Below are 122,679 nucleotides of genomic sequence, written 5' to 3'. Positions count from 1 at the left end.
ACCATGGTCACTGTTTTGGCCATAATCTAGATCTCACAGACATTGTTCAGAATATACATCATGTGCTCCTGAACATCGAGATTTAGGATCTGTCGTCCACAGTTTGATACCTGTCTAATTACTTGTCCAAATAACATGTCAAATATTTTAATTACATTTCTAACACTAATTACTCACCACCTATGGCTTTTCCACTTCCTAGATAATAAAAGTAAGAATTGTCAGATTGTATAATGTTGCATGAAGTGCTGCTGTCACTTGTAAAACAGTAGCACCATAACACACACCATGAGAGGACACCACACCATAAGAGGTCACCACACCATTAGAGGACACCACACCATGAGAGAACACCACACCATAACAACACACCATTAGAGGACACCACACCATAACACACCATGAGAGGACACCACACAGTAAGAGGACACCACACCATAACACACACCATGAGAGGACACCACACCATGAGGAGGACACCCACACCATAAGGTCCACACTGATGGGACACCCACCATGGAGACACCACACCATGTACACACCACAAGGAGGACACCCACCATAACACACACACCACAAGGACACACATGCTTACACTGGGAGGTCTGCACACCACTGCTTGCCCACACACACCATAAGGACACCACACCATAGCCACCACACTGCATGGGGACACACACCATAACACACACACCATGGGGACACACACCACACACACACCATGAGAGGACACCACACACACACAGCCAGCATACACACCATGAGAGGTCACACACCATAAGGAGGGACACACCACCAACACACACACACCATGAGAGGTCACCACACCATGAGAGGTCACCACACACCATGAGAGGTCACCACACCATAAGAGGTCACCACACCATGAGAGGTCACCACACCATGAGAGGACACCACACCATGAGAGGTCACCACACCATGAGAGGTCACCACACCATAAGAGGTCACCACACCATAAGAGGTCACCACACCATAAGAGGTCACCACACCATGAGACGTCACCACACCATGAGAGGTCACCACACCAAACTAAGTCGCTCCACATACTTGATCACAGAAGAAGGAAGAGATGAACATGCCGGCAGTAGCTAAGGCTCCCCCGATGAAGGTGGTGAGTCGGATACCCAGGTTGTCTGTTAGAACCCCAGCCACCACGGATAGCAGGAACGTTGACCCAATGGCTAGTGACGTCATCATAGCTGTAAAGATAACATCACCACATCTGTAACGAGACCATATTGACTTTTCGTTCATTTTGTTGACCATATATTAGAGTAAGTCTCTCAGATTTTTTTTTGCTTTTAAAATCTGTGCTTGGGTCTAACACCAAGCCATCTCAATATCTCAGAAAAGATTAATAATAATAATAAAGCAAGTTGAGTATATTACTGTATATAAAGTATATAATGGTTCAGTAGGGATGTGAAGTGAAAAAGGACGCTTATTAAAATACGTATTCATCGGGAAAGGTGTAAAGTGCAGTGTTAGAATGGTACTCGAGTCACACCAAAGTCCTGTCGCCTCTCCCCCTGAACCACGATCCCTGATATTCAGACTCGTGAACCCGAAGCAGTAGACGGTGATGGAATATTCTGTCAATAAATGCTGTACTTCGGATTCCCAAGTCTGTATCTCAGGGATCGTGAGAAGAGGTGACAAAACTTCCGTGGTGTGACTGTACCACACACATTGATGGTGTTCTTGCATGTGTTGTGGAAACTTATTTCTTAATTTATCTTTTCACTTCTTATTAATTGACTCGCCGTTCTGGTGGTTGGTCTGTTATTGTTTTTACTTTCTCTCAGGACCAAAATATAGCACTCTCTCTTATGAACACAATGCAGCACTTTCTCTTATGAACAAAATAAAGTACTTTCTCTTTTGAACAAAAGACACGTGTGGGTGTATCAGATCTGAGGCATGAAGATGGTAGTCACGCTGTCTCATATCAAGACAAAGGGGAGACGTTAAACAAATTCTTTTCTCCAAGTGTTCACAAGAAAGGATGCGAACAACCTCCTTGTGTTTTAGGAAAGAAAGTTTGACCCAACACTGACGCACATTGTGCTCTCAGAAGAGAGTATTAGGAACAATTGTCAGAGCTAAAGGTTGATAAGATCCCTGGCCCCCATACCGTACATCCCAGTTCTAAGAGAGTTGTACAATGATCATGCTGATCCCTTAAAATCCAGTTCTGAAAATATATGGACGAGCAAAAGATCCCCAGCGACTAGAAAATGGCATATTTATTTGAGTTCTATATTCAAACAGGGAGACCGCTATTCCCCAAATAATTATTGGCTGGTGAGCTTGACCGGCATAGTGTGTAAAGAGAGGTAACGAGATGCCATGATCTATAGCACAGGCTACATGGTGTAGGAAAAATGCATCACTCCAGAAATAATAAAATTTTAATGAGTGGAAAACGAGAAATAAAGATATCAGATAATCAAGACAAGTCAAATAAATGATGACATGTCATCATTGTTGCAGTAAAATTGTATGACTGCGCTTCAACAACGAAGGTCTATAAGCGCGTAGCAAGTTCCCCGGTAGTAATATTGTACACTTGCACAACAAAAGTCAAATAATAAGAAAAAAGAGATAGAACTCTGTAACATGTCGAATCAAGACGTTTCTCTTAAGAATAAAACGGCCCCGCATTTTACGTTGCACCTGGAGACGCGATGGAGGAAAGTGGAGCGGTGCACGTAAACAAAACTATAGAGGAAGTGTCTCCCTCTCTCTCACACAACTGCTGTATCAACACCTCAGCCATTAGAGCAATCTTGGCTGATGGGTCTTACTTCACCACTGCATCTGCCAGCCTCACACAACTCCACAAGGTCCTGTCACGTGGAGCACGAGATACCAATGATGTCATGCCATTGTTTATAATACCAAGCTCAGAAAGTGATTCATAAGAAAATAAGGAGTCTGCAATAGGCCGGTTGGCCTGTGCATGGCAGCTCCTGTCGAGAGTTACAACCACTCTCTATCATCCATGAATCTATCTAGCCTCCCTTTAAAACTTTCCAGCGTTCCAGCACTTACTACAAAGTTGCTAAGCTTGTTCCACTCGTCCACCACCCTATTTGTGAACCAGTTCCTTCCTATCTCCCTCCTAAACCTGAACTTATCCACCTTAAATCCATTGCTACGAGTCCTATCCTGCTCGGATATTATAAGAACTTTATCTATATCCCCTTTATTGATTCCTTTCACCCACTTAAATACTTCTATCATATCTCCCCGCACTCTTCGTCTTTCTAGAGAATGCAAGTTTAGTTTCTTTAACCTATCCTGATATGGAAGGTTTCTAAGTCCCGGAATCATTTTCGTCATTCTTCGCTGCACTGACTCCAGTGAATTGATATCCATTCTATAATAAGGGCACCAGAACTGAACCGCATAATCGAGGTGCGGCTTGACTAGTACAAGATATAGTTGCAATAAGACCTATGCACTCTTATTACTTACATTTCTAGATATAAACCTAATACTCTGTTTGTCTTATTTCGAACATTAACGCTCTGTTTTCTAGGCCGTAGGTCCGGGCTTACAAGTACCCCTAAGTCTCTTTCACAAGTCGACTTCTCTGGGTTGATGTTGTTAAGGCTGTTTACATGGAGAGAAGCACGAAATGAAATGTAATATGATCAACAACAGAAAGTGAAAGATTTTTTTTATTTAAGAGAGACGAACAACCCAAGCCTTACATGTAAAAAAAAAAACTGTATAAAAGTCACGATCGTGTTAATGTTTTGTCATGCCTGTTACAAGTGAGCTAGAGTGTTGAAGGTTCTCTCCTCCGGCAACCTACCCGAGGGACGGCAACACTATGGGTGTCTAGACGTCCACCTACTGTACAGTCCAACCTCACCACCCTATATGGGCCTAAATTGCTCTTCCTTTTCTTCCTGTTCAAGACAAATGGCGCAGTACGTTTAAGTTGATGATAAATGAGATCACTTGAAGATTAACCACCCTAACGCTATATGGGTAGGGGGGGGTAATCTTCTGGTGATTCGAATACTATTCATGCATATACTGTACAAAACTGGAGACATAATCACGTAGATCAAGGTACGTCCGAGTACTAAATCCTGAATATATGCAGAGGCTACCCATTTCAGGAACTATTATTGTCACACAAATTAGTGACGAGAACACAGACCAGAAGGCTTGGTTCAGCACACATAACAACATGATGTTATGATGCAACTTTACACATACGCACAGGGGCCGAGTCCTGCCCTTACAAAATTACACGACTATTCAAGATGTGGTTAACACTCATCACTGCTTCTTGTGCACACTACCAGGGTGTGGATGATGGCCACACTACCAGGGTGTGGATGATGGCCACACTACCAGGGTGTGGATGATGGCCACACTACCAGGGTGTGGATGATGGCCACACTACCAGGGTGTGGATGATGGCCACACTACCAGGGTGTGGATGATGGCCACACTACCAGGGTGTGGATGATGGCCACACTACCAGGGTGTGTGATGATGGCCACACTACCAGGGTGGATGATGGGTGTGGATGATGACACACTACCAGGCTGTGGATGATGCCACACTACCAGGGTGTGGATGATGGCCACACTACCAGGGTGGGATGATGGCCACACTACCAGGGTGTGTGGATGATGGCCACACCACCAGGGTGTGGATGATGGCCACTACCAGGGTGTGAATGATGGCCACACTACTAGGGTGTGAATGATGCACACACCAGGGTGTGATGGTGGCCACACTACCAGGGTGTGGATGATGGCCACACTACCAGGGTGTGGATGATGGCCACACTACCAGGGTGTGGATGATGGCCACACTACCAGGGTGTGGATGATGGCCACACTACCAGGGTGTGAATGATGGCCACACTACTAGGGTGTGAATGATGGCCACACTACCAGGGTGTGGATGATGGCCACACTACCAGGGTGTGGATGATGGCCACACTACCAGGGTCTCAATGATGGCCACACTACCAGGGTGTAGATGATGACCAGATCACCAGGGTGTGGATGATGGCCACACTACCAGGGTCTCAATGATGGCCACACTACCAGGGTGTAGATGATGACCAGATCACCAGGGTGTGGATGATGGCCACACTCATCAGGGTGTGTTAGGTGATGGTCACACCCTTTTCCCTATCACCAGTGACTCGAGGGTGTGGCCACACTCAGCAGCGTCTGGGTGGTGGCCATAAAAGGGCGGTGAGGAGACGGCGGCAGGGAGGGATTATGCACACAACACTGGCAATAGAAGCTAGCAGTGTTACGTAACGTTAAGATCAATGTTGCCTAGCTACACCCTGGGGACTACACCCTGGAACACCTTCACCTTACCCCTGACTACACCTAACACTAGTGCTACACCCTGGAACACCTTCACCTTACCCCTGACTACACCTAACACTAGTGCTACACTCTGCAACACCTTCACCTTACCCCTGACTACACCTAACACTAGTGCTACACCCTGGAACACCTTCACCTTACCCCTGACTACACCTAACACTAGTGCTACACCCTGGAACACCTTCACCTTACCCCTGACTACACCTAACACTAGTGCTACACCCTGGAACACCTTCACCTTACCCCTGACTACACCTAACACTAGTGCTACACCTGAACACCTCCACCTACCTCTGATTGCCACCTCCAACACTAGTAAGCACACCCTGAACACCTTCACCTTACCCCTGACTACACCCAACACTAGTGCTAACACCCTGAACACCTCACCTTACCTCGACTACACCTAACACTTAGTGCTACACCTGAACACCTTCACCTTACCCCTGACTACACCTAACACCTTACAGGTGCTACACCCTGGAACACTCACTTACCCTCCTTGACTACACACCTAACACTAGTGCTACACCCTGGAACACCTTCACCTTACCTCTGACTACACCTAACACTAGTGCTACACTCTGCAACACCTTCACCTTACCCCTGACTACACCTAACACTAGTGCTACATCCTGGAACACCTTCACCTTACCCCTGACTACACCTAACACTAGTGCTACACTCTGCAACACCTTCACCTTACCCCCGACTACACCTAACACTAGTGCTACACCCTGGAACACCTTCACCTTACCCCTGACTACACCTTCACCTTACCCCTGACTACACCTAACACTAGTGCTACACCCTGGAACACCTTCACCTTACCCCTGACTACACCTAACACTAGTGCTACACCCTGAAACACCTTCACCTTACCCCTGACTACACCTAACACTAGTGCTACATCCTGGAACACCTTCACCTTACCCCTGACTACACCTAACACTAGTGCTACACCCTGGAACACCTTCACCTTACCCCTGACTACACCTAACACTAGTGCTAACACCCTGGAACACCTTCACCTTACCCCTGACTACACCTAACACATGCCAATACTAGCGCTACAACCTATACCTGTGGATAGGTTAGGTTATGCTACCAAATGTTAGGTAAAGTTAACGTTAAGTTTAGGTAAAATAAGATTAGATTAAGGTTTATTTAGATTTGGTTATGGTTAGATTAAGTTGAGGTAAAATTAGGTTAGGTTAAGTTTTGGTAAGGTTAGGCTAGGTTAAGTTTTGGTAAGGTTAGGCTAGGTTAAGTTTTGGTAAGGTTAGGCTAGGTTAAGTTTTGGTAAGGTTAGGTTAGGTTAGGTTAAGTTTTGGTAAGGTTAGGTTAGGTTAGGTTAAGTTTTGGTAAGGTTAGGTTAAGAAAACGTAATAATGACGTAGAGTATTGCAGTCTCCTCCCCACATTCCCCAAACAGAGGTTGGTTGACGCACTGTACACATCTACTCATGAGGGAAACTTCAGCTCTGCCAGTGGAATCTCAAGTTCTGAACCAGCCAAGAGACACGCTGGTGCTCCTTAAAGTTTGTATCACCAGATGGCTCTCGCGGCTACGTGCACATACATAATATACAGTATAATAAGTACAAGAATTAAGCTGGGTCCATAAAGTTAGGGTAGGGTAGGTTAGGTTAGAGTGGGGCTGGGGTAGAATGGGTTAGGACAAGTTTAGAGAGTGTTTAAGTTAAACTGGATTCGAATGGAGAGAGAGAGAGAGAGAGAGAGAGAGAGAGAGAGCGAGAGCGAGAGCGAGAGCGAGAGCGAGAGAGAGAGAGAGAGAGAGAGAGAGAGAGAGAGAGAGAGAGAGAGAGAGAGAGAGAGAGAGAGAGAGAGAGAGAGAGAGAGAGAGAGAGAGAGAGAGAGAGAGAGAGAGAGAGAGAGAGAGAGAGAGAGAGAGAGAGAGAGAGAGAGAGAGAGAGAGAGAGAGAGAGAGAGAGAGAGAGAGAGAGAGAGAGAGAGAGAGAGAGAGAGAGAGAGAGAGAGAGAGAGAGAGAGAGAGAGAGAGAGAGAGAGAGAGAGAGAGAGAGAGAGAGAGAGAGAGAGAGAGAGAGAGAGAGAGAGAGAGAGAGAGAGAGAGAGAGAGAGAGAGAGAGAGAGAGAGAGAGAGACCCCTTACCCACCATTACACGTAACCATGATAAAACAGTTTTGGGTAATACGGCTCCACACTTTCTGTAATTTACAATGTACAGTACAGTGGTGTGGTTGTTTCGAGTCACTGCCACTACTAACCTGAGTCACACCTAACCAACCTCTAGAAAACACTTGGTTGCATATGTACAAACGACATATGGGTGTATTTGAGCTTCCATGTAAATGAATACTAGAGACATGAGTGTATAGGACTGAGATACACACAACACAAATATACACCTACACAAATACACAACCACATAGAATAAATCTTTGCAGTTTGGGTAACCGCCTGACCCACAGAGTTAAGTGGTTCTTAAGAAACATATTTCACTGTCATCATACCTACTTATCCATTCAAACTAAACAACCCGAGGACTTAACTCTTTCCTCTGCTTTCTTCAGCCTGCAGTGGATCATTTGTATGCACCTCTTGATATCATTACTCCAATTCGTTCGTTCGTTGGGTCCATGATATGACGTTTCTCTTCAATAACGAGATAAAAGTCAACATAACGGTGGAATTACTGTATTATAGTGGCTGCCTACATCCAATACGAATATTAAGGGAACATTATCACTTACCTTTAAAGAATACACTACACTATATACATTGCTTCTTTATGAATCATAGTCATTGACACGATGCAATCCTGCTAAATGATTAATGACTTTCCTTCAATTAACAAAGTAATTACTTCCATTCAAGCTGAGGTACAATTCTTTCTCACTAAAATAACTGAGTTGCCGAATTTTATCATACCGAATTTAACTCGACTCAATCCGACCTAATCTAACCGAATCTAACCATACCTAATTCTAATCTACAGGTGTCCAACCGAGCCCACCCATTCCCAGCCATACCAAAATCCAGTCTAGTGTAGCCTAATCTAACCCAGCCTGGTCAAACCCAATACAGGCTTGAACAATTTTACCCCAACTTCACATCTAATCCAACCATATCCAAGCCAACCTACTCAATTCTAACTTATCCTGGTAGCAAAACAAATCCCAACCTAATGTAATCTTACCCACCACGAGGCCTATAGGCTAGTCTAGAACTGCCCTTATGAACATGACAGACACATCCTCACAATACTACGTAATATATATCTAATGCTACATAATATACACCTTTCACAACATCTACCGCCGTGATCATTTATTCAGGTCACGACTCACACAGGCTGCTAAAATGGTGGAATGTTCGAACATTCGCAGCGTCTGGCGTTAGCTATCTCTTAATCTCTTTCTTCTCGCCTAAGCCTTTCGTGGAAATGAAACTTGGAAGACGTCAAACTCAAGACTAGGAAAATATGGTGTAAGAGTGTGTGTGTGTGATGCAACATGTCATGAAACAGACAGGAAGGGGTGAAACCTTTAGCAGAAATTCCACACACAAACACACATACACAATACACAGAATGTACCACTGACCTTCAAAGTGATATATAACACTTCAAGGTAATTCACTGTGAATGTTGGAGTAGAGTCGTTAGGATATTCAACCTCTCAGCCAGTGATAAAGTAGTGACACCACTACACATTAACTCACTGGGGACAGTTTGCTGCAGTGAGTCATCAGCCTGTTTCACAAATTTAACAAACCAGTGACATTTAATTGCATGAAGTAACCAAATCCTTGTTGTTTCTAAATATGCTTATTCTTGAGGATAATCAAAACACCATCGGCCGTGTTATCATTAAAAAAAATAGCAACGTATACTAATTATATTTTGTCAACGAATAAAACGCAGCCATACTCGATGCTATGAATAAAACCACAGTATATACAGTACAGCAGTACGGCAATTTTACGTCCCTGACAAAACGTATATATTTTGCACAAAGATATTCGGAAACAACTTGGAAAAAAAATCTCCACTGCTTCCTAATAAGACCTTAAAAACACACGTGGTGGCAGACAAAACATTAACAGCGAGTCGTCTGCCACCAGTGCACGCACCTGCCACCAACACACTTGCCTACTTCTCCCCCATCTGCCCAACAATTTGAGGTCCAGCGCGGTACACACAGGGGATTTCTGAACCAACAGGAAATGCAGATAGTACTGCAGTGATCACTCAACATGCTCCAGTTGAAATTTACTACCAGGACAAGTACAGGTGTATCACAACCACAACTGAAAATATCATCGAGTTTTTCTCCCTTTAGAACAATACGAAAAAAGAAAAAGGTCAAACCAAGCATTTACGGCGCTATCATGCGAGCAAAACTACTTACGACTACACTGCCTTTACGGAACACGTGAAGATTAGGCACCCCATCTTAACTCACCTTAAGATTAACTGCCCTAACCAAACCAAATCTAATAAACCTAATTCCCCAGGTAGCCTTAGGGTGTTTAATCAACAGGTGAAATAAGCTGGGGCGTCTAATCATCACGTGATCCGTATTTACTAATCCTATAATACGCGCTGGAAGACATTATTACTCTTTAAAACGCTGTAATACATCACATCATCAAAAACCTTCCTAGTATGATATAAACAATGCCTGAGAACACTGATACAACTGAGAGAATCAAGAGAAATGAATAATTCGCCAAGTAGTAGTCGTAACCAAGCGAGAGGAAGATGCCACAGGAAGACTTGCTCAAAACGCTGGCCCTAACTGGCACACAACCCGGAAGGAGGAAGGCACGATAAAGTAGTCCAAGTTTTATGATATAACAACATATTAAGAATATGCTGGGCAGTAATGCATTATGGCCACGGTACAAGTGTCTGACCGGGATATTAATTGAACCACTTAACATAACTTGCACTACAGCCTAACTTTAACCTTATCTAACTTAGCCTAGCCTACCTACCTGACTTTATAGTAGAATCAAACTTAACTTAACCTACCTAATCTACTAATCTACTTAACCAAACCTAATATAACTAATGTAAACCAAACCTAACCAATCTTGATCGACCTAACCAAACCTATCTTGTTCTACTTAATTTAACTAAAGCTAAATTATCTTATAATAACTGCTAGGCTTGATTAGACATTATGTGAGGTTGGGTTAAGTTAAGCTCAGGTAACTTAGATTATGTTAAGTCAGGGTAGGTTTGGTTAAGTAAAGTTAGATTAAGTTAAGTTTAGGTAAAGTAGATTACGTTAAATTAGGGTACGTTACGTTAAGTTAAATGAGGTAAGATAAGTAGGTTAGATTTAAGTAATTTTTTTTTTTAAGTTGATAGATAAATGTACAGCCCAGGTGTTCGGTTGTGAATGGAATAATACTGACAGACGAGGATATTATAATCTCCCATAAACACGAGAAATAAGAAAATAACAGTGAAGATCTGTAGTTCCGGCAACCTAGCCAGCATGCACGTTACCCCGAGCTACCGACCGCAATCCATACACACAATTACCAAGCTCTATTCCTTGGTGTTTCTTCCACGACAACGAGAGAGAAAGTGAGGAAAAAATGTATCATAATTATAACTTTACGTCATAAGTGAAGTGGTACAGTCAAAATGTTAAGTAGGCGAGAGATATCGTCAAGAGGCTCGCCCCTGCAGTATATCGTGTCGTAGGATGTTTATCAATGTAGTGCCATTGATAAGAATTTGATTGTAAATACTGGCCTTGACTTTGAGGTTAAGGCCAGGAATTCTGCATGTCATATATCCTCAAATATTGCTATAACTGAAGGCCAGGTTTCACCACAATTTATTTTATGGCTGTGTAGTTATAAAAGGAATTCTTGACTGGGACGAGGGTATGATCCAACACACAAACAATGCTTACGAGTCTCTTCCGCAACTACGATACACAGAACTGATAAACACAGAGGATTATAAAAAAAGACTGATAAACGCAACACAGACTGACTGGCCCTCCATGCATCTTGTCTTGAAAATAAACAAAACAATATAATGTGGGGTTTTTTATGTGACCTTAACATAGTGCGCAGTCGGCCACGCTGCCTCCCTGTGCTATGTGCTTGTCGAGTTGTACTGTAGGTTTGTCCTGTACCTACACTGTCAGACCACAACAAGCAGACACGTGTACTGTACCTTCCTTTTCATTTTACTGTCAGTTTCTACACTGTGTACTGCATTGTATGTAAGTTGAGAATAAGAACAAGTGCGTGTGGATATTAATTTCTACTTGATATCTTAGTATACTTTACTGTCACACTACACTTGACATGTTAAAGATTTACTTGCAAACCGTGTATATACTGTAAATATATATTGAGGATATGAAAAAAAAAAGTGCCTGCATATTTCTATTTGTTGTCTGAGCAAATTACAGTTACTTATTACACTGTTTTGCATAACTGTCACTTCCTATTTATTTTGAAGTTTGTGTACACTTTGATTCATCCCACAAAAAATAACAATTGATCACTAAACATCTCCCAAGCAGCATTATTTATTCTCGGCCTTTGGTGGGGAGAGAGAGCAATGAACACAGACAACATCACATGACCGGACTCAATCCATTTCACCTTGTCAACACAGTCTTCACCTTCAATCTGGGAGTCCTAATTCACAAAGATTCTAAGTACACACACACACACACACACACACACACACACACACACACACTTCTCTGACTGGTGCTAGGTAAACGTGTCTAGATGAAGTCAAAACGTAGCATGAGTGTAGTTTTCTCTCCTAACTGGTGCTAAGTGAACGTGATAGTGATCATATGAGGGAGAAAAAGATGGTGATGAAGGGGTGATTGGTGGTGGTAGTGGTGCCGTTGATGGTGAAGGGAGTGATGGTGATAGCGAGGGTGAAGAGGTAGTGGTGGAAATGGTGTTGGTGACAGTGGTGGTGACGGTAAAAGAGTTACTATAATGTATGCAGAGTCATGCCACAAGTTCACTCTCTGATACCATGATGGGCGCCTCCTGCTATTACCTCACTACACTTGTCCAGTACAGTAAACTAGCATAGGAGGGGGGGTGGTGGTGGTGGTGGGGAGGGGGGGGGTCTTAATAAACTAATGTCCGTGTGTGAGTTGAGGCGGTAACCCCTTCACACATTGGAAAATCTCTCTCTCTCTCTCTCTCTCTCTCTCTCTCTCTCTCTCTCTCTCTCTCTCTCTCTGTAAGTTAAGCAGGAACCACCCTATTCCCTCATCATCGCTGTAAATAAACTGGTTCCTCACAATTCAAGGGTCGTTATCACCATCATCATGCTTAAAAGGTCCTGTTATACACACAAGGACGCCGTGAAATGGACGGAGTAGAAGAGGACGATCAAGACTATCCTCTCTCTCTCTCTCTCTCCTACACCACATAATAAGTGGCGCCCAACACACTGGCCCTCTCAACTCACTCTGATCATCACCATGAACTCATCTGTAAGTTTAGGAAGACGTTACTACACCATCCTCATCACTCCGTCTCCTACCACCACCTGAGATCCCTCGTCTGCGAAATACTGATCAACACCATAACCAAATCCAGCACATACATCCATATACTGATCGCTATAAGAACAGCCACACCTCAACCATTGTAAAAATCATCAACAACTCGTAGATAACTTGTGTTCACTCCTTACCAATCTCACTTTTGTACTATAACTGTGCTGAAATTCCTTGTTAAATGACCCTCTCCCTGTCATTATGTAATTACTATATGTAACACTATTTGCATATTTTCAGATTATGGCTGCTGTATTTCTTAATTAAACCATAAACAACAACAACAACAACAACAACAATAATAATAATAATAATAATAATAATAATAATAATAATAATAATAATAATAATAATAAGCATTATTTCACACACGCGCGCGAGAGAGAAACGCACTAAACACGAATTATTAATCAGCCAAAAAATGAGTGGAAATTCTCATTCATTTCCTCTTACCTCTCACCGAACGCCTTTGTACTACACCTCATTCATTCGAAATAATATTAACAAACTATAGTGGAAGTAACATATTATCATCGTTCTTGGGTTAATATCTGGTTGAATCACCTTATTGTTTACCAATGCTTGTATACCTGTATTGTTTCGTACATTATATACCGTAACAGTACTGTCTATGTACACTATATACCGTACCTGAACTGTCTATGTACATTATATACCGTACCTGAACTGTCTATGTACACTATATACCGTACCTGAACTGTTAACGTACACACATCCTTATGCTTTGGTGTGAGACAATATGACAACCCTACCGAGACAACAGGAGTCACAGTGTTTATTCTGACATCCATCGAACCTAAACACACAGTCTAGATACTTTTGGGGGGCTAGATACTTTTGGGGGCTAGATACTTTTTGGGGGGCTAGATACTTTGGGGGCTAGATACTTTTGGGGTTGATACTTTTGGGGGCTAAATACTTTTGGGGGCTAGATACTTTGGGGGCTAGATACTTTTTGGGGGCTGGGATACTTTTGGGGCTAAATACTTTGGGGGCTAGATACTTTTGGGGGGCTAGATACTTTTGGGGCTAGATTTTTGGGGCTAGATACTTTTGGGGCTAGATACTTTGGGGGCTAGATACTTTGGGGGCTAGATACTTTTGTAGTTGGGATACTTTTGGGGGCTAGATACTTTTGGGGGGCTAGATACTTTTGGGGGGCTAGATACTTTTGGGGGGCTAGATACTTTTGGGGGGCTAGATACTTTTGGGGGCTATGATGGTTTTACTAAACATCTGTTGAGTTATATATCTACCTAGCTATCGATCTCACCCGGGCACTGGTCACTTTTTAATGACCCACATCAATGCCTGGTGGTCGAAAATATAATAAAACAATGATAATAATAATGATGATGATGATAATAACAATAATAATAATAATAATAATAATAATAATAATAATAATAATAATAGTAAATATCAATAACAATTATAAAAGAAAATATTAATACTAATAAAAATTATATATAATAATAATAATAATAATAATGAACCATAAAAAAATATCAAGAGTGAGAAATGCTGTATGTATGTTGTGTTGTCAAAGTAAGAGAAACAATTGAGACCCTGCAATTGTGTGTAAATGAGGCAGAAAGTCAGATCATCAACCTGGGACTTGGTCACATATGGCAGCAGAGTCTACCATTACAGTAGACAACACATTATGCTTCCAATATCTTCCCAGGCGGTAGTACCTCCCTGATTGGTAGCTGCCAACTACCTACTTACCTATCTATTTATCTACCTAACTGTATATCTATCTATCTATCTACCACCAGGGCTTCACAACAGAGGGACCTTCCCACGATACACTAGGCGGGGAGGACACAGGTGGTGGCAAGCAACGTATGTGGTTTCTGCAAGTAACGGGAACTACTGAGTGACGCTTGTGTGTGTGTGAGTGTGAGTGTGTGTGTTTTGTTGTAAGTGTGGGGGCTCGTGATTGACTTCACACACACACACACCTTACATGTAAGTCAGGGCTGAACAAAGGTGATATAACAAAGGTACTCAAACTATCCAACCAGGAGCGAACTCGTAGCAATGGTTTTAAATTAGACAAATTTAGATTAAGGCGCGAGATAGGTAAACACTGGTTTGGAAATAGAGTAGTGGATGAGTGGAACAAGTTACCAAACATCATCATTAACTCCAATACGCTGGATAGCTTCAAACATACAGTAGGTTGGATGCTTATATGAGCGATAGGGGTTGGGTGTAAACGGGACTGCCCAGTATGGCCCGCTGCAGTTTCCTCCATTCTTATAACTAACGTTGTTTAACCTAACCTAACAAGTTTAAATTAATGTACCCTAACATATATCTTGAGTAAACTTAACCTAACTTACCCAGTTTAACCTAACCTAATTCAACTTTACCTTTCTAACTTAACCTGAGTTAAAATTGCACTATTTTAACTTAATCTAATATACCAATTTTAACTGAACGTCACTTAACCTAACCTAACCTACAAGAGTTTAAATTGCCCTAACTTAACGTAATCTAACTTATCTATTTTGAGTAAACTTAACCCAATTTAACATAACCCAACTTTACCTGAGCTAACCAAACCTAAGTTACTGATACGGGGAAACGCACAGTACAACGAAGGGTCAGGTTAGTACATTAATTTATTTTTTCTGCGAGTGAGTGAGTGAGTGTCAGTGAGTTTGAGTGAGTGAGTGTCAGTGAGTTTGTGTGAGTGAGTGAGTGGGCGAATGAGTGTGTCAGTGAGTGTCAGTGGGAATTTGTGTGTGTGTGTGTGTGTGTGTGTGTGTGTGAGCGAATGTCTGAGAGAATGTGTGAGTTAAGTCTGTGAGTGAAAGAATGAGTGAGGTTATGTCAGTATGCGTGAGGGAATGTCAGATTAAGTGATTGATAGGGAGAATAGATGTCAGTCTTTATCTGGGTTGTTTGAGTACAACACCAAGAGGAAAGGAAAAAGAAAATACAAAAGAAGACACAATAAAGAATCTAAAAAAAAAAACGAAAGAAGAAAAAAATGGATAACAAAAAACAAAGATCACATAAAAAAATATAACTTTACGATTTGGTGCTGAAACAATATGACACAACGGACGAAGGATTTTGACAACACTACCGAGACAACAGGAGTGACAGTGTTCGTTGTGAAATTCATCGGTCATCTCCGTATAGAAACTTTTTTGACCTGACCACGAAGCACAGGTTAAAATGTGTCTTATTTCTCCTTCTCATAAAGACAATTATTGATATTAAAGAGAAATAAAATTAGCTGATGGGGGTGGTTAAGGTTCGTTTAGGTGAGGTTATGATAATCGTATGTCTATGGGAAAGGGTCGCGGAAAAGGGACGTGATTGTTGCCCGTATCATCATTGGGTATGACTTTGCTTGGGAGATTGGTATCCCCGCATCCCCTGAGCAACGCTCTTGTGCATTATGCAGAAGACCCGACAGCAGCACCCTTATCCACTACCTCCTAAGATGTCCCCACACACAACGCTTCCGTGACGCCTGCTGGACCACCACTCCACGACCCCCTGACGGAGACACGATGATCCTCCCCATACTGGCCAGATATTATGTAAATAACATTGATTATGTGTTAAAGGAATATCCTTCCTTCCTTAGGCTTTAGTAAGCCCCTTTATAATATTTATACTGTATATACTTGTCACACTTGCCAGATGCTTCTGGTGTCATTGTACAGGGGTACCTAGTGACAGCACTAGGATCCCGCTTCCTCGATCAAGGAATAAACAATTGAAATTGAATTGGTTATGATAATCTTACGTCTACACTTCGCATTATTCACAACCCAGAGTATTTGCATTATATGAACTTTATTGAATACACACACAGACATAAACTCCCTACACTGAAACTAATTCCTTGACAGGATGGCGTTCAAATAATACCAGTCAGGTCAGTACAGGTGGGTATTGGATTAAATAAAAAACCCAAATAACAAAAGAGTGATTTTTTAAATCATATTTTTTTAACACACACACACACCATGGATACCACACTCCCACGGATTAGTCAGTGGTGGTCAGCTCTTAGTAACAGCGGCAGGAAGCTAACTATCTGTTGTCGTGGCGTCCCGCTGGGTGATTACAGGCGTCCTTGACTGTTTGTAGTGAAAACTGATAATAATTAACAGTTTCTTAACAAATACAGCAGCGATAAGTGGGTACAGGGGTCATTTAACAAAGAATTTCAGTTGAGTTTACCGTACACAAGTGAAATTGCTAAGTGAACACACAAGTTATCTACGAGTTGTTGATACTTTATACAATGGTTGGAATGGATGTCATAAAGACGATCGGTCTGTAGCGTATAGGAAGGATGCGGTCGTGGTGTTGAACAGTCTCTTGATGTTTGTGTTTACAGAGTCCCTCGATGTTTGTGTTTACAGAGTCCCTCGATGTTTGTGTTTACAGAGTCCCTCGATGTTTGTGTTTACAGAGTCCCTCGATGTTTGTGTTTACAGAGTCCCTTGATGTTTGTGTTTACAGAGTCCCTTGATGTTTATGTTTACAGAGTCCCTTGATGTTTGTGTTTACAGAGTCCCTTGACGTTTGTGTTTACAGAGTCCCTTGATGTTTATGTTTACAGAGTCCCTCGATGTTTGTGTTTACAGAGTCCCTTGATGTTTATGTTTACAGAGTCCCTTGATGTTTGTGTTTACAGAGTCCCTTGATGTTTGTGTTTACAGAGTCCCTCGATGTTTGTGTTTACAGAGTCCCTTGATGTTTGTGTTTACAGAGTCCATTGACGTTTGTGTTTACAGATTTGTGTTTACAGAGTCCCTTGATGTTTGTGTTTACAGAGTCCCTCGATGTTTGTGTTTACAGAGTCCCTTGATGTTTGTGTTTACAGAGTCCCTTGATGTTTGTGTTTACAGAGTCCCTTGATGTTTGTGTTTACAGAGTCCCTTGATGTTTGTGTTTACAGAGTCCCTTGATGTTTGTGTTTACAGAGTCCCTTGATGTTTGTGTTTACAGAGTCCCTTGATGTTTGTGTTTACAGAGTCCCTTGATGTTTGTGTTTACAGAGTCCCTTGATGTTTGTGTTTACAGAGTCCCTTGATGTTTGTATTTACAGAGTCCCTTGATGTTTGTATTTACAGAGTCCCTTGATGTTTGTGTTTACAGAGTCCCTTGATGCTTGTGTTTACAGAGTCCCTTGATGTTTGTATTTACAGAGTCCCTTGATGTTTGTATTTACAGAGTCCCTTGATGTTTGTGTTTACAGAGTCCCTTGATGTTTGTGTTTACAGAGTCCCTTGATGTTTGTGTTTACAGAGTCTCCCTTGATGTTTGTGTTTTAGCAGAGTCCTCGATAAGTCAGCCATGAGTCCCTAGTGTTGTAAGCTTACAGAGCTTCTTGATGTTTGTGCTTACAGAGTCCTTTGATGTTTGTGTTTACAGAGTCTCTTGATGTTTGTGTTACAGAGTCCTTTTCTGATGTTTGTGTTTACAGAGTCCCTTAGTGTTTGTGTTTACAGAGTCCCTCGATGTTTGTGTTTACAGAGTCTCTTGATGTTTGTGTTTACAGAGTCCCTTGATGTTTGTGTTTACAGAGTCCCTTGATGTTTGTGTTTACAGAGTTCCTTGATGTTGATGTTTACAGAGTCCGAAGATGTCTGTGTTTTCATTTTAATGCCTTCCATATACAGTATAACTGATTTCTTCACCACGTCTATCGATTCCTGGTTTTTTTTAAAGATAAATTACACACACACACACACACACACACACACACACACACACACACACACACACATGAACTCAGATCTGCCTTATAAAACATTAAAACAAGGGTGAGAGTCTCTCTCTGTTTTTATCACACAAAATTTTTTTAATGTCAAGTGAAAATAAAACAAATTAAACCTCAAACAAGTGTTAACATTTGACTTACTCACCCTGTAGTGTATAAGTCACACATTACTAGAGGTTCATTCACATAACGATCAGACTTAAAAGTAATAATTAAAAAAGACAAAAGTATTAATAATTCGCCCAAAAGTATTAATTTCTGGTCAAAAGTATTAAACAAAATTTAGAACCCAAAATAACTATTAGAGATGAGTGGAATAATTTAATACATGTTTAAATTGTTAATATTATAAAGCTTCAACAGAGATATTATAAATGGATACCTTACGTGTTTCCGAGGCAGATATACGTAGCTAAGGTTGTTTGCTTTGTGTAATTAAGTCACCGAGGGCTGTTAGGAACGTTCTCTCGTGGTTTGTAGAGAAGAGTGGGGGGTGGTGGTGGTGGTGTCAGACCCTTGCTGCACACAAAGAACAAAGGAGGGGGAGATGTGGGGAGGATTGTGGGTGGGAGGAAGCTGGAGGTGAAGAATAGTGAGTGAGGAGTGGAAGATAGTGGGTGAGGAGGGGGAGAGGTGGTGGAGTTGGGGATGGTGGGGAATTTGGGAAGGTGAGTGGGTGGGAGAGTGAGGGAAGGTAGTGGGTGGGGAAGGAAGATAGTGGGTGAGGGAGAGAGGTGGTGGGTGGGAGGAAGGTAGTAGGTGGGAGTGGTGGGGAAGGTGGTGGGTGAGGAGGGAGGAGAGAGAACGACCTTGTTTTCCTGTGACAAGGGCGTGGGGGCGGGGATGGAGGAGGGGGAGAAGAGTCCGGCTGGGTACACGCGCACTCGGCCAACCACGCCAGTCAGCTGATCGCCGCGTCACCACAACAAAAACTCGCGTACACGACATACGATCCTAAATTAGATTATTAAAATAGATTAGTTCACATTAAGATAATTTAATCAGTTAAGAGGATTTAACAAGGCCCCAGGGACATGTGTCACCAGTGTTGTCAGTCAGCTCTATGAATACATGTCCTGAATGGCTGTCTGTCTATCTGGTCGACTCAATCATTCCCTTAAGACAACTACTGTGTAATAAATGACCGTGTGTTAGGTTAGGTTAGGTTAGGTTAGGTTGTCAACAATTTATGATAATATACGGGGTCCATTAGTTTGTCTTAAGAGTAGTTAATAAAATTTACGCCAACCCACAACATAAAACACACACACACACACACACACACGCGCTCTCTCTCTCACCCTACACCCCCCATACCCCCTCCCCCAACCAGGGTCTCAAGTACACCTACACTCAGTACAACACCCCTCGGCTACGCCCCTTAGTTGTCTGTGTAACTCAACAAAAATAACAATAATAATAATAATACAAATAATAAACAACAACAATAACAAACAACAATAATAATAATACAACAAAAACAATAATAATAATAATAATAATAATAATAATAATAATAATAATAATAATAATAACAATAACAACACAAAACTACTACTACTACTACTAATAATAATAATAATAAAACTAATTGCTTACATTATACAAACCAAGACCATTAAACCGAACAAATAAATCACGTAAAACAGGTAAGTTGTGGTTTAAATTTTTTACTAAAACTAAAACCTGGGCCTTTAACCCCTTGAGTACGATGACTTCACTTTTGATAATGGAGAGTGTGTGTGTGTGTGTGTGTGTGTGTGTGTGTGTGTGTGTGTGTGTGAGTGTGTGTGTGTTTTTATCCCCACGGTTTTAGTAACAAGGAAAGCATGACTTGACACTACTCAGAACTTACCACACACCCACACACACACACACTTCCGCAATGCCTACACAGATAATCACCACCACCACTAATATACAGTTTCTGACATTACCACAACCACCACATCTACCACAATCACAGCCATAACAACCACCACCATGATCACAACATCTACCACAATCACAGCCATAACAACCACCATCATAATCATCACAATTACCACAACTACCACAATTACCACAACTACCACAACTACCACACCTACTACAACTACCACATCTACCACAACTACCACAACTACCACACCTACCACAACTACCACACCTACCACAACTACCACACCTACCACAACTACCACACCTACCACAATTACCACAACTACCACACCTACCACATCTACCACAACATCCTTAGAAACATCGGCAAACGTCAGCATTTCCTGCATCTTTTGTTTCATATCTTGTGGGTACAGCCTGACCATCCTCCGCTTCTTTGACCATTATCCTCCGTTGCCTGACCATTATCCTCCACTTTTATTACATTATCCTCCCGCTGCTGACCATTATCCTCCCGCTGACCATTATCTTTCCGCTACTGACCATTATCCTCCGCTGCTGACCATTATCCTCCCGCCTCCTGACCGTATCCTCCGCGCTGCTGACCATTATCCTCCGCTGCTGGCCATTATCTTCCCGCCTCCTGACCATTATCCTCCGCTGCTGACCATTATCCTCCGTTGCCCTGACCATTATCCCTCCCGCTGCTGACCATTATCCTCCGCCTCTGACCATTATCCTCCGCTGCTGACCATTATCCTCCCGCTGCTGACCATTATCCTCCGCCTCCTGACCATTATCCTCCCGCCTCCTGACCATTGTATCCTCCGCTGCTGACCATTATCCTCCGTTGCCCTGACCGTATTTATCCTCCCGCTTACTGACCATTATCCTCCCGCTGCTGACCATTATCCTCCCGCTGCAGCCATATCCTCCCACTGCTGACCATTATCCTCCCGTTGCTGACCATTATCACTCCGCTACTGGCCATTATCCTCCCGCTGCTGACCATTATCCTCCGCCTCTGACCATTATCCTCCGCTGTAGCCATTACTCCCGCCTTACTCCTGACCATTATCCTCCGCTGCTGACCATTATCCTCCGCTGCTGACCATTATCCTCCCCGTTGCCTGACCATTATCCTCCGCTACTGACCATTATCCTCCGCTACTGACCGGCTATATCCCGCTGCTGACCATTATCCTCCGCTACTGACCATTATCCTCCGCTGCTGACCATTATCCTCCCGTTTGCCCTGACCATTATCCTCCGCTACTGAACATTATCCTCCGCTGCTGATATCCTCCCGCTGCTGACCATTATCCTCCCGCTGCTGACCATTATCCTCCCGCTGCTGACCATTATCCTCCCGCTGCTGACCATTATCCTCCCGCTGCTGACCATTATCCTCCCGCTGCTGACCATTATCCTCCCGCTGCTGACCATACTCCGGCTGACCCCATCCCGCCCCCATACAAGTTGTCGTCTTCACTTCTGAGGGTTGGCGACCACAGTCCTCCCCTAATTTACATATTTTAGATGTTTTTAATTAATCCTCCTTAGCCTAACCTAACCTAACCTTACCTTACCTTACCTAACCTAACCTCTTATTCTCATTCATTTTCCCCTGGCTCTGTCCTCCCCTGTCTCTGTCCTCCCCTGGCTCTGTCCTCCCCTGTCTCTGTCCTCCTGTCTGTCTTCCCCTGGCTCTGTCCTCCTGGCTCTGTCCTTCCTGGCTCTGTCCTCCCCCTGGCTCTGTCCTCCCCCTGGCTCTGTCCTCCTGACAGCTCTGTCACTCCCCTAGCTCTGTCTCCCCTAGCTCTCTCCTTCCCTGCTCTGTCCTCCCCTGGCTCTGTCCTCCCTGGCTCTGTCCTCCCCTGGCTCTGTACCCCCGTCCTCCCCTGGCTCTGTCTCCCTGGCTCTGTCCTCCCCCTGGCTCTGTCCTCCCCTAGCTCTGTCCTCCCCTGTCTCTGTCCTCCCCTGGCTCTGTCCTCCCCTGGCTCTGTCCTCCCCTGGCTCTGTCCTCCCCTGGCTCTGTCCTCCCCTGGCTCTCCCTATTGTACTCATTAATATTTCAATCGTTGTCCCTTCTTCCCTAACTATCACAGGGCCTCATAACCTTCTGAAGGTGTCCACGCTTCTAACCCGTGCAACAGCAGTAGTAGTAGTAGTAGTAGTAGTAGTAGTAGTAGCTGTACCGCAGGGGGTGGGCGCCTCGAACTGGTTAACTACGTTACCGATAAGGGCAAATGGTTTCAGCCTTAACAAACAAGAATTTACAGATGCCATTGCTCTAAGGTACGGTTGGCCAGTAGATGGTTTGCCCTCCCAATGCGTGTGTGGCTATTCCAATGATGGCGATCACGCCATGGTGTGCAAGAAGGGGGGCTTCATATGCATGAGGCATGACGAGGTAAGGGATCTCACAGCAAATATGTTGAAGGAAATCTGCCGGGACGTCATGGTAGAACCGACCCTCCTTCCACTGGATGGCGAGATCCTCCAACACAGGACCTCAAACACATCTAACGAAGCCCGTGTGGACGTCAGTGCTCGAGGATTCTGGACGCAGGGACAGCGAGCTTTCTTCGACATCAGGATTTTTGATCCCATGGCCGTTTGTCACCGTAACCTAGCTCTCGATGCTGCGCATAGGAGGAACGAGAACGACAAGAGAAGGGCATATGGAGAGAATTCAAAATATTGATCAAAGGGCAGCTTCACTCCTCTCTGGTGCAGGATGGGCCCAGAAATTGCCAAGATGTTTCTATGCCAGACTCGCGGAGCTGATCTCCGACAACCCAGAAGTTATGTACAGCCCTGGATGAGATGTCGGCTAATATTTCTCTCTCCTTCGGTCGGCTTTATCACTCAGGGAACAGAGCTTCTGCCCTACTCTCCGACAACTGCAGATATCAATATGAAACTACAGTCACCGATAGCATGGATCTGCGGCTCAACTGAGCCCCAACACAGATAGGATGGTTCTTATGTATTAGAATATTTAATATTAAAGGTAAATAAATGGTGGCTGAAGGTGTGGCTTTAATGAGGCTGAAGCTAAAAAAAAAAAAAAAAAAAAAAAAGTAGTAGTAGTAGTAGTAGTGGTGGTGGCGATAGTAGTGATAGCAGTGATGGTGGTTTTAGTGCTAGTGGTAGTAGTAGTGGTAGTAGTAGGTCTGCTTTGCTCTGCCTCAGGTGAATGAGAGCATCTGCCCCAAAGCCGACAACTGCTGCTGATATTGACTATGAGGCTACAGTCACTGAATGCTGCATAGATCTGAGGCTCAACTAACTCAACACAGATAGGATAGATACTGTTGTATTAGGATATTTAATTTTAAGGTAATAAATGGCGGCGAAGGTGTGGCTATTGGGGGAGGCTGGAGGCGCCACATTCTTTCCAAAAAAGTAGTACTATAGTAGTAGTCTGGGTGGAGCAGGTTTCTGGCGCCAGTATTACCAAACAATCAGGTCCTACACTCCCCTCCATCACTCGAGACAAGAATCTAGCGTTAAGTAAACTGTTCTCTCTCTCTCTCTCTCTCTCTCTCTCAATGAAAAATCATTAACGAGGTCACATCTGGGTCAAAGGTAAAGACCCAACCTTATATGACGACTCAGGACCTCACGAGAACAATAGTCTTCGTAGGAACCTGTGAGGCGTCGGAGAGGAGAGGCCCGAGAGGAGAGGCCCGAGAGGAGAGGAGAAGCCCGAGGGGAGAGGAGAGGCCCGAGAGGAGAGGCCCGAGAGGAGAGACAGGTGAATGTGACCGTTCTTCTGTTGACAACATCGACGCACTACGATCCGGTTTTGCAACATCTACCACCACCCTCCACCCATCCAGCCGCCTCTACCACCATTACTACTTCTCCTACCACTATCACTACCATGTCTACCACTATCACCCCTACCAACATTACTACTTCTCCTACCACTATCACTACCATGTCTACCACTATCACCCCTACCAACATTACTACTTCTCCTACCACTATCACTACCATGTCTACCACTATCACCCCTACCAACATTACTACTTCTCCTACCACTATCACTACCATGTCTACCACTATCACCCCTACCAACATTACTACTTCTCCTACCACTATCACTACCATGTCTACCACTATCACACCTACCACCATCAACCCCACTACCACTATCACCACTAATTGCTGATCACGTGTAGTACCAACCATCTTTCTCTCTCACACACACACACACACACACACACAGTTTAACAAGGTAGTGCTCTCCCCGGTGGTGCATTTCAACAAAGATGGTCAACACCTGTGTGGCTTCAAGTGTGGTCGAGGCGTATAGCGCATAAAAGGTAAATCGTTCTCGGTACTGTAGTGCATAAAACGTAAGTCGTTCTCGGTACTGTAGTGCATAAAAGGTAAGTCGCTCTCGGTACTGTAGTGCATAAAACGTAAGTCGTTCTCGGTACTGTAGTGCATAAAACGTAAGTCGTTCTCGGTACTGTAGTGCATAAAACGTAAGTCGTTCTCGGCCTGTATGATCCTGCCAAAACAATACAATATATGTTCATCTAATCTGTCTGGTATATTCGAGAAGTCAAGCTCAATCCGCCAAATACGTCAAAATATCATTGAAACTATACAAAGCTCGTTGACCAATGGGGATCGAGACGTGGGTGAGTGGCCAATCACCAGTAAGGTAAAGGCTTCGAACACCATCATTCAAGAGCTTTATTATGATGATGATGATGATGATGATGATGATGATAATATGTAACACCATGCCCCCCCACCACTCTTCCACCTACATTATTCCGGCGACAGGAACACCTCGACCTTAGTGACAGATGTGGGTTAACACTGTCCCGAGACAGTGCAGTCCCAAGGGGTGGGGGGGAGGAATTAAAGACGTCTTTTGGTGGTGTTATGACTCAATAAGGCGGATACGGTCACTTGTAGCAGCCGTCTGCACTCACACACACACACACACACACACACACACACATGCAGCAGTATTCTCAGAGATTCTTACGCTAATTGTTATTCCGGTTCACGTGAAGGATTTAAGACACCGTAGTTGACGATAACCTATAACACTGTCTGCCGGCTAAAGATAACAGGACTAGAAAGAAAGAAATGTAATAAAATAATAATAATAATAATAAACGGTTTATTAATAGAGTTGCAGCCGGTGGCTGAAAATATACAGACTTACATTTGATTTAGACATAATGATATAATATCCATTGAATACATTTACAGGGCTGTACAGTACATAAATCAGGAGTTGTTTATTATTTTAACAATAGATGGGATGGTGCTGTTCTTATATCTATCGGTGCGGGCTCTTATGGGCTGAATTTTGTTATAGTGGCGGACTGCGAGGTGGGTGGGGTGGCAGGAGGTGGCGATGACGAGGATGGTGCAATAGTCCACTGCCAAACCTTTCCAGTGCTTGGCGGTGGAGGTCACTGAGGGATGGCATTTCCAGGGTGGAGAGAGCATTGGTGCAGCCGGAGTAGTCACCGCCGAGCATGATTCTGCAGGCCCTTTTCTGTACCTTCTCTAGCTGACGTTGTTGGGTGGAGTTGAGAGAAGACGACCAGGCTGGTGACGCATATGTAAGTTTGGGGAGAATAAAGGCGTTGTAGATGGTCCTCAGCTCTGGCGTGGGTGTCCCAAGTGACCTAAGTCGTCGTAGCATGTAGAGACGGTACGAGGCTGCCTTGACTGTGTTATTTACATGGGCCTTCCAGTCAAGTTTGTTGTCTATAGTTATACCCAGGAGTTTGGCAGACTGCACCAGCTGTGTGTGTGTGTGTGTGTATGTAAAACTCGTACATACCCTACGTGTCTGTGCATGTGTGTCTGTGTAGTTGCATATGTGTAAGCGTAATGGTGTATGTATGAACACAGCTAACGCACACACACACACAAATATTGATTGCTTACTTACTTATGGTTCCGGTTGGAGTAACTTATAAAAGACCCCACACCAATGTAAGGAACTTTCTTGAAAACTTATCGGAGCTTATCTCTACCATAAGTTCAGAGAGGAAACTTTGCTACATTACAGGAGATTTCAACCTTGATCTATTAAAATCGGAAACCGACACCTTAGTATTAGACCTTCTTGCTACCTGTCATTCTAAACTCTTCTTCAACACTATAACCAAACCCACTAGAGTAACTGACACCTCTGCCACTGTGATAGATCATATCTGGACTAACAACACTCCTAACAATCTAGCAAGAGGAATTATTCATAAAAAATATTTCAGATCGCTTCCCAATATAGTCAAGACTAAGTGAAATCAAGACAATGATAAGGGAAAAACACAAACTTGGGAGGCTAGGGTTTTGGAAGAGTCTTACCCTCGACTTTGGACGCCCGCAGGCACTTGTGGCATGGGTCGTGCCGCCCTGGATGTTGTGGTCGATTGTGTAGCTTGAAAATAATATAATACCAAGGTGGAGAGGCAGCATCAAAGAGAAGGAAGGGAGATAGGTATACCGTGGCTAAGACCTTGAGCAATATTTCTACCAGGTATATATACTCATACACCTGTAGACACCTGTTGCTACTTCAAAAACAATTAATTAAGTGTGTACGTATGGCTCTCATGTAGTGCCGCAACTTTATTACTCTGAGGAGGTCGGGTCAGATCAGGTCAACTGGGGTCAACTCGGGTTACTCAGGACAGGTAACTACATCTGACCTGCTATATTTGGTTCTTTCGAGCAAATTGTAACATGAGTGGTAATTAAGGACACAGGAACGGACCTAACGGGTTGACATACGCTAAAAACATTAACACAAACTAAATATCGAAATTACAACGAGAATTTACCTTAACTAGATACATTCACTTAATACCAGTTAGGTGAGGTTAGGTTAGGTTAGGTGACAATATTCATATTACTGTATATAGTTTAAATAGAGGGAGCTTTGTGCTTTATGGTGAGTCAGTCAGGTGTATGGTGAGTCAGTCAGGTGTAATATCAGTCTTCACCTGGCAATATTAAGCATACGATTTTTTTTTATCAACCTGGACCCTGCTTGCTCTGTCTCTCTCTCACTCCCTCTCAATGTCCCCTTCCCCCCTCTCTCTCTTTCTCTCCCTCTACAGTATGTCCTCCCTCCCCCCTCCTCCCCCCCCATCATATCATCCCGACATTATTCCCTACAAAGAGACCCAGAGGTAACATCCGAACCATCTGGGAGGTACACACGAGGGACCCAGCTGGTGGAGGAAGACCAACTATGTTACACCTTTGTATTGAACCTGTGTGAACTTCCTATGTTGGGTTGGGTTGGGAGGTGACGCGCCAGTTAGACGAGGGAGGTGTTTGCCAACTTAGGTCCCATAGTGTGGTGAGTCTCAAGTGTTGCCTCAAGCTGGTTTACCGTACCAACATTACACGTGTGTGTGTGTGTGTGTGCGTGTGTGTGTGTGTGTGTGTGTGAAATATTTATATATGTGTACACAGTCTCAAACATATCTAGGTTAGTCACACACGCGACCTGTACAGTATAATAATCATAGTTATTATTAATATTACAGACCTACAAACACACACATTACATAACGGTATATTATTGTTGTGAGAACCGCATTAATACATCACAAAGACCTAAACAGACGGGGATTGGCCGTGACGTCACAATAAAAGTATGGCGTTTCTTGTTTACATCCGACAGAGCAAGGACGTCATGCGCGCCAATTTCAACCCATTTCTCACAATAACTACCGTCTCTCCTTGTCAATACACCTTTTCACATATCCGTTGAGACATTGTTACATAACTATTTGACAAATTTCATAACATAAGAACATAAGAAAATAAGGAGTCTGCAATAGGCCGGTTGGCCTGTGCATGGCAGCTCCTGTCGAGAGTTACTACCACTCTCTATCATCCATGAATCTATCCAGCCTCCTTTTGAAACTTTCCAGGGTTCCAGCACTTACTACAAAGTTGCTAAGCTTGTTCCACTCGTCCACTACCCTATTTGTGAACCAGTTCCTTCCTATCTCCCTCCTAAACCTAAACTTATCAAACTTAAATCCGTTGCTCCGAGTCCTATCCTGCTCGGATATTATAAGAACTTTATCTATATCCCCTTTATTGATTCCTTTCACCCACTTAAATACTTCTATCATATCTCCCCGCACTCTTCGTCTTTCTAGAGAATGCAAGTTTAGTTTCTTTAACCTATCCTGATATGGAAGGTTTCTAAGTCCCGGAATCATTTTCGTCATTCTTCGCTGCACCGACTCTAGTGAATTTATATCCATTCTATAATAAGGGCACCAGAACTGAACCGCATAATCGAGGCGCGGCCTGACTAGCGCAAGATATAGTTGCAATAAGACCTCTGCACTCTTATTACTTACACTTCTAGATATAACCGAATGACAGAACACATATCGAATGACAATCTAAAATAACTGTTCGTTCATGCTAACGGAAGTGATTGACATAAGTTACGAAGTTAACAGATGTGAACACTAAACCGACAGTCTACATATAGTTTGAGAATGTAACACTTGGAGAATGACATACCACCAACAGTTATTTTAAATTGTCATTCGATATGTGTTCTGGCATTCGGTTATGAAATTTGTCAAATAGTTATGTGAAAAGGTGTACTCCTCTTGGATGGGCGTGAGAAAGACGTTTCCTGTAAGTACCTGTCTCAGTTAAAAAGGATATTGATGAGAGGTAAACCAATCATAGTTTATTTTACAGTCCAGTAAATTATCAAGTCCATAAACCACGTGTGTAATGTTATGTTAGTTCCTGTGTCCTGTTGAGAGAGAATGTTATGTTAGTTCCTGTGTCCTGTTGAGAGAGAGAGAGAGAGAGAGAGAGAGAGAGAGAGAGAGAGAGAGAGAGAGAGACTGAAAGAAATAGATCGAAATAAAGTGAACTAAATAGATAAAGCGAGAAGAGAGAAAAAAAAATGAGAAAACAGATAAATATATAAAGTGAATGAGAAAAACACCCCATATCATCCCTCGTATGCCAAAACATGTTACGATATCCTGTTTATTTAAGACCGGCACGCACATTACTAAAAACAACTTGTTGTGGTCCACCTTTGGTTCCTCCTGACCCCTGTTGGTTGCCATGGAGACACACTCAGACAAGCCCCCTTCAGTGTTGGTTGCCATGGTGACACACTCAGACAAGCCCCCTTCAGTGTTGGTTGCCATGGAACACACTCAGACAAGACCCCTTCAGTGTTGGTTTGCCATGGTGACACACTCGAACAAAGACCCTTCAAAGTGTTGGTTTGCCATAGGAGACCTCAGACAAGACCCCTTCAGTGTTGGGTTGCCATGGAGACACACTCAGAACAGACACTAAGTGTTGATTTTGCCATGGAGACACACTCAGACAAGACCCCTTCAGTGTTGGTTGCCATGGTGACACACTCAGACAAGACCCCTTCAGTGTTGGTTGCCATGGTGACACACTCAGACAAGCCCCCTTCAGTGTTGGTTGCCATGGTGACACACTCAGACAAGACCCCTTCAGTGTTGGTTGCCATGGTGACACACTCAGACAAGACCCCCTCAGTGTTGGTTGCCATGGTGACACACTCAGACAAAAGACCCCTCAGTGTTGGCGGTTGCCATGGTGACACACTCAAGACAGGCCCTTCAGTGTTGGTTGCCATGGTGACACACTCAGACAAGACCCCTTCAGTGTTGGTTGCCATGGTGACACACTCAGACAAGACCCCCTCAGTGTTGGTTGCCATGGTGACACACTCAGACAAGACCCCTTCAGTGTTGGTTGCCATGGTGACACACTCAGACAAGACCCCCTCAGTGTTGGTTGCCATGGTGACACACTCAGACAAGCCCCCCTTCAGTGTTGGTTGCCATGGTGACACACTCAGACAAGACCCCCTCAGTGTTGAAGTTTCATGGTGCGACTTTTACTCAGACAAGACCCCCTCAGTGTTGGTTGCCATGGTGACACCTCAGACAAGCCCCTTCTTCAGTGTTGGTTGCCATGGTGACTGCTCGAACAAGACCCCTTCAGTGTTGGTTGCCATGGTGGTGACACACTCAGACAAGACCCCCTCAGTGTTGGTTGCCATGGTGACACACTCAGACAAGACCCCCTCAGTGTTGGTTGCCATGGTGACACACTCAGACAAGCCCCCTTCAGTGTTGGTTGCCATGGTGACACACTCAGACAAGCCCTCTCATACTCATTAAACACAATTTACGGTAACAATAACTATAATACATATATTATTTATCTATCTATCTATCTATCTATCTATCTATCTATCCATCGGTCTAGCGTGCAGCCGACCAAACTCACCAAGGTGTTGTCAGGTGGATTTGTTGTTGACCTTGTAATTAGTAGTCGGTCAGCCAGGTAGGTAGTGGCGTTTTAACACACACACACACACACACACACACACACACACACACACACACACACACACACACACACACACACACACACACACACACACACACACACACACACACACACACACGCACACACACACACACCTTCAAATTTAAATCTATAATATTAATTTTTATGCTATTTTGGTTGAATTTCTTTTTCCTTCTCATAAGTTAAGTAAAGTAATGGAGTGTTGTATTTAATCCTTACTCCTATAAGAAACAGTCATTCAGTGTAGGAGCCTCTCTGAATCCTAACCTAAACACAACCAGGGTATCATAAGTGAGGCGGATAAGGGCAAGCCAACTCAGCATTGATCAGCCAACTCAGCATGAAACACCAACACCCGGGATTCTCTTAGTGCTTGTTAATCAATTATTCTTCCTTACGCTATGACACCCTCACATACATACATACATACATACACAGCTACTAAAAAATGGCCACTAAATTGTCCTGAAACTGGAAGCGTCAATGGTATGGTCGACAAGGATGGGTAGGGGGGGATTGTATATGCCGAGGTGAGTCGGGAGATTTGACATAATCCCCGAGTACGATGACTGAAGACCTTGAGTACGATGACTGAAACCGTTGAGTACGATGACTTAATCGCCTGGGGGTCATAGGTGAACCGAGGATGTAGCGAGACTGTGAGTGTGTGTCGGGTTGTCCACAAAGTTTACAAACAGTGCGGCCAGGCTCAAGGTCGCTTAGTCACTTTAACCCACACAGGAGGAAGGTGAAGGCAGCGTTCTCATATATACAACAATGTGAAGCATTTCCTGGAGATTAAGGGTCAGCGAATCATCCTGGGAGGTGAGGGAGGGATTTACACACTACTACTACTACTACTACTACTACTACTACTTTTTTTTTTGTACTACTACTACTACTACTACTACTTTGCTGTCACTCAGAGTCGAGTATGACGATCATCCAGCTATGATACAATGATATGAGTTATTAGGGATGTCACCTAGGTTGGTGAGTTCTGAGGTGACTAAAGAGGCAGATAGGGGACCGGCAAGGTTGATCACAGATGTTCCACGTGTGGAGGGCTACATCTAGTGCGGAAAGGGCGGCGGCAGTGTCTTTCCGGCGTTGGCACTCGTCTGCCTCGTTATACAGTCGGGCTAACTCGAAAGTATTGACACCTTCTCGTGTGGTGACCCTCCAAGCGTTACGGTGTGCAGTAATCGTCTCCCAGGTGAGGGGGTCGATTTGCCACCTTTTCAGGTTTGTCTTAAGACTATCCTTATACCTTTTCAGTTGTCCGGCGGGCGTTACGTTTACACACACACACACACACACACACACACACACACACACACACACACACACACACACACACACACACACACACACACACACACACACACACACACACACACACACACACACACACACACACACACACACACACACACACACGTCAACCACGTCATCATGTACCAGTACCTCCCAGATCACCAGTAATACCAAGATGACCACCAGTACTTCCAGATGACCACCAGTACCTCCAGATCACCACCACCAGTACCTCCTGATCACAACCAGTACCTCCAGATCACCACCAGCACCTTCAGATCACAACCAGTACTTCCAGATCACCACCAGTACCTCCAGATCACCACCAGTACCTCCGGATCAGCAACCAGTACCTTCAGATCACCACCAGCACCTTCAGATCACAACCAGTACCTTCAGATCACAACCAGTACCTCCAGATCAACACCAGTACCTCCGGATCACAACCAAACACCTTCAGATCACCACCAGCACCTTCAGATCACACAACCAGTACCAGATCACAACCAGTACCTTCAGATCACCACCAGTACCTTCAGATCACAACCAGTATCTCCAGATCACCACCAGTACCCCTTCAGATCACCACCAGTACCTTCAGATCACCACCAGTACCTTCAGATCACCACCAGTGCTTCCAGATGACCACCAGTACCCTCCAGATCACCAACACCAGTACCTCCGATCACAACCAGTACCTCCAGATCACCACCAGCACCTTCAGATCATCAATTGTGTCCTCCAGATGACCACCAGTACCTCCAGATCACCACCAGTACCCTCCGGATCACAAACCAGTACCTCCAGATCACCACCAGCACCTTCAGATCACAACCAGTACCTCCAGATCACAAACCAGTACCTTTCAGATCACAACCAGTACCTCCAGATCACCACACACTTCAGTACCTTCACATAGATCACCACCAAGTACCTCCAGATCACCACCAGTACCTCCGGATCACAACCAGTACCTCCAGATCACCACCAGCACCTTCAGATCACCACCAGTACCTCCGGATCACCACCAGCACCTCCAGATCACAACCAGTACCTCCAGATCACCACCAGTACCTCCAGATCACCACCAGTACCTCCAGATCACCACCAGTACCTCCAGATCACAACCAGTACCTCCAGATCACCACCAGTACCTCCAGATCACAACCAGTACCTCCAGATCACCACCAGTACCTCCAGATCACCACCAGCACCTCCAGATCACCACCAGTACCTCCAGATCTTTACCAGTACCTTCAGATCACCACCAGTACCTCCAGATCACAACCAGTACCTCCTGAGACACAACACAGAGAGAGGCGAGGTAACACATTTAGCCTCAGCAGAGACCAATGGTAGAGGGTCAAGGGAAGACCAGTACTAAGGTATCACGTCTCAATATGGGGCCAACCAGTGCCACCTGACACCAGTTCTGGCTCACCATCTATTGCAGTGACCACAAACTTGACACACACTGTACAATAATGTGTTTGTTTACCACGTGTTCCCTCGTATTTTTGTTCATTGTTTGTCTCACAATTTAGCTGATATGTTGTTTCGATAAACCTTTAGTTATTATTATTATTATTATTATTATTATTAGTAGTAGTAGTAGTAGTAGTAGTAGTAGTAGTAGGGTAGCTACTTATGTATTAGGATATTTAATTTTAAGGTAATAAAATGGCGGCGAAAGTGTGGCTATTGGGGAAGGCTGGAGGCCACGTAGTATTAGTAGTTTCAGTCTCAATAAACAAGAATTTACAGATGCCATTGCTCTAAGGCACGGTCGGCCAGTAGAAGGTTTGCCCTCCCAATGCGTGTGTGGCTCTTCCTATGACGTCGATCACGCCATGGTGTGCAAGAAAGGGGGCTTCATATGCATGAGGCATGACGAAGTAAGGGACCTCACAGCAGTTATGTTGAAGGAAATCTGCCGGGATGTCATGGTAGAACCGACCCTCCTTCCATTGGATGGTGAGATCTTCCAACACAGGACTTCAAACACATCCAACGAAGCCCGTGTTGACGTCAATGCTCGAGGATTCTGGACGCGGGGACAGCGAGCTTTCTTCGACATCAGGATTTTTTATCCCATGGCTGCATGTCACCGTAACCTAGCTCTCGATGCTGCACATAGGAGGAACGAGAACGACAAGATAAGGGCATATGGGGAGAGAATTCAAAACGTTGATCAAGGCAGCTTCACTCCTCTAGTGTTCACAACCTCTGGTGGGATGGGACCAAGTGCAAGATGTTTCTACACCAGACTCGCGGAGGTGATCTCCGAACAGAAGCAGCAGCCCAGAAGTTATGTTACAGCCTGGATGAGATGTCGACTGTCCTTCTCTCTCCTTCGGTCGGCTTTGCTCTGCCTCGGGGGAACGAGAGCTTCTGCTCCAAAGCCGACAACAGCTGCAGATATTGACTATGAGGCTTCAGTCACTGAATGCCGCATAGACCTGCGGCTCAACTAATTCAACACAGATAGGATAGCTACTTATGTATTATGATATTTAATATTAGGGTAACAAAATGGCGGCGAAGGTGTGGCTATTGGGGGAGGCTGGAGACCATTTAAAAAAGTAGTAGTAGTAGTATTTAACACACACACATGCCTGCCTTCCATTAATACTCTTTAGTTTATTAGGATAGAGGCCCATCGTCAAGGCAGAGGTTAAGGCCCATTGATCGACTATTGCATCATACCCGGAAGTTAGGGGTGTGTGTTGCTGCCAACTGATGCAACCAGCCAGGTCCAAGACACATATTTTTAGTACACACAAGGTCTCTCTCTCTCTCTCTCTCTCTCTCTCTCTCTCTCTCTCTCTCTCTCTCTCTCTCTCTCCTTTCTTGTAAATCTTCCTGCCTATATTTCATTGTCTCTCATTCTCGGTGTTTTCCTGTTAGTCTGTCTGAGCGTATGTCTATCTCTCTGTTCCTTTGGTCAAACAGGCCATTAGCCCTAACACGCCAATAACCCAACCTAACCTAATCTAACCCCCAACCTTATCTAACAATAGTCTTACCTTTAGTAGTGACTCAGGCAGTGATGTAAGCCTCGAGACATTTTATTTTTCCCCAGGTCTCGATCATCTGTGGTCTCGACTTTTTGCAATACTAAAAATTACGAGGCCACAAATTTATATAGATATACCTTTTTCAGTTTGTGTTGGGAGGAAATTGGGAAGTTGTCAAGTAATACAAGTTTGAGTCGAGATGGAGGGGGAGTGAGGGGAGGAGGAGGTGAGGAGGAGGTGAGGGAGGGAGGGAGGGGGTGAGGGAGGGAGGTGGACACCTCAGGCCACTCATCACCCAGCTGGACCCTGGACCTGAATTGACCACGATAAGGAGAGACTTTTTGACTCGTCTATTTTCTTAAGGCACTACTGACTGACCAATCTGACTCTGCCTGTGTCCAGTGCTCCTTCGTCTGAGAGTGTATTTACCTGTGTGTGGGAGGAGGAAGAGGAGAGGAAGGGAAGGTGGGGAGAGGGGGTGAGAGGTGAGGGGAGGGTGGGGAGACGGGGAGGGAGGAGAGGGAGATAATCACATGGCCCCATTAATACCAAACATCACCTAAATATAATGAACATTTCTCATGATTAAAAAAAAATATATATATAAAATAAAGTAGCAAGGAATAATGAACGACTCTTATTGTGGGATATATATTATACAGTATTATGACTCTTCAGAAATACGTAATAACTTTGCTTCACGACTGTCATGTTTCAGTGCATCGTTATTTATTATTCGAGCACACACACACACACACACTCAGGTTACACCACCATCACCGCAGTCCAATGTACACGCTGTTGATCAGGTTTGGTAATACGGTATGCACATGATTACCAATCCTTTGTTCACGAGCACCTGTCAACCTCAGAGAGCAGACACAGACACACAGACAGACAGACAGACACAGACAGACAGACAGACAGACAGACAGACAGACACACACACTTCCTCCCGCCATTCTTCAAGGGGACGAATTTAGGGATTTGGGTCCTCTTAAATTAGTTAACGAGGCTGTAAGAGTGGGTGTCTGGTCTGTGAGGGGCACACATAAATACATACAATATAAACATACATAAATTTTTGGGTTACGGAGATAATCCCACCCGGGCACAGGTCACTGACCCATATCGGGGCCTGGGGGGCGAAAATATAATAATAATAATAATAATAATAATAATAATAATAATAATAATAATAATAATAATAATAATAATAATAATAATAATAAATAAGAACTAAAATAATAAAAAAATAAAATATAATAAAAATAATAACAATAACAATAAGAACCATAAATAAATACAAAATAGAAGAAAAAATCATGAACGAGAATCGATATACAGTATTTATGTTGTGTTGTCAATAGTAAAAGAAACAATTGAGACCCTGCAATTGTGTGTAAATGAGGCAGAAAGTCAGATCATCAACCTGGGACTTGGTCACATATGGCAGCAGGGTCTACCATTACAGTAGACAACACATTATGCTTCCAATATCTTCCCAGGCGGTAGTACCTCCCTGTTTGCTAGCTACCTACTACCTTACATACATATACAGTACACCAGTAGTAGTGGGTTAGTCTGTGAGGGGTAAAGTTATAAGCACGCGCACACACACAGTATTAAACTCTATGGTACCTACTACTGCACTGTCCAGAGCGGTAATATGACCCTTTATTAGCCTGACGAGGTCTACACACGCAAGAAACAAGGGGTAGTGGGCCACCTTCCGTGTCTGTAGGTCATATCATTTGGGAGTGTCTGTCTGTATGTCCGGCTGTATTTATCTGTCTAACTATCTGTGTCTCTGTCTATATTTAGCAGTTTTTCTTTCTATCTGTCTGTCTGTATTTTTTAATGAGGTTTATCCCACCCACATCGGGGGCCTGGGGAACGAAAATATAATAATAATAATAATAATAATAATAATAATAATAATAATAATAATAATAATAATAATAATAATAATAATAAAAATAAGAGCAACAAATAAACACGAAATTAATTAAGAGCAACAAATAAACACGAAATTTAAAAAAAAATCAAGTGAGAAACGCTATTGTTTGTGTCTCTCTGCGCCTGTTTGACTTTTTCTGGCAATTTCTTTTAAGTCCTTGTTTGTACTGTATAGTGTTTGTAATTTTTATATGGCTGATGTCTAGTCTTTGCCACACACACACACACACACAATGCCAGATAAGATAGAAAAAGTGAATAGAGAACTGTATGTGTGTTCTGTACAACGATAAAAGACTAGCGGACAGATAACACCAAGACAGAGTGAGTGTATGAAAGGTAGCGGCGTCATATGTATGTGTAGAGTATGTATGTATGTATGTATGTATGTATGTATGTATGTATGTATGTATGTATGTATGTATGTATGTATGTATGCTTTACCCAGATATGAGATACTGTACCAGCTGGTGTTGTAACATGGCCAATAATGATAGACACGAGTCAAATAACACGTTGGTACACCACATTGATGTTCTGACAGTGTGTATGTGTGTGTGTGTGCAGCTTCTCACTCTCACACAGGCCAGCAGGAGGGTAGCACTTCACTCTTCAGAAGGGCATGAACTAGCATGTGGTTAGGCATTTGGCATCCCCCCCCCCCTCCCCTTGTCTAGTGGAGAGGTGGTGTGACGAGAAATATAGGTAGGGAGGGAGGGTGTCCTCATCTTTACCTAATAAGGATTACTGACCTATTTTCCTCCCATTCTCTCTCTCATCTACCACACACACAATACAGTTTCACTTTATATTTTAGAACAATATTTTTTTTTTATGTCTCATCTTATTATCTACTTAAAGTATTACATCACAGGTTACCAGAGTTGATTTTTGTCTCCTAATGGAAGTTAAAGTACAGTGTGTGTGTGTGTGTGCGATTATATATTGTATATTTATAATAGTTAATGAATATGTCTGCTCTTAATACGTAATTCTGTGTTTCAACTTGAATTTACCAGTCATGTACAGTTATGTCACCCTGATGCTAACCTAACCAACTTCACCCTTCTAGCCTGGTGAAATAAGCTGGGGTGATAAATTAAGGGCAATCGAAAAAAAAAGGTTATGTAATTAATAAGTCCAGCACAACACACACACAGAGAGCATCACGTGCTACAGGTGACGGACAGGAGATAATCAGAATCACAGTGTTTCAACCCCAGATTATCTTAGTGAGCTGGAGATAACACAACCCAACTGCCACGCTGAGGAAAGCATCGACCAGCTCACATTCTCTTTAACCGTTTAAAGCGATGTATTGCCACACGATTTTATTCAGCTGAGAGAAACTACAGTACTACTTACTCAATGGGATAATCACAATCTTTGATAAAATTCGCTAAAATCAACCATAACACGGATTAAATTTTAATGTTACCCATATAAAAATTCGAAGTATTTCACTCAGGTTAACCAAAATTCACTTAAAACCATTCCTATCCCCCCAAAATCGCCGTCATCCACAAGTCTGACACAAGAGTAGCTTAAATAAAGTAACATCATATTAAAAATCGCTAAAATCCATTAAATCAATCCAAAAGTAGCTTAAATTTTGAACAATTTACCTAAAAAATATACCTAATGCCTAAGAATTAGTACAGTGCCTGTGCAGTACACGTGAATCCTACAGGTAGTATACATTAAAACAAAGTGATTTGCCACTACATGAATATAATTACCGGCCAGTGAGTTTAACCTGCATTGTATGTAAATTGCTAAAGAGCATTACAACACTTTACTGTGCTGTAATATATATATATATATATATATATATATATATATATATATATATATATATATATATATATATATATATATATATATATATATATATATATATATATGCAACCAAATAGCCTCATGAAAGAATAGCAATACAAATTTATGCCAGGACCCTATTGCTTGGCACATTTGCCAGAAGTGTTGAAGGTGTGGACACATCCAAGAATATGGTGATAGTACAATACTGTACTGTACTGTACTGTACTGTACAGTGTATTGAAAATACTGTAAATAAATAACCACTTTGATTTTAATGAGACATTTGACACTGTACCTCACATTAAATTAGAAGGACATGGAACTGAGGAGAGGGTCCTAGCATAGATTATATTACTGTATTTATCTATGATCTTAAACAATGTGTTGTGGTCAAAGGCACAAAATTATTTGTTGAACGGTGTGCTGATACTGTTTGTTTATTTCATAAACAGTCACATGCCACTCATTCAGTCATCCAGGTTATTTTAAGAATAATCCATGTAAGCATAGAAAATGGCTGTAAAATGTTGAAGATAATGATAAATGGATTGCAAAACAGTGCAAAATGTAGGAGAATGTATAGTCGGGGACAAAAGTTCACTACCCGTGGTGAAACTGAGTCACGGGAATGAGTCTCTGAACTTACTTATCAGTACCCGTACTGTTTCAACTAACTTGGGGTCGACGTTGCTTTTTTTGGCCGGGAGCGAACTTTTGACCCCAACAGTACAGTCAACTACAAAAGTCCTGTCGTCTTTTCTGCTGTTCCATGAACCTAAAGCAACACACACACTGTCTATAAGTGCATCGGATTCACAAATCTGAATCTTGGAGTTCGTAGAACAGCAGAAGAGCCAACAGGAATTTTGTAGTTGACTGTACATTGGTCATACTCATAGCAGGGAAGCGTATCACGTCACAACATAATGAACACATTTCACTAACTGAAACTAGATGTGAGAAAGATCTGGGTCTTTATGTTAATAACAAATTAAAGTTCTCAAATCATTGTGAGAAGAATATATATTATGCTAATGAACTAGTTGCATTTATACCAATGTCCTACACATACTTAAATGTTTTTGAAGGTTGTAGTGTTGCTAGAGAAGGTTGTGATATTACCAAGTGTGAGCTTTAACTCCACACCTGTTATATTCATGAGCCCATACATGTCCAGTACTTGCCAACAGTGTGTAACAGAACTGATTAACCACCTGACCAGTTAGTAAGTTGATGACTGGCAAAGTGAATAAAGCCGGGTAAATAAAGTACTGTACTGTACAGTCTTCATAAAGTGATCCATAACTAAAGTCCTATAACAACAGAAAAAAAGGCAACACTCACAAGTTTTGAAGGCAGCGTTGGGGTCCCCAGCATCTTGAAGTTTTTTGACAAGGTCGGCATAAAGTAATCCACTTGAATTTATTGTTCCGAATATAATACCATTGCACAGGAAGGAGGCAAACATTACTAGCCATGCCCGACAGCCTCCATCCGGTGGGACAAAGGCCAACACGTGAGCCGGTACATCATAATTTTCCATGGCAACTTTCTCGGCTAGTGTTGGCTCGTCTGCGACCATCAACTGCACGTGGCCATTCTCTATGGCTGACATTTCAGTCATTGGGGTGTCATTACTGCCCGGGGAAGGAACATCAACACTGTCCTCCGCCTGGCTGGTGTTTCTGGTGGGAATAATAACTGACTGGGCTCCCTCCTCCACCATAGGCTCTTCTCCTTCACCTGTTATAGCCATCTTTACTTGTGTCAACTGTTCACTTGTAAAGATAAAAGTTCATATGATCTGCAACTCTTATAAATTATCTGGATATCTTGAGAGAATCTGTACCAATGTTTGAGTTAAAAATTCCCTTCATTTAGTCTTCACTTATACACATCTTCAGAAGCACTGTAACATTCACAATTTCATTTAGATTTTTTATAACACATTGTGTAAAGCATTACTTACACAGCAATTTCACAAAAGGTTATTCTTGCACTTTTTTTAATATTAGTACAGTTCTGTATCTGAGTACATACAGTACAATGTTCAACCTTATTTTGTACTGTACATATGCCAAGCAAATTATCTCTTCTATTCCTTTAAATTAACACCCCTTTTTCACTTATGTATAAACAATTATTACATTGAGTATTTTCTCCCACTATACAGTAATAATAATTTACCATCAAATGTAACAATATACATTCACAACTACAGCAGTTTCATATACTGTAGTAGGTCCCGCCTTAAGTGCAAAACAGCCAAGAGAGTTCTGAACGTGTTTCCAGGATTATTACTCAATATCTAGATGATGGACTAGATAATCACAGGTAAAAATATCTACTGAATACAGCGTACTACAGAGTCGAACACCTTTCCTCAGTGGGTGGGGGGTGTCATCGGAGTGTGGCAGCTGAGGGTTCACCACGCAGGTCTGCTTCTCCCATTTGTTTTAGATGTCAACTGTAACAGGTAAACAGTACAAATTTATGAGAAACACTGAAATATTAAAGGGTAGATATAGTATTGTAAGATTTTAAAAATCATCCTGCACAGAATACAGTTTAAAGAAATTTACAATTAACTAAAACTTCAACATTATAGATACAGAGCACAATAAATCTTTCCTAGCCACCTGTATACCCAATGATCACTATAATGTGCTGTACACCTATCTATGACAAAATCAACACTGTACTGTATTATCAAATGTACATACTGATGAGGTGGTGGTGGTGGAGGAGGCATGTGTTAACTTATTATTTTAATTTAATTTATCATTTCACCATTTATCAGCTTACTTGATGTTCAGGCAGTTGGTCTGTTCTTAGTTACAACTTTAATTCTCCAGTGTTGTACAGGAGGATGCCAGAGTACTGTACCTGGAGAAGACCTTCCATGTTTGGTAAGAGTCACACTAGAGAACCCATTCTCACATCTGACCAAGGTTGGGAATTGAACCAAGGACACAGTAATTTCTGCTGTACCAACAGAAATTCCTTATCTTACATGACTGTACTGTACCTGCACTGTAATACATGGTAGTGGTGAGTATCCTCCTACATGTTGTGTACATTATTGGTATGTTGTCCACAGCATGGGAGACCAAAGGGCCCTGAGTGAGGTATGGGCTACTCTTAACAGATATAGTACAAGCATTTGTCGGTGATATATGCAGATAATTTTAACCCACAATAAATAAAGATTCAACTTTTATTATTTCTATTACAGTATTTTTATAAGTTGTCTCTTTATTGGCTGGTTAAAACTTGTTTCAATCACCAGTGAGTCAATCAAAATAGGTACCGGTATATTGTATACAGTAGAAGAGAGCTGTCTGATACCCCCAACAAGACAATAGGTGCTCCTTACACTGCTACTGTATGTAATTAATGAGGTGTTTTGAGAATGCAGCCTCTGATCAAGTCACCTGATATGGCCATCTCTAGTTTATCAGGATCACTGATATAAAATTAATTATCATCATTAGTTTTTAATGCTTAAGGTTTTAATGTATCAACAGGGCAAAGTTGAAGGAGATCCTCTCAATATAAAGATAAAGGAATAGAGTTGATAATCTGGCATTTTACATTATACTAGAAGCCAAATTAATGTCAATACTTACATTACATAAAAGAAATCTAAGGGAAAGAATTGTGCCCCACAACACTGTACAGCACTGGGGTATGTGTCAGCTGTTCTATCTACACTGATATTTAATAGCTCAGGTGGGGAACTTGGAGTGTACAAGTATAAGCCCCATCTTTAATTTCTCATCACATCTCATTTTCACTGCAACACAATTTATGTTTCTTTGGCTCATTGTACATCTCTTAACGATTTTATACCCTGTGGCTTTATGTGAGCCAGGTGGCTTAGACACCCACACACCCCAGCATAACTCACTGCAGCTACAGCTTTCTACCTCTTAACACTTTAAAGGTGCACCACTACTAGAGTGAAATATGGTACAGTACAATTAACCGAGACATCACAAAGCTGTAGAGGAAATCTTCAAAAAATGTTCACTTATAGAATACTTTCAGGGTCATTAGGTCAACCATTATCATCACAAAATGTAACTTTATAAACTCACAACTAGTTTAATATAGTTCCTACCTTATGCAAAAAACCATCAAGAGTGTTTTGGATGGGTTTCCAAGATTAATATTCAATATCTGGACTTAAAGGGAATTAATCATGTGAGTATGGTGGGTGAACGATCATTTAACTTGAACAGGGTCTGTGATAGAAGATAACAGAATGTAAATGTTAGGAAGGTTAAAGTAATTATAAAGTGCTGTACTGTGTGAAATAGCACAGAGCATGACATGGTGGATTTTGATAAACTGTATTGCAAGAATTAAAATGTAAAATCAAGACAAAAACGGAATTTCTTGCAAGGGTTAAGAATTTCAAGTACAGTATACATGAAGACTAAGGTTAGGGAGAAAACATGGTGAGTAGAGAGCACAGTACAGTATCATCAAGGGAAGGACTGTAAGCCTCCAGGTGTAGAAGCAACTCCGAGACAGAATAATGCCTCCTACTTTGACTTAAGGTAATAAAACACCTGGTTGACTTGAAATGGTGCAGAAGGATAACAAATTCAATCTCCAGAAACTGTTTACCAGCACTTGCCTCTCACTACGGTGGTCAAGGGTTCAAATCCCCAAGTCGGATGTGAGAAGGGTACTATCCAGTGTAACCCTACCAAACATGGCAGATTTTCTCAGGGTGCTCTGGTTTCCTCCTGAACTGTGCTAACACTGGACAATAAAGGTCGTAACAAAGAACAGACTGACCAACTCAATAAAAAGATTAAATATATATGGTAGACAGGGCAGGTGTAGACTGTGGAGTGAATGCAGGGAAATTCAATGATGTGGGATGGTCATGTGGGAAGAATGAAACAGGAGAGAGGAAAAGAGTAATTTGACACTTTCCCTGCACTCCCGTATTTCTGTGGGGAATGATTTACCCTTTGGACGAAAAAAAATATATTGTAATCATTAATATTCATCTGTGTTTAGAAAAGAGGTTTAAGATATAGTGTTTTAATTTTCTGAAGTACTAAATAAGGGTTCAGTTGAGATAGCTATGTTGAGTATACCCTTGCCTGAGTAACGTTGCATGCCCCTTCAATTTAAAACATCAGTGAACTATGTCTAATTTTAGCAGGAAGTGACCAACCAGTAAGCAATGCCAATCTCTGGTTCATTCCTGCTAAAATCAAGTATAAAATATAATTCAATGGTGGTTAATTTGAACTTTGTGAAGTTCATACAGTCAGTAATGTACTTAAAGTGGTCATCTGTTCTAAAAAAAAAAAAAAAATAAGATTAATATTTTTCTTAACTCCCACAACAAATACTGATGAATTTCAATGATTTTCCAGTATTGGCAGTGTGGATAAAACATGCTGTCAGAGATGTATCAAAGGCAAAGCAAACAGGACAGCTGCCCCAAGGTCCCTAAGATGTTAGAAATAAAAAATAAATTAGAAAAGAAAGTAAACAAGCAGGCAGCACTGACTCCATTATCTATGTACAATATATTGTACATGTAACAGAAGGTGAGTGTGCATGTAGGAAAGCACAGTACATCCTTGACTACCGAAGGGTCAAGACGTACCTGGTGCTCCTCTCGGGGCAGCCAGGTCAACTGTTGAGTTGGCCCATACCAACCCCCTCCCCTGAACCCTCCTCCCCACCAGAATATCAACAAGTTCTCGCCAGAAGTTACAATTTCATTTAGGAAAGGAACGGAACCAGTGTTAAGCAGAGGTGAACAGTGGTGAACAGTGCTTAAGTCAGTGAGAACAACTCAACAGTAACAGTCGTACCCAAGTTAACCTTCACACAGTGAGGCCCCAGGTACCCAGTGATAACGGCCCGTGAGACCCAACAACAACCAGCGATGTGTTAATCCGTCTACGATAGGAAGGCCTAAGACCAAACCTCACTCATATAACACCATCTGTGAGGGAATTACTACACCACATGTCCCTCATAACACCATCTGTGAGGGAATTACTACACCACGTCAGGCCCCTCATAACACCATCTGTGAGGTAATTACTACACCACATGAGGTCCCTCATAACACCATCTGTGAGGGACGTGAGGTGAGGGAATTACTACACCACGCCAGGTCCCTCATAACACCATCTGAGGGAACTACTACACCACGTGAGTTCCTCCTAACACCATCTGGGAGGGAGTTACTACACTACGAGTTTGCTGTTCAGCACCTACATTAATCTGTATGTTCACTGTATGTTCCTTTACCTTTCTCTAATGAAGGCTTTTGTTAAACCACCAATGTATGTAAAAAGTCATTTATGTCCAATGTATATTTTCAGCCTTCGGGCTGCAGAATTTTTTCAATAAACCGTTAATTATTATTATTATTATTTATTATTAAATGGTTTGTATTTTTCCTTGTGTCGTGTTACTTGTCTTACATGTATCCTTCATTATATTCCATCCACATACAATATTCAGATAAAATAATCAATAAGTATAAACTGAATAATGAATAAAAGTGTACAGTACCGTCTATTGATTCTTACTTTCATTCATCACATTTCCATCCATGCAAAATATATATGAAATTTGGCTGAAGAAGATGGTATGGGTAGCAGCATAAGAAAAGTATAAAGTGCCAAAACAGCCTGTAAAATGAACCCTTGCCTGGAGACCACCCACACCATGGGAGGGAAAGATGGAACAATGCATCAAGGAAAGAGCATGACAGGGGATAATGAGAATAGCGAAGCCTGGAGGACCTGCTGTTGTGTTCACCCCTCAGAGAGAAGGTGCTGGAGAAATGTGGTGATATAGTTAAACATAAGAAGAAAACAGACCTACTGGGAGAGTATGTACAGAACAGTATCACCCAAGAATCACTGTTTTTATCATTTCATCTCTTATCAGTTTAGTAGCCATTCAAGTGGTTAGTCTGTCCAGTGTTAATAAAGGAGGAAACCTGTGATGTTTGGTAGTGAGGGTCACACTAGATAACACCTTTCCCACTTGTGTCCGGTCCAAGCAGGACTCGTACCCTTCACATGTTGCTGAGAGATATTACCCCTGTACCACCAACACTGTCAAAACAGTATAACACTAAATATTGTGGCTCACCATCACTCATATAATACTTAATAGCTATATCCTATATGTCCTGTCTTACATAATTAATGGACAGCATCGAGTGAATACATACTGTACCATACAAAAATGTCATAGCCAGGACTAATGTACCATACAGGGGTGATCACAGGAAAGTATTACAGATAAACATTAGTCAAACTACTGCTCTTACATCATGCAGCTACAGCACAGGAAACACTATCGTTATGCTGTCGTTGCTTTGATGAACTGTAATATCATTTGCTTATCCTGTATCGTCTATTACAGGATTGAGTTGGTTTCATCAGTGAATAAAACCTATGTTACTTAATAAGGCTTCATTTTTCTATCAACCAATTGAACCATTACATAATGTCACTTCAAATATCCAGCTGTATTGTATAATTTTTGTTAGACAAGAAATTCCTATAAAATCAAATTATACACTACAGTAGTTATTATTAAGGTCATGTCACTTTACATTGCCTTATCAGTGAAGTATTTGGCAACAAGTGACCTTAAATATACATTGTTACCATAGTATATAATATTACTTTCTGTTACTGTATTAGTAAGATAATCACAGCAGTATGTCACCTCAAACATAATGTTTCATTAATATCATGTCACTTTATCTACCAGTACAGCATAAGGCAACATGTCACCTCAAATAAATATTGTTACCAAACTAAAACTATCTTATCATGTTACTTATGCTCCTCTACCAATAATATAAACAATGTCACCACAATTATAATGTTATAGAAATAAAAATATCATGTTAGTTCATGTTCACCTATCAATAAGATAAACAATATATCACCTTAAATAGTGTTAAAGTACTCACAAAATCTTGTCACTTTGTATTATCAGTAAAATCTAAGGCATTACATCACCTGTACCTCGTAGTTTCACAAGTTCATCTCCTTTACGAGTGAGTGAGTGAGTGAGTGAGTGCGTGTGTGTGTGTGAGTGAGTGCGGATTCTGGTCTGGGTCCTCTTGAATGTCACCTTAACCTTTTCACTCATCACAAATCACAAAGTACACAATTAAATGTCTTACATCCTCGAAGTTAACACAACATTCGGCCTTTAAACCTTTTTTAAATACACTTCATGTTAATAAATCTCTCGTGTTTGCGTGTCTATGATCGCACTCAAAATTTTAGTCATCTACATACCCAAGTGTTATACTCGACCGCCCCAGGTGTATTAAAAAAAACAATATTAGAGCAAGAAACAAATATTTATAATTTATTCTTCGTAAATGCTCAAATCAGTGCCGAGAATCATTAGAGTGTGTGTTTAAATGATGACGCCCCATGCCTCTCCCAGCCACCACTGTACTCAGATCAATACCTCAACTCCTCCCCCACCTTCACTCCGTATTGCTCCCTGATTTAGCTGTTATCCTGGAAGCTACAGAGAATCATATCCATGTTAGCCACGAGTGGGTGCCACGAGTGTGCCTCCACATGGTACACCTTGGCACTGGTATACCTTCATTCACCGGGCCACACGCACTCGCCGAGGAAGACCATCAGCTGGATCACGCTACGTAACTCTATCAAGTTTCACGCTTTTTTTTTACAGAAAACTTATATCTCTCTCGTCAGGATTATATTCTTACACCCGACAGGCTCACTATAACAGGGAGAGGCTATGACAGTGAACTTACTATGTGCGTGTTATCGAGGACAGCGAGGCACGCAGGCGCACACCCTCTCTCTTTGGCGTCCTATGTTACACTGGTAAACAAACTGAGCAGCTGAGAGTGTGTACTGCCATCAGCTGTTACGTGGCTACTACCTCTACCACAAACCTTGCCACAACTACCAATATCTTGTAACGAGGAATTAGATTCTTCTTATATATAAATCTCCTCTGCAGAATCTCTTTTACTGAAAATAAGATATCATGTACTGTATTCGCGCTTATTGGCACTCAAACTGCGCTGACTGTACTACATGGACGACTCAGTAGTATTATAACGGGACTCGGTACAGTACTGTAATATTATAACGGGACGGGCTGCTGTTACCAACAACTATATTCCTCTCTTCAGTCTTCTTGACGCAAATAACTGTACTACTCATCTCTAAGTGTAAATAACTCTGAAACAAGTATTTTAAATGCTATCCCTTAACACGTCAGTTAATAATTACTGTACTGTGGTTCCATCTGGTGTTATAATATATACAGGGTAGGGTACTCCTGTTCTTAAATCGCTGGGAAGTTTCAGTACATTAAATAAAATCTGTATGAAACAGGTCACACAACACCTGTGTCTGCAGGTCTTCATTCACTTGCCACCCAAGAAGAAAAGTCTCATTAATTTCCTTCCAAAAAATAAGCTTGAACATTATTAAATTAAATAATTTTAAAAATATATCGATTTTGTTAGGTTTTTTTGTTTTCGTGTTTGAAGCATTTACACAAGAATTTAAGGTCAGAAGTGATAAGAGCACATAGAATTATAGTGGGTTAAATAAATGTAATTTATCATTATTTGCCAATATCATTCCCTCACCTCTCTTGGAAACTCCCTCCAGTCACAGTTATTGGTAAATTGAGTCAGACACGTACCAGCCTTACAACGTTATAACTTGTAAGTACTGTATTGAATATTATTATGAGTCAGTGCCAAGTTGCCAACCTTTAACATCATAATTATTGAGTTTATAAGTCAGTGCCAACAAAAATGCATAAAGAATTTACAGTCACATTATGGGTTCAAAGTTGGCATAATATTGCTTTCGGTTCGTGTGTGAACGTCTTTAAACACACACACACACACATAGGCCCCCAAAACAGTATTTTGTCAAATTTGAAGTTCTGATACGAGCCATTAAGATTGATTTATTGTCTTGTGCTCATAACCACAATAATACTGGTAAAATAAATAATGTATGCCGTTTCAGGTGACCTACAATCTCACATAGACGAAGAACATCAAATGTGACGTACTGATGAACACTTGTCAGTTTACGGGCCGCAAGGAAGTTCACCTTAGAATTGCCTACACGTGTGCTCCTGCAGGTGTGGCCTTTGGCGACCAACTCTCACACCTGTGGGCAATATTTACAAAGTTGGAAAAGTGTCACTAACATAAACGCTAAATCAATCTACTGTATTTGTGTATTTATACATTAACATTTCAATATATTTACAAAAGTCCTTTCTTTTTTAACCTCTATGTGCTGAATAAATTTGCCTGAAGTTAGTCAAATTAATTATTAAAAGTGACGTCCCATAGTGAGAGTTAGTGAGGTCGCCTGGTAGTTTGGGGTCCTTTCTCAGGTATTTTTCAACACTCAGGGGCGGACCCAAGAAGTTGTGGCTGGGGGAGCATGGCAAGCACCGCGAGCCTGCAGGGTTATGAGATATTGGTTCACACTCAGGATGGGTTGAAGAAAGGATACTCACAATGTGCTCTCTGTATACATATTGTATTGGATGTACAATGCAGCTTGGTTCTGGGTAGGCAGCTTGGTTACAAGTTGGGCCCGGATAGTTATGCACTAAAAAACCATGAAATATGCATGCAAATATGCACTGAAAACCGGGGAAATATGCATTTATATGCACTAAAAATAGTTAATATAAACTAATGTTAATGTTTATTAAGCAATATACGTAATTTATTTAACATATATATGTGAAAGTGCTTCAAAAATATATATGAACATGTATTTACATTATAGACTGACATATTTTCAGACATTACAGATTGTGGTTGCATTTGATGATGACATGGTGGCGTAAGTTCTCAAAGTTAAAACCCCGCCTGTTGTCTGTCAGCATAGCTTTATATTCTGAGAACACCCTTTCTACATCACACGAGACGATTGGTGCAGAAGAGAGTAGCTCCACACAGCAGCACTGCTCCTGACTGACTAACTCACTAGTCCAATGAGTCATGACCAGGTGTGGAAACGACAGATTAAAGCGACGTGACCTCACCTCACTTCACCTAACCACACCTCACCTCCCAGTACCACGTGTGCTCATTCAGTGGCAACAAAGAGATACTGCCAGATGAATATTTTACCAAAATATGCATTTATATGCAGTTATCTAGGTAATATGCACTTATCATAGAAATCACGCAAAATATGCATTTGCATATGAAATATGCAAATGCATAACTATCCGGGCCCTACTGATGACTAGCCAGCCTCGTGTCTTCTCAAGGCGTTAGCTTAGTCCTACAGTACGTGACATATTTTCCGCCTAACTAATAACTTTCTTGGGACACCCGTAACATTATTCAGACTGATAAACGATCTATCATTACTTTTAATTTAATAACTGATATTTCGTTTCATAATTCGCCTCCATATTAATTCGGTAAATTACATTTAGTATCATATAGGCCTAGTTCCACAACCTCTCGCTACGTGAGGAGCGCAGTCTTCCCTCAGACGACCTTGAACTCAGCATCTCGCAAGGTGAGCATATATATATATATATATATATATATATATATATATATATATATATATATATATATATATATATATATATATATATATATATATATATATATATATGACGTGTTTTAAGTCGGAAATTAGTTTCCAATTTAATTTTTTTTATTGTAGTTTAAGTCGTATTTTTCTTTTTTCGACATCTCTCTCTTCATTTTGTTTTGACCAGTACTGTATCTAGTCTGCCTCTTCCATCCGTGAAGTATGAGATTTTATTGTAACTAGAGTAATTCACTAGCGTAGCTAGGGGGGGGCGGGGGGAGCGATCCGCCCCGGGCGGCACTTTTGGGGGGCGGCACTTTTGGGTCTGCTCATCACCCATATCTGCAGCTACTGGAGACGTTAATCCATCCCTTTGTATCGGCGGCAAGTTAATCCTTGTCGTGTCTGACCTAACACCTGACCCACATCATCACGGCCACGTCATGAGCTACACCCTTGCTATGAGGCCCCCCGCCACACACACAACCTGTAACCTGTTGAGGATTAAGGAAACAACTTCAAACAAGTACGCCAGTGAGCTCATGTGGTGTGGGTCAGGTGTTAGGTCAGACACGACGAGGATTAACTTGCCGCCGATACAAAGGGAAGGATTAACGTCTCCAGTAGCTGCAAAACCATGCAGTCTCGGGTCATACAGACGTGGAAAGAAGGCCCCCTTGAACTTTTGCAGTTTATTCAAAAGTATAACCTTGGGAACTCGGTTCCAAATATAGTAATAATGCTGAGGATTTTCCTCACAATTGCTGTTAGTGTTGCTACCTGTGAGAGGAGTTTTTCGAAACTAAAACTGATCAAGAATTACTTAAGATCTACTATGAGCACCTTGCGGTTGAGAAATCTTGCCATACTGTCTATAGAGCGACAATTGACAGATGAAATAGTTTTTGACAATGTCATTGAAGAATTTGCCAAAAAAAAAACAAGAAAAGTTACTTTGTAGAAAGTTGTAGTTTTCATTTCAGAAATAAAGATGGTCCTAATTTTTTACACTTTTTTACTTTTTTCCCTATCCTATATGTCGTTTTTGCTTTTTGTTTAACTGTTACTTATAAAGTTTAAGTATGTTTGGGGTGTATTTAAAGCATACTATATTTGAGTATGTGAAAGTACAGTAATATTATAATGGTACACAAACTATTTAATATATATACTGTATATATATATATAAGAGTGAGTCACTGTGCAATATGTATTTTTTGTGGGGGCACGGCAACTCAACCGCCCCGGCGGCACACACTCTAGCTACCACTGCGTATTGGAATTTTCTGATGAAAAATAAAAAGGTGGGGGGTCTGCCGACACTATCTACTATCCTAAGCACCCATCCCACCTTACCTTGCATGTCAGTCACTATGACCATTCTGTTGGTTCTTTGTCCTTATTTGTGCATTAGATGTTATCCCTCCCAAGTTAATAGCTGTAAAGAAGTGTTTTTCGCTTGACCACTACAATGCATAAAATTGTGCTCACTTCCTTCTGAGTCCCGCCGGTTCCTATAAGCGTGATTCAGCCTCAATTGCTTCACTCAATCCGCAGCACTGTACATGTCATTGTAAGACTTCGTTACCAATGCGGTCGCTTGTATTCATGCCACGAATAAATCTCACCATCTTGTCTATATTCATATTGAATCAATGTGAACTTATATGAAGATTTTTCTGAACAAATATCTATCTATCTATCACTGTGTTGTGACATGCCCATGAGACCTGCAAGAGACGTTTTGGTCATGCAGACTCGTTTCTTCACACGAGGATCCATTTCTTCACCTGTTGTCTTGTTTCTTCACAATTTTACCCATTTTTCACAAATTGACCTGATTTCTTCATATATTTGTCTATTACTTCACATAGTGAGTACGGTAAATACAGGGTGTCCATAAATGATTACCCCGATTAAAGCATGGTCTACCACTGTTTTTAGGGGAATCATTTATGGACACCCTGTATTTCCCTATGGTGTAATTTTCTTAAATACACAGATTTAATGTCTTCATGATTGTTTCTTCAAATGCTGATTCCATTGCCTTTACATGATGTCATTTGCTTCATAGTTCAATGTTGATGTCATTATCTTCAAGGGTTAGTTCCAATTCTTTACATGTTGATTCATGACTTCACATAAAAATCAATTTCCCTTCGCATGTTAATTCTATTTTCTTAACATCGATTCATTTTCTTTAAATATTTAATCTATTTGCTTCACATATTGATTAGTTCCTTCACATGCAGATAACATTTTCTTCAACATTAATTCCCCTCTTCACTTTGATTCATTTCCTTTTCTTTGTAGGCAGTGTGGCATTCCACATCTGACCACCATTATCTGGTTATAGTGATGAAGGTCTGGTACAGTTGCTTGCACTTATACCTGGGACAATGGCTGGCACACTTTGTGAGATGTGGCAACCGTGGAATGCTTATCTTGCATCCTTATAGTCTGGCTACTATTATGAGGTTCCTTTAGGGCCTTTCTGGTAGTTTTAATATGATGTAAACAAGAGTTGCCACATCTCACAAAATGTGCCAGCCACTGTCCCAGGTATAAGTACAGTACACGTATTAACGTCATGAGTGTTTCCTGCCTGAGGGTTCGAGCCAATAGCAGGGACCTTTGAGTGAATGCCTTAGGCCTGAACCAATAAGAAAACCTGTGAGACGAGATGTCATGAGGTGGTATCCCTTTGTGGGCGACACAGTTTGAAAAATGCCAGTCTGGTTTTGGAGATAGTTAAGTGTGGGTGTCATCTCGTATGGCGGGGTATAATGTGAGTACCATTTAGGTTTTATCCGTTTTACAAAATGTATTGTGATTCATGGGGTACCGCGGAAAGTGAAAACCGTGTAAAGTGAACAACAGAACATATGGAATTAATTCCAATGGAGACTGGCCCGACCCCCAAACTCCACTTTTTCAGACACAATACCTATGTTGTAGTAAAAATAACATCTTAATTTTATGATGGTATGCACACACAATTAACAATTAAGAGAAATATCAATAATATTAGGTTTTTTAACACTTACATTAGTAGAAAAGACGGCTGGGCACACGGGGATGGGGGGTTGGTTCCGAGGCAGAGGGCAGATTATTGGCCCTCACCTGTATCACTATCCACCACATAGGCTTGCAGGGCCTCTTTGTCAAACCCACAAAGTCCATATAAGTCCATATCCTCACTATCACTATCACTATATATATATATATATTTTTTTTTTAATTATTGTTACATGCAGGCAACTGTATCATGGAGAAAGCATCACTGTTTATACTGGGGGCATGTCTGGTGTGTACTCGAAGACTATAGTACAGCACCTTAAAACCATACACACGCATGTAGATTTACACAATCATGAGCCCGAACACATACATACAAACAAATGCACACACATACATGTACATTCGTTCATTCAAGAATATACTGTACACATACACTATTATGTACATACCAACCCATATTGATGCAGATAAATAGAATGATAATCTATTTACATATTCTTGTTTTCTTTTATTGTTTCAAGTACTGAAGCTTATTTAAAGATTTGTGAATAGTACAGTATTGTAGTAGTTATTACCTGCCAGGTAATTTTGTGACACCACCAAGTATGATCTCCTATTAATACACACTTTACCCAGTGAAACATAAGACACATTCTAGAGCTTGTACCGTACAGTAGCTAAAACAACTATCTGTGCAGGTGGGGGTCGATATCCCCCGAAATTTTACGTGTGACTAGTGACAGCCCTCATATACAAAAATTTATTGTCCATGGTCTCATATTGTTTCCCCACAAAGTATGCACAGATAGTTGTTTTAGCTACTGTACATGCCTAGTTCTTACCTACAGCACAGGCTTAATGATCATTGGCACATGTTCAGGTATATTCAATAGCCTGTACATACCCGGTTTCTGTCAACATTGTACAACAGATTAGTGACTGACCTGCACGGTTAGTCATTCTGACAATTGGCAAAGAGGATAAGTACGGCTATTTAGTGATGGAGGTGGCATTTCCAGCATAGCAGATCATACAAACAAAAGGATTTTTTTACTTTCTGATCAAGTATGGCCTTTCCAACCTAACAATGTATAAAGCCATATTTCTTTTATGTGACACAGTGGTTCCCCCAGTTTCAACACATGTGAAACAGCTGTATGAATGGAAAAATACACAAAAAAAAAACACAAGATATTCAAAGGATTTATATATTCAAATATATTAAACATAACATTGTATATACTTATATACATCACAATGTCCAAAAGTTCATGTCTTTTATAAGGTAAAATTTTTACTTTATCTTTTCTTCAAGTAATACAGGTAATTATTTATATAATGAAAGTTGTAATATACAACAATAAACTACATTCACAGTTAAAGTAAATGTCCGCACTGCAGCGTGAACAAGTCGCTGCATGAGTAAATACCAATACAGTATCTGGGATATTTTTCCTCTCTTGGAGGTTCATGATTCATGTGTCTAATTCTCTCAGGTGTCAGTGTGGACAGTGTGGGTCTTCTGAGTGTGGCAGGTGTCTGTGAACCATTTGTCTAAATCCCTTTTACAACTCGTCCATACACTTCTGATGTCTCTTGTGTGGCTGTAGACCTTCAAAAGTCTCAGATGTCTGTAAAGCTTTTATTTATTGCTCACTGGTATCCAAAGTCTGTTAATGAATGTGAAGCTTTTATTTAAGTGTTCCCAAATGTCTAAAAATTTTCTATTTAACAGATGTCTGGGAAGCTTCTACAGTAGTTAAGTCTGTCTTATGTCTGTAGAAAGGGAAGTCTCTCCATAGTTTGTGTACCTTCTCTGCAAATCTATTAGTCTATCAGATGTCTGTAAATTTTCCATTTTAAACAGAGAGTCATAGGTGAAGTGCACCACACATCACAACTCTACAGTGTGACACAAGTTCAGCGTACCACACACACACACACAATATAAAATGACTCAATGTAAACTGTTCAATTATAATGGAGCAATTAGATGAAACATGACACCAAGGCAACATGGGGCTCTCTCCATGTCCTGAAAGAAAGTTGTTACACAGAAATATATGATGAGAAATATGCATTTCATATATTTAATCTTCCAGGAAGCATTATGCTGCTTCCTTATACAAGCAAATAAAATATGTATAACAAAAAACATAATAAATTTATATAAGACAAGTCTAATTCAGAGTTATGTTTCTCCTTGATACAAGTTAATACACTGAAATAATATAAGCAGTACACAAACATGTCATAACACAAACAAAACATTTTGTTACTGATAAAAAATCATTAAATCAGAATGACACATTACTGTACTGTACATACATACAAACGTTCTGCATTTTTCACATTTGGCATTGCACCATTTAAAATTCAAGGAATTTTATAAGACATGCAGTATAAAACACCATATTTGGCACAGTCAGTGAGTACTGAAGAAGGTTTCACTACCTTCTGAACTACTCTAAACATCTTATCCCTGATGAATCCACACTACACTATACAGTATGTGTAAGTTGAGGATATGAGCAAGTTACTATACTGTATATGTGTCTAACTTTTTCCTCTTGCTTTCTACACAGGTCTTGTAAACGTTATCTTATTTTACCCTCCTCTACCTCTTGGTCCCCCATACCAGAGTAGGGCCTGAGTGAAGGTACACCTTATTTACCCATGTCTGAACTACCTTAATGTTTATTATCACTTACAAATCCTGGTGAGGAAAAAAAGAAAAGGAAAGGCAACTACAGTAATTCCTAATTGGCCATATTATATCATCAAAACTGAAAATACAGAAGTGCAGTGTCATAACGAGAGAGAGAGAGACTTGGCATGCATGTAAACTGTCAGAACACCATCCATTAGCCCTCAACATCCACTCTCTCTCTGTAATTTCAATACCTGTATTCTCTTTACTGTAGTCACTTCAGGTGCTGTAACTTCAAACAACATACTGAGTTTTAACAAGAAGTTGACTCAATGGAAAGCACATTAAAATTACTGACCCACCAGGAAATAAATTTATCTTCAGAACCAAATGATGTGTACTGTATTTTCCTGTAAATAGAACCTTTTCTCACCCTGTATGTCTTTAAGTACTGTCCATATTTTTCAACAAATGTACTGAATAAAATAACCTGTGGGGACACATAAAGCTGCACTTCACCACAGTAAATAAGGAATGTCTTAATAAGATTGATGTGAATTGTTAACAAGCACTGTCATCACACACACAGTACAATATTATATTTCAGTACAACTTAAAACAATGTAAAATTAGGGGAGTTAAACTCAGAATATGATATCCTCCCCCCAAAAATATTACAGCGCACTTTTCTGAAATGAGTGAAGAGGAAATTTTACGAAGAGATTATCAGATGATGAACGTTGTCAAGAAGAAACCTACAGTTTCTACGTGATTATGGTTAACAACCTATACCCTGTATTACAATGAGTTACAGAGTACAGTACAGTACATACCTACTGGCCAAAAACATCAATCAATATCATTCAATCAATCAATCAGAGTACTGTCCTCATACCTGAGGGTTGGTGACTACAGTCCTCCACTCTAAACGTTCTCGGGCTGTTTTTACCAACCCTCTTAGGTTTTGTATCTCTCTGGGGACCAAGTTTTTAATTTAATTCATCCATCCTAGTCCCTAATTTCCCCTGGCCCTCCTACCCTCAACTTTGTCCTTTAATATATCTGTTATTATCCCCTCATCCCTAATTATATGACCAATTAAAATAAAAACTGATTATTTGAAGAGTGTACAGGTGATGGGTGATACTAGGTGCTGATATGCTGGGGTGTTACTTGCCATGGAAATAAAACACCATAACAAAACACAAATATTGCAGCAGAAAAAACTTATTGTAGACACCAGCCACCCTGCATGACAGCACAAGGCTTACAAGAATGAAAATTAAAGATTATCAAGTAGCTTTAACAACTGTAAGTTCAGCATTGATTTCTCTTTCCTCAAGTTTGATATTTATGACAATAACGCTTTACTATAATGATCATAAAAGTTAAAACATCAACACAGTGCTGTGTAAGAAGTCTTGAATGCTGTCTGAAACTCATTTCTAGCCAACAATTAGTTTTACAAACCTCCAGATCATGTGTAAATTCAATTTAGAATTATACTGTGTAAGAACAACAGAAATTGTAAAATAACTTAATAAGTGCTAATGGAATTTGGAATGTATGAAGGCACACAATTGGGAGAAAATGATACATACCCTGTAAAAGAAAACCAAACATAGACACATCCACTCAATGACAGCTGTGTTTCAGAGCAGTCAAGTGTGTGTGAAGACGATGGAAGGAATGGTGAAAGGTTTCGTAATTAAATACAGGTACTGTAAATACATACTTGGGTAACACACAACAAGTGAGGTACAGTACACAAGCTCAGCTAAGTTATGTGGAGGTAACAAAAAGTAAACAATTTGCAGGAGCTCACCTGAAAGCAAGAAAATAAAATAAAAAGCTCTGACTACAGCTACACAACATAGTCTCAATTGGCTGGAATTTTTCATGTATACTTAAGGGCACAATCCAGAAACTGTAAGATATAAACACATCAAAATGCAACAAGATCTTTTGTGTCATAAGTAATATTACTGTACCATAAAATATGAAGAAAAAAAATTGTTCCGTGTAAACTAAACTGAGGGCACAAAAACCAAAAGTTTACGGACACATGATAACAATGCTATACTGTGCTGACTAAAATTCTGCAGGTGTATAAAACTGTAAGCTAACAACTGTGGCAAGGTTTCATAAAAGTAATGCTCCAACCCACAGTAGCAATGAAGAGTGTGTAGCAGTCACATGAGCCGCACAGTACTTGTCATCTCATTCATTTCTATTAGCTACTGTAACACAAGAATCATAAATAATTTTAGTCAAACATGAGTGAAGTTACTGAAGTGTTCTAAAAGGCCTGATGCATTCACTCTCTTCTATTTAGATGTTAATTATACGACCATAACATATGTCACTACAAGCAGCTGTAAATTCAATAAACTTGTGTTATATCAATGGTACAGTAGTATGAAACTTTAATTTAATTCAAAAATAATCGTATAAGCCCATGTCATTTATAGTACTGTAGATGTGGCTTTGTTAAAATTCTTATAACCTGTGGATGTTGGGTAAGTGAAGTTATCCATTGCTATAATTGTCACTAATGTAGATTAATAAATACTAAACCTATCTTTTTAAAACTTTCTTAACTTTTCTTCTAGTTGTAACATTATGATGAGCTTGATCAAGTCCTTACGCTTTGTTATCTCCCTAACTGTTATTAATGATCTTGGCTACTCGGTCAGTTGCCAATTGCTTGCATTAAAAAGTAAGGTACTGTACAATGAAATGAAAGTTAAAGTGAGTTTCAGTGAGTACAATACAGATATACTAAAGACAAAATACTGTAAATACTAGAGCAGGTACTGAATATGGAAGAAAGTAAAATTATTATGCACCTCTTACGATGAATGGAGCTTGGAAAATCTACTAAACTGTGTACAGTAAAGTCTAAGCCATTCTGTCTCATAAGTGTCTGTAAAACGCATACGCTACCACAAACAGCACCACGTTAGAACTACAAAATAAATGGGGAATAAAGTATAACATCTTGAGTTTGAATCAGATGAACAAAAGAAACATACAAAGAAGCTTAAATAATATTGTTCTCCAGAGCATACTGTATGTGATGTGTAACCCTGCTAAAACTTAAGCAGAGGAGGGGGGGGGGGGGTTACAATATGTCAAACAGTATCTGCCAGGATAGGTCCGATGACTTCCGAAATGCTACATGCAACTCGTGATGTCCCGGGAGGGTTGGTATGTGTGGCTCTGTGGCATACCGATCCTACTACATTTGGTAACTGAACATCATATTAATTACGCCGAAACAAATACACATTGCATTATGTGAAACTATACAGGGCAGGAACGTGCATATCCCAATACCTATCATCCGTGGTCTCATACTGTTTCATACAGAATGGACAGATAGTTTTTTGAGATACTGTATACATGGGAAGACTGGCACATATCACTGTACCTCTTCACTGTATAAGCAGCAAGGGATTAAAACTGTCACTACTCAACATGTGAATACTGTAGACAGCAGAAACACAGGGGGAAATATTTAATATATAAAATATACAAAAAAATGTTCATACAGTACAGTACTTATATTACAGCACATACAAGGTAAAAATGTCAGTATCTTGAAGAACAAAAATATGTACTCTATTGGTTTGGGCTGGAGATTCAACAGGGAAGATCCCACACATATCAGCAACTCCAAGTGTGTTTTATGCACAAGAAAATAACTTAACCTGAACCTTCACACAAATACAATCACTATATTTGAGGTGCAAGTCTGTGCAGCTCAAGCCCTAATAGACCTCAACATGACTTAACAAATAAATTCAGGCCACCAATAAGACTAGGGACTATTAGGACTGACACCCATCACTGTTATGCCAGAATTTTAACTGTAAGGTTAGGTTGGGGGTCTATTATTAGTGATGCCCATTTGACCAATCACCTAATACAGTATAGTACTTCAGTTACAGTATTTTGACACCAGAGTTTATGATGTGTCATTTTATGTATCCTGACACAAGGTAAAGATACTGTGGTGCTCCCAATACAGACTTCATTGTTTATCATAAATAATAGATCTTGTTTCAATCTTATTTTGCCACACAATACCACTTGACTTTACTGTATTATAAACCTACTTCAAGATTCACTGTGTAATAGTGGAGTCAATTATTTATTTTTAACACTTACACAAAAAAAATAAAAAATATATATACATATTTTCATAATTGTATATTTTCTTCACAACAAGAAAAGATTTCCAATATTGAAAAATTCCAGTACATGTAAGCCATATTTTCTGTTTATAGCAGAAATGGAAATATCTCTCCATCAGTTGTCACCATCATTATGACAACATGACAGCAAGAACTGTACCAGATCACATTAATGAGGGATTGATCTTGAAATCCCAGTTTATTATTGATCACATATTGTGCAACTCCAATTATAGTACAATATAGTGAGTGGGGCTGATAGCCCAGGTCTCAGATCTGTTGACATATGTGTCTGTTGTGAAATTACAACTTATCTTAAAGAGCTAATTCAAAAAGAAAACTATTATTCCTCCCTGACTGCAACTTAAGGGCAAAGGGTCTCATCACTACACTAACAGGATTGCTACAAGATAATAGCCAAGTAAAGCAGGATGACCTACTTCAGTTTCCAGTTTACTCAAACATTCCCAAGAGATGAGATGGAGAGTAACTTACCTGATATCTGCCCTGCTAAAAGTGGAACTTTCAGGGTCAATCCCCAATTTATGGTTTGTGACCACCTCAGGCAGCTTCAATAACTCAAAGCCAGCTAGAAATAAGGTGCACAGGCATCTGCTTCTTTGTTAAGATCTTCAAACTGGGGATAAGACCGGGGTATACTGTTAAAGTAATGCAGCAGACACAGAAATAATCCCCCTCCTTAGTGCTTGAAGCTCAGATATCAGCTTATCCTCTTTGAGCCTATGAGGAAGAGAGTTTTCATAATGGAGATTTTCAAATCCTCTACAGGTACTGTAAAATTATAAAACTTAACAAGTAAGCATTATTGAGATACAAGGTCAACTAGTGAACCACTTGTGAAATTCAATGAGTGCATTTCCTAAAATGGTAAAAACACACATCCTCCCAGGAAGTACAGACCTGCACCTACCTATCCTGCAGGCATAATACAATTGTGTGGGATTATCTTAATATATAATATAATGGATAATCTGATGTTACACAGATTATATAATACGCTAATAATAAATATGACTGTAAATTCCCAGCTATAGTAAGGATAGGTAGACTCCTAACCTTAACTCACAAGCTTCAAGCTACATTCACTGTCCAGTATGCTCTGTTACAACAAGTTCCATCAACTTTAAGATAAGAGTGTTTGAAAGGGCAACATCCACAATAAACAAGGCACTTGCCATGACCAAGGAAACATGGGGTCAAAGAATTTTACTCCTGATGTCTCACCATGAAGGATTTCTTTCAAAGGAATCCTTCGCAACGAAACATCAGCAGCAATGTTGTCTCTCTGACCCCTTGTTTCCTTTGCTAACTTATAACCATTTGTCCAAATGAATCTTTCCGATATGTTCAGTGTGTTGTTTGGCATTATCCCGTGAAACATTACCACATTTATGCCAGGCCAGCGTATAAAGAAGAGTACCAAAGTACTGAACCCCCATAATTAAGGTAAAAGGAATTTCTATTTATACTGTATAATATTCATTACCAAATAAGATGTGTATTTTGATGGATGAGAATGGAAGAAAATGGAACCTTCCATCAAGGGAATCTTCCTAATAATAGACAGGGCTTGCACAAATTAGTCAGGTGTTGGGAGGGTTTATTGTAAAGTACTGTACTTGGGAAGATGGGAAGTCAAGATGTCATAACCATGCAAAAAGATCTGCATGAACTGGTCAAATGGCTACAAGATTGGTAAATGTATTACATTACATAATGTAAGACTGCATGTGGGTTACAGCAGCCCTAGTCACAATTATTCTATGAATAACACTTTCCTGGATATTGTTGATAAGGAAAAAGATCTAAGTGTTGTAATAGATCACTAGCTTAAGGCAGCACAACAAACAGGAGCAATGGTAAAAAAAAAGCCAACTGAATGTTAGGAATGATAAGTCGTACCTTCAAATACAAATACTGTATAAGAATAGCTCCTTCATCTTTATAAGTATTGCTGTGCTGTATCTCATATTTACCCATCTGGACTACCATATACAGTACAGGCATTGGAATCTTGCCCCCAGCTAGCATACCATTCAAAGGGATGAAAACTGTAAACCCAGGCCAATTTTTCATGATGTCACATGCCACCAACATGAGCAAGCACTGTTTAAAGTTCGCAAAGGTGTCATGCAAGAAATACTTCTTCACACAGAGGATGGTAGACCTATGCAAAAGTCTACCAGCCCAAGCTGTGGAATCAAGAACAATACCGCGCTTCAAAATAGTCCTGGACAAAAGTATCAAGAACAATGTGTGGATCATTAACAGGCCACTGGCCTCCTTCCCTCAGCAAGGCCACCTTTAATGGGTGCTCATTAAGTAATTTACATAAATGTCAGAGATCCTGAGACCTGGGTTTGCAACACCATAGGCATAGACTATAGGTAGTCTTCAATTTATGAGGCTTCAGTTTATGAATACTGAACTGTATTTGAAATTATTATTTTTTTTTACCTGACATTGATTTATGAACAAAAATTCCTTAGTTATGAGAAAAAAAAATTGCAGTTATAATGAAAATGTACTAAAATAATGTATTTATTTTTACATGTAAGATGCTTACTTACTCAATGTTCTTTTTTCATCATGAATCAGTGGAAAGAATAAAATATTAATTCATAATAAAACCAACTGCCTGTACAGCTAGTAAATTGATAAGTGGTGAAATGATAAAAATAATTATATTAAATACAGTTTATACTGTAAAATCACTGTAAAGACAAAACATTTTCACCGAATACATGTTTTGTAGCATTTAGTGGCATTTTGTGGAATTATTTTTGTGGGAACATTTCTCAGCTTTTATAATGGGAGTCAATGGGAAAATGAGCATTGTTTTATGAAATATTAATTTTTGAAAGGTATATCAGGAATGGAACCCTTTCATAAACTGGGGCCTGCCAGTACTATATGTACAGTAAATGGACTCACCCTGTTATAACAGATCATAGCCATATACCAGTTTAAAGCTAGTTGCTGGGGTAATAGGCCAGGTCTACTTTCTAATTCAGTCTATAATTTTAAAAATGTCACTCAGAAGCTTCCTCATTTCTTAAACAGCCTTAAATAATCATTGTAATATAGTACTGTACTGTTCCCTCTTAACACATAACTCAATAAAGTTTTTATATAAAATCTCTGTACAAAATTGCACAAATATTGATCACAGATAAACTTTGACAAAATAGAAGCATTATGCAGGCATTAAAATAAGTCTTACATCACACTGCCTTTTAAGATAGGGTAAATATGAACTTACATTGTATATATGTATACTGTAGTCATTTAAGTTAATTAATTTAAAAACAACCTCTGTTTAGATTTTTTTCAAGATCAATTGGATATTCTATCATGTAATAAATGTGTAATAAAACTTAGAACTTTTTAAACAGTGAAATATTCTATCATTTAGTAGTTTATCACATATGCAATGACAAAGTGAGTATAAAATTATCCCCTTTTTATACTTTTGACAATTACCTTTATCTTACATCTCCGGTGCCATGAACAATCCAGCACATGGTTAAGCTGTCTTGCCGCAGAAACACTTACCAGGTACCAAAACCAAATTTCTGAAACCACAGCAGTCCTGTAGTTATTTTATAAAGTGAATGTTCTACAAGACAAAAACACACACTCAACAGATATGCTACTGCCAACTTAAAGTGGCATCACTGGCTTGTGGATTGTGTGTAGTCTGGTGGGTGCCGTTGAAGGACTGTGCTCCACTGGGGTCTGAAGTTTCCCATTCCATCAAGGCATCATTCAACAGAGCCTGTAAGTCCACAGGACCAGCTGAGCGCTCATGATCTGTACACTCACATTTGGCAAGTACATTCCTGAGCATTTGTAATTTGTTGGTGCAAATGACAACACAACAAGAATCATCATCGTCCTTCCTCAGTACTAAATCTAACCCAGAATTGTGACGAGCATCACTTGTTCGGGATTCTGAGCCGCCTCCAAAGTTCCCGTGAAATTGTTGTTGATGACCGGGGTCTGAGTGGAGGTGGTGGTGATGCTCGGCTTTAGTGTGATGGGACTGGTGCTCGGTCTCTGGATGGAGGTGTTGCTGCTCTGAGTCTGAGTGATGATGATGCTGTTTAGGTTCTGAGTGGTGGTGATGGCATTCTGATTGAGAATGGTCATGTTGGTGTTCAGTTTTAGAAATAAGGTGTTGGCGGTCATGTTTGTGTTCTGATTGAGAGAGGTGGTGGTGATCTGAGTGATGATGATCTTGGTGGTGGTGATCTGTACGGTGATGATTTTGGTGGGGATTATCTTGGGGGTGGTGATGATCTTGGGGGTGGTGATGATCTTGGGGGTGGTGATGATCTTGGTGATGGTGATCTTGGGAGTGGTGATCTGAGTGGTGATGATCTTGGCGATGGTGATGAGAATCATGAGATGATGAGAGGTCTCCACCTACAGTGGTGTGATGCTGGGCACTACATGATGAAGACATCTGGAGTCGTGATTGCTGAATATTGTGAGAGGTTGATGCTTGATGATTACTGAGATCTGGAGTGGACAAGGGTGATTTTGTGGCTGTACTGCTGGAATGAGATGGTGAGTTTGCTTTATTTGAGCAGCAGGAGCCTGATGACATTGTTTCTATATGTGAAGAACAAGAAAGTGAGGCTATGAGAGATTGTGTTGATGATGATCCACACCAACTGTTTCCCAGCGGGTTTGAGGTGCAGCAACCTGAGGACACTTGAGTGGATGGTGGCGTACAGCAGCTACGTGACTGGGGGGTCGGGGTCGAGCAACAAGACTTAGTTTTAGTCCACTGCCTACAACATTCCTGAGATGTCACCTGATGTTGCTGCTCCTTCTGAACATCAAAATACCCACAGCAAGATGAAGATGATGGCTTTGAACTAGTAGAGTTCATAGCATTAGTGGACGATGTATCTCCTGATGATGTTGATGGTTGAGTATGTTGCACCAGTTGTGTGGCATGTGTTGTAACAGAGGGAGTAACAGCACTGGCAGCTGATGGTGTAACAGTGGTAGCAAAAGTATGAGCAGAGTTGCTAGTAGTGATAGAGTGGTGGGAGGACAGTGTAGACAGACTCCCTATGTCATCTGTAAGCAAAGCCTCTATCATATTAGGAGAAGAAAAAGGGAAGTCTGTTGATAAATCTGATGTAGTCATGTCCACATCAAATGTGTGATCCATGGATGTGCTATCACTATTTAGTCCCCCAGAGGGATTGATCCCACCTACTGCACACTTGTCTGATGCACCGAACACAGCCCCATGAGACAGTGGGGATACAATGAGATCTTCCATTGAAGGGGAGGCTAAAGTGCTCATATCATCTAAGTTCGCTAACCCTGGAAAAGCAGAGGCTGAGCTGTGTCGCCCTGAAGGCCCTGGGAGTAAAGATTCTAAACTTGACTGTACAGACCTACGTGATTCTTGAGGGTTATTTGCCGTAGTTGAGTTGAGGCCAACCGTTTCACGTAGAAATTCTTCCACGGAAATTTGACGATCTGGGGTTTCAAGTGACCTCGCATGATCTATAACATCAGGAGCAGCTAATACTTCTGTGGGACAATCAGAGCGTACCGAGTCCGTAACTAACAACGATGACGGGGTTACACGCTCTTTGGTATTTGCCGAATATTTACTGACCTCTTCAGATTTCACATCAAAAACACTTTGCAACTGACTGGAAGATGTATTTATTGGAGTTTCAAGGCCAGATTCCTGGAAAAGTTCATTTTCTTTTGAAGTCTGAGATATAGTGAGAGGTGATGTAGGCACAGGATTTGAGGTGGAATCTCCAGATACAATCTGTGGTGAACTTGTGCCTAGAGGTGATTCTGCATCAGCAATGGCATTACATGAGCATTCATTACCTCTTAAGGGGTCACATCGACATGGGTTGCACTTGCATATATCTGCATGAGCAGTTATCTTCTCCAACAAGCCACGGTCATCACTGTCACCATCCTGTAATAGTAAAACAAAAATCATTTAGGACCAGAATTAAACAATCCCATTTTATAACATAGAAATCTATTGAAAAATAGTCCCTCTAAAATCTCAGTGTTTGAATTAAAAGTGGAGGTTGTTTGATTGATTGAGCAAAATATCTGGCGCCGCAGCCGATGGGCAATTGACGCCAAAAACTGAACTCATTTGAAACTACGATATAAATAAAATAAAAATCTTATTAGGTTTAAAAAGCAAAATTAAAATAATATAAATCACTCATTTATTCAAAATCACTAGAGGTTAATCACCTTTATTTAATTAAAAATCTAAAAAGTCCACCATCAGGTGCTGAACTTCTCTCTCATATTTACTGTACATAATACCCTAATGGATGTAATGAAAAATCTAAATCCTATTTGATACATAATACAGTACTATTATTTTCTGACCTGAGCCAAATCTGTAATAGTCTGTGACTCTCGGAGGAGACGACCAACTGTGGTATCATCGGTGGCTTTAACAATTGGTACCTGTGAATCAAAACTATAATAAAACTTGGGCACAAGATACAAGTTTTAAAACACATCATCAACTTCATACACTCGTTAAAAATTAAACTTGTTATGTATTGTTAAGTGAAGTTATCTGATCTGGGTAAAAAGGAGCAACACATCAGAGATTAACACATTCTACGGCCATCATCCTTTAGTTGTTTAAAAAAAATCATAACCTGGCATATTTTACCCCAATATTCCTCTAAACATCATTCATGTTATGCAGTGGTGATGGTGATACTAAGTTGTGTGAAGTAACTTGGGTAAAACCGACAGATACAGCGAAAGTCCATTAGTCCGACATGAAAAAGTGACGAGACAATTTTACTGTATCCAACGTAATTATCATTATACCATTGCACATTCTATTATTTATTTGACTTTACAATATGCAAGAAAACTATATGATCTACTGTAGTGTACAATACAGTATACAGTATCTCATACAAGTGAAAATAAAGTGACCGGTGTATCTGACGGGTCGGCACCTCCATCTCTCCCTCCCGGGTGACAGATTATTGAACTTGTACTGTACATAGGAGTTTGTTGAGCGAGGGGAACACCTTGGTAGAATACATGTGTTACAGCTGTGAGAGTGAATGAGTGACACCAAATGAAAGGAGAGATTATGTTCTTGGTTCCTGCCAATATATAATATGGTATGAAATGACCTGCATGAGTAAACATTCCAAATATCATCACTTAGGAGATATTGGCATAATTCTTGACTGTTAATGAGTGGTAGTGAATTTTGGATGGGGCTTCAGCAACCGAGGTTACATTGCCTCCCCAGCCATAAAAAATTAAACCAAAATTTTCTGTTAACACAGTACAGTACAGTACTCTATTACCTTAATCAGGGCATTCAAATTGAAAAATAAAATTTGTTTCATTAAAAATAATAATTCAAAGTAAAATAATTAATTATAAAATATAGATAGAATAAATACAGATACAGGTTGATTCCCTATTATCCAGCAACCTTGATGTTCTCAAATATACAAAAAAAAAAAAATTGGTAAAGATACACGTAAAGATTGAGAAAGACTACCTGGTTAATGTAGTGAGTAATCTCCATCTTGGCTGTTTGTCAACTGACCACCCACCACCACTACCAACCTGCATTAACTCCACCCATTATTACAACTGAGTTATATTAAAACAATAAGCATTTAATAACTGTAAGAATGCATAAAGAATTCTATATGTTCCAGTAATGAATAATTATTGAAAAGCTTGTGCGCCGTATTCTCACTTTCTATTTGAAGACCAGTTGGTAAACATTTTGGTGGGCATTTGTCGGTGCGATCAACACCATAGATTCTAAGTTGGCTCTTTTGACTTTTCATATGATCTGCATGATTTTATTTGTCACCCTGACTCAGTTCTTTATGCTTGGAAGGTGTCTGCATGAGTATTTACTTCCTAAAGGCCTTCTGGAGATAACTGTGAATGTGGATGGTTCTTACCCATGTATTTACAGCCTCTGTGTCTGGACTCATACCATCACAACAAGGCCCAGCAGTTCCTTTGGTTTCTTTGTTAAATAATTCTGTGATTAAGTCACTGTGAATTGCTGACACACTCTCTCCTCCAATGCTTCCACCAAAACCCTTCACCTTTAATTTCTGAAATGCAAATGCTGAATGACCTTCTTCTAAACTGTCATTTAGCAAGAAACAGTGTTTTAATAATTTCTTTGTGAATATTTACTAGTGTGTTAAGGAAACTGATACCGCACTGCAAACTTTAAAATCTTTAAAAAAATCACCCTGCAGTCCCCATACATTATAATTGTGTAAGTTGAGCAACAGACTGACTCATATGACAGTCATCTGCAATACTCACAGGTTTCAAGTAGATAACTTTTATGCTCTTGCGCTATACATGTAAAAAAAAAAAAGAATACAGCCCTTTTTTTATGATGTCATCGACCCTGTTAAATCCAGTGGTGTTAAACTGATCCTACTGAGTTACTTTAAAGATTGTTTAGGCACTTGCTTAGATGGTTAGGGTAGATATCCCATCTATATACTGTAGTTGATGACTGTTAATTGGGATGGATGATTATGGTATTTCTACTTGAGGTATACTGTACATACTTGGTAAGAAGCTAACTATGGATGCAGAGAAAGAATTGCTGAAATCACACCATCTTCCAATCCTTATCTACTATGTGAGGCAAAAGATTACATTTAGACACCAAGTGAGGGTTGATGGCGTAGTGTTAGGTTGTATCAAACAATAGGAGTATCCCAGATGAACATACAAGGGACGTGCTCTGTTACTCCTTAATAGAAGACATTTGTTACAGCAGTGAAAGAGGATGCATGAGAGGGAGTAGCAGGATAGTCTGTGTTACTCAGACAGCCTGCACCATAAAGGGGAGGGCTTACAAGAAAGGGAGGGGTGGGGGAAGAGGGAAAAACTCATTAAAACATAACTTAAAGCTGAATCTCAAGTCATGAAGTATTATTCCATGTCCATGAGCTGATGACTAACCTTCATATTTGGGTTGCATCTGAGAGTTTCAGATTCCAAGAAATCCTGTAATGTGAGACTAGTAGGACTCTTTCCTGCATCTCCTTCCACAGGAATGATTGCAAAAACTGCAAAATACCAACTCTGGCTAGTATTATTTTTCTTGATTAACTTTATTATAGTTATTTCACAACGACCAATAAAACAAATTAGGTAAGTCACAGAAAAGGTGTTTTGATACAGAGTAAATTTTTCTGCCTCATGTAAACTGATGTGATCACAATGTGTTTGAGAGATAACTTAGAGGAAGTACTGTAAAGGCAATGAAAATAATCTCATTACAAACCTTTAGGCTTTGGAGCAGCTGTATTGGAGAACTGATGCTGCTGTCCTCCACAACACCCTCCTTTTCTGCCTCCACCATCACCACCACTCTGTCCTCCACAACACCCTCCTCTTCTGCCTCCACCATCACCACTCATGCCCGCTGAATCACTACTGTCTTGCTTCTTTGTCACCTGTCTTGTCTCCTCCGCCACCTGATGATGACCAACTTTCATGATTGAACTCATCAACATACAGAAAACAAAAACGAATTACAGATGCAGAGATGAAAAGTAAAAGTGGATAAACAAATGTGTTAGCATATTTGATTAGCCAACACTGAAATATATGAGACCTTCACATCCTCCATCTCCAATCAACATAACAAAGAGATGTTACAAAGTAAATGCAGTACAAGGATTTTCACTTTGGCAGATAAATATTCCTTAATCTCAACCAGAAATAGGCTTCATCCATCACTCAGTAACTAAAGCCTTACAGAAGGGCCCTGCTGTTCATGCACTTCCCTTTGCGAATTTTCTTTTTTGATATGATTTTTGAGCCGTGGTTTGCGGATTGACAATTTATGGGCTGGCATGAGAAAAAAATAGTTGCCACAGAGCATAACGTTAGAACAGAGCGGAAGAATATGAGCGCCATTTTCTCTCTCCCTCAAGATCACATCATCAGTCTGTACAGGCTCAGCATCCCACAAGGTTATTCAAGTTCACTGTGTAAGATCCAGTTGTAAAATATGGTTGTGAAGAAACGAGGAATGTTAGAAGACGGTTCATTTTCTCTGCTATGCTATGTTGCACGATCACACAATGGGCCTGAGCTGAACCCAGAACCACACGGTAAGTTGGGAGCCCTTCAGCTACAACAAAGAACCCATTAATACATAACAGCTGCCATAAGTTGCAGAAGCACAGATAAATGCAGGTCGAGTTAGCAGAACAGCTAGTTGATTGACCTGGCTACTGCTCCTCTTAAGCTGCAACCCACAAACTTCCAAGTATTAGCTACAAAATTATAAAATAACCAAGAAAAATCATGTTTACTGTAAAACTATCCTAATGTATATAAAGACGACTAACCAAGCATCAACTGTACTGTATGTGGCCAAAAGTGGAGGAGTCAGTGAGTGTGATAAAGGCAATGATAAAACTGACACAATGTTTTACCTACAGTCTACATCAATGGATCACACCAAACATTACCAAAACCTAAAGTAGTGAGGACTACCTAAACAACGTAATGTTCACCGTAAAAATGTTCTTATATTTACTTTACAACAATTAAATTTACTCATTTAAATTACATGTTTTGACTTTTGTGTTGTCCTCAGAGTTCCATACAGATAGGTGTACTGTATAAGGAATTTATATCTTGTTTTTATTCATTCTTCATTTATTGTATCCTGTACGTGATTATTCCCAATAAAATCAATCAATCTACAACAGGGATACGATTATGTTATTGTGAATTTTTTTTTTAAACCTGTTAATTAAGATATAGTTTGGCAAAATGGAGTGACAAATTTGAAAGCTGACCACAGAAACCACATTTTCCCCATTACCCTTTAAGTTTACACTTCATGAATTTGTGGTTTGTGGCAATTTACAAGAACCTAACCCCTACAACAGCAAGGCCCTGATGTATATAGCTACAACATTTTTAACACTAAACACTATGGTCTCTCATATAAATGAATACAAAACAGTCAACTGTGATAATCATACTTTCTTTTGAGGAAGAACAGAATTTGGAGATTGGTTAAGGTTGGACAAGTTGTGTTGTAGTGGTGTCTGTATCAACTTATGTTCCTCCTGCTGCTCCTTGTTATCTGAGTTACGTTTGTGGACCCGCATATGACTTTTTCTTGAGTAGTTGGTTGTAAAGGCCTTCTGACAGTTCCGTTCCACACACATATATGGCCGTTCACCTGAAAGCACAGTACAGTAGTAAGAATGTGTACTTTTCCTGCAGTCCAAAAAGTTGCATGCCATAACATCATTTTACAAAAGCTTCAAAGACAATTGATTATGTCTAGTAATTAATGAACTATGGTAGTCACAACAATAAAAGATGACACTATGGTTGTAACTTGTAACCTTTTTGAGACATATCTTAAAAAGCTTTTATAATTTAAAGTGTCCAGCAAAGTTTCAATAATATACTGTACAGTAAGTCCTCTATCTACATTGTGGATGAATTCCTAAAGACACGATGTTAGGCGAAATGATGTAAGTTGGTATCTATTTCCAATAGACTAAATGTTATACAGTACTGTATATGGGAGATGGGTTCCTGAAAGGAGTTTATTGGCCACACTGCACAGAACAAACATTTAATCCTTACCAAAAGAGGTACAGTATTGTAGATATTCTAAACAAGCACATATACAATACAGTATAGATAAACAGATAGATATTTATTTTGTAAAATCGCCATTAAAATTTACATTGCTTCAGTATGTAAATAGACAAAAAATCAGTAAATATTGAAGATTTTATAAAGTTCAGTCAGGGTATATGTACAGTACTGTGTGATATCCCTGCTATATTACTGTGCCGGAGCTAGGGTGTGTGTCATGCTCTTTAACTAATGCGTTGTGCCTGCCGGGTAAATTAGTCTAATGCTTATTGGCAGAAATCACGATCATTGATATTTTACATCCATTTTCCACGCTTAAACGGGTTAGTCTCTGGACAGACTCTTGCAGTCTCTCTTGTCAGTTTCTTAACTGTAAAGTCATGTGACATTAGCTTTGGCACCACAACAAACAGAAGAGGTTTAAGACAGATCCCTATTTTCATCTCAAATCCCCCATTTTCTTCACCATTCAGCCTCACAGAGGTTTTTGAGCCTTCATATAATGCCATAACCACTCAAATATTGTTCTCCTTGACCCCTAGGTTACTCAATACTGCTTCACATGGTAATGTACTCGTCATGCCTTCTCCAAGTCTCCAAAATACAAACTTCTCTCCTTCCCTAGATATTTCTTTTATAGTTGCCTGGCCATAAGTGTTTCCTCTGTAGACCCCATACCTGGCATAAACCCAAACTTTATTTTGCCCGGTATGTCCACTTTTTCCCTTACCGGTTTCTCAATCACCCTTTCCACTACTTTCATAATCTGATCTAGCAACTTAAGGCCCCTGTAGTTCCTGTACTCCAGTGCTTCACCTTTACCCTTGTAAGTATTTATGATCACAATCTTCTGCCAGTTGTCTGGAACAGCACATTCCACCTTGATGGCATTCATCAATTCGGTTATCACCAACACATGCCTACATCGCCTGATGCTTTCAGCATTTCTGCAACCATTACAAAGCTTTCACATGCCTTTCCATTATTCCATATGTCAATGTCTTTCTTCACCCAGTTGTTTTCAATCATTAGGCATGGTTCCTGCACCGGTTCTGCTACCCCTAGGCGGCCACTGTACTATTCGTATTCCTCATTCAAAAGTTAATTGTAGTATTTTCTCCAGGCATCCTTGATTTCCTTGCCATCAACAACCACTTTACCATGGTCACTTCTTATGCACTTCTCACCATCATCCTTGTTTCTACCCACGAATTTCCTAGCTACAGTATTCTGAATACTTTAGCATCTGCCACATAATTTAATTCATATGAGGTTTTCTTTGCAATTTTCTTTCTTTTTTGTAACTGTTAAACAGGAATCTAAACATTTCTAGTTAGATTATTGAAATGTTACACATTTATCAAAGGAAGCAAAGCCAAACAACATATGTGGTGAAAATGTGAATTAATAGCATTGGACAGAAACTAAACAACTGATCACAGGAACTAGCAGATGCAACTATGAGAAACTTATTTTTATACAGTACCTAAATCCCATATTTCCTATTAAATATCAACATAAGTTGAACAAACCCTTACTTATGCATGGAAATACAGTAAGTGCTGAATAAATAAGCTTTAACACTAACCAGAGATGGCAGAGAAAATTGTGTGTGGAGGCTGCTCAAAGTAGAGACAGTGGCGCACGAATATTTAAATTTTTCAAAAAGAAGTTAAGTAATTTGAAACAACGCAATTTAAGCCAAAATTTGTTCCCAATACCCTATGTCAACGATGGTAAGGGGAAAAAGACATAATTAGGAATGATGTAAATAGAGGATTTACTGTACCTTTGATAGTTGTTGGATACATCAATGAAACTGATGTAGCCTTGAGTATCCCTGAACATATAAGTCACACTATTGTCAAGAAACATTCTAAGAGATAAAATGTTCACTGTTAGTAATTAAGCTGGTGTTTCAGCGTACCAGTGTGTATCCGTTTATGAGTTCGAAGATGATGACTCACAGTGAAGGACTTGCCACAACCATCTTCTTCACACCTGTAGGAGAGACACATGTCTTGTACACCTGCACCCATTTCCTACCACCAATAAGTCTTGTGAATTAAACCAAAAATAAATGAGTAGCAAATAAACCATTCTCATAAAATTCAATACAGTATTTAGTTAATCTCTTGATATTAGCTGTACACTCAAACTAGTAGTATCAAAACTTAAATAAATCTTTGAGTGAACTGTAAAACATAGTTCGAATAAGCATAAATATATTATATAAAGAAACATCAATAACTGCACATACTTAAATGGTTTCTCTCCAGTGTGGGTGCGAACATGCTTCCTCAAGTCTGACAGTGTAGTGAAGATACGAACACAACCATCCTGGCTACAGTTGAATGTGTCCCCATTGTGAAGGCGCTGGTGGGCTCTCAATCTAAACAAAAGAAATAACATTTACAAAAACACCACAACAACTAGTGCCATTGAGATATTAAAACCTGTATCATGCAAGGAGAGTGTCATCTGAACTTGCCCTTCCACTGCTGGCCATAGTACTGAACCTGAACTCCACCACCCTGACCACAGCAGCAACATACATGAGCAACTTAGTGAAATAAATACACATATAAACGATGGATGAGAACGGGAGAAGATGAAGAAGCACCACAAGAGATCAGTGAGAGACATCCTCCTCTTGTGGGATGTAATAAAAGTTGCAGTAAATAATCTGAAACAATAGACTGGTGCATAATAGGAAGAAGTTATTAAAAAAATTCTTATCTGAGGGAGAATATCATTACATTTTCTTACAACAATCCAATTACAAGTTTTTCATTAACTCTCTATCCCAGTATCCTGTTGCTATTACTGTATTGTTACTAATGTACCTGTATTATCAAATTTCCTTCACAACATCTGTCTCTAGTTATGCCTTTTGTATTAAAGTATTTAAGTAAAGAACATTCTACCCATTATTATGAACTATAAGCGTCTCCATTTTCCCATAAGTATTCCTATTATAAAGGCTCAGATACACTTCTTCAAAACAAATTTAATCCCCCCAAATTTTTTAAAATGCCATGAAAATGTTTTTATTTATTTATTTTTCATATCCTCTTCACCACTGATCGGCTCTTTAGCCGCTTGGGTGATTGGTCACATCTCTGTTACGTGCTGTTGCAGGTACTGGGCATGCACAGGCTTCTGAGTGTATCTGAACCCGCTCCAGTGTTGGTCAAGTCTGGTCTTGAAAGAGCTCACACTCGGTGCTGTCACAACACTCTGGCAGATTGTTCCAAGAGTTCACAACTCTCACCCAGAAAAAGTTACCCCTCGCTGTTTTCTGGGCTTGTGGTATTCTTCAACCTTGAGCTCCAGGTAAGGGCACTCGACAGAGTAGTGCCCTTTGAGATGCTTATACACCTCAATTAGGTCGCCCCTTGCCGGTCTGTAGTATAAGCTAGGCAATTTCAGGTGCTCTTCATCTCTCAGGGTAGCTATGGTGCCGTAATGCAGGCACCAGTCCGGTGGCCCTCCTTTGGACATTTTCAATCAACTGACAGTCCCTAGCATATCTCGGGGACCACCCAGGCACAGGTCACTGACCCACATAGGGGCGTGGTAGCGAAAATATAATAATAATAATAATAATAATAACAATAATAATAATAATAATAATAATAATAATAATAAAGTACAGGTAATAATAATTAATAAAAATCAATACAAAAATTTATTAAAAAATAAAACAAAATAATGATAATAATAATTACAATAATGGACCGTAAATAAATACAAAAATACCCCAAAAAATATCAATAGTGAGAAACAATATATGAATGTTGTGTTGTCAAAGTAAGAGAAACAATTGAGACCCTGTAATTGTGTGTAAATGAGGCAGAAAGTCTGATCAGCAACCTGGGACTTGGTCACAATTTTTGTGAGAGTCAGAGACTAATGAAACAAGTAAGCATACTGGTCGTAAAAAAAAGTTTTACTAGGTAAAATATTTGAAAATAGCACATTTCTTTTTCATAACTTTGGGTTTATCTTTTGTAAATAAAAATCATGGGACAATATTTTCCTTGCAAATTCAAGTTTTTTTTTTTTCAAATCAAACCTTCGCAAATAAGGGACTGCCTATAATCCATCAACAATAGTAAAATGAGAGGTAAGAACATGTGAGTGTCTCACCTGTACAAAGTAGTGAAGGCTTTTTGGCATCCATCATTTTCACAAGTGTAAGGCTTCTGCTGGGCGTGGACTCTGAGGTGCACCTTGAGTGAATATGACGTGAGAAATGCCTTGCCACATCCTGTAGCTCGACACTGGAATCTGAATTCTCCTGGAATCAGTTAATTTTGATAGAAAACTGAAAAACTGGCATGATTAAATAACATGAAACATGAAGTTATCCAAACGTTTAAAGTTTTATGATGCCATGGAGAGCTCCAGAGGTTACTGACATTTACACAACTCTTGTACCCATAATAATAATTCACCACAGAGAATACCAGGAGAGAATGGTCCCATACACACCTGAAGAATTCTCCATTCAAGAATTTACTAAAAAAAAAATAAAGCAATTGCCACTTGCTTGTGAAGCAAGAATGTGAGAGATTTAGAGATACAGATACAGTACAGAACTTCAATTTATAAACCAAGTGCGTGACAGAGACGTGACCGATCGCCCGGGCGGCTAACAAGCCGATCAGTGGTGAAGAGGATAAAAGTAAAAAAGTAAAAGTAAAAGACTGTACTGTATAAGTCATGAGCTTACCTCTGTGTGTCTTTAAATGTGTACGTAAGTTGCCTGGAGTGCTATAGGTGCGGTCACAGCCTTGGTATGTGCAATGGAATCGGCGAGTTGTGGTGGTGTTGGTGGCAGGATCTGTGGCCTGGATGGTAAGTGTGGCATGACTTGGTTCATCTGGCATTTGCATCCCTGATTCTCCTGGGTGGATATGCATCACAATTTCATTCTCTCGAATGGTATGTTGGATGTACCTGAAATTGAGATATTCTATATTCAGAAGACAAGTTCAAAATGTCTGGCAGTGATTTTTGTTAATTTAAAGATCTTTCATAATCTTCAATGAAGAGTTTCCACAAGGAATAACATAGGTAATGTTTTACCCCAATTTCAAGGTGTTTTTAGGTGTATGCCATACATCATTCTTAATACAAACAACCTGAATTGTATTTACGAAGCACACAAGGCCTTACCAGTGCAAAAATCAATTAAAATGCTAAAAAGAATTATGTACAGAAGTAATCCAAGGATGGATAAACAGAAGCCATCATAATTTCAATGTTCTAAGCTGGTCACTTTATGTGTAATATTGTTAACAACTCTAGGTGAGACAGATGAAGATACTGTATGGTGGGCAATGCTCCCTCTGGGCTGAGCACTTACATAGCTGTGCAAAACTCCATAAAGTGCCATACACTTAATTTTTCCTGGGGCACATATTGTTAGTGACAGCGACATCTCTCTTCAGCCAGGGAAACTGGGACAGAGACACAAATGGCCGCACGACAACTGTTTGTTCACCCAGTTTTCGGTAAGATTAAAAGTACTTTACACTTATAATAAATCTGTGTTATGCAGTGTGCTACATTATGAGAAGCACAGCCACACATTACCTTGATACTGGTGCACATAACAAGATTCATTCCACACCATGATATAAAAAATCAAAAGGCACCTTGATGATGGAGAGGTGGGGTAGGTAGAGGTGGATTAAATGGCAATTGAGTACAATCTCATTTACCTGAAACTCTATATAACTGTCTCAGTATTACACTACGTACAGTATAACAGCTGAACCAAAGTGTTCTCCTACACTTACCATGGAAGCCAGTGACTGTGATATTAGCAGCAGTAAAACGTCACTACTTGCTGACAATGACAGTCTCCTCAATCATCTATGTCTAGTACACCTGACTCAACTACTGTATCTTGCCTCTGTTGCTTTGAATTAAGTTTCCCCAGATGAAGCTTAATTTGTAAATATCACATTTTTACAGCCTTAGAAGCAGATACCATACACAGATTTGGGGGTTCTGAACATGTTCAAATAATTTCCCAATTCCTCCCATCTATACTGTACTACAGAACTACAGTGTCTGCAATTTTTTTTATCCCGTTACTTAGAGACATTTCTAAGTGCTAAAATTAAGGTCTAGTTACTGCCCGCCAAATTATATTAGGCATTAAATTTTTTTTCCCAATTCAGTGGTGCCTTGGGCCTCTGCACATGATTTCCACATGGCCAGTGTGTTTAGCTTACAGTATCCTGGGGCAGTTACATCAGTTTTTCTCACATTCTGAAGACAGAAAAAACACAGAGCATCATTCTGCCAAGTTCTAAAATTGATATGCTAGGCCTCACCATCTCCTCTAATATGTCATGGAAGCCACACATCCACAACATTGCTAAAGCTGCCTCCCGAAAGCTGGGAATGCTGTACAGATGCAGTAGTTACTTCACTCCTGAGCAGTTGCTTCACGTTTATAAGGGATTCATTCGTCCTAACTTGGAGTACTGCTCTCATATCTGGGGTGGCTCTTCTTCTGTCCAACTGTAAGATAGGGTGGAATCAAAGGCATTTTGTCTTATTGACTCTCCTCCTTTAGTTGATAATCTTTCTTCCCTTTCTCTTTGCCACAATGTTGCTTCACTCTCTCTCTTTTACAGGTACTTTAACGGGCAATGTTTGGTGGATTTGGCAACTGTGCCTGGGTGGGCTATTCCCCCCCCCCCTCCAAAAAAAAACCCAGATGTTAATGAGATGAGAAGTGATGATGAAATTGGCAATGTCATCCCCAAAAAACCAACACATATCAACATGTGTGAGAATAACAATTCAACACTGACTGTAAAAGGACCTGAATATGCCATCTCATTATCCCACCAAAACAACAACAAAACTTCACTCCTCACGAAGTGTATGTAAGGCTATTTAAGTGTTTAAATGGCCTGGGAACTTACTGGACCTAATCCCAATAGTTGATGCATGGAATCAGATGAAACACAAGCTGTCAACACAGAACACATCCTTAGTACCTTGCCTCCAGGATATGATGATGATAATAATAATAATAATAATAATAATAATTATTCAATAAAATCATCATATAAGTTTACAATTGGTTTGGCTTGTACTGTACAGTATAAAGACAATGTGGGGACAATTCAACAAACTGTACAGTACAGTATAGGTAATGCTGGTACTGTATATGGTGTACATAGACCATGCTGGTACTGTATATGGTGTACATAGACCATGCAGGTACTGTATATGGTGTACATAGACCATGCTGGTACTGTATATGGTGTACATAGACCATGCTGGTACTGTATATGGTGTACATAGACCATGCAGGTACTGTATATGGTGTACATAGACCATGCAGGTACTGTATATGGTGCAACACAGACTATGCTGGCACTGTATATGGTGCACACAGACCATGCTGGTACTGCATATGGTGCACACAGACCATGCAGGCACTGCATATGGTGCAAATACAGCATCTCATGCTGGCACTGTATATGGTGTACATAGACCATGCAGGTACTGTATATGGTGCACATAGACCATGCAGGGCACTGTATGGTGCACATAGACCATGCTGGTACTGTATATGGTGTACATAGACCATGCTGGTACTACATGGTGCACATAGACCATGCAGGTACTGTATATGGTGTACATAGACCATGGCAGGTACCTGTATATGGTGTACATAGCACTATGCAGTACTGTATATGGTGCAATATAGACCATGCTGGTACTGGGTATATGGTGTACATAGACCATGCTGGTACTGTATATATGGTGCATAGACCATGCTGGCACACTGTATATGGTGCAATACAGACCATGCAGGTACTGTATATGGTGCACATAGACCATGCAGGTACCGTATATGGTGTACACAGATCCTCATGCAGGCTACTGTATATGGTGCACATAGACCATGCTGGAATTGGGTATATGGTGCAATACAGACCATGCAGGTACTGTATATGGTGTACATAGACCATGCAGGCACTGTGGTATATGGTGCACACAGACCATGAAGGGCACTGTATATGGTGCACATAGACCATGCTGGTACTGTATATGGTGCACATAGACCATGCTACTGTATATGGTGTACATAGACCTCATGCTGGCAATTGGTATGGTGCAATATAGACCATGCTGGTACTGTATATGGTGCATGACAACTATGCAGGTACTGTATATGGTGTACAGACCATGCAGCCTGTATATGGTGTACATAGACTATGCTGGCACTGTATATGGTGCACATAGACCATGCAGGTACTGTATGGTGCATATAGACCATGCAGGTACTGTATATGGTGTGCGTACATAGACCATTAAGTACTGTATATGGTGTACACAGACCATGCTGGTACTGTATATGGTGCAACATAAGATCTCATGCTGGTACTGGGTATATGGGTGTGCTAGACCATGCTGGTACTGTATATGGTGCTACAGACCATGCTGGTACTGTATATGGTGTACATAGACCATGCTGGTACTGTATATGGTGTACATAGACCATGCTGGTACTGTATATGGTGTACATAACCACAGGTACTGTATATGGTGTACACAGACCATGCTGGTACTGTATATGGTGCACATAGACCATGCAGGTACTGTATATGGTGTACATAGACCATGCTGGTACTGTATATGGTACATAGACCATGCTGGTACTGTATATGGTGTACATAGACCATGCAGGTACTGTATATGGTGTACATAGACCATGGTGCATGTATATGGTGTGCACATAGACCATGCTGGTACTGTATATGGTGTACAGACCATGCTGGTACTGTATATGGTTGCAGACCATGCAGGTACTGTATATGTGTACATAGACCATGCAGGTACTGTATATGGTGTACATAGAACATGCTGGTACTGTATATATGTGCATAGACCATGCTGGTGCTGTATATGGTGCACATAGACCATGCTGGTACTGTATATGGTGTACATAGACCATGCAGGTACGATATGGTGTGCATAGACATGCGGACTGTATATGGTGTACATAGACCATGCAGGTACTGTATATGGTGTACATAGACCATGCTGGTACTGTATATGGTGTACAGACCATGCGGTACTGATGGTGCACAAGACCATGCTGGTACTGTACAGACCATGCTGGTACTGGTATATGGTGTACATAGACCATGCTGGTACTGTATATGGTGCACATAGACCATGCAGGTACTGTATGGTGTACATAGACCTGCAGGTACTGTATATGGTGTACAGACCATGCAGGTACTGTATATGGTGTGCATAGACCATGCTGGTGGTTGTATATGTAACCATGCTGGTACTGTATATGGTGTACATAGACCATGCTGGTACTGTATATGGTGTACATAGACCATGCTGGTACTGTATATGCCAGCAGACCATGCTGGTACTGTATATGGTGTACAGACCATGCTGGTACTGTATATGGTGTACAGACCATGCTGGTACTGTATATGGTGTCAGACCATGCTGGTACTGTATATGGTGCAAGCCATGCGGTACTGTATATGGTGGATAACCATGCTGGTACTGTATATGGTGTACATAGACCATGCTGGTACTGTATATGGCATAGAATGCTGGACTGTATATGGTGACATAGACCATGCTGGTACTGTATATGGTGTACATAGACCATGCAGGTACTGTATATGGTGTACATAGACCATGCTGGTCAGATATGGGTACATAGACCATGCTGGTACTGTATATGGTACAGACCATGCTGGTACTGTATATGTGTACATAGACCATGCTGGTACTGTATATGGTGTACATAGACCATGCTGGTACTGTATATGGTGTACATAGACCATGCTGGTACTGTATATGGTGTACATAGACCATGCAGGTACTGTATATGGTGTACATAGACCATGCAGGTACTGTATATGGTGTACATAGACCATGCACGTATATGGTGCAGACCACACAGACCATGCAGGTACTGTATGTAGTGTGCATAGACCATGCTGGTGCTGTATATGGTGTACATAGACCATGCAGGTGCTGTATATGGTGTGCATAGACCATGTGCAGGTACTGTATATGTGTGCATAGACCATGCAGGTACTGTATATGGTGTGCATAGACCATGCTGGTGCTGTATATGGTGTACATAGACCATGTACTAGTACTGTATATGGTGTGCATAGACCATGCTGGTACTGTATATGGTGTACATAGACCATGTAGTACTGTATATGGTGTCCATAGACCATGCTGGTACTGTATATGGTGTACATAAACCATGCTGGTACTGTATATGGTGTACAGACCATGCTGGTACTGTATATGGTGTACATAGACCATGTGCTGGTACTGTATATGGTGTGCATAGACCATGCTGGTACTGTATATGGTGTGCATAGACCATGCTGGTACTGTATATGGCGTACATAGACCATGCTGGTACTGTATATGGTGTGCATAGACCATGCTGGTGCTGTATATGGTGTACATAGACCATGCTGGTACTGTATATGGTGTGCATAGACCATGCTGGTACTGTATATGGTGTGTGCATAGACCATGCTGGTACTGTATATAATTATTACATAGACCATGCTGGTACTGTATATAGTGTACATAGACCATGCTGGTACTGTATGGTTATTACTAGACCATGCTGGTACTGTATGGTGTACATAGACCATGCTGGTACTGTATATGGTGTGCATAGACCATGCTGGTGCTGTATATGGTGTACATAGACCATGCTGGTGCTGTATATGAATGTGCATAGACCATGCAGGTACTGTATATAGTGTACATAGACCATGTGCTGTATATAGTGTGCATAGACCATGCTGGTACTGTATATATGGTGTGCATAGACCATGCTGGTACTGTATATGGTGTGCATAGACCATGCTGGTACTGTATATGAATTATTACATAGACCATGCTGGTACTGTATATAGTGTGCATAGACCATGCAGGTACTGTATATGGTGTACATAGACCATGCTGGTACTGTATATGGTGTACATAGACCATGCTGGTACTGTATATGGTGTGCATAGACCATGCAGTACTGTATATGGTGTGCATAGACCATGCTGGTGCTGTGTATATGGTGTGCATAGACCATGCTGGTGCTGTATATGGTGTGCATAGACCATGCTGGTGCTGTATGGTGTACATAGACCATGTAATTACTGTATATGGTGTGCATAGACCATGCTGGTACTGTATGGTGTGCATAGACCATGCTGGTACTGTATATGGTGTACATAGACCATGCACAATTTTTGTATATGGTGTGCATAGACCATGCTGGTACTGTATATGGTGTACATAGACCATGCTGGTGCACTGTATATAGTTGTGCATAGACCATGCTGGTGCTGTATATGGTGTACATAGACCATGCTGAGTACTGTATATGGTGTACATAGACCATGCTGGTACTGTATATGGTGTACATAGACCATGCAGGTACTGTATATGGTGTACATAGACCATGCAGGTACTGTATATGGTGTGCATAGACCATGCTGGTACTGTATATGGTGTGCATAGACCATGCTGGTGCACTGTATATGGTGTGCATAGACCATGCTGGTGCTGTATATGGTGTGCATAGACCATGCTGGTACTGTATATAGTGTGCATAGACCATGCTGGTACTGTATATAGTGTACACATAGACCATGCTGGTACTGTATATGGTGTGCATAGACCATGCTGGTACTGTTATATGGTGTGCATAGACCATGCAGGTACTGTATATGGTGTACATAGACCATGCAGGTACTGTATGTGGTGTGCATAGACCATGCTGGTACTGTATATGGTGTACATAGACCATGCTGGTGCACTGTATATGGTGTTACATAGACCATGCTGGTGCTGTATATGGTGTGCATAGACCATGCTGGTACTGTATATAGTGTGCACATAGACCATGCTGGTACTGTATATGGTGTACATAGACCATGCTGGCACTGTATATGGTGTACATAGACCATGCTGGTACTGTATATGGTGTACATAGACCATGCTGGTACTGTATATGGTGTACATAGACCATGCTGGTACTGTATATGGTGTACATAGACCATGCTGGTACTGTATATGTGCATGTATGCTGGTACTGTATATGGTGTACATAGACCATGCTGGTACTGTATATGGTGTACATAGACCATGCAGGTACTGTATATGGTGTACATAGACCATGCAGGTACTGTATATGGTGTACATAGACCATGCTGGTACTGTATATGGTGTACATAGACCATGCTGGTACTGTATATGGTGTACATAGACCATGCAGGTACTGTATATTGTTTACAATACTGTATACAGAATCTAGATACTACAGGTATACTGTACAACAATTATAAACAGTAGAACAATTTGACCAAGGACAAGTAACAAAGACTTGTGTTGCTTATGGAGATGGGTCATGACTATTTCCAAACTCTTGCTGAATCCATGTACAGTGCTGTAAGATTGACTTCAACTGAAGTAAACATCAGAGATAAAGATGAAAAATATATTAAACAATATAATAAAAAAGTTTGCATGTACATAATTTTAATTTCCCTGAACTTATGATTTTTTAAAGTCATGTTGCCAGGTAAAAAGGTTAGCTTAAGAATGAGTATTCTTTGTGAACACTATAGAGTCTGACAATCTCTAAATATTCTAATACAGGGTAATTACTTTTTACACACAAAGGTATAAAGGACAAGTGGCAACAATACAACCTTTTGTGACACTAAACCAGTACGTACTGTATATACCGTACTCAGCAGTGATGATGCTTCAAGGTTCGTGACATTATGAGGATTTGTGAAATTATCCCCCCCCCCAAAAGACAATTTTAGTTACAATAAAACTAATTACTGTGGAGACTATATTAACACCTTCAACACAGGATACTACTTTTAAAATTTTATTTGGCTAATGTCATAAGATCTTAGTCAGCAGAGAGAGAACCCTGTACCCAAGTGGTTATATCTGTACTGGTGATAACTCAAACACCTAAACAAAATTACTTTACATGGTACAGTACAGTATATTATAAGAATAAAAATTCAACATAAAGAATGAAATATGTTAATTCACTAAAGAAATAAAAAAATTCTCAAATTGCCTTGTATACTGTACTTACTTCAGCTTTGCAGGTCTATATCTCAGTAACTTACCAGTTTTAGAAGTGTTACCCTAAACGAAAAATAAAGAGTAATTTAGGGGACACATACATTCACACAGGACCATACTCAGCCACTGGACAATTAACAGTGTTACTCCTGGCAAAGAACTCACACTTAAAAAGTCCACAACCTGAGAGTCGAAGTTTAAAGTCCTATTCGGTTCAGTTGGGATTCTTGACTCCTGACCTGACACCTCACCCATCCACAACACAAGAATTCAGTGTTAAATCCAGGTATACTGTACTGCATGGTCTTGAACCTGGTGAGAAAAGCTGCAGACATCTCAGTTATGGCAACAGCTACCCACTTAAATAGTAGACCTACCACAGAGCATAATAAACTTTCTAGGCATTGATACCAAGGGCTCTATGTTGGGTACTGTCTCATACCCAGGGGCACTATGTTGGGTACTGTCTCATACCCAAGGGCACTATGTTGGGTACTGTCTCATACCCAGTGGCACTATATGGGTGCCCATCCTCTCCAGCTGGTGCAGTCTGCCAAACTCCTGGGTGTAACTATAGACAACAAACTTGACTGGAAGGCCCATGTAAATAACACAGTCAAGGCAGCCTCGTACCGTCTCTACAGGCTACGACGACTTAGGTCACTTGCGACACCCACGCCAGAGCTGAGGACCATCTACAACGCCTTTATTCTCCCAAAACTTACATATGCGTCACCAGCCTGGTCGTCTTCTCTCAACTCCACCCAACAACGTCAGCTAGAGAAGGTACAGAAAAGGGCCTGCAGAATCATGCTCGGCGCAGAATACTCCGGCTACACCAACGCTCTCTCCACCCTGGAAATGCCATCCCTCAGTGACCTCCACCACCAAGCACTGGAAAGGTTTGGCAGTGGACTACTGCACCACCCTCGTCATCGACACTCACTGCCACCTGCAGCCCCCACTCAACTCGCGCAGTCCGCCACTACAACAAAATTCAGCCCATAAGAGCCCGCACCGATAGATATAAGAACAGCACCATCCCATCTATTGTTAAAATAATAAACAACTCCTGATTTATGTACTGTACAACCCTGTAAATGTATTCAATGCATATTATATCATTATGTCTAAATCAAATGTAAGTCTGTATATTTTCAGCCACCGGCTGCAACTCTATTAATAAACCGTTTATTATTATTATTATTATTATTATTATTATTATTATTATTATTATTAATATTATTATTATTATTATGTTGTGGACTGTCTCATACCCAGGGGCTCTATGTTGGGTACTGTCTCATACTCAGGGGTACTATGTTGGGTACTGTCTCATACCCAGTGGCACTATGTTGGGTACTGTCTCATACCCAGGGACACTATGTTGGGTACTGTCTCATACCCAGTGGCACTATGTTGGGTACTGTCTCATACCCAGTGGCACTATGTTGTGGACTGTCTCCCCTGGGTGAGGCTCCAAGGGCCACAAATAAACATTGCAATATAGAATGCCTACTACATGTGGCTCAATGTGTCACAAATATGGGTCTGACCATTGCTGTAAACAAGATACCGTCGAGTGCTGTACTATCGTGCACAAAAGTCGTGTCCACTACCCAGCCAGTGAGGTTTCGAATAACCTTGAGTCTGAAGTTTTGAAAGAGCTGGGGGAAATGCTAAGGTCGGCCAACAGATGTCGCCCACTGTAGTGTGTGTGTGGGGGGGGGATAGAGGAGGTGGGGGTTAGTCTAGTAACAGGCTGTGTGTAGGTGGAGCATAACATTATGAATTCTACAATCACTGATAACAATAAGAATGTCATGAAGATAGTTAATATTATTAAGCATGATGAGAGATGTGTAACAGGTAAATAAAAGCACTACAACGACCATATCTCTGCCGTTCATGGCTACGACGGTGAGACTGATGGGCACACCAGTAATTAATTCTCCGTGACTACCAGTAATGGTAGTCACGGAGAATACACAAGTTGTTACCAAGGTTGGCGCCACCCACACCAGGGGAAGGAGGTGATGTCGAACACTGAAACATGCCGAGGTCTCATTCCTACTATCGTCGTCACCAACAGGTAAGTCACATTAATTTGTCAGCATAGCCCATGTCGTCCTTATACTATTGCAGGGTGTCCCATGAGTGACAGCAGATATTTGTAGAGGTGAAAGAATATGTGATATTGAGTTGAAAATCTTCTATTCACATAAGCATTTTTCGGTTTACTTTAGGCGTGAGGTGGGTTGTAAAAATTACACAGGGCAAAAATTTTGCCATGTTATATTTTATTTTTCTTACCAATTGCAGCCATACTGTGTGCTGTTGTAGTACTTAGTGGTGAATTACATAAGGCCTATTAATAGCGTGAAAACCCGTCTGAAGATACTGTAATGTTCCATAACTTGCATAAAACAACATCATACGTTCACGAGTTCCAACTCCTCGCCTAGCCTCCCCCCCCCCGCCTCTATCCACCCAACTATAAACCTCATAATTTGAGCATCGTGGGTTACCACACCTAAACACACTCCCCCTCCACCATCCCCCCACTCCTCCCTCCCCCACCTCTTCCCTTCATCCCTCCCCAAGACTAACGTCAATCAAACATTCCATCCCATCACATTACCTTCCCCTGCATTCCCCAACCCCCCTCCCCCTATTCTACCCATGGGACGAATTGGACTACTGTAATGAACACTCACAGAACCGACGACATGGCTCCTCCCCCTTGTATTTAGAGTTACCGGTAGTGTTGTGATAGCACCGAGTATGAACTTATTTAAGACCAGACTTGACCATCACTGGCGTAAGTTTAGATACATTCTGGAACCAGTGAATATTCTTTGTAAAAAAATTAATTTTAAATGAATTATTTATAGGAGATAAGTATGTCATAGCTGAAAATTGTCAAAGAAATATGTAAAGCAGTGGAAAACCATATATTTTGATTATCGGCGAGGCTAACTACCTATAAACAATTAATATTTGACGATTGGCAAAAGTCCTGGGAAAATGAACCAACAAGTCATAAGCTAAAATGATCAAATCATCAGTTTATCCTTGGTCATCATCAAAACAATCCTCTCAACATCACGAAACTATTCTGAATCGTCTAAGAATTGGGCATACGCGATTGACGCATGGCCAACTCATGTCTTCCCCTAATGGAGCCCCACCTATATGCTCCAACTGCCGAACACAAATAACAGTCCAGCATATTCTCATTGAATGCCCTATTTGTAATCGGTATCGAACAATGTGCATTACTAACCCTATAATGTAAGATATTTTAGCAGACCCCAAAATTTTCCCTAAGTTCAATTTTGACCTTTTTGAAATACTGTAATCTCCTCCAAACAATATAACACTAAATTATAGAAACACAAATATATGTTAACTAATCCCTCTGGCCAGCCCTAGGAGAGACTCAAATGGGTGTCAGTGGTGTGGTTAAGCCAAATCTTGATGATGATGATGATGATTATCGGCGAATGTTCACTCTACAGTCGCAGGGGTGATGGTGGAGGTTTAGGGGGGGGGGGAGGATCCACTTGCAGTTCACTATGAATACATGAAATAGGAAGGATTTCTTGGGCAGTTGATCCTAAAAGATTTACCAAAACGTTATGTCAGAGTAATAATACTTAACCGAGGTGTTACTAATACCATTAATTTACTCTAGTATATAAAAGCCTGCATCAGTTACCACAACATAATATTACTCTGCCATTTCAGATATGCCTGCAGGACGAGCATATTCGTCGGCAGTGATTGCTGAGCGAGGCCAAGTCATCGGGATGTGGAGAGCCGGGACAACTGTGCCAAACATTGCTCTCGAAGTGGGGAGGAGCACCAAGACGATTAGGAGGTGGATCCGCCGGTGGGAGGAAGAGGGCTCAGTGGAGACGAAACCTCGAAGCGGGAGGCCACAAGTAACGTCGGCAAGGATGGACGCCATGATCGTGGCAGCTGCAACGGCATATCCAATGCGAACATTAGTGGAGCATACAAGAAATTTGGGCCTCAACTGCCATCACATGACGACGAGACGCGAAGCAGGGATCGACTGCCATATTCCAGCTCACAAAGGGTGGCTAACACCTACTCACAAGGAGTGTTGACTCGGCTTTGCATTGGAACACCTTCCACACAGAGAAGAATACTGGAGAACCATTATATTTACCGATGAAACGGTGTTCAGGTCAGTGGGAGCCGAAGCAAGGCAGTGCTGGCGGCCCCCCAGAGAAACACATTCAACATCGCGCAGTGAGTGGTAGGGTGTCAGTGTCATTCTGGGGGTGGATGTGGGCACATGGGTCAGGTGAACCAGTCAAGATTAATGGCCGTTTCACTGGTGAGCAGTATGTAGACATCCTGGAGCAAGTGCTAATTCCTACAGTCCGGGCTATGGCAGTTCCAGCCCCCCACACTATCAGGCTGGTTCATGACAACAGTCCCATTCATACCAGCAACATAGTGAAGGACTACCTCCAGAAATTGAGGTCATCGACTGGCCAACACTAGGATGTGATATTAATCCGATTGAACATATTTGGGCCATGATGAAACGTGATTGGGATATTGGGGAGCAGCGAACCTGTGCAGCAATAGAGGCCAAAGCTTACGACGTGTGGGAGAGTATACGTCGACGACCAGGGGTGTGCCTGAAGCTGGTCACTCCATCCCTAATCGCCTTGATGAAGTCCTGAATGCAATGGGTGGCTGGACCAAATACTAAGATGTGTGTATTGGTGTATTGTTTGGATTTTAGTATTGTTTGTAAATACAATTAATATATATTAACTCACCTACAGTGTTATCTTAAATCCATGTCCTTAATGATGTCTTAAACTATATCACATGAAAATTCATAACAAAGTAACTTAACAGCCACAAATTATGTATTGTGTGGTATACAATGATCTGTATGACACGTCGTGGAATGTGTTGTCTTATAACACAATATAATTACATAGTTACAATTGCTACCATCATTGAAATGCTCATGATGTTCAGCACACAATATTAACGGTAACTGAGCACACTCCAAAATATATGAAGCTTGCATATTGTGGTGGGGTGTTTAAACACTGGAACTTGGAAGAATTGGAACTAGATTAAGTCTGAATACTATTTTACAGTACTGATAACTTTTTCACTCCACTCTTTTTAACATAAGTATATAATTATATAATATTGCATATTATCACAAATATTTATTAAGCAAAGGATGGGTGGAATATAAATAAATATTACCATAATCTCTTTGTCGGAATAACAATAAAATTGTGACGTGGTCGCTGAGTAAAACTAGCTGATCTTTGCATATTTCACTTTTATCCTTAATATATTCCATTCTTTAAAGTATCATAGTGACCTGAGCAGCAATAAGAACCCAGGACACTGCACCTGTTCCATGAATTCGTAACCATAAAGAAACAACTAAGACAAAACGTAGTTAAAAAGGCAGCTTGAAATTATGGTGGTATAAATAAACCTGCCTCCCATCCAGCCCCCACCTCCTCTATTACACACACACACTACAGTGGGCGACATCTGTTGGCCGACAATAGTATTTCCCTCAGCTGTTTCGAAACTTCAGACTCAAGGCTATTCGAAACCTCACTGTGGCTGAGTAGTGGACACGACTTTTGTGCACGATAGTACTACAATTTCCCATAAACAACTTGTCACAAATATTAGTGAAAGTCATGATGGGTGAGAGGCAAAAATTTTTCAGGGAATTCACTTGCCTCTAAGTTCCTGGGTGACTGCCACATGCAGTACAACACTTCTGCTATATTCACATGGTTCATTACTTCGACCAGTAACATAAAAGGTCCAATGGTTTTGTACCATACCGGTATGTTGTGATGAACACGAGAGAACACACACATCACATGAACTTTGGGAATTGACAAGTAAGGAACATTGGTACCATCCTCTCTGTCTTCTCTATCAGATACTGCATCATGATAACCTGTTATCAGTCAACTCATAACACCACCATATACGTAAAGGTTAATTCTAGTTTCACAGTGTACAGTACAGTACTTTACAACTGCTACTATAACAGTCAACATAAACTGACCAGTAAGATAACAAATCCCCATCAACACATAATGTGCACTATCCTGACTGATGTTTCCTAGCACACACACAATGAGTTATTATCTTTACTATCAATGAGTTATCTCTACCTGTGAAAACTTTCCTCAAACAACTAAATCTTATGTAATGTTTAACGTTTCTTGCAGACACACTTGTAATCATTGTACAGTATTAAATTCCACAATAAGTTTGGCTGTCATATAAGTTTTAAAAATGTAGTTTAGCTCTGGCCATTCTGAACTAGAGAATTTTTTATGTTTTTAACGGGGATTAGCCCACCCGGGCACAGGTCACTGACCCACTTCCGGGCCCCAGGGGGACGAAAATGTAATTATATTAATAATAATATTAATAATAATAATAACAATAATAATAACAACAATAATAATTCAGATACCCCGGTAAGTAAAATTTATATTATAAAATACAAAAATAAAAATAATAAAATAACAATGATAATAATAATAATAATAACACTGCAATAATAATAATAATAATAATAATACTAATAATAATAATAACGAACCTTAAAGAAAAAAGATCAAGAGTGAGAAACAGTAGCTGTATTGTGTTGGCAAAGTAAGAAACACAATTGAGACCCTGCAATTGTGTGTAAATGAGGCAGAAAGTCAGATCAGCAACTTAGGACTTCGTCACAATTTTCGTGATGCCATATGGCAGCAGGGTGTACCATTAGACTTGCAAACTAAAACTACTGTAATGTAAGTCCCTTGTCATCTCAAATCAGCAGTCATAACTATCTGAGGCTGCTGTATGGTGACATGTGATAACCTTCACCCAAATACTAGAAAAGTGATGCCTAACTCCTTGGATAAAACTCAGTTTGTTGCATCCAAACATCTCCATTATGCACAACGAGTTTCACAGTACAGATCATAAGCAAAGTTTTCTCTGATACAGTATTTTACTACAGTACCCCATAATCCTCATAAGGTTTACAACACCTTTACATTTAGGAAGCAGCAATGTGTGAGCATCAATTTATGAAGTACAGTATTGTTATGATTTTTTTCTTTACCAATATGACTACAGTACAGTACTGCACTACTAAATTTGCATACCCTTTTATTTATTACAGCATTATATGGTACTGTACTGTAATAACTTTATACACATCCACAACTTCAATTTTCAAGATCATCCAAACAAAATTTCATGACCACATAATAATACTGTAAATACCTTTCAGATAATTTCTTAAGTAACCCATAATGGTGAGGTCATACAATATTATACTGTATTAGGCTAAAAAATTCCATGCTCAATGCTGTTGCTGTATGACCTGCAATCACATACTGTACCTACCTCCCTGGCCCATTGGCTGAGGACCAGCGAGAATTCAACTTATACAAACTAATTTCTCTGGATCTCCCACTGAGACAAACTTGTCTGACAAATGGGGACTTATTTTCTTGTTATTTTAATGAGCATTTAATGTTTCCAAGACCTTACAAGCTGGATACTTTTCAGGTACACATGACCCTTGGTATAGTATAGTATAGTACAGTACAGTACAGTACAGTACAGTACAGTACAGTACAGTACAGTACGGTACGGTACGGTTCGGTTCGGTTCGGTTCGGTTCGGTTCGGTTCGGTTCGGTTCGGTTCGGTTCGGTTCGGTTCGGTTCGGTTCGGTTCAGTTCAGTTCAGTACCAGGTACATTTGGCTGTATTTATACCTGGTAGCTAAAGTGGCTGGTGCATTTTGAGATGTGGCACCTATGTGTTTGTATACATTGTAGTTCATCTAGCTGAAACAACTACTTAATAGAAGACAGACTAAGGTGTTAAGTACCGTATACAGGCAGTCCCCGACTTACGACGGGGTTAGGGACCCAAATCCAGGTCATAAGTTGAATTGGTCATAAGTCGAAAATGCGAAAATAATACAGGTACATAGAAAATCTAAAATGGGTCTCTTTTTCTTCTCAGCACCACAAAACTCTCACTTTTATGCTTGCCAGCCACTTTAAATGGAATTACAAACGAAAATTTTGTCAGTACACAGCGCAATCACTAACGTCGTGACTCGAAAATACGTAATTTGAACCAATTTTGGTACGACTGCGGCGGTAGTATGTCCGGGTGGTCGTAAGTCGAGCAGTACCTTTATATTTAATCCTACTCTTATCTATGACTGCTGATATTTCCTGTTTGGATATATTTTACATTTATAATTACTAAATATAACGTCACTGCCTCCTATCTGCTATCTTTTGGATGTCAGGCCTACTACTATCCATATTTACTGTATGTGTACGGACTCATGATATGCTTCTTGGTTTCCCATGATTAAAATAAACTCATAAATTACACTGTATAACTATTCATGTGGTGTGAGGTGCAGAGTCATTCAGTGAGTGCTTGGTCGATTAGCTAGGGTGGGGGAACAGTCATTAATAGGAAGGATCATTAATTTTCAAATGTATTCTGGAACTAGTAGGTTAAGGAGCATCACTTTATGTGTCAATATGAAGATAAAACAATGACCTCTAGTAATCAGTGTGCCAGTGCATACTACCTTAATGTTCATACTTAGTTTGTCCTTCACCTTCACTCACACTCTTATGAGAGAAACCAGAATTTATATAAACTTTAGGATGACATGTTTGTGTATGTGACTGGCTGCAGTACCCCTACGGTGTGCTCACCCTCCCTGACTGTACTAATTACAGTAGCTTGTACACAACTGTCAAAGTTATAACAAACAACAAAAACTAGAGATATTAAGTTTTGTTTGTTTTTTGTTATAAAAGTCTTATTAATGACTGGATGCAGTAAAATAAAAGTAATCTCAAGTAATTGCATATAATTACAGTACTCGTAATCTAGTTTTTCAAATAGATGAGAATAAATTATGAGCAGATATTTATTGTTTTTAAATTGTTTATTCATCATTTTTAAAATGTTTAAGCAAACATTTCATATGTGGACAAAAAGATCTACTGAGAATGTAAGTAAAACTTGTGGTTGTCACACACTACAGTATAACTGCTGTATCACACAAACTACCTTCAGGAGAGTAACTCACATGGTCCAAGTATTTCCACTTCTTGATGGCATTTTGACAGGACCTTGACTATCGTCTTCTCTTTTAAGGCACGGAATACTGACCCTGCAGAGAACTAATGAATAAATGATTCTGAAGAGCCTTGATGAATTAGGTGATATGCACTGACCACTCCCAGGTTGGTGTTGAACAAGTTAAGACCTTATCATGTCTTACCTTAGGAGTACTACCTTAATACTTCATTAGTTTAGGGGTACAGTTTTTCATAAAAAGTTTATTCTTAATAATATTTTGTATCTTATAGCTTTCCAGTCAACCAGTGAGTACAAGTACTTTTTTTTAACAATTATCATAATCTGTGTTCACACCTTCAACATTTTGGCAAATTGACAATCGTTGAACAATAATTGCAGCAGCAATGAACCCCTGGGCATAGCTAATGTTCAGGGGTCCAACGAATTACCCAAAAGTATATTAAATAAGGGTAAAATATTAACGAATATCTGTTATACATACACAAAACATGTCTAATAATATTTTTAGTGTAATTTGTAAGATGAAATAATAAACAGCGAAAAACTTTCAGTATTGGCAAACGCTAAATTCCAAAGAGTTCGTGAACAAGGGAGATAACTCAGATCCATCGTGATGCACTTCACTAACCTAACCTAATGAAAAGTAAATCCTACGGCTATGTTAAATACCCCAAAGTAACAGAAACATCGGTAATTATATCTCTATTTTGGATAGGTGACTCTTTGGAATTTAGCATTTTTCGCTGTTTATTATTCCATTATTTTGACTACATTTCAATGAAAACATTATTAATCAGGTTTTAATGATGTAAAACATATATTCGTTAAGATTTTACCCTGATTTAATATACTTTTGGGTACATTTGGGTACTTCGTTGGACTGATGTTCAGACGTTCACTGATGGCCAAGTATCATAAACCTTTGTGATAGTTTATGTTAATTTACCAGAGGCACTGACGTCACACAGGTTGTGACATCATAAGTGGTGGTGTACAATAGGTGGTGGGGGTATAAAGTACAGGTAAACTACTTGTACATATTGGAAGCTGGAACTTGTTTTAAATACTATTAAAAATAAACTTTATGTAATTAAGTTGTTAAAAGAACAACAAAACATTAAAGTGGCACCCCTGACTTAAGACATTACCTGAAAAATAATATGTGGCTTTGACATCCAGTTCATGGTATTGCTCTAACACATTACAGTACAACCTACTGTGACCTTACCCAGCATTCTCATCCTGCAGTGGACTGTGGTTGTTCCGGCCAACAGCTTCATCATCTACCTGGAGGTGATGATCAAACTGTGAATGATGAGGAGGAGGATGATGATGATGCCAGGAGGGGTGGTGTACCTCCCCCTCCCTCACTATATACACCGGTACCAGAGGCTTGTACTTCATATCTTCCTGCTCGTCCTCTCTCACCACCGCCACTGTGTCACCCGATGGCTCATACTTCACAATAGACTTCCCACCGTCTTTCTGTGCCATTGTGGAGAGTTTCTTGGCACACACCCACCGTCCTCCACCGTCTACAAATACACCACAATAACAAACTTTATAGAGTTGTCGTACCTCAGCTCACGGTATTGTCGAACCATCACTCTTTAGAGAAATCATACATTAGTTGAATAGATAGATAGATAGATATATAGATAGATATTGATCAAGAGAAATAAATGAATAGATAGATATATTTTTTTGGTTTTATCCTCTTCGCCACTGATCGGCTCGTTAGCCTCTTGGACGGTCGGTTACGTCTCTGTTACATACTGTTGGTAAGTACTGAATGTATCTGAACCTGCTCCAGTGTTGATCAAGTATACAGATATTCACAATGTACAGTACACGAACAGTACTGGTATAATAGACCGATAGTCCAAAAAAATAAATTTGGTGGTGTTATAACTTTCTTTAGGCTCACAACTCAGTAGTCAGTTGTGACAGATGAGTGTTTGATGCTGTCGTCGTTAATACAACCGCCACGGATAATCCCTCATATAACCTTTCACTTTGAGTTAAATCGTTTTTTAATCAGAACTGAAACAACATATACGGTAAAGTAACAGCAGGACTTTATTATTCTTTTTGTTTTAATTTTAGTCACTTATCAACCTATAAGCGACGCACATTTAGGACTCCATTTATATATTTTTTTTCCCGTGTTTTCATAGTAGTAATGTACATATACAGTATTTTAAAATATATTAGTACTCATTGTCTGCATAATTTGGGACTGTTGTCAAGTAAATTCTCGTTGACCATCACTAATAATCATGCATCTGGCAGCTGTTATCTGCGTAACACGGATCAAGGTGAAATAATATGATTTAACCAACAAATTGTTCTGTGTAAAACTTCTAACATATTCCCTTAAATGGCCAGGTGAAGACTGAGGATGTTCAATCAGATGTGATGTTGTCAAGAGATATTACTGGTATAATAAGAAATAGGTTAATTACTATGGGTCATCTGGTAACATGACATCCATACTTATCAGCCGTGGCAGAATAAACACTGGTTTAATTATTTACCTCATAGTTTCAAAAGTAAAGTTTAAATGATAGTAAACTCACAGGAAAAATAAAACTTGCTCATTAACCTGATTAACAGTGGAACATAATTGGCATCTAGTGATGGTCACACATTACAATATGGTGAAGCAATAATTATTATGGTGGTGAAGGAGAGACTGTATAGGTTCACCTGTGTGTGTAGAGTTCCTTTCAAATGTGACACAATACACAACGTCTAATTTATTCTGTTATACACAATACTGTATTCAAAAGAATTCTCCAGTGTTGCGTCATGACCTGTGTAGTTGTTTATACACCCCAGTAAAGTACAGTACCCGCCACCAACATGAAGATGAAGTAATTATTAATTTTATCACTGCTTGGAAACCACTCTGGCGTAAGTTTACTCTATCTTCGCCAATAATCGAGCCCAGCCGTCAGATTCCAGAATGTTGTTTATAGCCATTAAACGGACTGTGAAGAGCTACAGAAAGATCTGAGATGCCGATCAGTTTCAAGAGGGGTATAAGAAATGGCTCACTCTAGAGATTCATATGTCCACTCTGGCGTAAGTTTACTCTATCTTCGCCAATAATCGAGCCCAGCCAGATTCCAGAATGTTGTTTATAGCCATTAAACGGACTGTGAAGAGCTACAGAAAGATCTCGATCAGTTTCAAGAGGGGTATAAGAAATGGCTACTGAGATTCAATGTCACGAAGTCTAAGAGGATGCACCTAAGTCGTACCAGCAGTAAGGAAGAGTATCACATGTCCCAACGGGATGAAGAAAGGGCATTATTTAATTGGATGCTGCTGCAATAATAGAGATCGAATGTGAAAAGGGCCTGGGTGTGTATGTTGACAACGAACTGAAGTTTTCGGGCCATTGTGAGAAGGTGAAACAAGCAACTAAGCTAGTAAGTCTTATAAGAAGGTCGTTCAGATATCGAGATCTTCAAGCGTGAGGTGCTTCCCCGTCTGGAGTACTGTCACCCTGTCTGGTCTCTGAGATATGCTAGACTGTCAGTTGATAAAAAAATGTTCAAAGGAAGGCCACCAAACTGGTCCCTGCACTACGGCACCTCAGTTATCCAGAGATTTTAGAACGCCAACTTACACTATACAGTAGACCAGGGGTTCCCAAGCATTTTCCAGTGCAAGTCATTACATTAAATATAAAGATTCGTAGAATATATACGGACATATTTTTACACGTATTTAACTTTTAAAACAAATACAGAAAATACATAACATAATTGAGAAGTGTAAAAGCAAACACTGGCAGAAACAGGTTATAACTCTGTCACGATTATATCATCATCTAGTGTTTTATGCCTGGGGGTATGATTATGTGGTTAAGCAACAACAAATAAAGTTTTCTTAGTTGCAACTCTCTAATATTTCATATGTAACATGTGTGCATTATAATTTAATAAATTTTATGTTAACTGGGGGTATAATTATGTGTCATATTTCATGTGTATGTCGTCATTTGAGCAATTTCCTACACCTGGGGTTAAGCAACATAGCCCAGAAATTTCTAAGTATAAGTTTGATGATATACGGTTACAATAATATTTTTTTTACACCAGAATGTTGAAAGCTCCATTTTTAACAGCTGAATATCTCATAATATAATCCCAAACTTTGCGATGTCATCACAAACGCCCATATTTACCTTTACTCTTGCCTCATTTTCAGCCTAGAATTATGACTTTTCGAGCGCAAAAGACCCAGTAAGCAACTCATTGAAATTTGCTGCCATTTTCTGTACGCATCCGTGGGAAGTAGAGTAAATTGAGCTGAGAACAGTTTAAAGGTATACAGTATATAGGAGTGTGGAATTTCGGTTGTGAAACGTGTCACGGGGCAAGGAGAGTAACTGCGTTAATCTCTTGACCATAATTTATGGTCCCGACTTAATGAGACAGCACCCGTCGGCCTTGCCCTTCAGTCCTTGACACCTTAATTAAAAAGAAAGAAAAAATATCACATGTGACCGCTGCAAGACCCAGGTGACCCCCTCGGCCTCATGACCTCTATGCGACCCCTTATGATGCATCTTGCGATTCTCGACCCCGTGTTTGGGAACCGCTGCTACAGATGGACAATGGGCGACCTAAATGAAGTTTAAAACATCTCAGAGGGCATTACCAAGGCGCACTACCCGGTCAAGTGTCCATTACCTGGAGCTGGTGGACGCCCTCCCCACACGGGATCACAGCTCAAGGTTGAAGAAGCCACAGGTCCAGAAAATTGTGAGGGCAAACTTTGTCGGAGTGAGAGTTGTGAACTCTTGGAACAATCTACCAGAAAGTGTTGCGACGGCACCGAGTGTAAGCTCTTTCAAGACAAGACTTGACCAACAGTGGAGCGGGTTCAGGTACATTCTGGAGTCAGTACATGCCCAGTACTTGCCAACAGTGCGTAACAGAGATGTGACCAACCGCCTAAGCGGCTATCGAGCCGATAAGTGGTGAAGAGATTGAAAGTAAAGTAAAAGTAAAGGTAGCGATCGAGAGAACACATACTGCATACAGTACTGTTCATTGTGCATACTGGGCACTTGGGTATATACTGCTATTATTGTTTTAACTACAAGAAAACCTATGGACAAGACAAAGAAAAGAGTTAATCTATTTTAAGACACACACAAGGCAATGGAATAAACCAGGAAGCGTTATAGGTGAGGAAGGAAAGAGGATGATAAGATACTGTATGTAAACACGGAGAGAATATCTAATAGGTGTGGTGGGGAGAAGAACGAGACGTGCTCATAAATAAATATGAATAGAGTAAAAATAAACGTATCAGATGAAGCGGAGCAACAAACGTACAGTACGTTATTATATACTTATATATGAACAAATAACACCACCATTTAACTAACATAAATTAGCATATTACGCTAATGAATGCACCCCCCCCCTCCCCTGAGCGAGCGGGCGCGTGCTGCATATGGCCAACCGCCCCAATCATTCACCTCTACTCAGCTAGATGGATAGCCTACCTGCTGTTACTCTATATTACTTTACTTCCTGTTCCTATTCTTTCCTCTCCTGTGTCATGGCAACCACTCGCCACTTTACTTCATCATCATCATTATCGGAAGTAAGTCAGGTGATAAAACACACATCAAGAGATGCTTGTAATCGACATCAAGCTATGAAGACCAAGACATCTCCTCCACACAAGAAACCAACACACACAATCAAGCCGACCAAGCACTGAACATCCATTGCCCACCCAACACGCACCTGACGCTTGACCTGACGCTAGCCTGGCTGTCTTGTCGCCTCCCTGCCGCGTCCAGGCGAGTTGCTGCTGCCTCCATCATATAATCCCTCACGCAAGCGGTGTTTAGCCACTGCATCTGTTCTCTCCTCCTAAAATTCACTTCAATCCTCCCTTTATTCTTCCCCTGAACCTCCTTCCCCCCTGTCACTAGCAATTTTCTATTCTATTCTACGTTTGCTTGTGGATCTCGCACTAAGGATGGAGGCACTAGCGTAGCTCGGGGGGGGGGTCCGCCCCGGGCGGCACTTTTGGGTCTGCTCATCACCCATATCTGCAGCTACTGGAGACGTTAATCCATCCCTTTGTATCGGCGGCAAGTTAATCCTTGTCGTGTATGACCTAACACCTGACCCACATCATCACGGCCACGTCATGAGCTACACCCTTGCTATGCGCCCCCCGCCACACACACAACCTGTAACCTGTTGAGGATTAAGGAAACAACTTCAAACAAGTACGCCAGTGAGCTCATGTGGTGTGGGTCAGGTGTTAGGTCAGACACCACGAGGATTAACTTGCCGCCCATACAAAGGGAAGGATTAACGTCTCCAGTAGCTGCAAAACCATGCAGTCTCGGGTCATATCAGTTCATGTACAGCCGACCAATCCAAGAAATAACTTTGAGATTTCAACAGCTTCATGAACTTGCTGAGAAATATGCCTTCCTTACCCCATTGAATCTTTTGGATGATAAATATGAGTGTCAAATAGATCACGATCACGACGACATTGATAAAGAGGAGTTCCTCGTTGAGAGAAAAAGACTTCAGCATTTTGTTGCTGTTGCTGCTATAACTATTAAAGACAGAATACAGACGTGGAAAGAAGGCCCCCTTGAACTTTTGCAGTTTATTCAAAAGTATAACCTTGGGAACTCGGTTCCAAATATAGTAATAATGCTGAGGATTTTCCTCACAATTGCTGTTAGTGTTGCTACCTGTGAGAGGAGTTTTTCGAAACTAAAACTGATCAAGAATTACTTAAGATCTACTATGAGCACCTTGCGGTTGAGAAATCTTGCCATACTGTCTATAGAGCGACAATTGACAGATGAAATAGTTTTTGACAATGTCATTGAAGAATTTGCCAACAAAAAAACAAGAAAAGTTACTTTGTAGAAAGTTGTAGTTTTCATTTCAGAAATAAAGATGGTCCTAATTTTTTACACTTTTTTACTTTTTTCCCTATCCTATATGTCGTTTTTGCTTTTTGTTTAACTGTTACTTATAAAGTTTAAGTATGTTTGGGGTGTATTTAAAGCATACTATATTTGAGTATGTGAAAGTACAGTAATATTATAATGGTACACAAACTATTTAATATATATACTATATATATATATAAGAGTGAGTCACTGTGCAATATGTATTTTTTGTGGGGGCACGGGAGGGGGGGGGGCAAACTCAAGGGCCTCCCCGGGCGGCACACACTCTAGCTACGCCACTGGATGGAGGTGACAAGGGGAAACTCACAATGGCGTTTTCTATCAAATATATGCTAGGGACCGTCAGTTGGTTGAAGATGTTCAAAGGAGGGTCACCAGACTGGTGCCTGCACTTCGGCACCTCAGCTACCCTGAGAGATTGGAGCGCCTGAACTTGCCTAGCTTATACTACAGACGGGCAAGGGGCGACCTAATTGAGGTGTATAAGCATCTCAGGGGGCACTACTCAGTTGAGTGTCCTTACTTGGAGCTGGCGGACGCTCGCCCCACATGGGGTCACAGCACAATCTACCAGAAAGTGTTGTGACGGCATTGAATGCGAGCTCTTTCAAGACCAAACTTGACCAACACTGGAGCAGGTTCAGGTACACCCAGGAGCCGGTGCATGCCCAGTACTTGCCAACAGTGCTACAGAGACGTGACCGATCGCCCAAGCGGCTAACAAGCCGATCAGTGGTGAAGAGGATAAAAGAAAAAAAAAGATTACAACAACAACAACAACAACACCATGGACAATATCAACAACAACAACAACAACAACACATCACATTCTGCCTTCCTTGTCCCCGAAGGACACTGGGAGCATCAGGTGAGTGCTAAGCAAACAAGGTAAGTTGAATACTAATTTACACCTGCCCAGCTCTCTCTCTCTCTTCTATCCTCCCCTCTCCTTCCATCCCCCTCAATCTCTCTCTTCCTTTAACCCAAGTATGTTGACAGGAGTAAAGATAATATACCTAATGAACGGAGAGAGAGAGAGAGAGAGAGAGAGAGAGAGACTCCCATAACCACCAACATCCGGCAAATTTGAACATACAAAAGAGTTCAAAGAAAATATTTAAAATATTTATTAAAAAAAACTCAGGCAAATCGAAAACAAACAACACTAAGGCGCCATAAACAAAGATCACTGTAAGTCGCCATAAACAAACACAACACTGTAAGGCGCCATAAACAAACACAACACTGTAAGGCGCCATAAACAAACACACTGTAAGTCGCCTGTAAGTCGCCATAAACAAACACAACACTGTAAGGCGCCATAAACAAACACAACACTGTAAGGCGCCATAAACAAACACAACTGTAAGTCGCCATAAACAAACACAACACTGTAAGGCGCCATAAACAAACACAACAAAGTCGCCATAAACAACCACAACACTGTAAGTCGCCATAAACAAACACAACACTGTAAGTCGCCATAAACAAACACAACACTGTAAGGCGCCATAAACAAACACAACACTGTAAGCGCCATAAACAAACACAACACTGTAAGGCCAAACAAACACAACACTGTAAGTCATAAAAAACACAACACTGTAAGGCGCCATAAACAAACACTGTAACACAAACACAACACTGTAAGCGCCATAAACAAACACAACACTGTAAGTCGCCATAAACAAACACAACACTGCAAGGCGCAAACAAACACAACACTGTAAGGCGCCATAAACAAACACAACACTGTAAGTCGCCATAAACAAACACAACACTGTAAGGCGCCATAAACAAACACAACACTGTAAGGCGCCATAAACAAACACAACACTGTAAGGCGATAAACAAACACAACACTGTAAGTCGCCATAACAAACACAACACCAGTGCCATAAACAAAACAACACTGTAAGGCCCAAGTCATAAACAAACACAACACTGTAAGGCGCCATAAACAAACACAACACTGTAAGCGCCATAAACAAACACAATTCAGGGTCGCCGTAAACAAACACAACACTGTAAGTCGCCATAAACAAACACAACACTGTAAGTCGTCATAAACAAATACAACACTGTAAGTCGCCATAAACAAACACAACACTGTAAAACAAATACAACACTGTAAGGCGCCATAAACAAACACAACACTGTAAGGCGCCATAAACAAACACAACACTGTAAGCCATAAACAAACACAACACTGTAAGTCGTCATAAACAAACACAACACTGTAAGTCGCCATAAACAAACACAACTGTACGCCATAAACAAACACAACACTGTAAGTCGCCATAAACAAACACAACACTGTAAGTCGTCATAAACAAACACAACACTATAAGTCGCCGTCATTTGATTTCCTTTTTTTTTTTTTTTTTTTTTTTTTTTTTTTAGGGAAAGGAGGAATGAAGGAAGATTATAGGTGGGGGAAGGAAGTTATAATTCAGAAATTGAAGAAATTTAGAAGGAGGTAAGAAAGGGCGGGCTGACCGCCTAGCTAAGCTAATAATGTGTTTGGGTTGTGTCATGGGTTAGTTATTGTCTGTCGGTACAGGCACTAGACAGCCTACCCTGTCCCATTTGTGGGTGTTTTAAGGGCCTTATTCCATATTCCACCGACCCTACTGGCGGATGCTGGTCTAGGGAGGTTGTCTATTGCCTGGCCGTGTAGATCGGGGGTGGTAATGGACCTTTTGAGATTTCGTAACTTTTTGGGAACCATGTATGGTTGTTGTCGTTATCTGGTGGGAGTCTTTGAAGGAGTTCTTGCTCTGATCGTTCTATCTTTTGCCAGACTCTGCTGGCCAGGGTGTGCAGCTGCTGGGTGATGGGTTTTATTCTCAGGTCTCTATGTATCTCGGCTGTGGTTCTGGTGAAGGGGTATCTTTCACCTGTGACGAATCTTAGGGCTTCATTTTGGACCACCTGTAATTTTAATATTTGAGTGGTGCTCATAGTAGGAAGAGGTATTGTTGGGTAAGTTAATATCGGTGTGATAAATGATGTCACCAGGAGGAGTCTTATTTTCTCAGGAAGCGCTTTAAAGCGGTATAGTTTTCTCAGCTCTCTTTTTGCTTTTTCCTTCCTGGTGTGGACATGATGGGAGTAACCTGTCGTGGATATATGCAGGCCCAGGAGGGTCCCTCTGCTTTTGTATTCTATCTGGGCATTATTGGTTACTAATGGATGGGTTTTCCTTCTGTATAAGGGTATCACTGTGAATTTCGGGAGACTGGTTTGGATTTTCCATTGTTTCTCGCAGTTATTTACCCTTTCTAATTCCCGCCTGGTGTTTTCGGCCTGTCGAGCTCGCGATTTTCCTTGATGTGTTGTTATTTGAGTGATGTCGTCTGCACACATATCTTCGTTGCCTATTCTAGTGGGAGGCGGGGTGTCACTTGTGTAGATAATATGTAGGGTGGGGGAGAGGACGCTTCCCTGAGGGACTCCACTCATGAGTGGGAAGGTCTCTCCTGTGTGTTGTCCTACCCTCAGTCTAGCATTTCTGCCGTCAAGAAAGTTGCAAAGCAACTTTTCAATGTTGGTGGGAAGTCCGAGTTGGAGGATCTTATATTTTAGACCGTCATGCCAGACTTTGTCAAATGCCTTCGCTACATCCCGGAGAGTTAGATTACATTGTCTACCACTCGCCGCGGCTCTGGCTATGTTCTCACATGCCAGGGCTATCGCTGTTGTGGTGGACTTCCCCTTCCTGAACCCGAATTGTCTGCAGTTGACTCTGTTTGTTGTTTCCAGGTGATTTCTCAGACGGTTATTGATGATTTTTTCTAGGATTTTTCCAGGTACTTCAAGGAGGGAGATCGGTCTGTAGTTTAGTGGGACGGCGGGGTTCTTTCCTTGTTTTGGTGTTAGGGTAATAATAGCCTCTTTGAATTCAGTTGGGAAGTAGCCCGAGGCCAGGCAAGCGTTCAATGTGGTTCTCAGTCTCTCCATGGCCGGGTTGTTTATGTGGCTGAGGATCTCCTTGGAGATGGCTCTGTTAAGTTCTTCCGAGGTGATTGGTTTGGACAATGGGCTGTCCACTCTCAGATCCTCCCATATGATTTCAGGGGAAGGTTGAGTGCGGTGTGTCTGGCCCCGGAGTTCAAGGACGAGCTCCTCGCGGGTACCATCGAATCCCCTATTCTCTTCATTTGTGATTCGGAAGATGTTCCTCCATATGTCCCTGAATATGGGTTCTTTGTCTTGGTCATCATATATTTTACTTCCTGCGTGGTCAGTTATATATGATGACTCGTTATGGCTGCAACCTTTCAATCTCTTAACTCGACGCCAGAACTCTCCTAGATCGTTGTATGTATGTGAGAGTTGTTCAACTATTTCGGCCCATTTAAGGTTGCTTTGTTCCAGAGATCTTGTTTTTATTTCCTCCCGGATTCTTCTGTATGTATTGTAGCTTACGATGTCCCAACCATGGGTCTCGGCTCTCTGTTGTGGCAGTTGGAATTGGTTTGTGAGGGCTATGAGTTCTGGAGTCTGTTGTGGGTGTGGGAGAGTTCTGTTGCGTTTGAGAGGTGTGGCCTCCTGGTAGGCTGTTCCTATGGCTTCACACCATGTGTTGATTTCTTCGTTTATTATGTTCACCGGCTGACTGTCTATGGTCTGCAGGATTGTTATGCCCTTGACCTCAAGTTCGGCTGTAGCTTTTTGCGTTGAATAAGTCCCAGTTGGTCTGCTTGGCGATTCTCCGTGATATCAGGATAGGTTAAAGAAACTTAACTTGCATTCCCTAGAAAGACGAAGAGTGCGGGAGATATGATAGAAGTATTTAAGTGGGTGAAAGGAATCAATAAAGAGGATATAGATAAAGTTCTTATAATATCCGAGCAGGATAGGACTCGGAGCAACGAATTCAAGTTGGATAAGTTTAGGTTTAGGAGGGAGATAGGAAGGAACTGGTTCACAAATAGGGTGGTGGACGAGTGGAACAAGCTTATCAACTTTGTAGTAAGTGCGGGAACTCTGGAAAGTTTCAAAAGGAGGCTAGATAGATTCATGGATGATAGAGAGTGGTAGTAACTCTCGACAGGAGCTGCCATGCACAGGCCAACCGGCCTATTGCAGACTCCTTATGTTCTTATGTATGCTCTTTCAATAAACCGTTAATTATTATTAATTATTATTAATAAACATGACATGACTTACCCCCTAACATAATGTTTGTTTATGTGTCATGCTACTCATTGCTGCTTGTGGTAACAATTATAAAAAGGTGATGCCGTGATGGAGCACCAACCACAGACGACCTTCATGTAAAGGAATGCCTGTTAAGATTCAACGGCACGAAGTGCAAAAGGCTGCACCTTGGTTGTACTAATAATAAGTAGGCGTATCGCATATCTCAACGTGACAAAAACATCAGTAACTGAGACAAAAATGTGAAAAGAATCTGGGTGTGTATCATGACAACGAACTGAAGTTCTCGGACCATTGTGAAAATAAAATAAACCAAACAAATAAGCTAGTAGGATTTATACGAAGATCGTTCACACACCTAGACAGTCCGTCTCTCATAACGCTCTTCAAAAGTGAGGTGCTTCTCCGATTGGAGTACTGGCACCCCTTGAGATACGATAGAGATTGTTAGTTGATTTAGAGCGCCCTTAAAGGGCCATCAGACTGATACCTGCACTCCAGCACCTCAGGTACCCAGAACAGAAGCCTGCAGCTGCCTAGCTAACTGTATATGCTACAGGCGGACAAAGGGAAACTTTATACAAGTCTGTAAACATCTCAGAGGGTCATGACTCAATCGAGTATCATATCTGGAGTTTAAGGATATCCGCTCCACTAAAGGTCACAAGTTCAGAGAAAATTAATGCTAACTTTTTTGGAGTGAGAGTTGTGAACTCTTGGATTAAGCTGCCAGTGTGAACGCATTTTAAACCAGATTTGGCCAACACTGGTGGGGCCCGTCCCTTGGGGGGGGGGGGCGAACAGGGGTGACCGTCCGGGGCCCCGCGCGTGTGGGGGCCCCGCGGGGCCCAACACTAGACCCAGTGACCTCGGACACATTACCTGTTGACTGGTTAATCTGACCTGACGGCTTACGCCACCATCGCAACCGTGACCTTACCATCCATAGCGACAGTCCCATGGGGGTTGGTGGAGGTGGGTTCCTCTGACCGCATAATCTGACTCCACCTATATATATTTTCTGGGGCCCCGCAGTGGCTGAGTTGCCCCTAGGGACGGCCCTGTCACTTTCAGATACATTCTGATGCCGATGTATGGCCAGTACTTGCCAACAGTGTGCAACAGAGATGTAACCGACCGCCCAAGCGGCTAACAGGCCAATCAGTGGTGAAGAGGATAGAAGAAATGTAACTGGTGCTTAGGTTGGCGGTTCAGAGGAAACCCGAGTACCTCTCAATATTATGTTCTGGGTTCTCAATTCCCGGCCGAGACACATGAGAAGGATGTTATCGAGTGTAACCCTCACTATCAAGCATCACAGGCTTTCCCCGGGTACTCTGGTCTTCTCCTGTACTAACACTGGACCGCTAGTAAACTGACAAGTGGTAAAATAATAAGTAAATTAATGAATACGTAAAGGTGTCAAGGTAGGGTCTCAGTGAACGTATCTACTCGTAGCTATGGTAGAATCTTAGTGTAACTGTTGCTATGGACAGACGCTATTTCCTTCATATTTAATCCCAGTGGATAGTAAAAGATACGTTCCCATATCTCCAATTACAAGAGATAAGTTCTCATAGCAGGAAGCCTTTGGAATTTGGAGAAACGTTTCGCATATCTAACTTGTTTGTAATCACTAAAAAAACAAATAACAAGCGTGATAGTCCAGCTGACAGTACATGACGTCACACAGCCAAGATAGACCAAGCAATAACACACACTAATCATATATTAGTCGTAAATGTAAACACTGGAGCATTAATTTGAATTTTAAGATATTTTTAGGAAGTTTAGAAGGTTTACTACTTCCTTTACGGGGTTTTAGGTTAGGCTAGGCTAAGCTAGTCTAGGTTAGGTTAGGTTAGATTAGGTTATTGGTTATTTAAAAGTATCTTAAGGGACAACTCACCAGTAGGTACGGTAACACCCCACCCTCCCTGCTGGCCTCCACAGATCAACTATTTTTTTTTGGTGGGGGGATTAGCCCACCCGGGCACAGGTCACTGACCCACATCAGGGCCTGGGGGGCGAAAATGTAATAATAATAATAATAATAATAATAATAATAATAATAATAATAATAATAAAAATAATAATAATAATAATAATAATAATAATAATAATAATAATAATAACACTGTAGTAATAATAATAAAGAACCATACAGACATACAAAAATTTAAAAAAAAAACAATAGTAAGAAACAATACAATTGAGACCCGGTAATTGTGTGTAAATGAGGCAGAAAGTCAGATCATCAACCTGGGACTTGGTCACATATGGCAGCAGGGTCTACCATTAGAGACGATTAGACGATACATTATGTTTCCAATATCTTCCCAGGCGGTAGTACCTCCCTGTTTGATAGCTGCCTACTACCTACTACGCTGGAGTCACCGAAATGCTAACTGGGATCTTGTCTACGCCTCCAACAACCCTAACGTGAACAGCAGTAACTTCTCTTGCATCTTCAGTGCTTGCTTTGATAAATGCTTCCCGCTCAAGACTAAGTCAGTGAAAACTGTATCCATTTCCAAACTCTATATCACAAGCGAAATTAAGATAATGATAAAGGAAAAACACAAACTCCAAAGGAAATTTGCAAAAAGACCCATAACTTTCGGTGATGCTTACCGAAGTATCAGAAATAGAGTAACACAAGCAGTTAGAAATGCCAGACGTAACTATTATACAAATAAGCTCCAGTCAGCATCAGGCGACAGTAAGAAAACCTGGAATGTCATAAATTCTATTCAGAACAGGAACACTCAGCCTTCGGCCCCCCACTTAGCTTTTATGATAAACGATTCAGTTATAACGGAACCCTCCCTCATTGCCAACCACTTCAATGAATATTTTATTAATGTTGGCAAAAATCTTGCAGAGAGCATCCCTGATCACCAAGAGGAATTTAGAGCCTACCTGCAAAACAGACAGCAAAATGAACTGTTCTTATCCCCTGTCACAGCAGATGAATTACTGGCCATCATAAAAATGTCCAAAGATGCAGCAGCAGGCGAAGACAATATACCAATGAGCAACATTAAGAAAGTGGCCCACTTATTACTACCTGTTCTCCTCCACATTTGTAACTCCTCCTTCACTAGTGGTGTCTTTCCTGATAAACTGAAAATTGCTAAAGTCCACCCGGCATATAAAAAATCTGGGGATAAAGGTCTCCCCAAGAATTACCGCCCCATATCAATCCTCCCAGCCTTGAGTAAGATACTGGAAAAGCTAGCATGTAATAGACTAAATTCCTTCTGCAGTGCCAATAACATCCTTACAGACTCCCAGTTTGGATTTAGAACTAGAAGGTCGACTGAGAGTGCTCTGCTATCCTTTACTAATGACATCTTAAATTCCTTTGATGACAGCCAGTTCACAGTCGGTATAGTCTTGGACCTCTCTAAAGCCTTCGATACTGTCGACCATACCATCCTCCTTTCAAAGCTTGAACATTACGGCGTTAGGGGCCTGTCCCACAATTGGTTTACCTCATATCTGTCCAACAGGATGCAGTATGTCTGCTATAATAATCATCAATCTGACTCCTCGCCAATCTTGTATGGAGTCCCCCAAGGTTCAATTCTCGGTCCAGTACTGCTTTTGTTGTACATAAACGACATAGTCCACGCCAGCTCACTCATAAAATACAACTTATTTGCAGACGATAGTAATCTCTATACCAGCAACTCAGACCTCCATTCCTTGATGAGAACTATGAACACTGAATTAACTAAAGTCGGGACCTGGGTAATACGTAATAAACTTACCTTAAACCTTGAGAAAACCCTCTACACGATCTTTCACAGAAAAAAACTTACCTCCAGACTTGAACCCCCTGTACCTTGGTAATACAGTCCTCAAACGCGAACAAAATACTAATCCTCGGAGTTATTGTTGATGAGAAGCTTAACTGGAGAAACCACATACAAGCCATTCACAGTAAAATCAATAAACAGTGCGGTATCATGTATCACACTCGACAGTCACTCACTCTCACAGCAATGAAAGAAATCTATCATGATCTTGTTTACCAACACCTGATACACTGTCACACACTATGGGGGGCCTCTGGCTCTTCAAAAACACAATCTCTGGTTACTGCACAAAAGAGAGTTGTACGGACAATGACCTACTTGAAAAAAACAGATCACACAAACGAAAAATTTGCTATATTGAAATTTTTAAAATTCGAGGATATTAACACTTACTGCTGTGCCCTCTTTGTTTACAAATCTATCAATCACTTGCTTGACAATAATTACTTCCAGTTCCGGAATAATCAGAGATACAACTTAAGGCACCCAGAGCTACTAAGACCACCCCCCATGCGCTCCTCTCAGTCCCAGACCTCCATAAAATATCATGGTGTGAAGGTATGGAACAACTTACCCCCACCCATCCGAGCAAAGACTACGCTCCCTTCCTTTAAATCATCTCTAAAAAAATATCTATTGTCGAAGTATTAATATTTCTTGTAACACTTACTATATTTACAGTACCTGCTTTTATTGTACCACCAAATCCGTTTTATCGGAAATTATCATGTAAATAAATAAGTAATTACCATTGCAATACACATAATTGCCAACTAGACATAATCCTGAAAGCTCTGTCCTCTTGTTCAACCTTATTACTGCACAACCCAGGTTGTACTGCTCCCCCATTATACTTATGTTTTTAAATTCCACTCTAATTTATATGTATATGTGTATGTGTATGTATGTGTGTGTATGTATGTATGTATATATATATATATATATATATATATATATATATATATATATATATATATATATATATATATATATATATATATATATATATATATATATATATATATGTGTGTGTGTGTGTGTGTGTGTGTGTATATATGTATGTGTATATGTATGTATAAATAAATAAATAAACAAAATAATAATAATAACATAAATAAATAATAAAATTAATAGCTATTGAAGTGATAACCATGGTAACATTATGAGATGTTGTTATTACCACCATGCTATTGTACTATTCCAGATGATACTAAATGTTACATAATACTTCCTTGAGATAAATGTATAGTATATATCAGGTGCCTACAGGAGAGTTCAGGTTCTCAACTGGCTCAGCCATGTTAATATTGTTATTATTATCCACTCTGTATCTGTGTTTTTCTGGCTAAATAAACTGTTTCAATTCAATTCAATTCAAAAAGTCTCCACCACTGCATCCCCGGCGTCTCCCTCCTCCAGCGCTGCCCACCTGATATCCTTGTCTTCCTCTCAAGACACCAAAGACTCCAGCACCACCTCGTCGACGTCCCGGGCTCAAGGGCGTGCCACGACCCGAGTGTTACCTCCTGGTGTCATCCTACTCCTCGCTTCATACCACTAACTCCTCTTGGTATATAAGACTTTATTGCATTACAGTGTGTAGCTTTGGTCCTACAGTAGTGTTGTTCTCTGTCTGTCAATATAAATTGATTGTTAAGATCATATAAGTCCTTGTTAAGACCTTTTTAGTGGCAGGGAAGTTCTTGAAACACCTTTATCAGTGTATATATCTCGGACGTCAGGTTTCAGATAATCGCGTGGATGCGGATGTTCAGGCATAAATTTTAGGTCTGATAATATAAAACTGTGAATTCATATTTAATTCAATAATAATGATTTTTTATTATAAATATAAAATATGAGGTAACCGTTTATCCCAACTATTGTTGTATCTGGCTAACCAACCTCCTCCTCCTCCCTCGGGGTGGTAGTGAGTTATGACATTACCAGTTTCAATAATGATCAAATGAAAGCTACACAATGAGTGACAAATAATACTTAAAAAATGTCTGATTGTTGCACTACGGTAGACGTGTTCTCGTTCTTTAAGTACTGCTGTTTCCTGGAGGGAACAGGAAGTAGACGTGTTGACACAACACTCAGTAATATCCGGTGTCGGAGTGAGGGACGGAGATAAAGGAAGCTAACGTGAGCGAGTACAGTACTTTATTGTCAAACAGTACAGTACAAGACGATGCCACAACACTAATCCGTCACACCTCACGGTTATTATCCCACCTGTATAAGTAACTAATCAGGTACAATATACTGCAACCAAAAACATCTCGGAATGGTTTCAGATTCTTCGTTCATTTTTCAGATCGCACAGTGCTTGTAGCGCTCGAGAAGTTTTGGGTGAGTGTACAGTATGTCTACTACTGTGTGAAGCAAACGATGTATATAGACTGCGCAGGTACAAGGTTAGGGATCCTACACCATGATTTTAGTACTCTCATATACTTACATTTTCTTTCCTTACGTAATTTATTTGTTATTTTCTCCTGGACTACTTATCAAGAACCGAATTTCCAAAGGTTGTTAAGGTTCATTCCTCCTTGTGTCAGAGCTGTGAAAACGACCAAAATGGCGCCAGGTTGTGTCCCAAATCTCGACTATAGTAAAGTGCTTTGCCTCATATCTAGTTAAATGTTAAGAGATAATGTAGGAAGCTGTGATAACCGATACTTCCAATATTAATCTGAGTTGTGATGTTAATAAATTTGGTTTGTGACGATATTTACAGAACATATCTAAGACATCATGCAGGTGGTGTGTGTGTGCGTGTGTGACAGCAATAAAATATAGTAAGTACACATATATGACAAGCTTGCATAATGGGTATCCCGCCTGATCCGTCACCGCTAACTGCCTTATTCTTGTCTAATTAAACGAAATTTGTCACTAAGTGGATCTGAAGTCTGTAGTTCCCGGCTGTGGTATCATTATCATGTCACCTACAACGCCCTGGCAGAGTCTCCCACCATCCTGCCACAATACGCAACCAAAAGCATTGAGCGGATATCATGGTGGTGGCATCTTGAGCTCAGTGTATATTACGCAGCGTCCTGGCGTAGTCGTCTCCAGGGGCGGCTCTTTTATCCTCAAGGGTTTGGGAGTGTTCCTACAGCCAGGTGAGGAGCCAAGGGTGAACCAGGGACAATGTATGGGCGGCAAAGTGGAACGTCCGGGCGGTGGGCGGTTCAGTCTGTTTCACTACTGCTTATTCTAATACTGGCACCTCGTTGTACTACAGAGAATCAAGAGACATATGAAGGTTAGTTGCTTTTCTTTTACCTGACAAAAGTTTCTGAATGTTAAGTAAAGGAATTCGATTCAGTAAGCTTGAGCTGGCGGACGCTCGCCCCACACGGGGTCACAGCTCAAGATTGAAGAAGCCACAGGTCAAGAAAACTGTGAGGGCAAACTTTTTCGGAGTGAGAGTTGTGAACGCTTGGAACAATCTACCAGAAAGTGTTGCGACGGCACCGAGTGTAAGCTCTTTCAAGACCAGATTTGACCAACACTGGAGCAGGTTCAGGTACATTCAGGAGCCGGTGCATGCCCAGTCCTTGCCAACAGTGCGTAACAGAAACGTGACCGATCGCCCAAGCGGCTAACAAGCCGATCAGTGAAGAGGATAAAAGTAAAAAATTAACTAAAACATCTGAATCTACATAGCAGCAACTGAAGTGGGATTTCGATACAGTGGCAGCAGATGTCTTCAGAAACTAAATCTGAAATATGAAACTTAGTCATCTTCTTCACCACTTACACTTTAGTAGCCGCTCAGTTCTGTTACACACTGTTGGCGAGTACTGGACATACACGGACTCTTGAATGTACACCTGAGTATATGTGAGTGTTGATCAAGCGTGGTGTAAAAGGGCCTCACACCTATAGTGCTTTCATAACACTCTCTGGCAGATTATTACAACAGTTCACGACTCTCACGCCAAAGGAACCAACTCTGAGAGTATTCTGTACCTTATGTTTTTCTTTACTTGAAGCTGTGGACGTGTAGTGGAGCGGCCATTCGGTAATGTCTTTAGAGGTTTATGTTTCTCTATTAAATTGACTTGTCCTCTTCTGTAGTATTAACAAGAATCTACAGCAACAAGACATCTTTATTTAATACCAGAGGGTGGTAATGGTTGTTGTGGTAATGGTTGTTGTGGTGGTAATGGTTGTTGTGGTGGTAATGGTTGTTGTGGTAATGGTTGTTGTGGTGGTAATGGTTGTTGTGGTGGTAATGGTTGTTGTGGTAATGGTTGTTGTTGTGGTAATGGTTGTTGTGGTAATGGTTGTTGTGGTGGTAATGGTTGTTGTGGTAATGGTTGTTGTGGTGATAATGGCTGTTGTGGTGGTAATGGTTGTTGTGGTAATGGTTGTTGTTGTGGTAATGGTTGTTGTGGTAATGGTTGTTGTGGTGGTAATGGTTGTTGTGGTAATGGTTGTTGTGGTAATGGTTGTTGTGGTGATAATGGTTGTTGTGGTAATGGTTGTTGTGGTAATGGTTGTTGTGGTAATGTTGTTGTGGTGGTAATGGTTGTTGTGGTAATGGTTGTTGTGGTGGTATAATGGTTGATGTGGTGGTAATGGTTGTTGTGTTGGTAATGGTTGTTGTGGTGGTAATGGTTGATGTGGTGGTAATGGTTGTTGTTAATGGTTGTTTGTGCTGGTAATGGTTGTTGCGGTAATGGTTGTTGTGGTGGTAATGGTTGTTGTGGTGGTAATGGTTGTTTTGGTGGTAATGGTTGATATGGTGGTAATGGTTGTTGTGGTGGTAATGGTTGATGTGGTGGTAATGGTTGATGTGGTAATGGTTGTTGTGGTGGTAATGGTTGATGTGGTGGTAATGGTTGTTGTGCTGGTAGTTGTTGTGGTGGCAATGGTTGATGTGGTGGTAATGGTTGTTGTGGTAATGGTTGTTGTGGTGGTAATGGTTGATGTTGTGGTATTTATTGTTGTGGTAATTGTTGTGGTAATGGTTGTTGTGGTGGTAATGGTTGTGGTGGTAATGTGGTTGTGGTGGTAATTTGTTGTGGTGGTAATTTTTGTTGTGGCAATGGTTGTTGTGGTGGTAATGGTTGTTGTGGTGGTAATGGTGTTGTGGGTAATGGTTGATGGTGGTAATGGTTGTGGTGGTAATGGTTGGTTGTGGTAATGGTTGTTGTGGTGGTAATGGTTGTTGTGGTGGTAAGGTTGTTGTGGTGGTAATGGTTGTTGTGGTGGTAATGGTTATTGTGGTGGTAATGGTTGTTGTGGTAATGGTTGTTGTGGTGGCAATGGTTGTTGTGGTGGTAATGGTTGTTGTGGTAATGGTTGTTGTGGTGGTAATGGTTGATGGTGGTAATGGTTGTTGTGGTAATGGTTGTTGTGCTGATAATGGTTGATGTGGTGGCAATGGTTGATATGATGGTAATGGTTGTTGTGGTAATGGTTGTTGTGGTAATGGTTGTTGTGGTGGTAATGGTTGTTGTGGTGGTAATGGTTGTTGTGGTAATGGTTGTTGTGGTGGTAATGGTTGTTGTGGTGGTAATGGTTGTTGTGGTAATGGTTGTTGTTGTGGTAATGGTTGTTGTGGTAATGGTTGTTGTGGTGGTAATGGTTGTTGTGGTAATGGTTGTTGTGGTGATAATGGCTGTTGTGGGTAATGGTTGTTGTGGTGAGTAATGGATTTGTTGTGTGGTTGTTGTGGTGGTAATGGATTGATGTGGTGGTAATGGTTGTTGTGGTGGAGATTGGTTGATGTGGTGGTAATGGTTGTTGTGGTAATGGTTGTTGTGCTGGTAATGGTTGTTGTGCTGGTAATGGTTGTTGGTAATGGTTGTTGTGGTAATGGTTATTTGTGGTGGTGTGGTTGTTGTGGTGGTAGGTTGTTGTGGTGGTAATGGTTGATGTGGTGGTAATGGTTGTTGTGGTATGGTTGTTGTGCTGGTGGTAATGGTTGTTATTATTAATGGTTGTTGTGGTGGTAATGGTTGTTGTGATGGTAATGGTTGTTGTGGTGGTAATGGTTGTTGTGGTGGTGTGTGGTTGTTGTGGTGGCCAATGGTTGATGTGGTGGTAATGGTTGTTGTGGTGGTAATGGTTGTTGTGGTGGTAATGGTTGTTGTAGTGGTAATGGTTGTTGTGGTGGTAATGGTTGTTGTAGTGGTAATGGTTGTTGTGGTGGTAATGGTTGTTGTGGTGGTAATGGTTGTTGTAGTGGTTGTCATTAATGTGGTATCGTAATGGTGATGAGAGAGAGAGAGAGTTGCATTATGTTACGCCACATCCTCTCTTCAATTAAAATGTCATCCAGTCGTTATCATCATGGTTTCAGCTAACTGGATCATCCCACGACAAGTTGCATGTAGTTCCTCTCAGGTTAGTTTATTGTTACTGTGTTCCCCATGAAATTAGGCAGGTTGTCTTGGCCCAAAGTGATCACTGTCTTCGCGTGGGTTAAAGAAATCATCATCCCGTAGGTTAAAAAGGTTGTCTTCATATAAGTTAATGGACTTTGGCTTTATATACTGTAGGTTAATGATCTTTTTTTTTCCTGATAGGCTGTAAGTGTACACTGCAATGGGGTAAGAACAGTGGGTGAAGGAGTTAACATAGCTGACGACCAGAGAGTTTGTTCTCAGGATATCCGCTTAGACAACTGTCGTCACCAGAGCTCTCGGGCCTCACCCATTAAATGTCACCACCGATAAACACATCTGAGGCATCAACATTACTCCCACGGGAGAAAAGTCTTTGAATGCAGTGAAAAATGATGTCCTACTTATCATACTGGAAAATAATGGGTGGTGGCAACACGTCGTGAGTCCACCGATTACGACTCCAACCTCACTGTCGTTATTGTCATAGCGGGTGATATTTCCTTCGATTTCAACTGCCAGCGTGCACGGTGTGTTAAGTTTTGTTTTAGGTTATAAATTATTAATGTTTCATTAGCTTAGGATAGATAAGGACTTTTGCCCTTTGCGATAGTTGAATGGATAGGACATTTGCCTCTTGTAAGATTTGCTAGCACACTTCCAGAGTACTCCCAGTCCGCCGAGCAGTAAGGAAAGTGAAGGCGGTCAAGTACAGTGCCGGACACACAACCTTTTTGTGTACCGAAGGTCTTAGTATTCAACGTAATGCTTCTGTACTGCCCCTAATGGGCTGTCAGGCAAATGGGACCCATTTTCGTGTTAGGTTTGGATCATATTGCTTCAGGTTATGTTAGATGTTGGGTAGTTTAGGTTAGTTTTGTATTGGGACGTTCTCAACCAACTGAGTCTGCTACACATATTTTGGTGAATAGTATACTAGTCACCCAGATATGCTGGAGACTCCAAACGGGGAAACACCTCACTTTTGAAGAGCGTTATGTGAACGGCCTTCATGTAAGTCCTTGTTGCTTGGTTTACCTTCTTCTCATAATGGTCCGAGAACTTCAGTTCACTGTCAACATATACATCACATCTTAACATTGTGGAATAAGAAGTTATGTCTCAGAATAAAAAAAAAAAAAATCCTTGCAGGGTTAAGGTCATTTGGTATAATTTCATTCCTCTAGTCGCCGTTGCCATAACTGAAGTTCCCTAGGACAAGGAGGAGGCTAGGGTTGAATGCTGTTGCTTTGTCTATTAAGGATTCAAAATTTCTTTGGTTTAATAAACTACAATTTGGGGATCTATAAATACATCCAATATGATCCTGTCTAGTATATATTAGGTAGTATATATTGGGTAGTTAGGTTAAATCTAATTAAAATACATTAAGTTAGACGCTACGAGTTTAAAAGAGTTTCACTTTTGGGGATCACCTGAAAATTATATTCCAGCTTATTCTACCTTAAGATTAACCACCCTAACGCTACCCTAACTTAACCCCCTCAAGTTAGTGTCAGGGTGTTTAACCATCAGTTGAAATAAGGTTGGCGGGGCTAATCTTCAGGTGATTCTTTACATGACAAGGCTGCGTCGAGCTGGATGATGATGGAGTGAAAAATCTAACACTACTAGAAGATGACAAACACGTCTACATCAAGCGCACTTCTGTCAACAACGCCACGGCAATTCTCTCCCTCCCTCAACCAGCATCAGATAACGAGACCGTGTCCATCAGTATTTTCGAGAAAGGCTGGCGGAGGTTACGCCTACACACCAGGAACGTTTCGCTGAGTGACGTAAGTGTTGTATATACACAGTATGTTTTATGGTAGGTAGTAGGCAGCTATCAAACAGGGAGGTACTACGGCCTGGGAAGATATTGGAAGCATAATGTGTTGTCTAATGGTAGACCCTGCTGCCATATGGCATCACGAAAATTGTGAACAAGTCCTAGGTTGCTGATCTGACTTTCTGCCTCATTTACACACAATTGTAGTCTCAACTGTTTCTCTTACCTGGACAACAAAACATACATATATTGTTTCTCACTCTTGATTTATTTTTTCGTTTTTGTATTTATTTATGGTAATTATTATTATTATTTTTATTATTTTATTTTTATTTTTATTAATTTACTATTAATTTTAATAATTGTTAAAATAATACAGTAATAATAATAGATCTTATTATTATTATTATTATTATTATAATTATTATATTTTATTACATTTTCGCCCCCCAGGCCCTGATGTGGGTCATTACCTGTGCTCGGGTGGGCTTATCCCCGCAAAAAAAAAATAAAATAAAATAAAAATAAAAATAAAAATCTTCCAGTTTTAAGCAGTATTTCTTTTAGCTTTATATAGTGTTTCTTTTAGCTTAAAGTAATGTTTCTTTTATATAATGTGCTTCTTTTAGCTTGCGTATTGGCTCTGTAAAGGGTGAAAACAACCTGGCTCTGGTGGATGATAAACAGAGTAAACAGATACCTTAAATGACTACTTTGTACCAGCATTCACACGCGAGTCGATGACTAATATGCCCAACCCTAAGAGAACGCATTTACCTTAGGAGCGGAAAATGAATTAAGGTAACAAACACAGAAAAATAATACAAGCCTGAAATCTTAATAGCTCCGGGAGAAGGAGAAACACGAGATTACCATTCCACTTAAAGGCTCCCAGTAATGGATATCTCTTGATCAAAGGAATAGTGCTTAGGTACAGGAAATCAGCCAATGCCACCCCAGTATAAAAGAAGGGCAGTAAAAAAAGGCAGTGAGATCAGAATAGGGGAGAACGAAATGACTTCATATACTGTAGGATACTGTACAAGTTATGGAATGTAGAGTTCCGTTCAGAAGTTCTTTATACACCCGCGGTAAAAGACGCATAACCTGTTACACCCTTACTGGACGTCAGGATTTTAGAGTAATTTTGGCTAGGTTATGTTATTTATTTTTATTTTGTTATCAAAATGAAGAAATAAAACCGTTAAGCAGCTCATTTCCTGCAACGTATTCAACATTAAACATTTTTGCACAAAAACCCAGATAACGTTGTTTGCCTTTGAGGTGTTGTCCTTTTTAGTTTTGATGATGAATCTTATAAAACGAAATCATCCTTTATAATGGCGGCCGTTATTGTATCTTTATTATAATGCACACTGACGATATATTGAAACTACTATGGTGTTGGCAGATGCTTATATAATGATACGCGCCGCGATAAACGAAAAACCTGCGACACTGATCATCAGCTCGTCAGAGCCAAGCTCTAACTTCACTTCGGCCCGAAGCGGCGAAGGCAGCAAGCCTCTAGAAGAGGTTTTAACACTAAGCATCTAGAGGACCCAGCGGTAGCACATGCTTTCAGAGAGCAGCTCGAACATGGGCTGATAAACAACCCAACAACGAACAAACCAAATCCCAGTGCCGAATGGGACATTCTTGACACTGTCATGACAAAAACCTGCTGACAGACCCTCGGCCATATCGAAGGAATACACTAGGACTGGTTTGATGAAAATGACCCGGCAATCAATGTACTCATCAATGATAAACGTACTGCTTTAACTGGCTGGCAGAATAACCCTCAGTGGGACCAAAGCCGATACCTTCCACAAGAAGAAAGCTGTGGCCCAGAGGGGAACTTCGCAATCTAAAGAATGACTGGTTTAAAAATAAAGCATGTGAAACACAAAAATTTGCAGATCAGCACAAGATGCACAAATTTTTCAATTCTACCAAAACATTTTTTGGACCAGTCACTCGTGGCACAGCCTCCCTCCGCTCATCCAACGGTAACTCCATAATTAAAGACGACGAAGGCCTCCTTCAGCGCTGGAAAGAACACTACCATTCACTGCTCAACCAAAACACTGATGTGGATGTTCTGACTACCCAGCAGGTCCCTTAGCATCCAGAGCTGACCTAGCCGAGGTGTATAAAACAGGAGGACCTCTGCTTACCAGCCGTCTCCACTCTCTCCTAGAGAATATATGGGAAAAGGAGGAAATCCCCCTAAGTTCTTAAAGACACCTCCATCGTCAGTATTTATAAAAACAAGGGAGACCGGTCAGCCTGTGGCAACTACCCCGGAATCTCGCTGCTCTCCATAGCTGGCAAGATTATAGCCCGAGTCCTCCTAAACAGACTTCTTCCTGAGGTGGAAAACTTCCTCCCAGAATCTCAATGTGGCTTTAGACCATCACGTGGTACCACTGACATGATCTTTGCTGCCCGCCAGATACAAGAAAAGTGCAGAGAACAGCATCGTTACCTGCAGATGGCTTTCATCGACCTAACCAAGGCCTTCGACTCTGTCAACAAGGAAGCCCTCTGGTGGACCCTCAGCCGTTTTGGCTGCCCACCAAAATTCATCACCATTTTGAGGCAACTCGACGATGACATGAACGGCAGTGTCCTGCACAATGGCACCCAGTCTGAGTTCTTCCCCAACCAAATGGGGGTTAAACAAGGGTGTGTACTGGCACCAACTCTCTTTTCCTTACTCGTGCCAGTGCCAATTTAGCGGGCGGGGTGGACATCAAATATCGGATGAAGGGTCTTTCCAACATTAGACGACTCCAGGCAAGAACAAAGGTGTCGGCAGCTTCCATTACTGAACTTCAGTATGCAGACTACCTCACTCTTGTTGCTCACACTGAGCGCGACCTACAGGAGATCCCGAACACCTACGCAGATGCATATGCTCACTTCGGCCTTGAGGTGAATGTACGTAAGACTCAGATTCTCTTTCAACCTGCCCCGGGTTCAGACACACCTCCACCATCCAGCTTAACGGTATACTACCCTCTCTAATGTTACCCACTTTCGGTATCTCGGCTCCCACCTGTCCACCACCGCGGACATCGATGAAGAAATTCAGCATCGGATCAGATGTGCATCTCAAGCCTTTGGCAGATTTCGAAACCGTGTCTTCAGCTGTAGGGAGCTGAAATTATCTACAAAGTTGCAGGTATATCAAGCAGTGGTCCTCCCCGCCCTGCTATATGGCAGTGAGACATGGGTCACATACAGGAGGCACCTCAAGGCACTTGAAAACTTTCACCAACGTGGTCTACGCTCCATCGTCCGAGCTCGCTGGGAAGACAAGAGAACAAATGCCAGTAAAGTTGCTGACACCAACTGTAGGAGCATCGAGGCTACCATTATCCATGAACAACTACGCTGGACTGGCCATGTTACCCGCATGGACGACAGTAGACTGCCAAAGCAGCAGCTACCTAACGAATTTACTGATAACTTAAGACAAACCTGAAAAAGTGCCAAATCGACCCCCTCACCTGGGAGACAATTACTCCACACCGTAACGCTTGGAGGGTCACCACACGAGAAGGTGTCAATACTTTAGAATTAGCCCGACTGCAAACCGAGGCAGACAAGTGCCAACGCCAGAAAGACGTTGCCACCCCCCCTCCTCTCGATGTAGCCCTCCACATGTGCAACATCTGTGAACAACTCTGTCGGTCCCGTATCGGCCTCTTTAGTCACCTCAGAACTCACCAACCTAGGTGACATCCCTAATAACTCATATCATTGTATCATAGCTGGATGATCGTCATACTCGACTCTGAGTGACATCAAAGTATAGTAATACTATACTGTACCACCACCCTAATCCTTGCCA

General features: G+C 40.8%; 3 protein-coding genes across 7 annotated transcripts in view; 1 reads left to right on the top strand and 2 right to left on the bottom strand.

The window, feature by feature from the left end:
- Positions 1-1,068: 1,068 nt before the first annotated feature.
- On the bottom strand, positions 1,069-48,254 carry LOC121871411 (monocarboxylate transporter 10-like; the record flags this gene model as incomplete). 4 transcript variants are annotated; one of them, XM_042373663.1, is given in 4 exon segments in its annotated part: positions 1,069-1,220; positions 40,491-41,055; positions 41,524-41,613; positions 47,962-48,254. In XM_042373663.1, coding segments are annotated over 2 exon segments (564 nt in total), but the record flags the coding sequence as incomplete, so codon positions are not given.
- A 9,189-nt stretch (positions 48,255-57,443) lies between these two features.
- Positions 57,444-96,218, bottom strand: LOC121871410. The gene is made up of 10 exons (XM_042373659.1): positions 95,914-96,218; positions 77,073-77,299; positions 76,487-76,637; positions 74,595-74,726; positions 74,262-74,335; positions 71,701-71,903; positions 69,981-70,173; positions 69,656-69,762; positions 67,049-67,129; positions 57,444-66,614 (listed from the first exon to the last, which is right to left on the bottom strand). The coding sequence occupies exons 1-10, from the start codon at positions 96,177-96,179 to the stop codon at positions 64,299-64,301; spliced, it is 3,750 nt and encodes a 1,249-aa protein (XP_042229593.1). The 5' UTR covers positions 96,180-96,218; the 3' UTR covers positions 57,444-64,298.
- Positions 96,219-113,574: 17,356 nt separating this feature from the next.
- The window catches only part of LOC121871409, a 12,207-nt gene continuing 3,102 nt past the window's right edge, over positions 113,575-122,679 (top strand). Inside the window, exons 1-2 of one of the 2 annotated variants that reach the window (XM_042373657.1) lie at positions 113,575-113,788; positions 118,613-118,824. In XM_042373657.1, coding sequence (XP_042229591.1) covers positions 113,605-113,788; positions 118,613-118,824 — 396 coding nt within the window. In that variant the 5' untranslated portion in view covers positions 113,575-113,604. Of the gene's footprint in view, positions 113,932-118,612; positions 118,825-122,679 lie in introns of both variants that reach the window. The other variant, XM_042373658.1, reaches the window with a different exon arrangement.

Source organism: Homarus americanus, unplaced genomic scaffold (genome assembly GCF_018991925.1).
Source record: "Homarus americanus isolate GMGI-L3 unplaced genomic scaffold, GMGI_Hamer_2.0 scaffold45698, whole genome shotgun sequence".
NCBI classification, from domain to species: domain Eukaryota; kingdom Metazoa; phylum Arthropoda; class Malacostraca; order Decapoda; family Nephropidae; genus Homarus; species Homarus americanus.
Note: the sequence above shows the minus strand (reverse complement) of the source record. Positions and strands in the feature narration are given on the sequence as shown.

Excerpts from the sequence above, each read along its gene's own strand:
- LOC121871410 (XM_042373659.1), bottom strand. The coding sequence starts at position 96,179 with ATGGCACAGAAAGACGGTGGGAAGTCTATTGTGAAGTATGAGCCATCG. Across the intron at positions 71,904-74,261 it reads TCATAAACGGATACACACTG|GTGAACGGCCATATATGTGT; the intron begins GTACGCTGAAAC and ends CTGTGCTTTCAG. Across the intron at positions 69,763-69,980 it reads AGCTGCTCCAAAGCCTAAAG|TTTTTGCAATCATTCCTGTG; the intron begins GTTTGTAATGAG and ends GGTATTTTGCAG.